The 144,179-nt window shown below is 42.1% G+C and overlaps 1 protein-coding gene across 5 annotated transcripts; it reads left to right on the top strand.

Moving 5' to 3' along the window:
• Nucleotides 1–41,207: 41,207 nt before the first annotated feature.
• Nucleotides 41,208–142,001, top strand: MARK3 (microtubule affinity regulating kinase 3). Of its 5 annotated transcripts, XM_030558679.1 has the most exons (20): nt 41,208–41,892; nt 55,615–55,653; nt 65,557–65,748; nt 73,548–73,601; nt 79,861–79,909; nt 83,496–83,561; nt 88,090–88,160; nt 99,871–99,927; nt 100,842–101,078; nt 101,176–101,295; nt 102,670–102,769; nt 103,039–103,151; nt 106,946–107,099; nt 109,738–109,955; nt 115,990–116,093; nt 125,752–126,009; nt 131,260–131,286; nt 136,174–136,224; nt 138,166–138,210; nt 141,043–142,001. In XM_030558679.1, exons 1-20 carry the CDS (start codon nt 41,842–41,844, stop codon nt 141,386–141,388), a joined length of 2,352 nt encoding a protein of 783 aa, XP_030414539.1. In that variant the 5' UTR covers nt 41,208–41,841; the 3' UTR covers nt 141,389–142,001. The 5 variants fall into 5 exon arrangements, with proteins under 5 accessions (XP_030414539.1, XP_030414540.1, XP_030414542.1 ...); XM_030558680.1 differs by lacking the exon at nt 55,615–55,653 and having other exon boundaries at nt 41,209–41,892; XM_030558681.1 differs by lacking the exon at nt 136,174–136,224 and having other exon boundaries at nt 41,210–41,892.
• Nucleotides 142,002–144,179: the final 2,178 nt, after the last annotated feature.

Raw genomic sequence — 144,179 nt, 5'->3', positions numbered from 1 at the left:
ACCGGATGCTGCGGCGGCGCACTGACCCAGGGGACCCCCTGGGCTCAGACTCTCTCTCCATCCCAGCAGCAGCGGGCCGCTCAACCACTTAAAAAAAAATTTGTGGGCGGTGCTTTTTGGTGCCCCCAAATCTTGGCGCCCCAGGCAACCTCCTAGTCCGCCTAAATGGTTGCACCGGCCCTGTTGGTAAGACAACTCCCACTTTTCATGTTCTCTGTATGTATAAATATCTCCTGTCTGCGTGTTCCATTCTGTGCTTCTGAAGAAGTGAGCTGTAGCCCATGAAAGCTTATGCTCAAATAGATCTGTTCGTCTCTAAGGTGCCACAAGTACTTCTGTTCTTTTTTCTATAGAGAGTAAACAACAGCATAGAAGAGAACAGACCCTGTCAGAGTGAAGTCATATAGTGCTCAACTGCTGAATAACCACAAGAGGGCGTATCTGTACACATAATGCTGACAATCTTCCTTTTAACTGTCTAAGCAAAATTTTATTTAAATGTTCATACTGAGTCTTAATTTTCATGCAGAATGGCTCTTAATTAACAAAAAATGCATCTCGTTTTCTGTTGTGGGGTTTTTTTTTTAACATAACCTCTCATCATAGACTACTATGAATGTTTAATGATCCCTCAGTTACTGGAACAGGTTGCTTTTTGAGTATGGGAGCTTCCCCCAGTGTCTAATCAGGTCCCTTCCTCTTTCATATGCTAGAAGGGGAGGGGTATACAATTCCCTATTTTAAATGCTGAATGCAAGTTTCTTAAGTTCTCTAGCTCCATTCTCTTAACTAATGAGACACAGTCATGTCATAGTCCTCTGATGTGTATGTCAAATCTTGACCTGCAGGCAAAGGACTGTGTTCTTCTAGCCTCATTCAATTACCTCCCCAAAATTTCCAGGTCAAAGGCAAAGAATGCAATATCAAAAAGACAAAAAATTAACTGAATCCTCAAGAGGCCACGTGGCTCACAGAGTATCCTGGAGATCTTTCTGTATCCTTTATCCTTCCTCCATTTTTATGACCCTTCCTTGTGATGTCATAGAAGGTTAAGGGGTGACTTGATAATGGTCTATCGGTACCTATGGGGGAGAATGTCTCTAAAAGTAGAGAGGTCTTCAATCCAGCCAACAAAGCATAGCAATGGCTGGAACTTGAACCTGGATAAATTCAGGCTGCAAATAAAGCTTGGTTTCTTAATTGTGAGGGCAACTGACCACTGGAACAACTTACCAAGGGATGTGGCAAATTCTCCATCATGGAGATTGAACTAGGCATATGTTTTAGAACGACATCCAGGCACAGGCTGTTAGACTCTGCAGAAGTTACTGAGTGAAATTCTATGGCCTGTGTTATGCAGGAGGTCAGAGTGTGTGATCATAATGGTCCTTTCTGGCCTTAAAATCCATGAGTATGTTCTTTGGGGCAGGAACGGTGTCTTTACTTTGTGGGACACTTCTAGGCACTATATTAAAGTATATTAACTGTATGTGGGAGCCACACTCACAAGAGCAATTACAAAATCTGTGCACAAAAGAAATTCACTGTCATTTTTAAGTCCCATCCTGCAAATATGTCTTGAGTAAAGTTACTCATGTACAAATCATCCTGTTAATTTCTATTGTGTGACTCATATCAGTAAAGTTACTTGCCTAAGGTTATGTACACACTGCAGCTTAAGTCGGTACAAGTTATGTCGCTCAGGGGTGTAATTAAGTCGACAGGAGAGCTCTCTCCGGATGTCTGCACTAGCAGCGCTACAGCAGTGCAGCTGCAAGCTCTGTAGTGTAGCCATCGCTTGCAGGTCTGAAGGACTGGATCCCGCAGTTATATGCCTTGTCATGGACATTTACTGAACATAATTTTGGAATTCCACAACACTGTGTGATCACAATGGAAATGAAACACACACTTATACAAAAACTTCAGCTGATTTACATCACTTTCCACCAACGGATGCCCTTAGGTGGATTTTGTTGTTTTTCCGAACTGGATCCATGGCTTTAAATGCCAGGCCTATTTAAGTGTACATCAAGCTTTCTTCGTTTTTTTCATTTTTATTTTATTTTTAAAGAGAGTAAAGCTAACGAGTGACTTAAACAATACAATGAACTGGCATGGGAGAGGGCGAGGGGGAGAGTCCAGAGAATAGGAGAAGAATGAAAATTGAGCAACTAAAATCACAGGAACAGAATGTGCTGCTCAAACACCTTGTCTGTCTCTAGTACTGTGACATGCAAAAATCTCTCTTTAGAAAAGAAGCCGTCCCCTGTTTATCTACAGAACAGAGGTAGCAGCAGATAATGCATGTTAAGTTATTAATTTCCCTTTTACTGTTTGAGTGATCAGAAGAAATAGAATGCACAATCCTAAAGAGAAAACACAAAGCAGCTGCCCCTGCCAGAAAAGCTGCAGTGTAACAAAAAGAGAAACGCACAGCAGGGAAAATGGCGCTGAGTTCAAGACACACACACTCCCCAGCCCACACACAGACAGCTTGTTAAAAACAGCTCTGTAGCCTGATGGCAAAGATTTAGACTTCACTTACAGTCAGGGTATTTATCCTAGCTATAATTAAACTCCCAGAACTACTGCACTACATAGTCATTAATGTGAGGGATACATGAGGCGGGAAGGGCAGCCTAAGAGAAAGCAAATGTTTGGTTCCAAAATATAGTCAGGCTCTCATCCTGCTTGTCTGTAGAAAAATAATTAACTGTCCTGCCCTTTTGTTGATTTCTGGGTCATTATTTCACTGTAAATGCATTCAGCTCTTAACTGAGAGAGCACGATGATGAGGGCAGTATACCTGCATAGACAGACAGACAAACTATTAATATTTAAGATGACAGCCTGAGGAAAGAAAGCTCCCTACAAGTGTGGACAGCCTCCTGACTGACAATGGGCCAGATCCATCCCTGATGTATCTCCAGTGGAGTTCCAAGAAGAGTTGGATTTTGGCCCGGTGATTTCACTGGAGAGTTATTTTTATCCTTGAAGGGAAGCAACATACAAACCCTACAGAAACCACTGCTTTGGCCAGCCCCTACACTATGTTTATGTCCTAAGGGGTGTTGGGTGCTCTCCACTCCCTTTGAGGCTGGTGGAGTTACATGTTCTTGCACCCACTCAGGAGATTCTTGAAGGATCAGGGCCCAGAGGTCTGCAGGACAAAGGCTGTTCTAAGACATTCAGAAAGGTAGCAATGATTTATCTCCTGGAAGCTGGTCTTAAGTCATAGTTTCCAATTTCATAATGAAAATGTGTTTCCTTCTTGGCCCTTCTAGATTAATGCAGAAGACAATAACCATAACATTGCACCTTTGGGGAATTCTAATACCAGGAGTGAAATCTGTTTCTGAGCCAGCCACTGGTGACAGAGAATGAAACAAGGTGAAATCCTGCTTGTCTTATTCATGCTATTAGTCCAATTACTCCCAATTAAGCTAAACTTGCAAGTAAAGGGAGCAGTATTCAGCCCATAAAGATATGAAAGTCTAGTGTCATAAGAATGGCCATACTGGGTCAGACCAATGGGTCATCTAGCCCCATATCCTGTCTTCTGACAATGGCCAGTGTCAAATGCTTCAAAGGGAATGAACAGGACAGGGCAATTATCAAGTGATCCATCCCCTGTTGTCCAAGCCCAGCTTCTGGCAGTTTAGGCACACCCAGAGCATGAGGTGGTATCCCTGACCATCTTGGCTAATAACCATTGATGACTCTTATTCTTTTTTGAACCCAGTATCAGAACTTCTAAACCAGATTCCATTCTGCTGCGTTCATAGTGGTTTAACAGTTAGAGAAGTAACTGAGAAACTACACATTTTACTTGAATATTCAACAGCAAGTCTATGCTAATCCAGTCTGAAATGAAGATAGAGAATGGATGACAAAGTTGGGCACACAGTGTTGTCAATGTCACCCTTGGCAACAGGCTGACCTCAGGTAAGAAGCTCAAATATGCTGATTTTTATCAAATATTTTATTCCCAAGTACAATTGATGGTTTATTAATGGAATTGGCTGGAAGAGCATTTGATTTTAGTTGGTGTCTTTCATAAGGCACCTCAAAGTGTTTTACAAAGTAATATGTTAAATACTTCCTGCAATGGAATTCCAGAGACAGCTTCATGGTGGTCAATGCTGCACACCATGACTATTGCTCAGAATTTAGAGATGATGACAACAGCAATAGCATTCAGAACTTCCTGCTTCAAAACACCAGCTCCTACCCTGCAGCTAAAGGAGAATCACCACTAGCTTTTAGCAGTAAAAAGCCTGACACACAACTGACCAGTTCTGAATTCCAGTCAATAAAGGACTACATATCTCTCTCATGCACATGCTAAATCATTTGATACCCTTGGTTTAACAAATCTCATCCTGAAACTTCAGGGCTTTACAGGACTTCACATCTCACTGCAGCCAGGAGCGTAATAAATTAATGGCATGTAGGAACTTCCTGCTTATCAAAATGCTGCATGATGTGGTAACTCAACAGCAAGATCAGGGATTGAACTGACATCCTCCAGTTCCAGAAACTTTGATTGAACCTACTCTAGCACTCGAGCTGTTGGTAATGGAAGGTTTATAATGCACAGCTAAGCAGTTCTTATTCAGTTCAGGAGAAGGCAGCAGTTCCCATATACAGTAGCTTCTTCATCATACCGTGCATATATTACACCCACACTGGATACCCTTGTGATAACGTAAAGAACAGCAATACAAAATGACCTGCCAGCCAGGCAGTAATTAACCAGTGCTACTTTAACAGATTAGACGTGGCCCTCTAACTACATATTTTGCCAAACAGGGCAGAAATTGTTGTTTGTGTTTGAGCTGAGTGGCTGCTGTTTACTTTTATGTGGTGCCCCTGTGAGAACCATGTGTGAATTGTTGCTTCGGAACTTTCCGTGAAGCTCACAGAAAGTTACGGGGCGGTGCTTTAGTTAGTTTGATTCTTCACACTCCTGGTTAGGGGTGGGGTATTGATTGTTTTCTTGTTACAAAGAGGAGACATGTTTTCATAAACCTCCTGTGTGTTCAGGTGTGACTTCTGGAGGGAGGAAAATGTGGGTCTTGTGCCCTCTCACGCTTCTTTACCATGGATAAAGGAGACCTGAAAGGGTTGCAAGGTGTTTTTTGGTTTTTAAAGTTCTCCTCTATTTACTGCCTGTTGTTTATATTACAAATTCAGATGTGGCCCTGACTTTTCTGGGCAGATTCTATGGATGATTGGAGAACCAGTGGACCTGTGATCTCACAGCTGTCAGTGAAGTGTTACCTGCCTGACTGGATTTTATTCAGACTTTATTACCACTTGGGGGGAGGGGAGGGTCCATTTAACATCTGGTTAACTCGAACGTGAGAAATAGGGTATCTACACTAAGCTTTTTGGGCCCATATTTCCAATCTTTTGCTACCCCCAATTCAGCTCCAGTGATGATGTAAACGGTGCAGACAGGCCTTCTGCTAGTCATTACATTTTATGCACCATTGTGCCTCACCCCACTCAGAGAAAGTCTACATGGCACAATGCTTTAAAATGCCAGCAGATTCCTGAAGCCCTCTCTATATGAGCACCCCCATCCTGGCTACCAGCAGCAGAGGTAAACAGTGCTAGATCTAGTGAGAAATCTTGAGCCAAAAAGCCTAGGATAGAAAAGTTCAGAATAGAATATCCCTCTCTTTAAGGTTTAACACTATGCCCCTCAAAGCAAGCCTTGAGAGCTCCCCATCCACTTCTTAGGGTATGTCTACACTGCAAAAAAAAAACAGTGAGTCTCAGAGCCCACTACAGCAGGGAGTCTCAGAGCAGACCTTATGCTGTGGGGCTAAAATAGCAGTGTAGATGTTCCCCCTCAGGCTGGTGCCCAAGGTCTAAAACCCGGTGAGGGAAGTGAGTCTCAAAGCTGGACTCGAGCCTGAGCAAGAACATCTTCCCTGCTACTTATAGCCCCAAAGCATGAGCCCAAGACAGTTGACTCATGGTCTGAGAATCACTACAACAGGGGATTTTTGCAGGGTAGATGTATCCCCAATCCTCTGAGGGGACCTCCAGCAAAAACAGGGAACACAAGACTTGATATTCTGCTTTGAACAAGGTAAAAAGCCAGCTGAAAAACAATACTCCTTGCTCTGTACTAAAATCCAGTTGCTAACTGCACCCAATACAAACCAATGGAAAATTCAACTGGAATTCCCCGTGAAGGCATCTCTGCTTGGCTTATCTGTGTGTCTGCCTGGGTTGTTATCTGGGAGTGGCACACCAGCCAGCCTATGAGAGCTAGAGATAGGAATGGCTCAGCAGACAAATAGGCTGCACCTTCTAACTACAGTTAAATGCACTGGTCACAGAGGTCTTTGGCAAAAAGGCCAATATATATTGCTTACAAAAACAGGGCTGTCCCCCCTGAAAAAGGGATGGTTGGGCTGATTGTGTGTATGTAGGTCAAGTCTCGGCATGTATGCACTAATCTATCCCCACAGAAACAGAGATGATAGCTCTCTTTGGATTGTCCAGCACTTGGCAAAGGTGCTGTCAGGCATTCTGGAGCAGCAAGCCAGCATCCCCCAGTACAAATCTGTGGCTCAGCCATACATCCTTCTGGGGGCTCCCAGGAAACCCACACCACTGTACTCACTATACTACTATTGAAAGGGGGAGCAACTCTGCTGGTCAGTGTATGGGAAAAGGGGAACATTACACTCACTCTGCTCTTCCCTGCCCTAGGCACCTTGGATCTCAGCGGGGATGCCAGGAGGGAGCCAGGACTCTGCTTCCCACCAGGATTCTCTCCTGCCCTGTGCAGCAGGTATGTGAAGCTCCTCGTGCAATGGTTGGCCCAAGTCTGTCCATTATCTGCAAGACATGAACCCCTAAACAAACAATTCTAGCTCAGGTCACTTCTTGGACTCTAATGCTGAGCCTGGAGCCTCTGTGTATGACCAAGATTGGTGCAGTAACTCCTGCAAGCATGGGGCTCTGAGGAGAGTGTGGTAGAACAAATTTCACCTGAAAAAAAAACAGCCTCAAGATATTTAGGGCCTAATTCCCTATTGTCTTGGGCCTTGTATGGGCGTTTACCCCAAAGCAAATATTGGGACACGGTGGTAGCAGTTTTTTTAAAACCCGTTTTGCGGGTGGAAGACAATAGAGAATCTGGCCCTTGGGGCCATATCCTCAGCTAGTGTAAACTGATGTGTCTCCATTGACTGATTTACACTAGCTGGGGATCTGGTCCTGGATCTCCATGTCTAGCACTGTAGCTATAGTGCTGTTTCTTTGTCACACAAGTATGTACTGTTACCCTGTAGAACTGTAGTGTACTGCAGTTGTGCACATTGTTTTCTCTCCTCCATCTTAATTGCTCTTATCCCTCTTTGGTATCTCAGGGACTCTTCTTTCTCTCACTCTGTTTTCTTTTCCTCTTTCTCTCTTTCCACCAGGGAGCTACTCAATGGGTCCTTGTAGTTAACATGTCACAATGGCTGGAAACTATATGCGTGTCTCTTCTCTAAGTGATATATGGGCTGCTGTGTTTCTAACTGCTAGTCCTGTAATGGGGCCCATGAGCTGCGTCAGCCTGGGGTGGGCTGTGAGGCTTGCCCAGAGGCTTCAGGAGGAGTTATTCTTCTTCTTACTGCCATGAACAGGAACAGGCACCTGGGGCCAGGCTTTTGTCACACAGAACTTGGTCTGTGCTTGTTGCCAAGCACGGAACCCTCCTTTTAAACACAAATAAGGAAAAGAAACAAACAATCAGAAAAATGTAAATCCAAAAATCAAGTCAGGCTTCATTTTAGGACTCTAAATACTTAGGCCTTAGTGCTCTGGTGGCCTGGACCCACCCCAACAAGTGAGGGTTTATGATTAAGGGCAGTCTCGACTTATAAACACTGGGACAAGGTCTCTAAGGGATTCTGTGCTGGTGGAGGGTCTGGCATATCTCCACTGTCACATCCCCTGCCCTACTTAACCTGCCCCTGGCATGCCTGACTCGCACCAGCACCCTTGTTCTTCCTCTTAAGCCAGGAGGAGGGAGGGGATGATGCAGGAGTGACAGAGTCACTTCTGCCAGCGGAAAGTTCCCCTGCACTCTCTGGTGATTGGAGCAAGGACACTTTGCACTTACCCAGGGCCGGTGCAAGGATGTTTCGCGCCCTAGGCGAAACTTCCACCTTGCACCCCCGCCACGCCCCCACCCTGAGGTGTCCCCCTCATGGCATCTCCTTACCCCCACCCTCCACCCTGAGGCACGCCCCCCACCCCAGCTCACCCCTGCTCTGCGCACGAGCATGAGCATCCCGAGCACGTCATCGCTGCTTCACTTCTCCCACCTCCCAGGCTTGCAGCACCAATCAGCTTAAGTGCCACAAACCTGGGAGGCGGGAGAAGTGAAGTGGCCACAGCGTGCTTGGGGAGAAGGTGGGGCAGGGGTGAGCTGGGGTGCGGAATTCCCCTGCGTGCCACCCCCCACATCCTTACGTGCTGCAGGTGGCCCTCCCCGCACTCCCCTGCCCCAGCTCCCTCTGCCTAAATGCCAGCTGCCGTGGTCACTGCCAAAGAAAATGGTGCCCCCCAAATCCTAGTGCCCTAGGCGACTGCCTAAGTCACCTAAATGGTTGCACCAGCCCTGCACTTATCCAGCACAAAGTGGCCTTTGCAGCCCCAAGAGTCCAGCCCGCAAAGAGCAGATTGTTCCCCTCAGAAAGCCCATCTTTTACATAGTCATTGCCTGAAGAAAAATCACATGTTAAGACTGGGATCTTCAAAGGAGAAATATGATGGGAGCTGGGTGCCTAATTCTCTTTTTCCACCCTGAAACATTCAACATGAACATGATATTAAACCGCGTTGTGTATCTAGTATTTACCTCGTCTTGTAGAGTGTTTTTATATAGCCTGCCTTATTTCATTTCTGAGCCCTCTGAGCCTTCCCCCTCTCTTCTCATGTTGAGAGGAAGATACTGCTGGAAATGGCACATTTCCCCCATCCCCTACCTCTATCTTTGATCACAGTGACTGTGGAAGTAAGGCTTTTGGAATACAATAATCAGGCCTCATCACATGTGAGTTGATTAGGGCATGAAATTCCAAGAAGCAATGACAACCCAGCAATATCAGCTGCATCTAAGATACTGGAGCTGCCACTGAGAAATATATTTTCATCTCCTTCTGACACACCTAAAGTCTTGTTTTATTAATAAAAATTGCAGACTGGAGTTTCTAGAGAAAACTACCTTCAACAGAAACTGCATTTTTCCTGGGAAATCTATAGTCTCTCTTGTGCTGCACAAGAATAAGATGCATGTTTATCATAGTGCAGTGGTAGTTTCTAGGGCATTGGTTTTCAACCTTTTTTCATTTGCATACCTCTAAAAAATTTCAAATTGACATGCAGACCCCTCGGGAAATCTTAAACATAGTCTGCAGACCTCCAGGGGTCTGCAGGCCAAAGGCTGTTCTAAGACTTTCAGAAAGGTAGCAATGATTTATCTCCTGGAAGCTGGTCTTAAATCATGGTTTCCAGTTTTGTAATGAAAATGTGTTTCCTTCTTGGCCCTCCTAGATTAATGCAGAAGACAATAACCATAGCATTGCAACTTTGGGGAATTCTAATACCATGGGATGACTTTGAGTAAGTTTTTTTTTATGTGGGGGTTGGGGAAGTTCTTAAAAGCTCTGTCTTTTTCCTTATGGAATAATACTATCATGCTTTATCTGTGCACTCATAAATAGACAGAATGTTCTCAGCCCTATAATCTTAGTGACTTTGAAGTTTGCTCTTAATATTTTCCATGGTGTTGTAATTAAAAAATTATCCTGACTGCTAGAGATGGGAACAGATGTCCCCCAGACTTAGGAAAAGCTGAGCCCTGAATCCAAACTTCATGGCTGGCACCGATTCTTATTCCAAAACCTAGGATCTAGTAGCTTTCACTCTTGGATGAGTTCAGATCCAGAGCTGGGTGCAGATAGGAATCTACGCTCAAATTTTCAGAAATGGCCACTCATTTGGAGTGCCTCACTTTTTGAATGTCCATTGGAAACACCATAAGCCTAATTTTTCAAAGGTGCTGAGTATCTGCATCCCCCAATGACTTCCATTGGGGATGTTCCACTCCTCTAATAATCAGCGTTACAGTGCTTCAAATTAGGCACCTAAAATCTGGCAACTGTTGAAAATTTGGGTCCTGAACTTTGCAGCTTTGGCCCCTCTGTATTTATTGCAATCTATGGAGCAAAACAGAAGTCTTAAAGGACACTCAGCCTAATCCCATATCACTATGCAGGCTAGAATATTACGCCATTGTGCAGAGCTCCATTTCTGCTAAGAAGCAAACCAAACTGCCTTCCACACTGAGGCTCTGATTCAGCAGTGTACTTCAGCATGTGCCAAACTTGTCTTTAAGCACATGGTCAGTCTCATTGATTTCAGTGGGACGTCTCATGTGCTTCAAGCAGAGCACATGCTTTAAACGCCGTGCTCAACAGGGGCAGAGGGTAGCCATTCTGCAGATGGGGGATGTCAGGCTGACAGTTGGAGTGGCTGGCTCCCTCAGCATATGCTGCCAGAATGGGCTGTGAGTTTGTGCTGCAAATCTCTTGGTAGCTTGAAACTAGTGCAAAGTGCTATCAGCACAGTACCTGTGCTACCCCAGGACAAAAAGCCAGGGACTGGGACAGAGAGGCAGATCACTTGGCAGCTCTAAAAAGCTAAAGGAACATTGCTCTATAGGAACAAGGTGTAGAACAGAGCACCATTTGCCAGTGTGATACAAAGCACAGATGCATTCATAGGCTGGTCTTGCCTGATCAGGAAACAATCAGCCCCAGGAATATGCAGTCAGTGCAATTTACACCCATCTATCCCTATGCTCCAGCCAGCTAAGAGTTATTCTCTCTACCCAACTCATTAGCTTTCCCTAAGACTTGCTACAGACACACTCTGGGCAGAAGACACAAGGACCGCCCTTGTAGCCTTTTATTTTACTCAATGTGAATTTTATTATACCACCCTGGATTTGGCTCTGGCAGCTACAGTCTCAAATTAAACTGAGTTATCTCTGTTTGTTCTGGATCTAGAGGCCATAGGAAGCTGAAACCTTGGGCATGTAACACAGACAATCACATGAACAAGGTCGATTACCTTTTAGCAGTTTTATTAAAGTTGCCAACAAAGTTATGAATGTCACCGCATACACAATTCCTAAATATATCCATGCACCAGTTATAACTACAGACATACATCCTCCTAGATGGTGTTAGAGTCTGATGGCTCTCTCATGGATTGATCATGATGTCCCTGCTGGAGTTTACCCTCTCTGGACACCCTGCCAGTGGAGGTGTCCCCCACAGGCCTGGGAGGGGAATTAAGATCTCCCAGGCCTATGGGAGATATATCAAGTTGGGGCAGGGGGCTGGTTGGGGAGGGATGATGAGGGGAGCTTATAAATTGTGGAATGCTGGTGTGTGTGGCAGGGGGAGATTCAATTGGGGACTCTGCCATATGGACTGTCAATTCCGTATCAACTGTGGTGAGAATCTGCACTGTACGGAAATCTGTGTCATTGGGAGGTATGTGTGTTGTGTGTGGATGGGGGATGTGTATCGACTGTGGGAGGCAGAATTAAATTCTTATATTTTGTAGTTGGGGGGCAGAATTCAATGGCCTGTGTTATGGGGAGCAGCACAGTTAATTGGTGTTGGGTGAAAGAATCATGCAGTCTGTTTTCTGCAAAGGGTGGCCCCTCATAGGAAATGGTGGACAGGACTTCATCAGTGGGTAGGACTTTAGCGAATATCACCATCTATTTTTTTTCTGATCTGACACCTGCAGCAAAGACCTTAAAATCTAAGTGACGGAGACAAGAGGTGGATGCAACAGGCAGTCCGGGGGAGCACAGGGTAACAAAGAGCTTCTGATCATCATCAGAAGCCATGGTCACAGCGTATCAGCTGCCTAGCCATAGTAGAGTGTTTTATCAGCAGCATGCAGAGGAGAGGTTTTAAGGAGAGAGTAGAAGGAGGACAATGAAGTGGTTTTGTAGAATTTCACAGGATGGTCCTACTAGGTATAGAGAGCAGCATAGGGGAGAGTGTGGAGGTTCTTGCTGGAAAATTTGACAAATGGGTGATCAAGACAGATCTGACTGGTAAAGTGGAGGTGGGAGTCAATATCTCAATAGCATACAAGAGATGACAGATAGGGCAAGGACAGGTGGTCTTAAATGTGAAGACAACTAGTTTGCTTGATGCAGCGGAGGGATGCAAAGAAGAGGGTCATGTGGTCAAAGTGCTGAGCCAGGAAAATTGCCTTTGCAGCCATATTTTAAATGAGTATGAGGAAAGCAAAATGGGATTTCTCAAAGCCAGAGACGAGAAGGTTGCATAAGTCAGGATGGAAGATGATGAAGGTCTGGACAAGTGTTCTAGCTGTAATAGATGAAATAATCCTACTAGTTCTCCCGCTGTCCATAGTGTCTCCCAGAAACACCAGGAGAGACAAGACCTGAATTTTTGAATATAAAAAACAAGCAGATAAGAGACTTTTTTGGACAAAAGCTTTTCAGGCCTTCTTTATCCATCAAAAGCAAAGAAGGGCCGCCTTTCACCTGCCAGCATTGCTTTAAATTCACCCTAAAGAGAGGACGCAGCAATGCTATTTCTAGCTCATTCTGCAAATGACTGCCTCTGGGTCAAAACACTGGTAAGATTATTTTCAGTGTGAATTTAAGATAACCCTTTTTGTTCTGTGTGCAGCCCACACATTGACGTATCCTCCTCCCCACCCACTCCCCCCCACCTCCATTGTTCACAATGCTTAGAAGTATCTCCAGAGCATCTGATGCTCACTGCTTGTCCTTATGTAAGGTGACTGATGCAATTAGAAAAGCTGCATTACAGTGACACAGGAGCTTCGAAAACTTAAAACAGTCTGTATGCGAGAAGGCAGTATAGCTATGAGTAGGCTTGACAGAACCTGATTTTTATTTTTTTTAATAATTTGGATAGTATCAGTGGGTTTTTTTAAGCATTTTTTATTTGTGTTGATTTTAATTTTCACAGTGGCACAAAAATATGGGATTTTAATTCTTTCTTTTTTATTTTTATCAGTTTAAATGTTCATAGTTGTGGGAAATTATGGAGAGTCAGATGATTATTTAATGACAGTAGATGTTGAGATTCAAAGAGTGAAAGCTTTATAAACGTTAAAACACCAGTTGTCAACATCATGGCAAAATACCCAAAGTAAATAGCCTTGAATCGAACCCTAACATGTTCTCAAGCATTATTTTTCTTACTTTGCCTATCTGTAAATGTCTGTCATTGATGGAAGTAGTTTTTTCATCGGTTTGTGTGTGTACAGTGAAATTGATGTTTATCGACATTTACTGACAAAAATCTAATCCTTCCAAGCCTAGCTGTGAGGCGCACAGTTTTCCATAAGCTCTTTTCAATAAAGAATGCTGCAGATGCAAGACTTCAGTGAGAGCTGATAGGCCGGGGGTCTGCAACCTCTGGCACGCAACTCGCCAGGGTAAGCACCCTGGCGGGCTAGGCCAGTTTGTTTACCTTCTGAGTCAGCAGGTTCAGCTGATCGCGGCTCCCACTGGCCGCATTTTGCTGTCCCAGGCCAATGGAGGTGCCGGAAAGCGGCGCACTGTCCCACTTTTATCGTGGAAAACTAGAATCCCTGCTCATGTGTGACATGGGGATAATACTCCCTTTCTTTCCCCTTTTTCTGATCTTGTCTGTTTAGATTGTAAGCTCTTTTGGGACTGGTTTCAGAGAGGTAGCCATATTAGTCTGTATCAGCAAAAAAGATGAGGAGTCCTTGTGGCACCTTAGAGACTAACAAATTTATTTGGGCATAAGCTTTTGTGGGCTAGAACCCACTTCATCAGGTGCATGGAGTGGAAAATACCAGAGCAGGTATAAATACATGAAAGGATGGAAGTTGCTTTACCAAGTGTGAGGTCAGTCTAAAGAGATAAATCAATTAACAGCAGGATACCAAGGGAGGAAAAATAATTTTTCAAGTGGTAATGAGAAGTGCTCATTACAGATAGTTGACAAGAAGGTGTGAGTAACAGTAGGGAGAAATCAGTATTGGGAAAGTTAGGTTTAGGTTTTGTAATGACCCAGCCACTCCCAGTCTAATCTGATGGTATCCAGTTTGCAAATTAATTCCAGTTCTGCAGCTTCACATTGGAGTCTGTTTTTGAAGTTTTTTTGTTGAAAAATTGCCACTCTGAGGTCTGCTATTGAGTGACCAGAGAGGCTGAAGTGTTCTCCTACTGGTTTTTGAATGTTATGGTTCCTGATGTTAGATTTGTGTCCATTTATTCTTTTACATAGAGACTGTCCGGTTTGGCCAATTCATAGATTCATAGACTCTAGGACTGGAAGGGACCTCGAGAGGTCATCGAGTCCAGTCCCCTGCCCTCATGGCAGGACCAAATACTGTCTAAACCATCCCTGATAGACATTTATCTAATCTACTCTTAAATATCTCCAGAGATGGAGATTCCACAACCTCCCAAAGCAATTTGTTCCAGTGTTTAACTACCCTGACAGTTAGGAACTTTTTCCTAATGTCCAACCTAAATCTCCCTTGCTGCAGTTTAAGCCCATTGCTTCTTGTTCTATCATTAAAGGCTAAGGTGAACAAGTTTCCTCCCTCCTCCTGATGACACCCTTTTAGATACCTGAAAACTGCTATCATGTCCCCTCTCAGTCTTCTCTTTTCCAAACTAAACAAACACAATTCTTTCAGCCTTCCTTCATAGGTCATATTCTCAAGACCTTTAATCATTCTTGTTGCTCTTCTCTGGACCCTCTCCAATTTCTCCACATCTTTCTTGAAATGCGGTGCCCAGAACTGGACACAATACTCCAGTTGAGGCCTAACTAGCGCAGAGTAGAGCGGAAGAATGACTTCTCGTGTCTTGTTTACAACACACCTGTTAATGCATCCCAGAATCACGTTTCCTTTTTTTGCAACAGTATCACACTGTTGACTCATATTTAGCTTGTGGTCCACTATGACCCCTAGATCTCTTTCTGCCATACTCCTTCCTAGACAGTCTCTTCCCATTCTGTATGTGTGAAACTGATTGTTCCTTCCCAAGTGGAGCACTTTGCATTTGTCTTTATTGAACTTCATCCGGTTTGCCTCAGACCATTTCTCCAATTTGTCCAGATCATTTTGAATTTTGACCCTGTCCTCCAAAGCAGTTGCAATCCTTCCCACTTTGGTATCGTCTGCAAACCTAATAAGCGTACTTTCTATGCCAACATCTAAGTCGTTGATGAAGATATTGAACAGAGCCAGTCCCAAAACAGACCCCTGCAGAACCCCACTTGTTATACCTTTCCAGCAGGATTGGGAGCCATTAATAACTACTCTCCGAGTACGGTTATCCAGCCAGTTATGCACCCACCTTATAGTAGCCCCATCTAAATTGTATTTGCCTAGTTTATCGATAAGGATATCATGCGAGACCGTATCAAATGCCTTACTAAAGTCTAGGTATACTACATAGACTCATAGACTCTAGGACTGGAAGGGACCTCGAGAGGTCATCGAGTCCAGTCCCCTGCCCTCATGGCAGGACCAAATACTGTCTAGACCATCCCTAATAGACATTTATCTAACCTACTCTTAAATATCTCCAGCGATGGAGATTCCACAACTTCCCTAGGCAATCTATTCCAGTGTTTAACTACCCTGACAGTTAGGAACTTTTTCCTAATGTCCAATTTAAATCTCCCTTGCTGCAGTTTAAGCCCATTGCTTCTTGTTCTATCATTGGAGGCTAAGGTGAACAAGTTTTCTCCCTCCTCCTGATGACACCCTTTTAGATACCTGAAAACTGCTATCAGGTCCCCTCTCAGTCTTCTCTTTTCCAAACTAAATAAACCCAATTCCTTCAGCCTTCCTTCATAGGTCATGTTCTCAAGACCTTTAATCATTCTTGTTGCTCTTCTCTGGACCCTCTCCAATTTCTCCACATCTTTCTTGAAATGTGGTGCCCAGAACTGGACACAATACTCCAGTTGAGGCCTAACCAGCGCAGAGTAAAGCGGAAGAATGACTTCTCGTGTCTTGTTTACAACACACCTGTTAATGCATCCCAGAATCATGTTTGCTTTTTTTGCAACAGTATCACACTGTTCACTCATATTAAGCTTGTGGTCCACTATGACCCCTAGATCTCTTTCTGCCATACTCCTTCCTAGACAGTCTCTTCCCATTCTGTATGTGTGAAACTGATTGTTCCTTCCTAAGTGGAGCACTTTGCATTTATCTTTATTGAACTTCATCCTGTTTACCTCAGACCATTTCTCCAATTTGTCCAGATCATTTTGAATTTTGACCCTGTCCTCCAGAGCAGTTGCAATCCCTCCCAGTTTGGTATCGTCTGCAAACTTAATAAGCGTACTTTCTATGCCAACATCTAAATCGTTGATGAAGATATTGAACAGAACCGGTCCCAAAACAGACCCCTGCGGAACCCCACTTGTTATACCTTTCCAGCAGGATTGGGAGCCATTAACAACTACTCTCTGAGTACGGTTATCCAGCCAATTATGCACCCACCTTATAGTAGCCCCATCTAAATTGTACTTTCCTAGCTTATCTATAAGAATATCATGCGACACTGTATCAAATGCCTTACTAAGTCTAGGTATATCACATCCACCGCTTCTCCCTTATCCACAAGACTCGTTTTCCTATCAAAGAAAGCTATCAATGTACATGGTAGAGGGGCATTGCTGACACCAAATAGTTATACTGGTAACCAAATAATTATACTGGTAAGACTTTTAAGTGTAGACCAGGCCTGAATTTCTTTGCCTCAGTTCCCCATTTATCAAATCCTTTTCTCCCACGCTTTGCCTATCTTGTCTATTAGACTGTAAGCATTTTGGGTCAAGGACTATCACATACTGTGTGTTTGTACAGCACCTGGCACAATGGGGTGCTGATCTCAATTGGAGTCTCTGGGCGCTACTGAAATCCAAAGAATAGTTTTGAAACAATGAATCACAGATGATAGCCAATGACCTGTTTTATCCAAATAGTCTAGTAAATGATTTTCTGTGATGTAGCCTCCTTACCGAAAAGGAGCAAGGTGTGAAATAATAACAGGTCCTCTGGCCCAAGGCAATCAGAGAAACTTTGAAAAATATAGAATTAGTCCTCAGAACAAGAGCCACCTTTCTTCACTCTCCTGTCAATAGGATGTTTGCTACAAGTGATGATTTCATTGCAACATCCTGGGATGATTACAGGGTTTTACAGCTCCAGCTGCCACAAATCTCTTCCTCTCTTCCTTCCCAGAGACATTATTTACAATTCTAATGTTGTCCTGGTGTGGTCCTATTTAACAGTGCCCTGTTAACAGCTGGTACTACTCAGCTAATGCAGGTCTGGGTCACTGTAGTAGCATCCTGGCAGCTAGACTGTGGCATTAGAAGCCACTGCTGCATTAAAGAGTGTGTGTATGGTGAGGTACCACTGATTTTGCAGTGGCTGGAAACCTCACGCCTGAATCCTTTAATGGAGAGCACGCATAGCAGTAACTGCTACACCTTTAAATGAGTACAGTTTGCATTCACCTTAAGCCATTTGCTGGAGCACTGGAGGGATGGCTCCACCCCTTCTGAGTGTCTCATGCTAGTGGTGGTGCTATAACCCATCTGTTTCTGTGTCAGGGAATGCAAGGAGTGGAATTCTGGCTGCCCCTGTTACAGCAGTACAAGAGTAGAAGGACTCCAGGCACTGTTCCCTCCTCCCACTATTCACTCTTGCAAGACAGGCCAGAACATGCTAGAGAGTCCCAGAACGTAGAGAGAGAAAAGTCTACTTAGATCACCAAATCCATGCCCTAGTTTGTGCAGATTGTGCCTTCATGTACTTTAGAAGCTCATAACAAGGAAGCATTACACAGTTTGGGGCTGATTCTCCATTGACTGGTCACGTCCACCAGTGCCCACAGGTGTGAAATGCTACTGGATCAGGAATTGTAGATTTTTACACCCACTTTGCGCAGGTATACATGACAAAATGCAGGGCAATGGAGAATTGGGCATGACATGTTTATTTTCAGGTTTGAAGGCTTTGAGCCTGATTCTGTTCTCAGTGACTCTGGCGTAAACCAGAAGTAACTCCATTCTGGTCAGTGAAGACACATCAGTGTAAAAAGTGGTGTAAATGAGCTCTGAATCAGACCTACTCTGTTGTGGTTGGGTGGATTGTCTCTAGGGTGAGATTTTTAAAAGCACAAAAAGCAGCTAGGCACCTGGCTGTCTTGCTCATTCCCATTTCTGCCTTTGAAAATCTCCCCTGTAGCTTTAGCGGCAAATGCCAGGGTTAGCCCCTCTCTTTAAAGGCTTCCTTTAGCTTTTTTGCATCTTGTTGGGCTGATTCCTGGCTGGAAGGCAGAACCCGAATCCTAGTGCTAAGGCCCAGACTCTCATTCACAGGATCTTCGTAACTTGTAATGTGTATTTTGCTCAGGGCTCCTGAAGCCAAGCTGACCTCTACAGCAAGATTACAAATGTTCGGACGTGAAGCTGGCTGGAGATTTATGCCCCCAAAATTCATTATTAGTCACCATTTGCCAAGGGCCCACACCTTTCACAATCCTCTAGCCATTAAATAATTCATTGGCCAGAGCTGAGGCAGACTGGTATGTATGACTGTGTGTGGGTATCATTTTTAATGCCTTTATTTTTAGCTTCTTTTATGGTCAGCAGAGAATTCCACAGGAAATCCTACAGCCATGGAATCGTGAAAAGCTAGGGTCCCTGATTGTGTTACACACACTCACAGAGATGGGATCTACACTGTTTTTAAAAAGCAACTATAAATACTTCCTCCAGCTGTACCAATATCCCCTCATCCCTCTTTCCTTGACGACACCTGTTGACACTTGTGTACCAAATTAAGATTAGCTGCATAGTGGCAAAGGGAAGGCCCTGAATCTGTAAGCATTTGTGGCCACCAACACAAGCTGTGTTGCAGCAGGCACCTGGCCAACCCGTTTAAGCAGACAACTTGGGCTGTCAAAATATATGTAATCTGAGAATACAGACTACAATGTTGTGACTCCCTGGAAAAACAATGGCACCAGGAGACAAACCAAGTAGCAATAAAGGAATCAAGGCAGCAGAGCCCAAAAGACAAATTATGCATATCCCTTAGAACTAAGGCAAATAAAAGGACAAAAACAACCATGGTCAATAGCATGGTGTTCAAAGCCTGCTAGAAAGTAAGGTTATAAGATGTTGCACATGTTAGCCGCAGCAAAGAGAATGCCTGCAATTGCTCAGGGTACAGAAGCATTGTACCATCATCTGACAAATGCATCAACCATATCTCCATTGCCGTCAAGCTCCATTACTGTAAGGAAGCTACTGATTCTCTGCTAAACTTTGTAAAAGGCTGGAAGGTTTCTGTTTCAGCATTCCTTCCCTTTTACAATCAGTAGGAAACAAAAACAACCAATGGAATGGAGCCTCAGGGATGAGTAAGTGAAAGGCCTGGTTTGGTGTCTTATTTGATAACTGTAGGGCTGTGGAGGTACAGCACTAATGGCAGTGTCCATCTGATAGAATGACTAGCTGAGCGCCCAGAGAGGTGCCTGTATTTGAGGTGCTGATGTAGAACAGTATCAGCTGTGGAAGGGGGCTGAACGCTTTGTAGCACACCTGGACATGCTCATGTGAGCAAGGGTCAGGCCTGTGGTGTAAAACATGGAAGCACTCAATCTTTTTGTTACTTTGGTCCCGTTCCTGGCATCCAAAACAGTGGGGAGAGATAGCTTCTTGGTTCAAAAATGTTTTCAATTGTCTTCTTTGCTCATTGTTCAAACTGACTTTGAACGTGAGAGGTAAAGAGATTCTAGGATAGGATAGTCTTGATTTATCATCATTTATTCTTTGTTTTGCTGTAGGGCCTAGGAGCCCTAGTTGTCAACCAGGACCCCATGCTAAGCTAAGAAGTAGTACCAGTTACAAATTTTCATATTTTGGCAGCCAGTTAGGGCCCAGATCTTGAATTAACATCTGCTAGTTTGGACTTCTGGGCCCATGCAGAGTCCCGCTGCAGGCAATAACAGAGGAGGTTGAACTAACAGACCCTGAGGTAGGATCAGGACCTAGTACAAAAGAGTGAATCTGCAGCTACCAGTTCCTTCAACCAGCACCTAAAAGTGTGTGTGTGCGTGTGTGTGCATGCGTGCACATGCAGATTAAAAATAACATGATACATTTGTACCAGGTGACTGAAACACTCAGATAATAAACATCTTAAGGTGTATTGTGTTTAAGTAGATTTTAAAGCAGGACTTGCAGGCATTGTATTTAGTGCTTGTGACAGCAAGGGATTAATAATATTATTCTATCCCAGTGGATGCCCTCCACAATAGTCAAATCTTTCCCCAACACAATGGGACGAGTGGAATTTGGCATTGCAATGTGCTGGCTGAAATTGTGGGTCCAATTTGAAGATGTAGCCAATAGGGCGAAAGTTGTGTCTCCAGAAGACAGAACCTTCCTCAAATGGGACCCAGGCTATGGGACTCACTGCTAGCTGAAATAAGAATGACCACTAGCAGTCCTGCATCCCAGAATTGGGCCCACCTCTTGACCTGGCCTTCCTGCATTAGCACCCTCAGGGTACATCTACATAGCAAGAAAAGCCCTGTGCCAGGGAACTTCAGTGTCTGATTCAGGCCAGTTGATTCAGACTTGTGGATACTCACTATGTGGCTAAAAATAGCAGCATCGATGTTCCTGGAGGAGCTGGAGCCAGGGCTCTGAACCCCACCACATTGCAGAGTTTCAGAGCTCTGACTCCAGCATGAGTGATGTCTGTACTGCTATCACCTGTAGCATGAGCCCCCTGAGCCTGAGTCAGTTGACCCAGGCTCTGAGACTCTCTGCTGCCTTTTTTTTTTTTTTTTTTTGGCTATGTGGACATTTTTATCTATAAAGAAACAACATGGCCTATTTGCAGGAAGAAGAGAGGTTTCACTGTTGGTTTTGCTCTCAGGAAGCACTCAGGTTCTACAGAACCTGGCTAGTCAACTGGACCACAGAGCTTTGCGTCGCCATGCAACACTGGAGCATGAGCAGTAAACATCATATTAGCATTGGTAATACCCTGACTTGGGGATTCCTGTATCTGCCTAGCTGCATTGCCTGAGCCAGTCCTGCACGCCTGCCAGTCTACAGCTAGTCAAGGTTATTCCTAAATTAGTCAGAGGGACACTAAATACAATGCCGAGCACCCTCTCTCTCTCTTAGGTGTTGACCACAGTGCCTCTGCCATGCTCTGAGCTCATGGCAGCCAAAGAATGAGGCTCCGAGTTTGAAGTCTCCACCTCAGAGCCACTTACAATCGCATACTGGGGTATGATAGTCACTCCTGCAACTATCTAACTTGTAGCAGGGGCTGAAACTTCTCCCAGCTGGCCCCACAATAGGAAAAGCATTAAAATGGTATCTTTGCCTCCCTAGCTCCTGAGCAGAGATTGGTCAGAAAGGAGATTCAGGCTGTAGTCACGTCTTCCAGGTAAGGACTATCTAAAACTGACATGACACAGCTAATGAGTGACAAACAGACAAAAGGGCAGAGGGAAGAAGTGGAGCTGAATGGCAATGGTCACAAAAAGAACACCAAGCTGTCTGAAAAGGTCAAGTATGCATCTGGATGGCTTTGTTATTTTTAGTGTGTGTGTGTGTGTGTGTGTGTGTGTGTGTGTGTGTGTGTGTACAGACTATAAGGCCTGAAGGGACCACTGTGCTCATCTAGTCTGACCTCTGCATAACACAGACCATTGAAAATCACCCAGAGATTATGGCATCAAGGCCAATCACTTGTGATTGAACTAAGGCTTATCTTGTACGGACAATTTCAGTCTTGATTTAAAGATTTCAGGGGATAGAGAATCCACCACAGTGCTTGGTAAATTGTTCCAAGGGTTACTTATCCTTACTGTTAAAACTATGCATCTTCTTTCCAGTCTGAGTTAATCAAGCTTCAGTATCCACCCACTGAATCTTGTTATGCCTTTTATCCACTAGAAGAAAGTGCCTCCTCCTTTTCCCCATGTAGGTAGTCACAGAAGTCACCTCATAAATAGACTGACATCCCTAAGTGTAAGGAGCTGTAAGATGTGTAGTCTCATTCTTGAATCAGACTTGCGGCCTTTCTCTGAATGCTCACCATATTTTGACTATCCTGTCTGAGATCCTCATCCTACAGTGAGATGACAGAACTCATTAGGAAGAGTTTGAATGAGGCCAGCGGGAGTGGCTTGGCAAACAGGTTTGGTTCTAAGCATAAGGAGCAGCATGGAAAGAGGCACAGAGGTGTTTATGGGAAAAGAAACTGACAGTGGTATCTAGACTGGTCCCGCTGGTGGAGTGAGGATGGCAGAGAGGAACATGGAAAGAGACCAAGTCAGAGATGTAGGCCAGGGCTGTGTGATGTAGGGCTTTGATGGAAATTCCATCTCCCAGTTTGCTGTGATGATGTCAGACCCAATGTGTGAGCACCAAAAAGTTGTATTAAAATCTATGTCCTAGGTAGGGAGATCCCCAGATCCTGCAGGATTTCCAGAGATGTTCTTTCATCCTATATACTGACAAGATTTTACATGGATCATATCTGCTTTATTTTGTCCTACTTCTGCCAGGTTGTCTCTCACTTGTCAGGATTCCCATACTCTGATAGTCCTTTCAGCTGAACTGTACTATAAACAATTATATAAGAATCTTACCTTTTGTGACTCACACACCTTGTTATAACATGCTGTTCTCCGCAGTCATTGTGTAACCTAATGCAGAAGGTATGCAGAATAATTGCAGTTATGGGGATTTACACTAGATTCATAACTAGTGGTTTGCACACAGGCTCCTCCCCCAGGGAATGGGAACAGGCACTCCCTTTCTTGATGGCTCGATGGGAAAGGGGAACCTGGAACTTTTTCCTATTAACCTAGGATAAGGCTGTGGAAATTCCTGAGAATCACAGCGCTAGAAGAATTATAAACATCTTTCCTTGTGTTTTTTCACTATTTTTCAGTGGTTGAAATTGAAGGCCCTGTTGATGAGGTGGCGGAAAAGTCTGTTACTTTATCAGGTGTTGTTCTCTGATGACATGTGAGTGTGGTTTTCCTGTCATTTACACCAATGCAAATCTGGAGTAACTCTACTGAAGTCAATGGAATCACATCAGTGTATAACCAGTGTGAGAGGAGCCTCTGGCCCTCTATATTCTGTAATTACATGAATGTGTCAAGCTGTGAAATCTTTGTCTGAATCAAAACTTGACACTGCAGAACCAGAAGATGGGCTGAATTACTGTAGGTGTTGATTTCTGGATGAGAATCAAGTATTGGCAAGTCTTCTGGAAATGTCAGCTCTTTGCCAACTTAATCCATTCATACAGGCTAGCTAAGGTCCCAGTCCTGCAAAGTGCTGGTTGCTCTCGGCTCCCGTGGAAGACAATGGAAGTTGAGGGCACACAGTACTTCTGAAGGAGGTACTCAGCACCTTTCAGAATCAAGATCTATGTGAGTGAAGATCCAGACCCAGATCCTTAGCTGGAACACATCAGTGTGGCTGCATTGAAGTCGGTGAAGATGGGCAGATTATTTCCTGATGTCTTGTCAGTACGTGATTCCTGTCCAAAACTCTATCCCAGCCTATCTCCTGGTACCGAAATGTTCTGTTTTGACTCACAAAGAATTCCAGCCCGGCTCATTAATTTTACTAAAATATGAAGTCAATGGAGCTATCCCTATTTACATCAGCTAAGGATCTGGTTCCCAGTGTTCAGTTGCTTTCACAACAGAGCAATAACATGTTGGGCCTGATTCTCCACTCCATCAGTTTTAGACTGGTGTAATTCCAAAGGTACGCCAGTGGAACAGAATGAGGCCTAATATTTAGAGGAAAGGAGTTAGTCACAAAACATACTGTCTTGCTCCCTGAGTCCCAATCCCGTGACCAATGTTTCTCACAGGTACCATATTCAATATTTTATTTAACAATAATTACAATTTTTCAGATAAGAAAAGGCAGAAAAAAGATGCTTAAATAAATTTGTTACAAAGTCATCAAACCACTTCAACCTGAGCAATATGTAAGGCTGATGTAATACATCTTTCTTGTAAAAAAGGGGATTTAATGGAATTTCAGAGCCAGAAGCTCAGCTGGTATAAATCAGCTGAAATTGATTTCAATGGCGCAATGGGCCAATTTACACCAGCTGCGGACTTGGGGCTCAGGGATGGTTTATATCAAAGACCAATGCTGGTGGCATGAAAATGAGGCAAAGAGGTTTGTAGATTTTCCCAGAATAATAACACAAAATAAAAGCAGCATTTTAGTAAGTACAAAATCACTGCCATGATTCATTTTGAATTAATATGCTCTAATTTTAGCAACCACTATCTCAGAGCATATGGACACAGTATGTCTCCCATAAAGAATGGATGAGTGTAGGCGGGGAAGATAGTACTGCCTGTCATTAAGATTGCCTGACTCTTCCCATTCTAAGACCCTTTTCAGTTGTTTATAACTTTGCCAAATTTTAACCATTTGGGCTAAATGCCTCAGGCTGAAGGTTTTTGGAAAATTTTAGCCACGAGAGTTCTGCTGTTTCCAACAAGGAGGCTAGGAAATAATACATTCTTTTGCCCATTAAAATGAAATTCTGGTGGCCTTTCTTTAAGAAGCTCTCACTCCTCCTATGCTTTGGACTTGAAATCTGGTGAAGGGTGGACTTTCTGTCCGGACTGTGCTTTTTGCCCTGTGAATATCCCCCTAAATATGGCCACGTTATAAGCTTTGAATAATTGCAGTTTGCACATGTTCAGTAGAGACTTGCTAAAGTCTAAAGCTAAAATCTCTAAAGATTCTCAGTGTGCACCAAGGGCATCATTTGCTATGAGTCAAGAGGAAGAAGAGGGGCAGTTGTCCTTATCCCAAGTCTTGGTTTGTTCCCTCCAGACTTTGGATGAAGCAATGGGAAAGCAATAATTGCCTAGTTTTTCTTATTCGTGATGATATTCAGGACAGAGAATGTTCTACATGCTCTTATTAAACCTCCACCCCACCCATGAATTTTTCTGAAATGACACCTCTGGTGTACTCCAGCCTCTCAGCACCTAGTGCTGACCAGACTGAACATGCACCATCCCCATGGAGAAACTGAGCATGCTCCAGCCCAGGGTCACAGAAGCCTTTTAGGACTTTCCCTACATGACTGCTCCCAGCTGGGGTGGGTATAGGGTTCCAGAACTGAGAGCGGGGAGCCTGTCTCTCCTCCTCTCAATGACACTCATGCAGCGGCAAGCCATCTGATTCAAATGCAAAGGGGACACAAGGTGGACCAGCGGAGAGAAAGAAGTAGATTGGGACAAGGAGTTCTGTGAGACTGGGACTGGAGGTGGGGCCAGAGAAACTGAATGGGACTGGCTAGGCTGCAGGTAAGGAGAAAGAACTGGAAGCCATTGGGGAGACTGGGACTGGGAGGTGGGAAATGAGGCTGGAACTGGTTGAGCAAGGGTAACACTGACAGACCCTGGTTATTGGCCGGCAGGATTGAACCGAGGACGTCTGGAGCTAAGTGCATGAGCATCTACCGCATGAGCTAAAAGCCAACTGGCTGTTAGAGAGAGAGATTGAGTCTGCACTACAACCTTAACTAAGTGGTCTTGGTGCCACTAGCTGGGACAGAACACCACACCCAGGAGGTGTGAGGGTTACACAAGGAGACTGGGATTGAGACTAGGGGGAAGGGTGGTGGGGACACATATTGTATGAGGAGCTGAGAAGGAGACAGAGTAGGAACAAGTAATGGGGGAGAACGGGCAGATTGGAGGGGAGACAGATTTGACAAGGAGCTTGAGGAAGTGGGGAGAACTTGGACTGACTGGGCAAAGAGACTAGGACAAGGAGACTAGGACAAGGAGCCAGGGAGGGGATGCAAGGGAGACTGAGATTGGATGAGGGGCCCAGCAAGTGAGATCAGGCTAGACAAGAAGTTTGGAGTGGGGAAAATGAGACTGTTTGGGCAGGACACTGGTATTGGATGTGGGAAGGTAAGGGAAGGGACTGAGAATGGGAAGACTGGGAACTCTATTATTTCAAGAGACAAAGGTCAGTTCAGTGGATTTAAAGGGTCCAACGCAGCTGATGAGTGGGGTTGGGGGGGACACAATCTGATGCGACATGATGGAATTTGCTTGTTCTGTAAAACCGAGCAGGTTACACACGCACACAAAAACTTAAAACATGATTTAAGATTTTCAAGTCAAGCACTCAAAAGTTAGGAAATGTAAAAATTAAAGTTGTCTGTGCAACCATTAATCTGGCCCCCTTCTCTGTCTGCTGTGATAGTCTTACATGATCCCATATGATTTTTTCACCCCTGCATGGAACATATGGCGCTCATTTAGTGACAGCAATTAAATATTTTGTTTTGTCCTTATTGTTCAGTGTGTGACTCCAGGCCCCATTTACTGCATACTATTCAAACCCCACTGTGAAGATAGAATTATGAATTTCCTCGTGGGATTTTCTATGGCATTCATCTATAGCCGAGTGCTTCCCAAACACCAGTGAATCTATTTACTCAACTCCCCTATGAGATGATGGGGTATTATCCTCATTTGAAATATGGGGAACTGATGCACAGAGAGATTAAGGTCAAAAGCATCCACTAATTTTGAATGCCCACCAATGAAAAGTTTGGTTTAAGTGACTTGACTAGCAGCACATAGGAACTCTATGACAGAGGCAGAGATAGAATCAAATTCTGTGGGCCAGCATTCAACTGCCTTAACCACAAGACCATCCTTTCTCTTACTGCAATCACCTGCCCCAGTACTACAAATAGCACACACTTTCAGGTTCTGCAGTGATTGAGGCAGGGGTCCTACAGACAAGTTTCCTTCCCTACACAGCCCTGAGTTGTCAGGTCCATTCTGTACATGAAATAAGGCAAGGATCCATTGGAAAAAAATGTGACCGTATAATTAAAGACTATCAAAATGCATACACACAATGGGGCTGAATTAAGGTTGCACAGGCAACCTTAATTCTGACATTGCCTCACTTTTGAGTGCTTGAATTTGCAACCTTAATAATCTTCAAGTTTTCTTGTATTTAATATAAATTAGTCGTACATGCATTTTGTTGTGCCTTGCAAACCCAGAGCTATTCTTCTACACATCATTTTCCATTTTTCCTTGTATAGATAGATACACATCTTTTGCCAGTAAGCATATTTTTATTGCTGTACATTATTCACTTACATAAAACGTTAAAAAGAAACACACTAAACCACAGCAGATGAAGCACAGTAAAATGCAATAGTTTAGAAAACATTAGTCTTTTTTCCAGGTGTTAAAGACTGTGATGAATTCTGCTCTTGGTTTACACACATATAGCTCCTGTGGATTTCATAGGAAGTGGTATGTATATTATCATCAGTTCCTGGGAGCTCGTTAGGAGAAAAGCACTTAGCCTCCTTAACAAGTTTATCTTATTTTCTATGTATATTCTCAGATATTCCCTCACAGTAGGTGAGCACCCATGATCTCTATTGATTGCGTATGTGCTGTACAAACAAGGATGGATTAATGCAGGGATTTTAGGGGCTTCAGCCCAGGGCCTTGGGATAAGTAGGGGCCGCACAGGCCTGTGGGCTGTATGTAGCCCACTGCTTCTTTTCATCCAGCCCGTGGCAAGTCTCCGCAGGCCAGACACTAGTCCCCAAGCCTTGCGCCTGGGGCTGGAGCCGCAAGCACCAGCTCACTGATGTGCCCCTGCAGCTCCAAGCAAGGGGTGTTAAGAGAAACTCTGGATAATGTACCCACCCCCCAGCGCCACCCCCACAGTTCCCATTGGCCGAGTACCATGGCCAATGAGAGCTATGGGGGCGGAGTCTGTGGGCACAGGCAGTGGGCACTGTGTAAAGCAGCTTGGCCCCTGTGCTTAGGGGCCAGACATGTTGGCCACCTCGGGGAGCAGAGCAGTGCGGAGCCAGAACAGGCAGGAATCCTGCCTTTGCCCTGCTGCACCACTGACCAGGAGTCACCTGCACCCCAACCTCCTACCCCAGCCCAGAGTCTTCTCCTGTACCTAACCCCCCTGTCCCAGTCCTGACCCCCCTCCTTCACCTGAACTCCTACCCAGAGCCTGCACCTCCTCCTGCACCCCAACCACCTGTCCCATCCCTACTCCTACCCCAGCGCTCACCCCCCAAGGTGGAGCTGCACCCAAGCCCCCACTCCAAACCCCCAGGGGTCCCACAAAAATCTAATAGCCCCGGGCCCACAGGAGAGTTAATCTGGCCCTGTGTACAAGTATTCATACAGGACAGACTAAAACTTCCAGAGACCTGTCCTAGCATGCATGGGGCTTTCAGTGTAAAACTCTTCAGTTATTCTGAAGTCCTGGTCAGGAAGAACTTAGTGCTATGAAAACAAAGTGTATCAAATATCAAGATCACCTGGATCTGAATTTTGTTCTTTCCTCTATTCTTAAAATTAGCATTTTAAAGTTTTAACTTAATATCACTATTTTCTTCTTAAAAAGCACTTTAAAGAATATTTTGTAATATTTTAGGCTTAGAAATTGTGCCTCTAACTCCGCTAGGTTTCTTTGATCACTTCAACATTAAATTATTATATTGGAAAGTTTGGACTCTGGTGCCTGCCCTTCATCTTCAGGCTTTCTTCATACCCCAGGGAGCATCAGTCAGCGTATTAGCCTTTTGGGAATGAGTGCATTTCTGCCCCCTACCAGAATACCTTGGAATCCCTTCTGCCTTGAACTTGGATCACACTGTATTTTCCTTCTGTCTGAAGATGGCCTATAGGGGTATGTCTGCACTGCAGCTGGGAACAAGTCTCCCATCTCGGGTAGACAGACTCAGGATAGCAGGGCTCAAGCTAGTGCACTAAAAATAGCCATCTGGAAATTTCCACTCAAGCAGAAGCTCAGGCCCCTAGGCTTCAGAGCTTGACCTTCAGCCTGAGCTGGAACATCCACACTGCTGTTTTTAGTGTGCTAGTGCCATAAGCAGCAGGTATAATAAGCCAGAGAAGACAAAGGCTCCCCTGACATAGCCACGGCCGACCCACCACCAGATGCCTGGGCCGTGGTGGCCCCACCCATGCTCCGCTTCTTCCCATCCCTGTTCTGTCCCTTCCCCAAGACCCCCACTGCCTGCCGCTGCCTAGCTGAGTCACCTCCTCTCTTCCCCCCTCTTCATAGGTCCCCACAACTCACTGCATCCCTGAGGGTGGTGGGGGCCTCATCGGGAAGGGGGTGGAGGAGAAGAGGGTTGTGGAGATGCAAGTGGTAGGGGCCTCATGGGGGTGGAGGGTAGAGGAGAGGAGGGATGCCTGGAGCGGCAGGCAGTGGGGGCCTCAAGGAGGGGTGGCAAGTGGTGAGGGAGTGGAGCAGGGGCAGAGCAGGGGTGCAGTGTCGGCAGGGCTGTGGGCAAAAGAGGCAGGACCGGGAGCTAGCCTCTTGGGAGGCGGGGGCAACAAGTCACCGGCATGGTGCCTCCTGCTGGTCATCTTCGGAATTAGCTCTTTCCAGCCCACAGCACCCTCTGCAGGCCAGTGTCTCACCTGCCACTGGCCCACATCCCTCCCAGCCCCCAGTGCCTTTTGCCCAAGGGTTCTGCCCAGCACAGTAGCCTCTCACTCTGGATCTGCCATCCCAGGGGAACCCCCAAACCTCTAAACCCACCTTGTCTCAGTGGCTACTGCCACTCATCATCTAGCCCCCACTCCCTGGGGCCAACTACAGTCTGTAAATCACTCATCAGCAAGGGGGTTAGGACCTGCTGCCTTTACCTATCTTTGGGCTGCCCCTCTACAGCCCCAGTACCTATCTGGCTTTTTTAGCAAGGCCTGCAGCCTGGGGTTTTCCTGGATGGAGCTCTCCAGCTCCCTCTGCTCTTCCCCAGCACTGCTCGGCCTCAGGTACTCTTCTCAGCTCCCAGGCAGCCAGGTCCTTCTCTCTCAAGAAACAAGAGAGAGTGTGTTTCAGTTGCTGGCCCTCAGCCCTCTTATTGATTGGGGTGTGGCCCCACCTGTGGGTGCTTCCCCCAATCAGCCTAGCATTTCTCTGCCACAGCCCTCTCCAGGGCTGCTTTGACTCCCTCAGGGCAGGAGTAGGGTGACCACCCCACTACACTCCCCCAGGGCCCCGGAACCCAATAGGTACACTCCCCCAGGGGAAGCTTTATCTCCTGCCCATGGCTAGTGCTAGTCTGTTTACCCAGGCTGGGAGGCTTGCTCCCAGATTCAGTGTAGACATATCCTAGGTGTCAACCTAGTAAGCCAAATTGCAAAATTGTCTTAAGACAATTTTCATTAGAAAATTAAAACCTCACAAAGTTTAGCAGTATAGAATCATATCTGCTTTAAGACGTAAGTAATACTTCACTCATTTGGGTAACATCTTGTAATTACTGTGGTTTTAAGCAAAAGGAAAATTCGTACATTCTTAGTGTTTGTATGTTTTTCCAGCATCTACTTCTTTCCCTGGTGTTTTATTCCTGATGTTCGTGTGTGTTTCCACGCTGTCAGATCTTCCTTTGTGTCTCATGTCTTTTTTCTTGCTCCCCTTTTTCCCTCCAGTTAGCGTCTCGAAGTCTATCTGACCCACGCTGTTTCACTGCAGCTGTCCTTTCTCCCTGTAACTTAGCATCGCAAGGTCCATCTCTAATGGAAAAATGATCCCTTGCTGATATTCCTATCGCACTCCCTAGGTGGTGTTGAAACCAGTCTAACTGCTAGTATTGATAGAATAAAACTGCTGTCAACTAGAGCTGGCCAAAAAACAGAAATAAATGTTTGAAAAAAAGGCATTTTCATTCTGCTGGTTTCAAAAGGGAACAATTTTTTGTTAAAAATTTTTTGTGAAAATGTTTTATTAAAAAACCACAATTTTGACCTCCCCTTTCCTTCTTTTCATCTCTTTTAGCCTTTCCTCCTCTTTCCCTCCCCTTATTCCTTTTTTTCATATTGGCACTAAAAAAGGTGGCAGAGGAGGGGAAAATGGGTGAAAATGCAAAATTTCACAAAATGCAAAACTCAGAAATGAAAAAAACAAACTACATTTCCCACAACATGTTGTTTAAATTTTGAAAAACCTCAAAGCCCCAAAACCATTTAATAAAAAATAAAATGTTTCTTTTTTTTTTTTTTTGACAAAAAAGATTTACGCTCAGAAAGTTTTCAGCCAGTTCCATTTTCAACACCACCACGGAAAATGGAGAGAGATCTGGTAGAACATGAAGCCTATCCATGAAAGGCTGGTTTTTTGTTTTTGTTTCTTGCACTGATACCATATTCAATTCCAGCCAAAGGAGATCCCATTGGTGGTAATAACGGATCTAATAAATATTTCCAGCTCTACCTATGTGATCCTATCTTGCCACAGAATCCTCATCCTTCACACTAAGGCTATCAAAGAGGTCTGGAAAAAGCTAGTCCTTTTACGAATGATGAAGTGTGACACTGCTCAGAGAGGGCAAGAGAAAAATAACAGAAAATGGGGAAAGAGCAATAGCCAAGGGAGGAAAAGTAATTTGTGTTAATTTCCTTTGTTTGTACTGATATGTATGCTATTATTTTTAAAACTTTACATAATTTTATGTAATATATAAAAAATAAATTAGAAACATGCAAAGAGATATTCCAGGATATATAAAAAAAATGAAGAACTCCTGTGTGCACCAGGTCTCAGGCCAAATTCTGCCCCAGGAGGATGCGTGTAATTCACATGGACTTCATCCTGGGAGGGACTTTTTTTTTTTTTAACTGCATAAAGCACTGGATGATCCAGACAGGTTGTACAACATTGGTCTGTCTAATAATAAAAACAAGGAGTCTGGTGGCACCTTAAAGACTAACAGATATATTTGGGCATAAGCTTTCATGGATAGAAAACCCACTTCTTCAGATGCACGGACTCCTCATCATTTTTGTGAATGCAGACTAACACGGCTACCCCTCTGATGTCTAATAATGGCTCATGCTGGTCGCAGACCCAATCCTGGGAGTTTTGCCATCACGTTCCATGAAAGAAAACTTGGGCTTCATGTCAAGTGGCAGCTAGTATCCTTATTCATTCTTTTTCACTCTTCACTGACTCGATTATTCTGGGACTAAGTTATAAACTTCTCTCAAAAATTATTAGTTTTAGGCATGTCACTAATTTTAAGGAACAGATCCTGCCCTGGTTTACATCTTGGGGAACCCCTGTCAGTTTCATTAGTGTTGCACAGGATGTGACTTCAGTTAACTATCCAGATAAATTCCATTATTAACCTAGTTTTGCATGAAATGATTGATGGTCCTTTCATTTGAAGATTTCTTTGATAATGTCAACAATTTCTTGTAATATAATTCACTTTTGTTTCCTCATATCTACATTTCAACTTGGATAATAAAACGTCTTTCTCTATAAAATGCAGTTTATGTGTGTATGTGTCACGAATAGAGAATTCTAAACAGGATTATGATGATGAATGTTAGAAAGTATTCATATGATTTTGGTGAGATGAAACTGTTGTCCTTCCACCAAGTATTTTCATATGAGTGTCTGATTTCTTTCCACCCCTACCCCATTTCCTATACTTAAAAAAAGTGTTACAACAACATACCTACAGTTTGGAATGTGTAGTGAAAACTGAAAAGAACCCAACTGTTTCTATATTCCCTTTTGCAGTCAACATAGCCTAAGTGGAATAGCAGGCAAAAGGAGGCTTAGAACTGGAATAGCAGAGGTGTTGTAGGTCAAGATTTAAGTACTTTGGTAGAGCTATATTGGGAAACTTGCACACCATCTGCCTGCACTACACTTGGCTCAAGTCAGTCCTGTAAGTCCCTTGCTTTCACCTGCACTATATTCACTCATACTTTTGACAAGGAGACTTGTATTTGAACCATCATATTACAGCAAAGGCACCCAGAATACACAAACAAATTAAATCCTTGTTCTGATGTTTTTGCAGAAGGTTGTTTATATGTAGGTGGTACCTTAAGCACTAATATAATTGTAGGGTTAATTCATTTACCTAAACAAATTTTACTTCACTAGAATTTGTAGTGTGCCTGTTTGTGTCAGTATGGAACTGAGACCAGGCAGGGGACTTTGGAACAGAGTGTTCTGTGGGAGCAGATTAGGGTGACCAGATGTCCCGATTTTATAGGGATAGTCCCAATTTTTCTTATATAGGCTCCTAATACCCCCCACCAACATCCAGATTTTCTCTCATTGTTACAAAACAATTTCTTCCCTACTGTGTTCAGGCACATCAATTATTAACTTGCACTTAAACATTACATGTACTAGAGTCATCTATTCTCTTCCTATCATTGTGAATGGAGCCTTTGATTCAATATTAACCACACAGGAAACACGGTGTAGGTGGAACATGCCTGACTCAGAAGGCAAAGGATTTATGTTTAAGATGTAACTCCATCAGGGACATGCAGTAATATGAATGGAAGCTCATTATAAAACAACTCTGTTAGTTTTAAACATATTAGACTAAATTCCCTGCTAGTGTCTAGTTACACCTAGAAAAATTTTGGCCAGTTGTACTTTTGTATTTGTATGACCCATGACAGTTCATTCTAAAGGCATAAGGCATTCTAAAACTTTATTTTTTAGCTTTCTAAACCCTGACCTTGTACCTAACATGTAATCACACTGTTTTAACCATAGTTTCCTCAATTCTGTGATTCTGGCCCAAATCTTTCCCACCTAGCTGCTCCATGCATGCTCATGGCCCAAATGGCATTGGAACTGGTGTGATCCCATCCTGTGTAGGAGATGGCAGAATACAGAGATACCATGCAGGAAGTTCACTCCCCTTTTGGTCCATAAACATTGCTCCAAAAGCACCCCATCTTCTGTAGTATAAGGAGCGGAGTTTGGAATGTAGGCATAGACAGATCAGGAAAAGGTGCAGAAGTGTTGTTGATGGATTTGCAGTTATGCACCTCATAGCCAGCTCTCTTCCCTCCCTTCTCATCTGCAGGCAGTGGAGATCCCGGACCAGCTTTGCTACCATTCTGAGGAGATTCTATCTATTCTATAAAAAGAACAGGAGTACTTGTGGCACCTTAGAGACTAACAAATTTATTTCAGCATAAGCTTTTGTGGGCTACAGCACCCAAAGATGTGAGCTGTAGCCCACGAAAGCTTATGCTGAAATAAATTTGTTTTTGCTGATATAGACTAACACGGCTGCTACTCTGAAACCCATCTATTCTATGTTTCAAAAAAGAACTAGCTAAATTCATGGAGGATAGGTCTATCAATGGCTATTAGCCAGGATGGTTAGGGATGATGTCCCTAGCCTCTGTTTGCCAGAGGCTGGAAATGGGCAACAGGAGAAGGGTCATTTGATGATTACCAGTTCTGTTCATTCCCTGTGAGGCACCTGGCATTGGCCACTGTCAGCAGACAGAATTCTGGATTAGATGGACCTTTGGTCTGACCCAGTATGGCCATTCTTATGTTCTTCCTCCTCCAATGTCTCCCCTGTGGAAAAGCCATTTACATAGGCTTTTCACAGGACCCAAGATTTGGGCAGGTCCTAATTATAAGTCGATATGAAATATTGATTCAGCTTCTAATTGTAGGCAGTGATCAGCTACTTTTCTATCAATAGCCTCATCATACACCATTTTCAGAATAACACATTTTCCTCTTCACAGTATAGAACATCCCTAGGATTTTGTATTCTTTGACAATTATTTGATATTTTAAACACAAATACAAAGAGTGACAGAACAATCCAGTAGATGTTCCATTGCACAACATTTTCTAAAAAGAGGTATCAAAATAATCACCCGCCAGAACCCAATCCACATAGCATGGGTAGGGCTAACAGATGTATGCTTTCATGGCTATTAAATGGGTGAACCCAAACTGGCAAAGGTGTGAGGAAGGCCACGATAGTCTCTTTTGTGGTACATAAAAGTTTTTTGATTTGCAACATGTTAGGGCAGATCCTCAGCAGGTATAAATGGTCAAAGCTCCTTTGACTGCAATGATGCTATTTACACATGCTGAAGATCTGCCTGTTGATATGAAATGTCTTTAAGGCTCTAGCCCTAAAAGCGGGGACAGAAATTTGTCCCAATGGGACTTCATACAGAGGCAAGGCTCTGTGCTTATGGACACTTTTGCAGGATCAAAATCTGATATAATACTATAGTTTAGAATTTATACACACACATCAGGAAATTCAACCTTATGTTTCCCACAGCAACTGTGACTAACCCCCCTAATTGCTGTGATTATACGTGCTGTTAAATTTATGCCCTAATCATAGAATCGTAGAATATTAGGGTTGGAAGAGACCTCAGGATGTCATCTAGTCCAACCCCCTGCTCAAAGCAGGACCAACACCAACTAAATCGTCTCAGCCAGGGCTTTGTCATGCCGGGCCTTTTCTGACTATAACCACATTTTTAAGAAGGAAAAAAAGAGTAAACAGATGTAGTTTGAAATAAACCCATCTATTTCAATGTGAGAGACAAAAACAAAATTAAAAAATAAGGTTGCTGCGATACAAGTCATTATCCCTGATGCAAGGTGATTTAATATATGAAAAAAATGCATTAATCAGTGTAGCTGCTCATTGGAAATAAAGCAGCAATATATATATATATTTTTTGTTTGTTTGTTTGTTTGTTTGTTTTGGCAAATTTTAACTACATAATCATTTTATAATCAAATGTAATATGATCAAATTATAATCCAAAAAGTGTCCATTTAAAATATACAGATGAAATCTTGGCTCCATAGAAGTCAGTGGCAACACTCCCATTGACTTCAGTGGAATCAGGATTTTCACCCTAAATGTTCACAACGGCACAATTTAGATCCAATTCTGCAAACCATTGCTAACAGGAAAAGTAGTATTAGGAAACTATTTCATATAATTTTTGTCTTTTAATGCTATTTAGTATCTGTGCGCAGAACTCTCATTGACCTTGATGCTGCAAACATTTATGCCTGTGAGTAACTACCAGTACTTTCATCTGCTGATAGTTACTCACAGGCCTAAGTGTTTTGGGGATCAGGCACACTGATGTTAGCTGGAGTCCCATGAGTGCAGTCTGAGACCATTAATCAGATTAATGATCAGAGCAAACCTGTCTATTTTGTTCCTTTTCTTGACTTCATCATGTCAATTACAGTTTTTAGAAACACAGTGTAAGGAACATATTCTATTGGCAGCTGAGAAAGAAAAGGGTGAAGAATAGCTTTGTGGCTAAAGCACAGACCTGAGTGTCAGGAAACCTGTATACTTTCTCTAGCTCTGCTTCAGACTTCCTTTGTGACCTTGGTAAGCTAGACAGAGGCAAATCCCTCCTCCTTCTCAGTGCAGAGGATCCTGCCTGTGACAAGAAAAAATTGGTTCCCCTATGTGTGTATCTGTATGTGGTGAAGCATTTGGACAGCCGAAACAAGGTATGTACAGCCAGGGCCGGCTCCAGGCACCAGCCGAGCAAGCTTGTGCTTGGGGCAGCAGATTCTACGGGGCGGCATTCCGCCCAATCCTAGGGCAGCATGGCTGCTTTTTTTTTTTTTTGGTTCACCTATCACGCAGAGGAGGGGAGCACCCTGCTGGGAGCGGGCTGCACACTCCATCTGCCCCAGCCGGTGCCAGGTCTTCAGCAAGCCCAGGAGCCTGCATCCTTCCCTCTCTGCCAACCAGAGCAGCGCGGAGCCCACCTGGCAGGCAGAACAGTGGTCAGGGCCCCATGGCGAGCGCCCCGCTGAAGGCCTGGCCGCCCCCCTTTTGTCTCTCCCCCCCGCTCCCCTCTGCTAGCTGGGGCACATCTGCAGCACAGGGAGTCCCCCTGCACCCTGGCTCCGGCCACTCCGCAGGTTGTTTTTTTCCCCTGCTTTGCCACTCCAGCTGCGCCACAGGGTTTTTTGTTTCGCCCCCGCCCCCCTGCTTTGCCTCTCTAGCCACGCCACAGGTTTGTTTTTTTTCCCTGCTTTGCCGCTCCGGCTGCGCTGCAGGTTGTGGGGTTTTTTGGTTTGTTTTTTTTTTTGCTTTGCCGTTCTGGCCTCCCCGATTTTTTTAATTTTTTCTTTTTGCTTGGGGCATCAAAAAAGCCAGAGCCAGCCCTGTGCATAGCCCTGTGTGACACAGGTCCATGAGGACTTTCTGTGCAACTATGCAGATCCACAGGCCATTGCCCCACAGGGCAGGAGATATATGTTGTGGAGACTACTCTAGCTCTATGGATAACAGTGTGACACTCCTCAGCTAGGGCAGTGTTAGGACAAGATCTCTAAAAATAGGAACAATAATACCTACCCCCACTGGGAGTAGTGATTAAGTTCCCCAGATGCTAGCAGATATTAAGTTCCCCAGATGCAGTTTGCTATAGAATGGCAAGGTATTATTCTTATGGAATCAAATCCTCAGCAGTGTTGAGAAAGAAAAATGGATGTCTTGTTTCTAAATCATTATGTACTGAGCATGTGTGGTAGTGACTTTATGTTCTTTAATTCAAAATTCTGCATCCAAGATAAGGAATATGAATATTCTTAAAACTGGTTATGCAAAATAAGTACTGACTATATGCAGTGTGTTTTTGTAACCCACACACCTTCTGGGTGTGGTGTTCTGTCCCATCTAGTGTCACTGAGACCACTAAGAGAGAGAGTTAAATGAGGTTGCTCTACTGCCTTAGTTAAAAGCCAGTTGGCTTTTAGCTCATGCAGTAGAGCAGGGGTGGCCAACCTGAGCCCGAGAAGGAGCCAGAATTTACCAATGTGCATTGCCAAAGAGCCACAGTAGTACGGCAGCAGCTCCCCATCATTTCCCTGCACCCCCAACCCACTGGCAGCCCCACCAATTAGCACCGCCCCCTCCCCTCCCCATCAGCAATTTCACAGGGTGCAGGAGGCTTGGGGGGAGGGAGGAGTGAGAGCACGTCAGGGTCAGGGGAGCGGGCAGGAAGGGATGGAGTGGGGGTAGGGCCTGTGGCAGAGCCAGAGGTTGAGCAGTGAGCACCCCCCAGCACATTGGAAAGTTACAGCCTGTAACTCCAGCCCCAGAGTTAATGCCTATACAAGGAGCTGCATATTAACTTCTGAAGAGCCACAGCCACCCCTGCAGTAGAAGCTCATGCAGTAAGCTCCAGAGGTCCCAGGTTCAATTCCACCCTCTAACCACTAGGATCTGTCAGCGATCCAAGTGAGAGGTCATCTGGGATTTCAACTGGGGAGACTCTGAAGCTCAGGACACATTTCCTCAGCTCGGGGAACTATGTAGCCCACACACCTTCTGGGTGTGGTGTTCTGTCCCATCTAGTGGTCCTGAGACCACTAAGAGAGAGTGTTAAATAAGTCTGCTTAACAGCCAGTTGGCTTTTGGCTCATGCACTAAACTTCAGATGTCCCAGGTTCGATCCCATCTGTCAGCATTACATTTTGATAACAGATTCTCACCCCTTCCTACACACAAGAACTAGGCATAATGTTAACACTAAAGCTCACCCATAATACTGTATATCTCAATCTTGCAAAAGGTCCACAAGTGCAGCCCGTTACTCCCATGTGAAGTCCCACTGGGCCTGTCACAGAATTCTCTACTCACCCCTGGCGTGCCTTCTTGTGGCTGCATCTACAGAACAGCTCTGCTGAGTCTGAAACCCACTTCTGTCTTTCACTCACTTTGCAGACCCTCTTATGCTCCAGGAATTGCTATGCTCCCTCTTTGTGGCTTGGGCCTCAGACCAAGTCACTATCAGTTTCCCCTTCTGGGGAAAAAGTCACTGAGCTGGTTGACCAGGTATCATTCCTGTCAGACTTCCAGTTCAAAGCTATGTCCAGTGACTAGTAGGGGAACCGAGGCCCACTCAGTACACTGGGTTCCATCTCAGCAACCCTCAAATAGTGTTCAAGGTCTGCATTGCTTGAAAACCTTACAACTGTTTCCCTGATCCTTTTCCTCCCACATCTTTATCAGGCTTTCACTCCACCCCCTTCTTGGTAAACCCTTCCTTCGGGACCTGGAGCCCAGGGCTTCTACCTTCCCCCTGGGTTTCTTCCTTTTTCCTTCTAAGCCCAGAGAAAGACTACAGGCTTGCAAAATGCCACCTTTTTCCTTCTTCGGTTTTGTGGTGTAGCAGACTCATTTCCTGAGTCTATGACACCATGCACTGTACTTCATATCTTGTTTATGACTTATAGTCTCACACCTTTTCCAGTATTCTTAAAGAATTGCAAACGAGTATTTTTTTTTAGTTGGGCCTAGGGTTGCCAACATTCCAGGATTGCCCTGGAGTCTCCAGGAATTAAAGATTAATCTTTAATTAAAGATTGTTATGTGATGAAACCTCCAGGAATATTGCCAATCAAAACTGGCAGCCCTAATTGGGCCCCATTTTCCACCTCTTTCTGCTGTAAACTTCTTGACTTTATACCAGCCCTGCTTATTCCTGTCCAGCTGGGCTCCACGTCAGTGCTTTCCTGTCAAACATAAACTCTCCCTCAGGTGTGGCCTCCTCCTAAGCAACACTAACCCTTTCCAGGCTAGTGTGAAGTGAACACCCCATCACAGGGCCATACTTACACAACCCCTGTTTAGGGCTGGAGCCTTAAATATACTGTTACCAGAAGGGGAAATTAAAACTTCTGGATTGAGTCTCTTGTGATTTTGCTTTCGTCAAATAAGCTTCAGGATTGAAAACCCAGGGGCGTAACCCCTAACTTTGTTAATGGACAGCTGAATCAGCTCCAAAATTTTCATTTCTAGACCAGAGATTTCCCAACATTTCATACCGTGGACCATATTTTTATAAAGAAATTGTCTCTGGCCTTCGCCCCATCCATTCCCAATAGAATCATTCAGTTATGTGGACTACTTCCCACCCATTCTTGCTAACGTAGACACCTCCCAATCACAAGCGTGTGGACCACCTCCTCACCACTTCACAATCACATGTACTACCTTCCCCTACATCCTTCATGGTGCACCATCTTCCCTCCCATTCAAAATATGCAGGCCACCTTCCTTCCCATTTACTCTCACATGGACTACTTCCCAGCATTTTCGCAATCCTGTAACCTTCTAGTGGCAACTACAGCAATTGTTTACAAAAATTAATATTAGGAAAGTATTTAATGTGTTTTTAGTTTCAAATGTTTTAGCAGCAGGAAACAGAAAGGTGGAGCCAGCACTATGAGATCGGCCAGCTTTCAAAGGCCACAGTGAGAACCTCTGCAACACTCAATTGTTTTCAAAGGGAGTCAGGGTTAGAGTGACTCTTATAACAAAATGGGATTGTATTTACAGTAACTGCTCCTATGTGGCAGCATTGCTACGGGGTCACAAAGTGACTTGGGCCATTACCACAGAATATGCAATGCTAGCTGAAGCAGAGCAGAGCAATGGTGATGGTGCTATTGCCATCCAAGGCCAACCAGGGCAGTGCCATTTGTGTCAATGCTATGCAAGATGGAGCTGGGTAGTGCCACTGGGCTGCGGCTGTGCATGTCAGAGCAGAGTCACCACATGAGGTGGAGCAGATCGGTGCCGCTGGCACCAACACCACAGAGGTGGAGCAGGGTGGTGCCGCTGGTACCGAGGCCACACGAGCTGAGCAAGGTGGTGCCACTTGTGCTCATGCCACTTGAGGTGACTAGGGTGCTCCCACTAGCGCCAATGCCACAGAGGCAGAGCAGGGAAGTGCTGCCAATGCCATGGAGGTGGCACAGGGCGGTGCTGTTGGTGCCAATGGCACACGAGATGGAGCACGCTGGTGTGAATGCCATGTGAGGTGAGGAGGGCGGTGCTGCTGCTGCTGCATGCCAGGAGCCCGACAGCTGGGCTGCATGGCTGCTGGGGTGGGTGCGCCTGTGGCTGAGGGGCTGGGTTTGGTGGGTGAGCTCAGCAGCCCCAAGCCTGGACTGACACACGAGGTGCCACCCTCCCCCCAAGGGCGCTCAGTCCCTGCGGAGGCCTCGCCTCCCCCACCCCGCCAGGGCCAGGCCTCCTAGCAACAAGCAGCCGGCGCCGGCCGCCCAGGCCCGCATCAGGCCAGGGGGCGGGCTCTTCCGGTTCAAGTCGGAGCGGAGGAAGCCGGGCGGCCATCTTGGATCCTCCATCGCGGAGCGGGCGGCGCTGAGCGGCAGAGTGGGGGCGGGGGCTGTAGGCTGCCGGAGCGGGGCCCTGACACCCGGCTCAGAAGGCGCAGGGGAGCCCGGGCCAGCCGGGTGGCGGTGGCAGGTGGGGGAGGCCCAGCATGCGAGCGGAGGCCCGGTGAATCGGGGCTGGGGGGAGAGGGAAGCGCTTCGGAGCGGGCCTGCCTGGCTGCCGGTGCTCGGAGCTGGCTGCGGAGAGGCGGCTTGTTTTCCTGGCCGGGCTCTGCAGCGCCCCGCTGCCTTCTCCGGCCCGCTTCCTCGCCCCCCCTCAGCCCGCTGCGCTCTGCGAGGATCCCCCCACCGCCTCCCCCCCTCGGCGCGCTGGGCTCCTAAGCTGGCTGGAGGATGAGCCCTGAGGACTCCCAGGGGCAGACGCTGCTCCATCGCCAGGCTGGAATATAGCTCAGAAGTGGGGTGGCGGCGGTGGAAATAAGCAGCCCCCCACCCCGTCCCTTGATGGTGGCCCTGCGTAACCACTGTCTCGCGGCAGAGTGACAAGCATTATTTAGGGGAGTGGTAGGTTTTTGTTGGGGAGGGGGGTGTTCTGTTTTGCTGTCGGAGGCAGCCGGTGCTCCAGCACAAGCGAATTAAAATGTCCACTAGAACTCCATTGCCTACGGTGAATGAACGCGACACTGAGAATGTAAGTAACCTGGGAGCGCCGGCTGGGCTTTCTGTGGCGTGGGGGCGTGCGTGGGCGCTGCTGGGGTGGCCGGATCTGTCTGTCACCTAAGGAACGTGTGTGCTGAAGTGCTCTGGGGACTCTGTCACTCGTGTGGCGGAATGTGACTGCTATACACAAAGGATGGCATGCCTAGAGAGGGGTGGGTGTATTGTGTCCAGACACACAAATGCCTCAGAAGAAAAACTGCCAGAGAGAAATGTGCATTTGTTTTAGCAGATGTTGGCCCTCTATGCCAATATAAATCCATAGGTGTAATTTGAATGAAAGACACTGTACAGAATCAAACTGTGTAATTTAAAATCCCCAAAGTGGAGCCTGGCGTCGTGAGTAAATACCATGTTCCTACTGTTGTGACACTGGTTCAAGGCACTGTCCTGGCAGCTGGATGTTGTTAAACAGATGTTTTACCGGTGTGTGAAGAGTATTGTTATTGTGAGTGCTGTCATTGAGGTCTTATGCCTGCTTACTAAATTACAGTTTAACTAAGTGTTTCTCAAGAGCTTGATTTGCTGGTGGTAGTGTTAAAAAAATGACAAACCCTGTAATGTTTTAATGTATCATATGCAGTGCAAATACGGTCTGTCTCATATATTAGTGATGCAGAATTTGGGAAAAATAATCCATCTGACCTGATGTTTGAAAGTTGAAGTGTAAAATAATTGCTGAAACAAGCCAATAAAGCACTAGCAAACAGGGTGCAGAGAACAATCCTGTACTGGCAGGGGAGGACTGGGTGACCTAGATAAAGCTTTCCAGCTCTAATTTGTATGATTATTAATGGATAGAATAATGGGTTTATTGTCACCTGTTCAGATGATGATGAAAGGTCCCGTTTTCTGAAATTAGCAGTAAAGTCAGAAAGTCTTCCCTCTGTTAAAGGGCAGCATTTGACAGTCAGTGCTAAATATATTGTAAACTGCATGTTTTTAATAGGCTCAAGTTAACAGTAATATTACAGTTTATTAAAATATTTCAGATAAAATGCTATGTAGAAACCTAATATAATCAAAAATCAAACTCAGTGAGACAGATCCTCTCTAAGTAGGAACCTTATTTGCTTAAAGTTGAGACAAAAGTTATTTGAGCTCAGAATAATCAATCTAAAAGGAAAAATTATTAAGAAAAATACAGGTTGTTTAGTGTGAGAGGATATGCAGATGAGTTGTAGTTTATACCGCTCTGAAGCACAAATAAGCAAAATCAGTGAGCATTATTTATATTTCTTTCATTATGAATATAACCTGGTGTCCTTTAGAAACCATATGCTGGGTCTGAGTGAAGGTGATTGGGGAGAGAGATACCTGTTTTGAACTGAAATAAGGAAGATTTAGGCTGAATATTAAGAAAATTGCTAAATTTGTTAGAGCGCAAGTAGTCTTCTAAGAGAATTGGTAGAAATCCTATTGCTGGAGACATTTTAAAACAAGACCAGACAAAGCATTAGAAAACATGCTGCATAAAACAGTCACTGTATTAGTAGGATTTGGATTTTATTGACATAATAGTCATTTCTCTCATCTATGATTTTTTTTTGTTTGTTTTATTACTTGGTACAGCCTGCAGGCCAAGGGCTGTATTGAGGAAAAAGTCAACTAAGCATATTTTGTTGCAAAATCTCAGTGGGCTTCAGCCTAAGGGCCAGAGCTGCCCTGTTGAAGAAAAGCATAAAAAAATAAAATTGTAGTGACCTTTTGTATTCAGCTGAACTTCCAAATGGCCTAAACAGATTCCCCTGTAATGTTTTGGCCAGTCATTGTGCTCCTAGCTGCATTGGATCAAGGTTTTTAAACTCTAGTTTGGCCTTATCCTGATCAACCAGTCAAACCACTTTAGAAAGTGTTTAAAACTGGTTCTATAATTTGGTTTAAATCCTAGTTTAATACTTCGGAAACATGTTATTTGACATTTGGGACTAGAGTTGAAGTTTTTTCCATGGAGGATATTTCATTCCGGTTTCAAAATATAGAACAAACTCCTTAGTAATTTTCTTAATTATTGTACAGTGCTTGTCTTCAGTGCTTGCAGACATGTCACTTTATACTCTGATCAAGGCAAAATTGCAAGGTAAGCAAAACTGAGCTGGGTAACCACTCAGGAATTCCTGTCGTTAGTAGTATTGTCATTCAGTAGGCTAATTCTTCCTTTTTAGTCACACTGAACCAAAACCCATGTATATAGTACTGTACTGCTTGAAGTGCCGCCTTTCAGATGTCGTGACCATCAGTGATACAAATATTTGCTCTAGGAACTTTAATGTAAAGTGTTGTTCTGGCCAAATTTCAACTCTGATATTTACATTTTCTGCCTAAATTACCTATAAATTCAATTGTATGCAAAATTAATTTTATTCCTATCTTAATTCTAAAATAGCATATAATTCGCTCCTAGTCTAACTGTTCTTCCACCTCAAAGATGGTTGTATTTTATTGGAAGGTAAAATGAAGCCTTAATTACCTAGATGAGCCTTAATTAATGTTCCTAAAGCACTTTGATCTTTAGATGAAAGATGCTGAGAAATGCAAAATATTCAGAGAGCCTTTGGGCCATGGTCATGGGACCCCTTAATGTCTTCTCTATACTAGGAAAATTACCTAGTGCTGATAAAGGATACAGTTTAACCAGTATTAAGCCTGGTTTAACTCCTACATGTAGGCAAGGACAAATCACACTCTGAAACCTGTCACATTAAGTGATGTTTCTGAAACTCTGGTTAGTTTTTGAAATGATAGTGTACAAAGTTTGTCTTTGTCTCTGTTTGCAGTTCACCATATTCAGCAATGGGTGATTTCTGAAATGTAGACAAGGCCTCATTATCCGTGCTTCATTTTTTTTCCTGTTTTCTCCTTTTTTTTTAGTTAATAAAAGGCAATGTATAGCTCTCTTTGTTACCGAAAGATCCTTCAAAATGTAAACAGTTAGAGTGGAAAGTTTGTCACAGTGCTTTTCCCTGAAGACTGTTGGTTATTCGTGTTTCCCAGCCAAAAAGGGCTGGCCATTGAGGCTCAAGTATCTGTGGCCAGGAGTCCCTTATTTTTTGTAGGAACAGGATCGGGGTGACTCATTCGTAGGGGAGCTATCTGACTTCCACTGATGGCACTAGGACTGCTGCAGGCTGGCTGACTGTCTGAAAATGAGCTCTGAGCTACCATTGTAGCTTCTGGCCACAAGGGTGGAGCAGCTCATCTGAGGAACCTGCTAAGCTGAAGGCTGCTGGCCATACCTACTAAGTCTCCTGGTATGTCAGGGAGATTCCCGTTTACCACCAAAAATTCCCAACTTCTAATTTAGTAATGTTGTCACCTGCATAAAAAATCTATTTGTCAAATTAAAAAATTCATTTATATTACTCAGAATCGTATGCATCAGCTACATATGCGCATCTGCCCCCCACCCCGAGTCAGTCAGAGACTGATGCACGTGTGTGGCTGACTCACAAGATTCTGGGTAACGTATTGCTATTTAAAGTAAGAGGGTGAAACCTCTTCTGCCCTCTCCCCCCCCCCCCATGGCTGACCCCTGCCCAAGGATGGGTGCTAGTCTGCCACAGCTCTGATGCACCATCTCTTTCCTGGGTATAATGACAGCCTCTATATGGCCAGGGCTCTCTGGCCTGGATATGTGTGTCCTCAGCCATTGGGAGAGCCCCAGGCCTGGATAGGGTTCATTGGTCAAGTGTCCCAGGGGCTGGGCTATGTCAGAGTTCCCAGTGGTGGTAGATCTTTTGGCTTAAGAGGAGCCCTGTACATTGGAAATCCTTCGAATGAATAAGATTTTAAAAAGCATGAAGAAGTGGAAGGGATGAGATAACAACTTTCAGGCTAATTAATTTTATTTATTTTATACTTCTATTTTATTGTATTTCCATTACATATATTGTATATCTGTAAAGGAATGAGGTAACTGTTTTGAGCAGTTCTTAATTTTGCTAACTACTATGAATTCTAAAGTTTAAATAATTGGGGGAAAATAACTACAATTTGCCCTTTAGTAATCTCATGGCCGTAGCTAATATGGGGGATTTCCCATTTTAAAAATGTTGAGATGTTGGTAACTATTACTCCTGAGGCATCCTGTGCCAAAAAATTAAAAATTCTGTGCATAATCTTTTAAAATTCTGCAGGTTTTATTTGTCAATAAATTAATGCAGAGGCTCCACATGGCAGTGTGGAGCATAGACCACTGGCTGCATGAAAGTGGGAAATTGCCCAGCAGTTCCCCCACTCCCACCCCTGGACACGGACTCAGCAGTGATGCTGCACTCGACTCTGACGCAGCACAAGGCCTGAGTCTGCCCCAGAAACACCCTAGGGCCCTGCCCCTCTGTGCCAGATACACTAAGTATGGGTCAGGCAAGTTCAACCAGCAGGATGCAAGTGTGAAGGGACTCAGTGTGGCGGGATCTGGGTGTGGGGTGAGAGGGTTCTCTGTGGGACAATCTGGGTGCTGGCAGCTTAGTGGGGGGTCTAGGTGTGGGGGTATCTGGATGCACAGAGGCTCATGGGGGATGGAGGGGAGGTCCAGGTGCAGGGGCAATGGGACCCTGCAGGGGCTTCCAGGTGAAGGTGATTGGGGCTCAGTGTAGCAGTCTAGGTGTGGGGGTCTCAGCAGGGGAGTCCGGGTGCTGGGGGAGTGGGGTTTGGTGGGGTAGGGGTCTGGGTGCAGCTAGTTGGGGGTAAGTGATGTGGGGGCTAGGGTGGTGGGGCTCATCAGGGTGGGGATTTGAGTGCAGGGAGCTCAATAGGGAGTGGTTGGGGTTCAGGGTGGGAGTCTGGAGGCAGAGGGGCTGGGTGAGGGGGGCTCCAGATGCAGGAGTTGAGGTTCAGTGGGGTGGGGTTTGGGTATAGAGTGCTAGCGGGGGTTGGGGGTGTATGGGTGAGGCTTGGCAGGGGTGTCTGGGTATGGAAGGTCGGATGCATGGAGTTTAGGAGGATGGGGGAGCAGCTGCCCATACAGTGACCCCCCTCCCCCTGCGTAGCTGAGAAGTGATGGGGGCGGGAAGCAGGGGAAGATGCTGAGCTTCCTGCAGCTGGGTGGGGGTGGGGGTTCTTGGTGTTGGCCTGACGCAGCCCCAGCCTCTCCTTGCAGGGGAGGAGGAAGTCCCATCTGAGACAGGTTTGGTTACAGAGACCCCCTTGGGACTGTCACCTGACATGCTGATATTACCTTTGAGCTCATTTTCCACTGCCAGCTTGGAACTTCAGAATCCTGCCTTGTTGAGCCAGACGCACTAGTCTGCTGCATGAGGTCCATGCCCCTGAAGCTGCAGACTTTAACCAAAACTGCTCAGCAAGTTACCTATTTCCAGCACCCAGTTCCCAATGGGATTCATACCCCAAATAAATTCATTTTACTCTGTATAAAGCTTATGCAGGGTAAACTCATAAATTGTCTGCTCTCTATAACACCGATAGAGAGAGATGCACAGCTGTTTGCACCCCCAGGTATTAATCACTTACTCTTACTTAATAAACAAAAGTGATTTTATTAAGTATAAAAAATAGGATTTAAATGGTTTCAAGTAATAGACAGTACAAAGTATGTTACCAAGCAAAGCAAAATAAAACAAAACACGCAAGTCTAAGGGTATGGCTACACTTGCAGCAGTACAGCGCTGCCGCGGGAGCGCTTCCGCGGCAGTGCTTTGAAGTGTGAGTGTGGTCGCAGTGCCAGCGCTGGGAGAGAGCTCTCCCAGCACTGCAGGTACTCCTCCTCCCCGTTGGGATTAGCTTACAGTGCTGGGAGCGTGTTTACACTGGTTCTTTGCAGCGCTGTAACTTGCTGCGCTCAGGGAGGTGTTTTTTCACACCCTTGAGTGAGAAAGTTGCAGCGCTATAAAGTGCCAGTATAGCCAAGGCCTAAGCCTAATACATTAAGAAACTGAATACAGGTAACTCTCACTCTGAGATGTTCCAATAAGCATTTTTCACAGACTAGACTCCTTCCTAGTTTGGGCCCAATCCTTTCCCCTGGTATAGTTCTTGTTGGTTCCAGCTCAGATGATAACTAGGGGTTTTCTCATGACTGCAGCCCCCTTTGTTCTCCTTCACCCCCTTTATAGCTTTGGCACAAGGCAGGAATCTTTTGTCTCTATGTCCCCACCCTGCCTTCTAAATGGAAAAGCACCAGGCTTAAGATGGATTCCAGTACTAGGTGACATGGTCACATGTCCTGTGAGACCCCAAGCCTCCATTCTTCCCGATCTGACTCACAGGAACACAGGAAGGCTTACAAGTAAACAGAGCCATTTGCAACCAATTGTGCTGGTCAGTGGGAGCCATCAAGATTCTAAGTAGATTATAAGCTTTGTAATGATACTTTACAAGAGATCTTTGTATAAAGCATATTTCAGTTACATTATATTCACACTCATGTGGAGTGCAACCTCACACCGTCCTCTCCTGCCTCCAGCTCAGCCGGGAGTAGCAGCTGATCCCGGCTCAGGGTAGGAGCCACTGGCTGGGGTGTTCCCAGCCTGTAGTGATTTACCTCTCTGCCGGCTGCTCTGGATGCCTGAAACAATATACCTGCACTGCTAGAGAGTGGTGTGTGACTGATCTTGCAGCTTCCCTGTCAGAAAGTCATTTTTCTGCAGGGAAGAAACGAAATCTGTGGAGGACATGAATTCTGTACATGCACAGTGGCACAGAATTTCACCAGGGGTAAACTATGCTTGCACAAACCCAACCACAAGTAGGTGGGCTCCACTTCTGCAAAAGGAAGTTCCTGGTAGCTCTGAAGTCCCTCTCAAAATCCTAAGTATGGCCCTGAAAGTGTTATGTTATTATTTAAAGTGCGTTAATTTGTGCAGATTAGGGTGTTTGCAGACAATCTGGAAGATTAGATTTGATTTATGCAATGTTTACTAGAAATGTCCTATTATAAATAGAAGTATGTAATCGGAAGGCTATCTCTGGCAACATGAAATTAGGGTCAGAAAAATCCTGTGTACCTTTTGCCAGGGATAGCTCTCCTTGAATGTTTTCATAAGATATTTTAAACATTGAGATAACTGAAAAGAGAAGAAAAGTTTCAGGGGTGACTTGATTACTGTCTGTAAGTACCTATATATGGAACAAATATTTCATAATGGGCTCTTCAGTCTAACAGAGAAAGCTATAACACCATGTGATGGCTGGAAGTTGAAGCTAGACAAATTCTGATTGGAAATAAAGCATACATTTTTAACCATTGGAACAATTTACTGAGGATCATGGTGGCTACTCCATCACTGGCAATTTTTAAATGACAATTGGATGTTTTTCTAAAAGATATGCTCTAGGAACTATTTTGTGGAAGTTCTATGACCTATGTTGTATAGGAAGTCAGACTAAATGATCATCATGGTCTCTTTTATAGCAATTCACAGGTTCCAGACCAAATTAAATTGCCACCTTCACTTAGAAGAAATTAAATGTACCCTAATAAGCAAACGAAGCCCAATCTTTGCCCCCCCTGCAACAGTTACACAGGAAACGCCACATGAAATGTTTTGTGCTTATCACAAATTTAATTAAGGGTATGAAATATACTCCTTTGGATTTTTTTAGTACTTGGAATACCTTTAAATACCACATTGTACTTTTGAACTACATCTAATATATGACTATTCTTGCAGTGTATTAAGAGTTAATAGTTTGGCATGTTAAAGTTAGGCATGTCACATGCCAGTTTGACTGAATCATCTAATCCAATGGTTCTCAAACTTTTTTTCCCGCGGACCAATTGAAATTTGCTGAGGGTCTTGGCAGACCACTAAATGACCTTTCCAAATGTTTGTACCATTAGCTAATTATTGCAAAGCACTTTGGATAAAAGTGCTGTATAAAAATAACCCTTAATAATTAACATTTTCTGTTCTACAAATAAAAGCACACAACTCATATTTTAATATCAGTAGTCTTACCTTTCTAATATGATGGGTGTGCCCTCTCTCCCTGACTGTGGCAGCCTCCGAACTGGGGCTGAGAAGGAGGGGGATCTCTCCCCAGCAGCTGCAGCCCTGGAGCTGGTGAAAGTCACCTCTTTATCTGGACGCCGCAGCCTGGCATGTCCCAAATTCCCCCCCACCCCCTCTTCTCACCTCATTGCCCCCTCTCACGTACCCCCTATTCACACCAAGGCTACCACCTCACCTTACATGTGTGTCTTGTCCAGGAACCTAATTAGTGGAGCCATGCCTGCACGGCTCCACTAATTAGGTGGGTGGTCCTTCATTCTCTCATGTACAGCTGCCCAGGCACGCATCTTAGCGGGAACTATCCACGGACCACCTGAATGGAGCTCATGGGCCACAGTTTGAGAACCTCTGATGTAATCTGTATCTCCCAAGTTAGATGTAATCCGTATCTCCCAAGTTAATTGGGTGTTGTGGCACAACCAAAATGCCTTTTTTTGGTAGGCATTTCACAAAATACATTCTTGCATTTTGATGAAGCAGTTTTCATTCTTTCTATGTTACATACACTACATGCATAAACAACTAAAAGAAAACTGTACCCCTCTAGCTTGACCCAGAAACAACTCCTCATTGATTAAAATTCAAGAGTGGTGCAAGCATAGATAATTCTGGCTAAGATTGGAGGTAACTGTCCCTCTAGATCCCTTGTTTCTCACAATAGCATGTTTTTGCTACTTCCTCCCATGCTTGGTCAAATACCACCTCTCTCCGGGACTTTGCTGTCACAAAAATGGGAGAGACTAAGGACTTGTCTACACTTAAAGCACTGCAGCAGCACAGCTGCACATGTGTAGCTGCATTGCTGTAGCACTTAAGGCTTGGCTACACTTGTGAGTTACAGCACATTAAAGGAGTCGTGGGTGCACTAGCTCACTACCCGTCCACACTGGCAAGGCACGTAGAGGGCTCTGACCCTATGGCTAGAGTGCTCCTGGTACTCCACCTTGGCGAGTAGAATAACATTTGATTGGCCCCTGCTGGAGCACACCAGCATCAGCGTGAACAAGGTGTTGTATTACTGTGCTCTGATCAGCCTCTGGAAACCTCCCATAATCCCCTTAAGTCAAAGTGGCCACTCTTTGAAAACTCCGTTTGACAGCTGGCTGCTTATCTGCTCTGAGACAAAGGAACCATTACTGTGGAATGCTGTGTGAAAGAGAGGTGGGAGGGAAGGTCTGCTGCTTTCTGAACTTACAAGACAGCATGCTGACATGCTCTGAGCCCCCCAAAAACCTACTCTGTCTCCCCTCACATATACACAACACGCTACCACCCCCCATTTGAAAAGCACGTTGCAGCCACTTGCATGCTGGGCTAGCTACCACAATGCACTGCTCTCTGTGGCCGTTGCAAGAGCTGCTAATGTGGCCATGCCAGTGCGCTGGCAGCTGTCAGTGTGGACAGACTACAGCACTTTCTCTGCTGCGCTTTATGAAGGCTAGTTTAACGCAAAGTGCTCCACATCTGCAAGGGTAGCCACGATGGGAGGGTTTCTCTTGTCCATATAGGTATTCCATTCCTGAGAGTTGGTCGCTGTGTTGACAGGAGAAGCCGTCCCGTCAACAGAGCACTGTCTACGCAAGAGGTTTGGTCAGCGTAACTACATTGCTCAGGGAGGTGGATTTTCCCTATCCCTGAGTGGTGTACATATACCAACATAAGTTGCTAGTGTACACCAAGCCTAATCAAGCTTCTTTTGAGGATGAGAGAATGCTACCTCGTTCTGTTTAGAGTGGCGAATGTCCTCCCCTTAAATTGGTAGAAGTTGAACTGCTATGGAGAGGTTCCTAATAGACTATATATACACTTAGGGGTTGATTTTGAGGGGTGCTGAGCACCCACTGATTTAAATGAAACTGTCTCTTTTGATCCAATTTAATAAGTATATTTATGGGTCAAAGCATATGTCTTCTAAAACGGCATCTTGTTGAGCTATTATGTATCTAAGCTTTTATATCAGATTTGTTCCTGCAAATTGTTTTTCTAACTGCAAGCTTGACCTGATGTCTGGGTCCTTTTTGTTTCATATATAATTACTAACAATGATGATTCTGGAACCAACTTAGTTGGCAATTTTATTGATGATGCAGAGTAGAATGTAGCTTGCTCCTCTTAGCTACTACTCTCCAGTGCTGATGTCAGTAAATATTCATTTTGGTCAGTAAATAAAGCAAATATTACTTGGAAAATACGATAAATTTCAGATCCAGATATGTGAGTATCAAGTGCCTTAAAAAAGTTTATTTTCTAAACACTGCCACAGTTGGGAATATTTTGTATTAAAAGGATTCCTATGTTGAGTTTTGTAACCCATGATTAGCAGTAGACAACAAAATAGATTTGTTTTCATATAGTATATGGAGTGTGGCTCACGCTGATCATTTGCTGTGTCTGATGGAACTGAGAAAAATCAGGGATGTGACTACACTGGAAGGGGTCTCCTAGGCAGAGTAGCAGCACTCTTAGTAGGCTATTGCCCTACAAGAGCAATTTGTCTCTTGTCTATGGTTACTGAGCCTTAACTAGCAAATTATTTCCTATTCTGGATCTTTGGTGTTATGATAACCAGCTTTGTCACTGAGCTTCTGTCCACTGAACTCATTCGTTGTCCTACACAGTTATTAGTATTTCTCATGCGGAGCTAACATAAAACAATTTGAGGGATGGAAATCTCTTTGCCACATATGGCAGGGCATCACACATCCTGTTGTTGGCCAGTCAATGTTATTAGCCCTCACATGTCTACTGAATGCAGTGTTTTGGGGCTCTGTCACGTTTGCTGAGACTAAGTGAGTGTGTCCCCAATCCCCCTCCCCAGGGAGTTGGGAGAATTAGGGGTATGTGTCATGATGTCTAGGCTATTTGTACTAAAGATTAATTTCTTTTTTATTTTAACTGATTGTTGTTCGGCAAGTGTGACCTTGTTTAACTGGCCAGTCAGTTTCATTGAGTGTCATTCATTGAGTGGACAAATGGCAGGAGATTATCTGTCTGAGGCCGTAACATTGTATTTGCACAATAAATTGTTTCTTTCTGAGAGCAAGACTCGGACTTGGAACCATTCAAACCATCTTACTAAATGCTTATGGTTTAGTGATAGAAGATTCCTTTATCCCCTTCTTTAGTCAAATTCTGCCCTGACTTTTATATGCTCTATTTGATCACCACATTGACCATACTGTTGTGATTGCACATGTATAAACTGTTACTCCTGGGGGGAATTCTGCACCACTGTGCATGTGAAGAATTTGTCCCCCACAGATTTCTTTGCTTCCCTGCAGAAAAATGACTTTCTGATGAGGAAGCAAAAGGAAACTACAAAAGCGGTCATGCGACCCTCCCCAGAAGTATGTTTCAGGTGCCTAGGGCAGCCACCAGAGAAGTAAATCACTGTAGGGCAGGAGGCAGGACTGGGGAAGACCTGGCTGGTGGCTCCTACCCTGTGCCAGGCTCAACTGCTATTCCCGGCTGGGGTGGGGAGGACAGGACTTCCTCTTCCCCTCCATGGCATCCAGGGCCAGGTCAGACCCACCCCCAGATTTCTCCTCCAGCTGCAGGAAGTTCTGCAAACTCTACTCCCCCACTCCCCCCATCCCGCTTCCTTTATCCATTACTCCTCAGCTGCAGGGGGAGGGATCCCTGTACAGGGAGCTGCTCCCCAATCTGCCCAACCCCTCTGTATCCAGACCCCCTCATTTACCTAGACCCTCTCACTGACCCTCACCCCCCTTCATTCAGAACCCAGCCCCCAATGAGTCCCACTCCTCCTGCACCTGGACCATCCCGACAAGCCATCCGCACCCCACCAAGCCCGAACCAACTGCACCTGGATCCCAACTCCACTGAGCCCCATTCCCCCAGCATCTGGACCCCCCCACACACACTGAGCTCCCCATGCTCAGACCTCTCATGCTGAGCCCCAACCACCTTCACCTGGACCCCCCCTTCAGAGTCCCATAACCGTTGCACCCAGAACCCCCCAACAAGACCCTATGCATCCAGATCCCCCCCACACACCTGGATCCTCCACTGAGCCACCTGCACCCAGATTGCCCCGCACAGGGCCCTCTCAACCCCCACCTGTATCCCCTCACATTAAGCCCCTCCACACTTGGATCCTGCCTTGCTGAGCCTGCCAGCCCACATGGAGGGGCAGGGCCCCGGGGTGTTTCTGGGGCAGGCCCAGTCCTTACACTGTGTCAGGGTTGGGTGCAGCCTCATCACTGAGCCCATGTCCCAAGGCGAAGCTTCACAGTGATATTCCACCTCAGTGCAGTCAGTGGCCTGTGCTCCCCAGTGCCGTGCTGGAGCCTCCACATTTGATAAATAAAATTTGCAGAATTTTAAAATGGGTGCAGAATTTTTATTTTGGCACAGAATGCCCTCAGGAGTAAAACTAGGTACTTCTGCTAATGCCCTAGGGACCAGATTCTGTCCGAGTCCTTACTCGTGTTGAATAGTACCGTACATAGTCCCATAAATATCTATTGAATTATGTGTGAAGTAAGGAACACTGCTACCTCGATAGAATGCCACCTGATATAACACGAATTCGGATATAACGAGGTAAAGCAACGCTCCAGAGGAGCGGGGCTGCGCAATCTGGTGGATAAAAGCAAGTTCAGTATAACATGGTTTCACCTATAATGTGGTAAGATCTTTTGGCTCACAAGGACAGCGTTATATTGAGGTAAAGGTGTACTACTACTTAGTGTGAATGAAGGGAGTGAACCTGGGCTTTAAATACCTGATGGTGTTCTAATATTTCCAGTAACTTCATAATCTGGCTTATTAAATGGGAGTGGTCTATCTTTTTTTTCCTCACTTCACCTATATTATGAATAACACTAGGTTACTATGAAAATGAATTTCAAACATCCAATTTATTTTGTTTGCTTTCTGTATCTGGGGGTGGACAATGAAAAAACAAGTCAGTTCCTCAGTTTTACTTAATTTCTCAAATATTTGCATAATGTTTGAATGATAAACACTGCAGAGAATGGGATTTTTAACGTTTTTCCATTGAAATTTAAAAAAGCACATGTGGTGCAGCTTGTTAAATTGACATGATTCTTATTGGCTCCTTTACTTTCCAGAGAGTTCTATATAGCAGCCATAAAAATTAAGACAGATCACTTTACTTTGCTGTAACACAAAGCTATGAGTGACAGCAGAGGCAGTGGAGATGTTTACAGACCTTAGAAGACAGCACTATATATTAGCTTATGTTTGCTTGCTATGTGGAAGGCTGTCGTCATAACCACGTGAGCTAGAGACTTCAATTTTTTTAAAAGACAGTTTTGGTTCTGCAGAAATTGGTATCATTGGGCCTTCCTCTCAATAAACCTTCATAGACTGAGTGAGCAAGTAAATTTATTTCAAACCTTATGTGTAATCTGTTTAATACTTTATGCCCACTTGAAGAATTCAAAATGAAGTTCCATTTACCCCAGGTTTTCCCAGCTGTATTAGCAACTTCCTAGAGTACTATATTTAACTCTGAAATCTTACTAATTAGTGAATCTAATCATCCTCTCTGTCTTGAGTGTTTCTGATGCACCCATTGTGGTGTCTAAGCTCCGAATATTTAGATGTAATGTAGAGCTTACATTGTCCAAAGGAATGTCAACTGTCTGCTCCTCCATACTTCATTTGCTTTTTACTTTTTTCCTTTTCTTCTTTTTTTTTCTCTTCATGCTTATCATTATCTGGCCTTGAGAAAGGATGTCGTCTCTTCACTGGGGGAAGGCCTTTGCGAAAAGGTGGGTTTTGCATTGTGTTCTGAAAGTTTAGGCTCAATGAGATCTCCTGCAGTAAGATGTCTAACAACTGGGAGGTCCTGTGCTCCTCCTCTTTAAATGTCTTCCTGGAGTCAGACTCCCCATGGAGTAAAGCTGTCTCTCTGGGTTGGAAATGAAGAGGTGGTTTCTAATAAACTCTTCCACAGAGGGGTGGGTAAAATTAAGTTTAAAGATTAAGATTTTGGATTAGGGCACTGCATGTATCAAGACATGGAAAATTGGATAGATTTGTGACTAGGGTGTTGAACTGGAATTCAGGAGACACATTTTAATAATGGCTGTGCTACAGACTTCCTGTGTGATCTCTGGTTAGACAGGGCTGGTCTACACTTGAGGGGGTATCGATCTAAGATACTCAATTTCAGCTACGTGAATAGTGTAGCTGAAGTCAAAGTATCTTAGATTGATTTATCTCGGGTCCTCACAGCGCGGCATCGACGTCCGTGGCTCCTCATGTCAACTCCACTACCGCTGCTCGCTCCCGTGGAGTTCCGGAGTCGACGGGAGCATGTTCGGGGATCAATATATCGCATCTAGATGAGACGCGATATATCGATCCCCGAAAAATCAATCGCTACCTGCCGATACGGTGGGTAGTCTGGACGTACCCACAGTCTCTCTGTGCCTCAGTTTGCCATCTGTAGGGCAATGCAGTTGTTCCTTAACTGACCATGATGCGAGGATAAAGTCATTTTGTGACACACTGCTGTGGTGAGTGTCATAGAAGATCCTTTCCACATGCTTCACCCCCCAGTCATTTAATTTAAGAGGTTAATTGCTAATAAAACCCTAAATGGGGTTAAAATATTAATTTTTGTTTGTGATTTAAAAAGTTATTTAATGGCCCCAGCCTGCCCTTTGTTTCCTGGTTGAAGGCTGGGGCTGTTACAGAAGCCCTTGCTAGATGAAAACCAGTGGGCAGAACTGCATGTGTTAGGTTGGGACTTTGCCTGTGAAAAAAACAAACTGCTTCTATAAGGATAAGGTGGGGGGGGAGAGGGGAAAGGGGGATGTGCTGGTGGGTTAACAATGTGTTGAACCATTTGGTCAGGAAAGCAGCTTGCGAGCTATGCTGCTTGCCAGGGGAAGTGTGTAACTCTATTAGCAGGATAGGAGATACTGTACTATTTAAATCATGAACAGGTTGGAATATGAACAAGAGGCTGCTAGGCAGCTCTCCAACACCCCATTCTACAAGCCATTACCCTCTGATCCCACTGAGGGTTACCAAAAGAAACTACACCATCTACTCAAGAAACTCCCTGAAAAAGCACAAGAGCACATCCACACAGACACACCTATAGAACCCCGAGCAGGGGTATTCTGTCTGCTACCAAAGATCCATAAACCTGGAAATCCTGGATGCCCCATCATCTCAGGCATTGGCACCCTGACAGCAAGATTGTCTGACTATGTAGACTCTCTCCTCAGGCCCTATGCTACCAGCACTCCTGGCTATCTTCGAGACACCACTGACTTCCTGAGGAAACTACAATCCATTAGTGATCTTCCTGAAAACACCATCCTAGCCACTATGGATGTAGAAGCCCTCTACACCAACATTCCGCACAAAGATGGACTGCAAGCCGTCAGGAACAGTATGCCTGATAATGTCATGGCAAATCTGGTGGCTGAACTTTGTCCTCATCCATAACTATTTCACATTTGGGGACAATGTGTACCTTCAAATCAGCAGCGCTGCTATGGGTAACTGCATGGCCCCACAATATGCCAACATTTTTATGGCCGACTTAGAACAATGCTTCCTCAGCTCTCGTCCCCTAAAGTCCCTACTCTACGTGCGCTACATTGATGACATCTGCATTATCTGGACCTATGGAAAAGAAGCCGCTGAGGAATTCCGTCATAATTTCAACAACTTCCACCCCACCGTCAACCTCAGCCTGGACCAGTCCACACAAGAGAACCACTTCCTGGACACTACAGTATAATAAATGATGGCCACATAAACACCACCCTATACCGGAAACCTACTGACCATTATACTTACCTACATGCCTCCAGCTTTCATCCAGACCACACCACTCGATCCATTGTCTACAGCCAAGCTCTGTGATACAACCGCATTTGCTCCAACCCCTCAGACAGAGACAAACACCTACAAGATCGCTATCAAGCATTCTTACAGCTACAATACACACCTGCTGAAGTGAAGAAACAGATTGACAGAGCCAGAAGAGTACCCAGAAGTCACCTACTACAGGACAGACCCAACAAAGAAAGTAACAGAACACCACTAGCCATCACCTTCAGCCCCCTAATAACCCGTCTCCAGCGCATCATCAAGGACCTACAACCTATCCTGAAGGACGATCCCTCGCTCTCACAGATCTTGGGAGACAGGCCAGTCCTTGCTTACAGACAGCCCCCTAACCAGAAGCAAATACTCACCAGCAACCACACAACAAAAACACTAATCCAGGAACCTATCCTTGCAACAAAGCCCGTTGCCAACTCTGTCCACATATCTATTCAGGGGATACTATAATAGGACCTAATCATATCAGCCATGCCATCAGGGGCTTGTTCACCTGCACATCTACCAATGTGATATATGCCATCATGTGCCAGCAGTGCCCCTCTGCCGTGTACATTGGCCAGACCGGACAGTCTCTGTGTAAAAGAATAAATGGACACAAATCCAGACGTCAAGAATTATAACATTCAAAAACCAGTTGGAGAACACTTCAATCTTCCTGGCCACTCGATTAGACCTAAAATTTGCAGTATTACAACAAAAAAAACCTTAAAAAACAGACTCCAGTGAGAGACTGCTGAATTGAAATTAATTTGCAAATTGGACACCATCAGATTAGGCTTGAATAAAAACTGGGAGTGCATGGGCCATTACACAGAGTAAAACTATTTCCCCATGCTTATTTCACACACTCCCACCAATAGTTCCTTACATCTCCTTGTCAATTGCTGGAAATGGGCCATTTTCATTTCCACTACAAACAATTTTTTCTCTCCTGCTGATAATAGGTCACCTTAACTGATCACTCTCCTTATAGTATGTATAGTAATACCCATTGTTTCATGTTCTCTGTGTGTGCGTGTGTATTCCTTCCGTATTTTCCACTAAATGCATCCGATGAAGTGGGCTGTAGCCCATGAAAGCTTATGCTCAAATAAATTTGTTAGTCTCTAAGGTGCCACAAGTACCCCTGTTCTTTTTGTACTGCTTCTCTTGCTTCTCAGCTTCCCCAAGCTTTCCTGAACAAGCAATGACTTTCTAGATCAATTACCCTCTGCTACTTTGGGAATGCTTTGGATAGGTGGTAGAGGAGATTTCTTGTCCTTTTTTCCAACATGTGGAGACCTAGTGTAGCAGAAGGAACTTCGCCTGTTTGTCACTTTGTGCTGCCCTGATGACTTCTGCTACATGCACTGAAAGAAGAGTACATGCAAACCTCCTCTTCAGCTGTGGAGTGAAGGCTTGGGCTATTTTTAAAAAAAAAAACATACTCTCAAATTTAATACAAAAAGTGTGTTTCCATAGGAACTCGTATTGAGGATTTAGTAGCCATAAACGTTGACGTTTTTAAAAAGTGATTTAATGATGGAAGTAGTAAGAAGTATAACTTAACTGGTGGCTTTTGTTGCCATCACAATTAATGAGGCTTAATCTACTCTTAATATGCTGCTGCATCATCCCTCTTTTAACAAAAAATTGCATCCTGATTTAGCAGGTTCATTGAAGTTACTGTGTGGAAAATTGACCTAGTTGAGAAAATGAAAGCTAGAGTAAATCAGATACTTCAGGAAGATGGAACAGAGGAATAATTACCCTTTGATATGATAGAGGGACTTATTTAATTTAGAATTTTACAGCTCTGAAAGGATGCATAGGAACGGAATTCTTTGGTAATTGATATCCCTGCCTTTTGCATTATACCTGTCCAGTGTCAGGCCCTCTGCTCTGCCATCAGTTTCACAAGCAGAAGTAGATCTCATGCTGGAATTTATTAAAAAAAAAAAAAAATAAAAAATTGCAGATGTCATTTTCTTCTTTTGGGGGAATTCTTCACCATTATGTCTGTGCAGAATTCATGTCCCCTGCAGATTTCTTTTCTTCCCTGCAGGAAAATGACTTTCTCACAGAGAAGCCGCAAGAGTGATCACCTGCCTCTGCCCAGCAGCGTGGGCATGTCATTTCAGGTGCCTAGAGCAGCTGACAGAGAGGTCAATCACTGAGGGATTAGGTGGGGTTGTGGACTCTTCAGCCAGTGGCTGCTACCCTGCATTGGGCTCAGCTGCTAGTTCCGGCTGGTCTAGAGGCAAGAGACGATGGGACTTGCTCTTCCCCTGCAAGGAGTGGCTGGGTCTGGGTCAGACCCACATCCAGAAACCTCCTCCAGCTACAGGAAGTGCTATACCCTCCCCGCTTCCTGCCCCCATTGCTCTTCAGCCATGGTAGAGAGTGGTCACTGTATGGGGAGCTGCTCCCCCACTGCCCAACTCCCATCAAGATCTGCCTCCACCGAGCCTCACCCCCTGCACCCAGAATCCTTCCACCAAGTCCCCTGCACCTGAACCTTTGCCCCACTGATCCTCATCCCCTGTACTCGGAGGGCCCCCCGATACCACTTCCTCCCACTGAGCCCTACCCCCCTGCATCTGGACCCCTGCACCCAGACCATCCACTGCTGAGCTCCCTGCACTCGAGCCCCCACCCTGATGAGCCCCACCCCCTCTTGCACCTGGACCACCCAGACCCCCAACCTACTGAGTTCCAACCAGCTACACCCAGACCCCCACTCCATCAAGCCCCACTCCCTTAATGCCACTGAACCCCCACATCCAGAGCCCTCTGCTGAGCCCTATCCCCCTCAAACCCAGACCCTTCCTCTTAGCCATATCCACGTTAACCTGGACCCTCTGCAGAGTCCCATTGTCCCACCTGGAGCCCCTCAACGAGCCCCTGTGCATCCTCATCCCCCCTTCATCCAGACCCCCCACTGAGCCACCTGCAGTCAGATTGCCCCACACAGAACCCTCTCACCCCACCCTGGTTCCCCCGACATTAAGCCTCTCCATACCTGGATCTTACTGGGCTGAGCCAGCCTGCCTGCCACAGATTGGCAGGGCCCTGGGGTGTTTATGGGGAAGGCCTGGCCCTTGCACTGTGTCCAGATTGGGTGCAGCCTAACCGCTGAGTCAGTGTCCTGGAAGTGGGGAGGCTGCAGAGTGATCTCCCACTTCTGTGCAGCCGGTGGCCTGTGCTCCCCGCTACTATGCTGGAGTCTCCACATTTATTTATTGACCAATAAAAATTGCACAATTTAAAAATATTGTGTGCAGAATTATTAATTTTTTTTGGTGCAGAATTTCCTCAGGAGTAAGTTTCCTAACTCAGTGTTGCATCCAACCCAGGGGAATTCAGTGTTAAGTCTGATCTTGACAGTGAGAGAGAAGAATTGATCACTTGCACTTAACCACTAATTTTAGTTCTGTGATTGATTTGATTGCATTTTTTATGTGAAACCCAAGTAATTCCAAACCAGTAATGTGAATATACTAGGTGCTGCAAATGGATCAGTTGCTCAAAGCTGAAAACAGTTGAGCCAAATCAGTTGAGTGGAGAGAATATAAACAGAAAATTGAAAATGGTAATAGGTAACTGTATAAGAACATGTTACTAGATGTTCAGAAAGTACCATTGAGAGAGAATACACAGGTTAAAAAAAATCTTGTCTTAGAGGGGAAGTGAAAGCAGGTATAAAAAAGTGGAAATTGACACATCGATAGATATAGCTAAATGGGGAGAGTGAAAGCAGTGAATATAAACTAGGAATTGCAGAAAATTGGTATGGGAAGCAAACGGACATTTGTGACATGCAGAATTAAGGACAATAAAGAGTTTCTTAAATATATTAGGAGCAAAAGGAATCCTAACAATTGTTTTGGTTCATTACTAGATGAATAGTAGAATTTTAAAGAGGGAATCATTAATGAGCACATGTGTTTATAATGGCACCCCACAAGTATCAGTTCTTTGGCCCTATGTTATTTAATGTTTTTATCAATGGGCTGAAAGAGGATGTAAAATCATTACCAATAAAGCTTGTAGCTATTGCAAAGATTGAGAGAGTGGTAAATAATGAAGAGGAAAGGTCACTGATATGGAGCAATCTAGAATGCTTGGGAAACTGGGCTCAGGCTAACAATATGCGTTTCAGTACGGCCAAATGTAAGATCATTCACCTTGTCCTGCATTTTTTGTTCTTTACTTACAGGCTGGGCAACGCTATTCTCCAGAAACAGGGACTCTAAAAAAGATGTGAGGCTTCTTTGTGGCTAATCAGCAGAACATAAGCTGCGCCCAGTGTGATGCAATGACCAAAAAGGCTAATGCAATTCTTGCATGTATAAATAGGGTTATTGAGTAGGCATATGGAGGTTCTATTGTGTCTATATTTGGCACTGGTGGAATATTGTGTCCAGTTCTGGTATGCACAATGAAGAAGGATGTTGATAAATTGGAGAGTGTTTAACAAGATCCAATAGTTGGAAACTGAGGCTAGACAAATTGAGACTAGAAATAAGGCATGAGTTTTTAACAGTGAATGTAATTAACCATTGGAACAATTTACCATGGGTTGTAATGGATTGTCTGTCACTGGAGATTTTTAAATCAAGATTGAATGTTTTTCTAAAAGATATGCTCTAGTTCAACCACAGGTTTTGGACTTGAAGTATGAGTTAATTCAGAGAAGAGTTATGGCATGTGTAATGTAGATCAGACTAGATGATCACAGTGATCCCTTCTGTCCTTAAAAATCTCTGAAAGGAGTTAATCATTATGTGTTGCAACTGACACTTGTGCATTTGCAGCCCTGTCACGCCTGCAGCCCATTTGTGATCTCGTGCATGTAGCTGAGTTTGGAGCGAAATAGAATTCTGCTGGAGTGATACTTCCAGTTCAGTGAAGATTGCTGGGGCACTGAGTTTTAGGCTGCCCCCAGCTGGAAGAGTAGTAGAAGTTGCAAGCAGAGTGAGGAATTGAAGGAAGAGGTGACTGGATGGGAGCCACATTGGAGGTTGAGATGGGCAGCACCAACAGGGAAATGACAGCAGAGGGACACAAGCTAGGCGGCTTGCGGTTGGGGACAGTGTTTAGATACCCAAATGTGAAAGGTGTGTATGGTGTACATCCTGGGGGTTGGGATGGACAGTATGGAGGATACATAAAAATATTGGGTAAATGGAGAGTAGGAAAAACAGGGTGGATACAAATTGATTTTTTAAAGGATTTTTTAATTTAAATACATTTTTATTTAAAAATTACACTTAATATTAAATCTGAAATTATGGCAACCCATGTTAGAGCCTAAGTTGTCTACAATCAATCATTAAAAATAAATGTAAAAAAAAAATCCAAGTAGTATATATTTGCTGCCAAAATTTTAAACACGGTCAGACCCCTGAACTGGTGGAAGTTAGGGTTAAGCACCTGGATCCAGAGTTTGTTCAAGTGCTAAACCAGCTTTTGATAGCAGTAGCTGCTTTTGTAGGTGCAAAGAAAATATTTTCTTCTTCTCAGTTTATTCTACTAGTTCATTCAAGGACTAGTCCATCAAAAGGTTTTTGTTTTCTTCTTTGAATCCGTAAATCAAAACAAGGCATAAAAAGATGAAATCTCTTAATTCTAAAATCCTGAAGAATATGATGACCAGAAACAGTTCAATTAACTACAAATAATAGTTCCTTTTGTTTAATAAATCAATTTTAATGAGAAACATGTTTTGATAAACTTTTTTCTTATGTATTCAACATATTAAAGATAGTTTTATTTAAGCGATAACTCTGAAATGCTATTTTTGTACATATGTAATTGCATTCCAATTTCCATTCAAATGCTGCTCAACACAAATCCTGTGTAATATATATATTACACATTTGTGGGGTGTGTGTGTGTGTATATATGTATATATAACGAAAATGTAAATGGGGTGTGTATATACACACACATACATCATTTACATTTTCTAATGATTTAAAGATTAAGACTGAATGTATGTTAATCTATATAATTGCTTAAATGTATATAGATAGTATACCCTCTTAGTTAGCCAAAAGTAATACTGAATTTAGTCTAAAGACTCTATTTAGTTACAAATCAATATGTATTTATTGTAACCTGGCTTTTGGAAAATAACTTTAAAAAAAGTACAAATGCAAAATAATATTAAAATTGATGATTTATGTCAAGGTTTCCTGCTTGCTGATTTAAATAATTATTGAACTCAGCTATTAAAATGAATCCATCCTCAGGAAAAGGAATGAAGAAAGAACAAAAACAAGGAAGCCATAATAAGGCTTTGTTTTATAGAGTTTCCTTTAAATCATATATGGAAAAGAGATGCAGGAGGATAAGCACGGAAAGAAGTTTCGCCTCCTCACACAATACCTGTTGTGGACTTGTATTGTCTGAATTAATTTGGTATATCAAGGGGTCTCGTATTGTTTTATGCATCCAAGTGAGACCACATGGTGGGAAGGAGGAGAGGATTGGGACCAAAACCCAGATTCTCTTCCACCCTACCCTGCGTGGTAGACACTTCCAGCAAAAGCTCACTGGTTTCAGTCTTGTCTGAGAAATGTAATTCAGGGCACTTCTCTAAAGTTGGCAGCTGTGCAAGAGGATGGAGACAGTCAGTTCCCATGGCACTAAATTGAACTGACTGATTACTCAAATGCATTGAATCCTCCTTTCCCATATAGACTTATTAGATACATGCTAACACTAGTATTACTTCAGAATGAGCAGTTGGTCCAAAGGCCTTGAAACAAATACCAGCATGATAAGATTTGACAATTAAACCCAGATTATTAGTGGCTATTTTCCAGGATCATAGAAGTTCTCGCTCTAAAGCTTGTGGCTGTACAAAAATGTATTTCTGTTGACGTTGCAGCTTTTCTGTTATAGCAAAGTTTTTTTAGCAGAAAATAGCTTGAAGGTTTTACATTCAGCTAACAATTAAAAAATGATATATATTGTTGGTTCCTTGCCATGAGAAAGTGCTACAGTACTGTACTAGTGAGTTCAGGATACAGATAATCAGAAAGTTTTAAAAAAATTGAACAAAAGGGTTTAAAAAAAATTCAACAGGAATAATTTTTTCTGGGTTTTTTTTTTTCAACTAGATCTTGTTTGGGAGCATTTTTAAAAGCACTTTGAGGAGACAGCAAACTCAGCTTGTGGAACAGTTTCTTTAGAGCAATCCCATCCTTATGTGACCCAAGGTGTCTAGGGTAGCCCCCACTGAAAATGGAAGGTCAGGGCAGTCTGCAAAAAAGAGCAGATTCTCCCAAACTGGAGATGAAGGCTGTTAGATTCACCAACCAATCACAAACTGCGCTCCTGGTCCCCCACACTGGTTATCAAGAAGCTGAAAAAATAAATCACAACCCCCTTTACTGCATTCCAGTTCTCTAGCTCCCAATCAACACCTAGGTCCAGTAAAGTGAGAAGTTATTTATAACTCTGCTCACTATACAAAAGATTCTTCTGAACACCAAAAGGCCAGCCGCGTTACCAGGTCAATATTAGTTTGGCTCTTTCCCAAAATACCCCACTGCCAGCCAATCCTTTAGTATCTAAAACTAAAGATTTAATAGAAAAGAATATAAGCCCATAAGGAAAGTGTGTGTGTGGGGATCAGATATATTACTGACATGCAGAAAGTATAATTCTCAATTGCTGTAAAACAGAAATTTCTCCAGATTAGGTTAATTACTCAGTGATAAGTAACACTTCAGCACTTTTATTTTTGTAAATGATACACTTGTTTTATTTAACACTTTTTATCTAATACCTGTATTATATCTTTATCATAGCACACTTCTCATGGAGAAGGACGTCAAGAAGTTTCCTCTCGAACTGGGCGCTCTGGAGCTCGCTGTAGAAATTCTATAGCTTCCTGTGCAGATGAGCAACCTCATATTGGAAATTACAGACTTCTTAAAACGATTGGAAAGGGGAATTTTGCAAAAGTAAAGTTGGCTAGACACATCCTTACTGGCAGAGAGGTAAAACGCTTTTGTTAACTATGTAAAGCATGCTCAATTGCGGTTGTTCTGAAAGTGCTCTTTAAATAGCGTTATGCAAAGTCCTAGAACAGCGTGGCATTTTTTCTTAGTGAGAAATCGCTGTGCATTTGCTGGAAAATGAAATGTTAAAAACAAAAATATAGAAAACTAAATTCTTGGCTTTTAGTGATGTATACAAAATGCTGTTTATTAAAAAGTTTATTTTATACTGGATCTTTAAGAAATGTTTGTTAGCAAGTTGTCGTCTTTGGCAATTCTTCAAGGTTGAGGATGATGTCTTTCACAGGTTTTATTTTTTATGGTGACTATGGAGTCCATGGAGTCCGATTGTTGCCACAGTCTGGTTGGCAAATGTTGCGGGTGGTGTTGAAAGTCAGGGTTGGGCCATGATTGCTGGGCAACAGTCGTCTGTCCTTTTTTTTTTTTTTTCCCCTGCCATTTTTCTGTGACCACCAGGGCAAGGCGATTTTCCTCAAAAGTGGACATTTCTTCTCTGACAAGGCTTTGCCAGTTATCCCTATCCTGGGCTACTGTCTCCAAGTGTGTGGTGTCAAAGTCACATCTCTTGATGTTTATTTTGAGGGTGTCTTAAAAGTGTTTCTTTTGGCCTCCCCGTTTCCTTTCTCCTTTGGTGAGTTGGGCATACAGCAATTGTTCTGGTAAGTGTGTCAGTCAGTCATGCGCACACAGTGCCTGCGCCACCTCAGCTGGTGCTGGATAATCAGGGCCTGAACACTGAAGATGTTGGCCTCTGTGAGGTCACTTGACATTAGTGTGGCGATCCTCCCACCTTATGTTGAGGATCTTCCGAGAAAAGTGCTAGTGCTGGCATTACAGGTGTTTTCTATAGGACACCCAAGTCTCACAGCAGTAGAGGAGATTTGGGATTACCACCACTTTACATACTAAAAACCAATGAAAGCTTATGCTCAAATAAATTTGTTAGTCTCTAAGGTGCCACAAGTACTCCTGTTCTTTTTTTAAAAGTCTGTGTGTTCTGAAATACCTGTTAAGTAAATGAATAGTATTGAAATTTGCTAGTAGAATTCTTTTGCATATGCAAACAAAGGCAGAATACATAGCACTTTTATAAGCTCTTTGAAGCAGGGAGTCTTTTTGTGTGTTTGCACAGTGTCTTGCACAATTGGGCCCTGACCCATAACTAGGTTCCTAGGTGCTACTGCAATACAGTTAATAAGTAGTAATTTACATCGGACAGTTCCTTTTTGTGGAAATAAATTATATTCCTACTAGTAAATAGTTTATTTGCTACAGAATTCATTTCTTGTTGCTGTACCTTTGTTATCAGTAGCTAATTTCAGTCTACTGCAGGATAAAGACTTTTCCTTTTCAGCTCTTCTTGTTGACTTAAATTGATGGGTTTGGCATGAACTTGGGCATTGTGAGGTTAAAGTGACCCTGTTGGCCAAGATCTACAAGGAAAACCAAGTTGCTGAATGCAGTACTATTGGGGATTTAATAGGTGGCATTTTACACATCTGAGTCAATACACTACCAATGGTACTGGAGGCAATGGAGGTGTGTCATCTCTAGAATGGGGAATAGGTGACCTACCCACCACACCTCCACCCATCACCTATCTCCAGAATAATACTGGTGTCCCAACTAGCTTCCGATTTGGGTAATTACATTCTGACTACTTAATTTCACTTCGCATTAATAATATTCATTATTCTGTGTGCTAAGCTGTTGTGCAGTATTGCAATTTGCTGTTAAATATGGTTTAAAGAATGTGAATATCATGGACTCCAAAGGTGAACTGTAGCATGTGACAAAGACCCAAAATGAAGGATGCCTTTTTCCCTTTGGTGTAAATCTTTGTTTAACCTCAGTTTCGTGATGTTACAGTTCTGAAGAAAATAACTTTCAACAGTAAAAGTGAGGGACCATCATATTTATGTGGAATTTTACATAATTTGAGGACTAAAATAAATGACGTCTCTCAAAATGAGGGACGCTTAAGAGGTATGTTCTTGTAAGACTAGTGCATAAAGTACTTTGAACTATTTTTGGAGGAAAGACAACGTATAAATATGAGAATTCATCATCCTACTGCACGTATAATCATAGATGCTGTTGCTGAATGTCATCCCCAAAGGTATTGCTCAGAGGTTTTTTTGAGAGATATTGCAGCTATTTTGTGGTCATGTACCAGCTATTTTGGTCAGTGATGTTTCTAAACTTTAAGAATAATTAGCATTATGTGCTGCTGGTTGTGCTGTGCCCTCTTGCTGTCAGTGAGAAATGCACTGAGAGAAATTCTGATTCCTAGTATGAGGGGTAAAAATGTTACTTTGAAAGCTAATTTACCTTTGAGTCATACCTCTTCCATAGAGTTTTAACATTTATTGCCACAGTGAATATACCTCTGTATACTTGAGTTCTGTATTTTAAAAAGCCCTCAACTACCTTATCATAACTCGAGAACTAAAGGGGAAAAAACTACTCATTCATGAAAAAAGTACATGTTGAAGTTAGTTACTAAAATGCTATAGAGACTTTTTCAACTATTTCTATATTTTTTCCAACTGTTCAAGTACAACAGACCATAATAAACCATATTCTGAAGAGCTCAAAATAAAACTGAGAGTAAACTTATTTTCAAAAGCATCCAAGGGACTTAGATGATATCAGCTCCCAAGTCCCATTTTTAGAAGTGACATAGGCACTTGTCATTTAAATGACATAGCGTTAACTTTTTCAGAAGCGGGGCTCAGAGTGCGAATTCATCCCATCTTGATCAACATCCTACCAAGGAAAGAATCAGAATGATAAAGGCATCTGTCATCAGCTATGAAGTGGAATAAAGCCCAAGCCTCTGTTTAGTTCTCTCCTAATTGCAAAGAAATAGACTAGGTTCAGAAATTTCAAATTAGAAATGTGGTTCCTTTCTGATGTATGAGAGAGCGTGGCTAATATTCAAAAGTAATGGTATAGGATCTACAACACTCTTTCAACATTGACTACAATGTCTGGAATTCTTGCAAGTAGGCTTTGTATCATAGGTATCAAGAGTCTCCATTCTGAAAGGCTGTCTGATGTTTTGTCAACCATACTTAGTACAATAGGTAAGAGGAGAGTTTTATCTCTTCCCTAGGATGTCAACTGTATCTATCTAGGTGAGGCAGAATTTTTGTTTGTTTGTTTTGTTTTTTGTAATTTTGATCCTTCATATTGATTTTTATCTTTGTTTATTTCTAACTTTTAATTTTCACAGATGCAGGAAATTAAGGAGGCATAGGATTAGGGTGGTGGTGGTGGTGACAGCAGGGTTGCAAAGGGCTTTCAGCTCAGTCAAAGGATGCGAGACACCCTCCCCGGGTGCAAAGTGTGGGGAGGTTGCAGTCCTGGCCCAGCAGAGTAGAGACCCCCAATCAGGGTCACAAGGAGGAGGATGAGCCCCTAGCAGCAGGGGCGGCCACCCTGCTGCTGAATGTCTCCTGCCCAGGGATGGGCCCTGTATTTCTGATCGTGAGCGAGGAGCTATGACAGCGGGCTACAAAGGGTGCTCTACACAGCTGCTGGGCTGGTGACACTGGATCCCTGCAGGCACATGGTGTATGAGAGGCTGCACTTGCTGACTCTTTGGCTACGTCCAGACTACCTGCTGTATCAGCGGGTTAAAATCGATTGCTCGGGGATCGATATATCGCGTCTAATCTAGACGTGATATATCGATCCCCGAGCGCACTTATATCGATCCCCGAGTGCGCTTGTATCGATTCCGGAACTCCATCAACCCCAACGGAGTTCCGGAATCGACAGGGAGAGCCGCGAACATCGATCCCGCGCGGTGTGGACGGGTGAGTAATCCGATCTTAGATATTCGACTTCAGCTACATTATTCACGTAGCTGAAGTTGCGTATCTAAGATCGATTTCCCCCCCGTAGTGTGGACCAGCCCTTACTGTTGGATTTTTGTTGTTGCTGTGTCTGTCCCGTGAAATTAATGTTTACCAATGACTGGCAGATCAAATCTTGCCAGTTTACTGGTATCCGAGAGCTTTTTTTGGTGACAGTTTGTGTATGGAGGTGAGAGGTGGACTCAGTTTACAGGACCCAAATCCATTGAGCCTTTATAGGTGGAATCAAATATCTTTAAATGCCACCTGGAAACTAATAGGGAGCTAGGTCAAATCAGAGAACACATTTAATATGCTTCCTGCAGGAAGCACCACTTAATCAGGCCTTCTGTGCCACTGCCTTCTGTGCCATTTCCAGGTGGTCTTTAGATGCCAGCCCCACGTACAACATGTTAAAGTAATCCAATCTACAGGTGACAAAGGCATGGATCACTGTGCCTCCTGTCTGTATCCAAAAGAGGTCTCACGGTGTAAATAGCCTTTTTACCTAGGCAAGAGTAATTTGACTGATATAGTGTGAACACAAAAATATGTCTTGATCACGCAGGGTAATGAATCAAAGGAGAGAGACTTATTACTCTGTGTATTTGGAGGGTTTTTTTAAAAAGGGATGTTTTTCAAGAGTTCATAATGGACTTTAGCCCCAGAAAATGGTAGTGAAACTGAACTTTGGTTTTTCACAGCATACTCTAGTGGAATGTACTACCCAATCCCCCCAAAGTTAAAATTCTTCTTTGTAGTCCACTGGTGACAGCTTACCACTGTTTTACATCTAGAGAGAGGCTCAGAACAAACTTGAATCTGAACACTCATGAACTGTGGGAATAATTGAGATGCTGATCTGGTTCTGAACTTCATAGTTCAGGCCTATGTCTGTATATAATGGCCTCTTTGATAGTGAAGGTGGTTCTTTAAGTGCTGGTCTCTGTGTATTCCACTATGGGCACTCATGTGCTCTCTGTACCTGAGACAGGAAGATTATTGCTAGCAGTGTCCTTTGGACCCTCAGCCTTATGCTCTGAACTTAGGATATAAGGTGTAGTATGGACCAAGTACCTCTCCAGTTCCTTTCAACTTCCTGTGGTCTGAGGGGGAACCCTTCATCTTCAGCATTTACCTGCAAATTTTGTAAATAGTTTTATTTTACAATAGATAGCTAGAATAGATTTGGGGTTGGAAGTCTGTGATGGGGTGCTCTACCCACTGCAGGTATAGCGCCGCCTCCTAGTCTTTCTGGGAAATAGCTCACCAGGTTGATACCTCTCCCCACATTTGGAAGCCTTCTTTCCTCCTCTCTTTGTCGCTCCAGGAGCTACTCTGGCCTCTTCGTGACTCACCCCTCTGGCTAGGTCACGCTGGTGGTTCCCCTTCTGATTGGGCACTGGAGGGGGAAGGAAGTCTCTTCTCCCAGACAGGCTTATGCAGTTTTCCTATGCACTGCCTGACCGGGGCTACTTCCCCAGTGACTGGTTGTGGAACCTGGGCCCACCCTCTACTCTGGGTTCCTGCTCTGGGGCCCTCTAATCAGCAGTCAACGTCTGTTCCACCCATGCCTTGGGAATTAGACCATTCTATTCCTGGCAAACTGGTTGAAACAGTAATTAAAAATAGGATAGTGAACACCTGGAAGATCACTGTATCTAAATCTAACCACTCCTGTTTCTGCAAAGGACAACAGGCACACTAATCTATTACAATTCATCAACTGTGTCAGTAAAGTAATGGATAAAGGAGATTAAGTTGACAATTTTAGACTGTCAAAAGGCATTTGAGAGGGTCCCTCACAAGAGATTGTTAAAGAAACTTAGTAGTCATGCAGTGAGAGGCAAAGTATTATGGATCAAAAATTGATTAGATGATGGGAAACAGAATAGCATTAAATGGACAGTTTTCATGGCAAAACAGTTGGGTACCTTTGTGGTTTTGTGCTAGGATGAGTGGTGAATATATTCAATTATTTGGAAAAGTAGTGAGCCTTGAAGTAGCAAAATTTGCAGCTAACACAAAATTATTTGGTTAGTAAAGACCAGAGAAGACTGGTGAGGAATGAGGAACATGACGACAAATGAAGTTGTGTTGATAAATAGAAAATAATAAAGACTGGAGGAAAAATGTACACTATTCATGCATAGGACTCTACCAAATTAATGGTCCATTTTGGTCTATTTCATGGTCACAGGATTTTAAAAATCATAAATTTAATTATTTCAGGTATTTAAATCTGAAATTTAAGTGTTGTAATTGTAGTGGTCCTGACCCAAAAAGGAATTGTGTGTCTGAGAGGGGTTTTGTGGTACTACTACTCTTACTTCTGCACAGCTGCTGGCAGTGGCACTGCCTTCAGAGCTCGGCAGCTAGAGAGTAGCAGCGTCAGCTGCTGGCTGGAAGCTCAGCTCTGATGGTGGAGACGTTCCCTGCGGCAGCGCAGTAGGGATGGCATAGTATGGTATTGCCACCCTTACGTCTGCGCTGCTGCTTGCAGAGCTGGGCCCTCAGTCAGCAGCTGCCACTCTCTGGCCACGTAGCTTTGAAGGCAGCAACGCAGAAGAAGTAAATGTGGCGTGGCATGGCATGATATTGCAACCCTTACTTCTACACTGCTGCTGGTGGGGCGCTGCCTTCAGAGCTGGATGCCCGGTGCACGGCCATCCAGCTCTGAAGGCAGTGCAGAAGTAAGGGTGGCAATACTGTGACCCCCTAAAATAACCTTGTGACCCCCCCAACTCCCTTTTGGGTTGGGACCCCCAATTTGACAAACTGTGGTCTCCCCCGTGAAATCTGTATAATATAGGGTAAAAGCACACAAAAGATCAGATTTCTCGGTCCGTGACACATTTTTCATGGCCCTGAATTTGGTAGGACCCTATTCATACATCTTACAAGGTCCTAAATTTAACTTGGAGAAGGGACTAGTATCATTGTTGGCAGCTCAATGAAACGTCTGCTTATTGTGGGTTTCATACATGTCTCGCTGGAGCACCTAGTACTGGTCATCACTGGAGAACAGGATACAAGACTAAATGGACCTTGGGTCTGATCTGATCATTTCTATAAATGGGCTGTTTTTAGTCATGAGAAGCTGTCTAGCTTGTTTTGTACCTCAGCTGAAACACAATGTCTCCCCTTCCTTACTTCCCCTGCACACTCTTGATTTGGAGATCCTTTCATGTCTTATAGTGTGTGGCAGCCTTGGCACTGAATTTTCATTTGATCAGTTTCTTGAGCTCTTACATTTTAGTTTTTAAGAATTAATTGGTTCAAAAATGTTTGTGCAGTGTTTACAGAGAAGATTGAAACCTGATAAAAGAATGAATGATTAAATTTGTGCAGTGTAATTCACTTCTTTGTTGTATACAAGATGCCATTTCTCTTCTTTCCAGGAAGGGAATAACATTAATAGAATACTAACGCTGAGCACATACATCTTCAGTGAATGGCCAAAGGTCAATTTAACTGCTGTGAAGTTTGTATAGCAATACCTGTAATTTGCTATGAAACTTTGCTTTTAAAACATTTTCACAGTTTGCCTGTATATAGGTGGTATTTTATAAGATTATGATCTAGAGGAAAATTCCCTGCAATACAGTATTTAGAATTTAAGTTGCATTGCAATACATCTTACTTCCTACCGTTTGAACTTTCCTCTGCTGTAATACCATTAAGTGCTGTTTTTTGTCCAATGCATCCAACAGAACTGAAACCTACTTTAATTTTCTTTAGGAGCCATTTGTTCCCAGTACTTTTATTCAGAGTGTTTTATTAATAAAACAATGTCTGTTTAATCTTCTTGATCTGATTTCATGCCTTGCATTTCTAAAACTAAACAATTGTAACCATGTTACAATCTAATCAGATCTAAACTGGAAATATTGATCATAAACTTTTTTCTTCTAGGTTGCAATAAAAATAATTGACAAAACACAATTGAACCCAACTAGTCTTCAAAAGGTAGGCTTCTTTGATTAACTGTTCTTATCTTTCAACTGTACTACAGCTTTTTTCTCTTTACCTCTTCCTTCTCCGACTCCTGAATTCGCATGCTGTGGTCCCTGAACCAACACCTACCTCACATTTCATATAAATACACAACTGAGCTAGTGCATCTTAATGCTGACTTTTCTTGTAAAAGGCCTGTTTTGGACAGTTTTTTGCAGTCATACAAGATGAGCACTTCCTTCAAATAAAGAATGCATTTGAAGCTACAAACAGAGACAATTGCATGTCTTTTGCCAGTCTTACTTTGTTACTCAAATAGTCTGAACTCTTAAACTGAAAAAAAATACGTCTGACTTCCTTTGGGTGTGTTTTTTTCCTTCCACATGTGGTCCAGTTCAGTAAAAGGCATTCATGAGCATCTGTTTTGTCTCAGTCACTTCAACAGTCACTATGTTAAATTTACGACTACAAAGTTTCAGTCTGTGGGCTAAAGGTCAAACTATGTCTATGCCTCATACATAATCACCAGCAAAAAAGATTCTACAAATATTATTCTTTTGATGAGTGAGGTTGGAGGAGAGAAACCATCTCACTCTCTGCCATAGTCATATTGGCTCATCTATGCTAGCAAGAATAAGTGATAAATGCTACTATTGTCACTAAGTACACAGATATGACCTAGAGTTGTACACAGGGGGCACGCCTGTTGGGCACTTTCCTGACTAAAACACTGATAGCCAAAGGCTTTTATGTATGTACTTTAATAAAAATAGATGGATTTACCCAATTTGGGTAAGGTATAATACCAGGAATTTGTTTTATGTGAAATCAAGCTAAAAACACTAAACGTAGATATTTATTCAGATTTATGCAAATAGTAAAAAGGCCATATGCATAGGTGCTCCTATCTAAATTAATGGCACAAAAGCAAATAGGTAAAACACACAAGCTTTTTGGGGACTGGATGGCTCAACCAATTAAGAGATGGAGTGTTTTATTTGTAAGTTATTTTGTTCAAATTGGCTCAGGTAAACTATGACCAAAAGTCATCATCTGATGGCTCTTTAGCCTCTGTGAAATAGTGTTATTCAATTTTAAGTAAAAGATACACCAATCACAGAAACAACCACAACAGTCCACTTTTTTGGGAGCTTCAGTGGAAGTGGAGAAAAACGCAAAAATGTATAAATGCGCATTAAAACGTTTGTGATGCAATTTGTAATTTTGTTTGTTGGTTTTATTCATATTTTGTATTTAATGCTATGAGTTTTACATTGAAGTTTTTAAATATTGTCATGAAAGTGTATGTCACTTTAAGAGCAGTTACTGCATTGCTGGAAATCTACACTTGAAAGTCAAATGATTTATTAGTTACTCAGAGCACCTTGGAAGAAGAATTGGGGGAGAGATGGAAAGACAAACAGAGATAGTGACAGGTAATCAGGGAGGTTCACAGCAACTCTTTTGTGAGTGGTGAAGGAAGGGCCAGCATAAAGGGAATGGAGCAGCCGAGGAGAAACAATATCCATATCTCAGTGTATGGCTACATTTGGAATTTGCGCTTTGAAGTGTGAGTGTAGTCAGAGCAGCAGCGCTGGGAGAGAGCTCTCCCAGTGCTGCATGTAAACCACATCCCTTACGGGTGTAGCGTGCAGCGCTGGGAGCCGCGCTCCCAGCGCTGCTGCCCTGATTACACTGACGCTTTACAGCGCTGTATCTTGCAGCGCTCGGGGGGGTGTTTTTTCACACCCCAGTTGCAGCGCTGTAAAGTGTGAGTGTAGCCAAGCCCTCAGTGTATTTCAAAGATCTCTACTATCTGGAGCTTGTACCTTGACTTACCATGAATTTCTTGCAATCGCTTTTCAAAAGCTTGGGGTAGAAGTGTAATTGTGGAAAATACACATGCCCAACGCAAGTAGAATTTGTGCATGCAGAGAACCAGTTAGACATGTACCTAGTCATCCACACATGCATGCAGCTGCATGTTTAAAGGGGGATAGATGTTTCAGAAGTTTGCTGCATATTGTTTGAAGTTAATCTTTTAGCATCAGGGTTGTGTAGCAGAGTTTATAGCCTGCTCTGAATCAGCAACAAAGATGTGCAGTGCGGATTGCTATGGTGGAAGCTGTCTCAGCCTAGGAACCTTGGAAGCATAGATAAAATATTTAGTGGTGATGAGAATGGTACAGAGTAGCTAAGCAGTGGCACTACAGCTGTATATGAGTCATCTTTAGGTGGCAGAGCCAGTGATGGTGATGCTGGTGCCTTCCAGTCTACTAGTTTCCTCTCTATATCCATCTCTCATCCCAAACGTTTTTTTTTTCTTCCTAGGGACACTTGAGATTGATTTTTGTAAAGACAATTTATTTTCTAGAGCCTAATTGCTATGATGATGCCTCTGCATATTTTAAATTGACTTGAATACTATACTTCTCTCTTCTTGTAGCATTTTCTCTGCTAGTACTGTTAAATCAAATTTTTCTAAAAGCAATCCCTTGGCCCCCAAAATATAACATAATTTTTTGAAAATGAGTTTCTGTATTACAGAAATTCACTTTATTTTAGCCAAGATACAATGTATCTTGTGTACATTATTAATGCAACAATTTATATGATTTATAACCAAGTACTGTACTGAAAATTCCTTCCTAATGAGGAACTTAACATAAATAAAATTGCCAAGTCATTCTGGAAAAATATATTAATCAGTTTTCATTTTGTGTGTTTCAAATGTCTTAGTAGGAAAAATATTACCATACTATAGTGCATATCACTTATTAATTTATCTTTTAAAGTTAAGTATCCAAATATATGATGGCTGAAGAACAATGTGTAGATATTTGGCACTTACAGGCCATTTTACGAACGGTTAATTTAAACAGTGTCCTTTCTGTGACAGTTTTATCTAAGGTCCGTACCTGAAGGATAAGTGTCAGGGTCTAGAAAGGTCCTGCCTGTTTGTTGTAACCACTTGTCTTATACTTAAATTGTGAGTTCTTTGGGACAGTGATAGAATTGAAGCGTTTGTATAGTGCTTAACACAGTGTGGTTCTGTTCCCTGATCAGGGCTCCTAAGCACTGCCACAATACAAATAACTAAAAGGGTCTCTCACAGTGAATCAGTTCCTGGTTACAGATAGAACCAGAACTCCAGCCCCCTTTTCTGATCACTAGCCAATGCTCTAGTGTCCAAATATAGGCTTAAAACTTAAACTGACTTTAGGAAAGTGCACAAAAGCCCACATCTTCCTGAACTATTTTTCTTTGTGTCAAGGCTGTAAGGATGTGCTTTTAGGCTTGCTGAATTAGTGATTGTAATCTTAATTTTCTTTTTTACCTCTTGTTTTCACAGTAAGGGTCACATGGGTTTTTAGTTGTTTTTCAGTGAAGCCCTTAAAATGCCTAATGCTAGCACCATTTTATTCTGCTATGTAAATAAGCTCAGGCTTAGTAGAAGTAGTTTGATTCTCAGTATCTTGTTTTCCAGGTTATTGTGGGGGCCTGGGAGCACTTTGGGGCATGATAGAGAGTCTGTGTACATGTCTCTTGCCTGATGGCTTCTTCTGCTCAGTCCCTCCAGTAACAATTTTGCTTAGTTGTTCCCCTATATCTAAGAATGCACATTCCTTAAATTAGCAAAGGTGAATACATTGTGTTACCACATTTGATTAACAAACAAACCTAGTTCTCTCATATTTTAGCATAGTTGCTGTTGTGTCTGCCACTCTTATTTCTTTCTCCTCAGTCTACTTCATCAGTGGTGAAACACTCAGTTATGCACAATTAGGATTATTCATGCTCAAAGATGTTTGTGCTACTCAACGGGAATAGTACAAAGGATTTTCTTTTCCTCGGTTTTGTTGGCTCTTACTTATCTTTCTCACACCCTAATCTTTTTTTAATGTAAATTATTTTAATATCCATTGAGTCATAGCTGCAACTGCTACTCCCTACAGATTTCAGGACACATTTAAAAAGAGAAGATATTTATTTTTTAGAATGTGTGGATAGATGTGAGTTGAAGGAAACTTGCAGTAGCACTACTATGTACTTATTTTCATCCATTCTTATCTCTGACTTAGTCTGCAGGATCCTCTAGGCAAGGAGCGGTTACTTTTTTTGTCCATTTTGTAATATAGTATGTTTGTTTTCCACTTAGATCTTTCTTAAGCATACCATAGCCTTTTAATTCACTACTGTAGCTGTAAGGCTAGTGTTGGATTTTAAAAAAACCTGCTTGATTGCTCCCTTTCTTGTCAAGCCAGAGCAGCTTTCACAAAATAATCAAGACTTGAGAATGCCAACCATCTGGAGTCTTGGGATGATGTGAGAGGATGTAAACAGTTTGCAATTGATTACAACATATTGCACTGCTTAAAAAGATGATTTCTTGTGTCCCTTCTCACAAGTCTTCTGAAAATCGGCAAAATTGCAAAATAAAAAGGAATATATATATAATAGCATTTGTATGTCAGTGTTCTCATGGTGATGTCTATCTTATATTTAGGTTGTCTGTTAGAAGAAATGAGAATGTTTGACATTCATAATTCAAGTTTTTGAAGGCAGTACTACATATTAAAATAACATGACCTTCATGTCAGTTTTTCAGTGTAACAGAATATAAGTGCACAAAGTATAGAGAGAGGAGAGAGGATAACTTTGCCGTTTTTAATTTAAGAAAACTATACATCAATAACACAAGACTGCCTTAGTGTAATTTGTCATCTTGGCTACATATCAGAAAATTGAGGACTGATTATCTTATTTTGATATTAAAAAAAATAAAACCCTAGCCTAACACTTGTTTGTATAGGGTGTCAAATTTGAACATTATACAACTTCTGAAAATATTATTTTATAATAAGGGCCACATAGCTTCCTATTTCCCATATAGGCTCTTCCTCATATAGGTAACAAAGTTACCACTTGTGAAATTTCCATTTAATAGTTCCATCATGTGGAGGAGTGGTTTGTATGCCTCTCCCCACAATGGAACTGGCAGGCAATTGACCCGTCCTAACCCTGCATACCCCTCTGAGATCTAATTAAGGTCCTCTCCACTCATGAAAATATGAGACAAAAAGGACATTTTATTTAATCAGTAAGACTCTAGAGGTGAGGCATTGCCTGAGATTCATGACCAAATAATCCCCTACTTGTCATAATTGAAGGGAAATGCTATGGATTTTGTTTACTATCATTCATTTTGGTAAGTAAATGTAGTGTTCATGAAAGGTGTTGGATTGACATCCCAGAGGCCAAAGTTGGCTGTCTAGCCACAGAAAAAACACAGCATAGGCCGTGACAAAGCAAACATCATCCTCATGAATCCCTGCAACTGTGCCTCAATTCTTACTTGGAGGAACCTTCCTCTAGGGCAGGCGTAGGCAACCTGCGGCGCGCAAGCTGATTTTCAGTGGCACTCACACTGCCCAGGTCCTGACCGCCAGTCCAGGGGGCTTTGCATTTTAATTTAATTTTAAATGAAGCTTCTTAAACATTTTAAAACCTTATTTACTTTACATACAACAATAGTTTAGTTATATATTATAGATTTATAGAAAGAGACCTTCTAAAAATGTTGAAATGTATTACTGGGACGCGGAATGTTAAATTAGAATGAATAAATGAAAACTCGGCACATCACTTCCGAAAGGTTGCCAACCACTGCTCTAGGGCCAAGAGGGAGATTCTCCCTCACTTACTACCTGATTAGTGCTTGCTTGTTGGCAGTATTGTTATTAATTGTTGTGCTTTTTGTGAAGTAAACAGTTAATGTTGACCAGTAACTTGATTGTGACTAGCAAATTGTGACCACTAAACCATCCAAGAGCTATCCTAAAATAAAATCCTTTAATACACCATGGTCTTGCCAGTATTCGGAATATGAAATACTGCAGTAAGTATGACCTTCACAAGGAATAAATATAACCTTTTAAAGAAACTTATTAAAGTGTACTGGATCAGAACCAATTACCTAAAGATTAAAGCCTTCATTTATCTCTTTAAGTAGCCAGTGTCCCTTTTTTAGAAGAACTTTTTTTAGAGCTGGCATTTTACTCCTCTTGTCTGCAAAAGGCTTATTCAGTCCATTTGAAAGTGAAATACGTAATATTCCTGTGTTTCTCACATTTACTCTATCATTTATTAAGATTAGGTGGAGAACTCTAATCATTAGCTATAGAACAAAATCAGCTTCTTAGAAAGAAATAAATGGTAATTGTTTTTTGTCACTAATTTATTTGATTTCCTATTATCTTTTTTATTTCAGCTTTTCAGAGAAGTAAGAATAATGAAGATTTTAAATCATCCAAATATAGGTATTCCATGTTTTGCTAACATGTTGGTTCTGTGTAACTCACTTTTTAGAAGATTGCTTGTTTTTGGAGTGATTGTACATGTCCATTTTGCTTTTGGTGTGCATGAGCTCCAGTGCACAGTTGTCAGGGAGTTTTTCCCTTAGTGGTACCTGGTGGGGCAACATGAGAACCCTCTGCTGCCTCTCATACCACAGGCAGACATAAAGAGCTGTGGCTCCCCAGGGTACAGAACAAGCTGGCGGACCGCCTCAGCAGGTCGTTTCACAGCCAGGAGTGGTCCATTCGCCCGAATGTCACAATTTCAAACTTCCAGAATTGGGGCTTTCCCCCGATAGACCTATTCACCATGTGACACAACAGGAAGTGCCAGCAGTTCTGCTCCTTCCAAAGTTACAGCCCAAGCTTGAGCACAGACACATTTCTCCTCCATTGGGGAGGTTCTCTCCTTTCTGATCATACCGATCGTTCACAAGGTGGTACTCAAGATCCGGAGAGAACTAACTCAGGCCACATTAATAGCACCAGCCTGGCCCCATCAGCACTGGTACACACCTCTCCTAGACATGTCTGTGGAAGCCCTGATCATTCTGCCGCGCTTCCTGGACCTTCTGACACAAGATCACAGTTGTCTTCAACTCGGAACCTCAAGTTGCTTCACCTCACAGGTTGGAAGCTCCATGGTTGAACCTGATGGAGCTTTCCTGTTCAGACCAGGTTAGACAGGTCCTCTTTGGCAGCAGAAAACCCTCTGAGAGCCACATACTTGCTTTCCTCCCAAAGGCTGTGTCACAGTTTCACATCAACCAGGACATCTTTCTCCTGGTATTCTACACACAGCCTCATTCCAATGGCAGGGAGCAGAGGCTACACTCTCTGGATGTCCGCAGGGCACTAGCCTTTTACATCAAGAGAACAAACTATTAGAAAATCAGTCCAGCTATTCCTGTCAGTGGCGGACAGAATGAAAAGTCAGCCTGTGTCATCACAACACATCTCGTCATGGATAGCGTCCTGTATTCATGAGTGCTACATCCTGGCAGGTGTTCCTGAACCTCCAATCACTGCGCACTTCACCAGGGCGCAGGCTTCATCAACAGTGTTCCTGTCTCAGGTTCCCACTCAGGAAATCTGCAAGGCAGTGATGTGGTCTTCCATCCATACTTTCCCCACACACTATGCGATTACCCAGCAGGCCAGAGATGATGGAGCAGTGCTCCAATCAGTGGAAGACTCTGACCCTACTACCTAAACTTGTGCTTGTGAGTCACCTGATTGGAATCGACATGAACAAGCAGTCGAAGAAGAAAAAACTGTTACCTTCTCAAAATTGTTGTTCTTCAAGATGTGTTGTTCATGTCCATTCCAATACCCATCCTCCTTCCCCTCTGTCGGAGTAGCCAGCAAGAAGGAACTGAGGGGGTGGCAGGTCAGCAGGACTCTATACTAAGTTCCACGAAGGCGCAACTCCAGGGGGCGCCAAGACCGACAAGACCAGTGGCTCTCAAACTTTTTACTGGTAGCCCCTTTCACATAGGAAGCATCTGAGTGCAACCTTTCCCCCCCCCCCAAAAAAAAAATTTAAAAACACTTTTTAATATATTTAACACCATTATAAAAGCAAAGCAGTGTTTGGGATGGAGGTTGACAGCTCGTGGACCCCCCCCTTTAAAAACCTCATGACCCTCAGTTTGAGAACCACTGGACAAGACAGATGCTGCTATGGGAAAAATCTTGTGTGCACGTGTGTGTGTACAGACACACACACACACACACAAACATTCTCTCTCGATTGGAATGGACATGAAGAACATATCTTGAAGAATAGCAATTATGAGAAGGTGATGAGGGGGAGGGATAGCTCAGTGGTTTGAGCATTGGCCTGCTAAACTTAGGGTTCTGGGTTCAGTCCTTGAGGGGGCCACTTAGGGATCTGGGGCAAAAGTCAGTACTTGGTCCTGCTAGTGAAGGCAGAGGGCTGGACTCAATGACCTATCAGGGTCCCTTCCAGTTCTATGAGATAGGTATATCTCCAATTATTGAATTTATTAAACCGTTTTTTCTTAATAATCTTTTTCCTAAAGCCTCATAACAAATGTAAGGAAAGATTGCACCCTCTGGACACTTGAAGAGCTTTAGCATTTTATTCAGATCAGACTAAATCTTTCAGATCTTCGTCTCAGTTGTTTGTTGCGCTTGTAGACAGAATGAAGGACAGTCCTGTTTCCACACAAAGGAATTCATCGTGGATACCCATTTGTGTTTGCTAACATGAAGCCACCAGAGAGATTGAGTCATTTGATTAGGTCCCGAGCAACCTTAGCAGTATTTCTTGCCAACAGTGGGAAAGAGGCAACATGGACATCATGTCACATGTTTGCCTCTCATTACACTATCGGCAATCTAAAGGCAATGCTAAATTTCGACGAATGGTCCTTTGGTTCCTGTTCAAATAGCTTCCGTACCCACCTCCAGTTGGGACTGCTTGTGAGTCACCTGCAGTGGAATGGACATGTGCAGTCACTCAAAGAAAAAAGGTTACTAACCTTTCTGTAACTGTTGTTCTTCAAGATGTGTTGCACATTTCCATGACCCATCCTCCTTCCCCTCTCTATCAGAGTCTTTACTATAGTAAGGAACTGGGGGGAAGGGGAGGGGCAGCTTGGCCTTTTATGCCTGCATGCAAGGCACTTGAGGACACTCATGCCACCTTGATGGGAACTGTTAAGGGAAAAACTCCCTAGCTGTGCACTGGAGCACACACACGGCTATGGAGTGGACGTGCAACATATCACAAGGAACAACAGTTATGGAAAGGTTAGTAACTGTTTGTTTTTAAAAAGTTAAAGCAGTGATGTACAAGTCTAATGAAGGTTCTGCATCATGGAGCCCACTTAAAGTGGTGATAGGGAGATAAGTGTTTTAATGTAAGGGCATTTCATTGGCTGCATAGACTTGCCTTGTCAAACTGATGCACTACTATATCTGAGAAGTGGTTTTTAAAGAGAAGGAAAAAGAATACTTATTGGATGGAATCCCATGTATAATGTGATTATGCAGTCACACAAATTACTGAAAATTGTTCTTTGTGACTTTACTGCATAATTGTGCTCCAGAATCCAAGCTTTCACTTAAATAAAATTAAAAAAATCTATTCTCATGGGAGAAGAGAGAGCACTCAGAATGTAAAATTTACAGTGATACAGTGTTGTCTTTTGGATTCTGTAGACAATAGCTGAGGCAACAACCTACTCTGTATATAATATATATACAAATTACTATTACCCAATGCTTTGTTTTTTGAGAGCTATGCTTAAATTGATTTTTTTCACTTGACCCTAAACTGAGTATGTTTCAAGCCAGAATTGTACATTCATAAGTTTGACCCAGACTACAAACTACTGATAAAGCATTTGTTGTTCCATTTAGAAGCTTGAAATGGAAATAATTGCTTTTAAGAAAAGTTGTTTGATATTGTCAAGCAGCAGTAGTCTACTTTTGAGAGAATCTTCCACAAAGACTATCCGAAAACTAGACTCCTATAATTGGTTGTAATCTTTTAGTAAATAACTGATCTTTTTTCCTCTAGTGAAGTTATTTGAGGTAATTGAAACTGAAAAAACTCTCTACTTAATCATGGAGTATGCAAGTGGGGGTAAGTATTTTCCTTTTATGTGATACAAAAGTAAAGAAATTGCCAAATGATACTGAAGTTTCCTTTTGTAATACTTAAAACAAGAAACATTGATTTCATGGTAGTGCAACATTTCAGGTGAAATACTAGTGTTTTGGGAGGCATTTTCTTAAAGCTGTACAATTTTTTAAGTAAGCCAAGCTTTATTGCAATCCAGAGGGAGTTTTTTTCATCATTTTCATTGATCAGTCCATCATAGTGGTAATAGCAAAATAAGGATATTCACAATAGGCAGGAGTTGGCACGATAGTTGGTTTCATTGATGTGGTATTTGGTAAAGTTAAGTATATATTCAGATGTAGTATTGTATGAAGTAATAGCGTATAACATTCAGGTGGAAAAGTGTAGCAAATCTGTTTGCCCTTGCATTTTAAATCGCCAGTACTTGTTTTTGAATGTTGGTGACATATGGACTATTCTGATTAAAGTGGAAATTTTTAATTGAGATCCACAGTTACCAAAATCTTCTGGACTCTTCATTTTGACTATCATATGGGCTGGTTCACCTGGAATGGTCCCTTGAAAAATTTAACTACTTGTGCTAAACAATCTATTCCACCTTGTACTTAGCACTGATTACATTTCCCAAACCTGAAGAAGAGCTCTATGTAAACTCAAAAACTTGTCTCTCACCAACAGAAGTTGGTCCAATAAGATATTACACTGCTACCTCGATATAATGCCACCCGATATAATACAAATTTGGATATAACGTGGTAAAGCGGTGCTTGGGGGAGGAGGGGGCTGCACACTCCGGTGGATCAAAGCAAGTTCAATATAACACGGTTTCACCTGTAACGCGGTAAGATTTTTTGGCTCCCAAGGACAGCATTATATCGAGGTAGAGGTGTATCTTTCCCCACCTTGTCTCTGTAACCCCTCTCTTTAAGTTCCTCCAGTAACTCCCCCTTTTGAATAATTAATCCCAATTCTTGCACAAATGTGAACATTTTCTCAGTGTTTTCCACTATTTGTAACATAGCTAGAATCAAGGCATTTACCCTTCTAGATAGCTAAAAATGGTTAAATTTCAATATCAGCTGGTGGGAATCACACAAATATTTGAGGCATACCTTCAGTTTTGCTGGGGAGACAGAGGTTTGCTCTTCAAAACAGAAGAGCAGAGTTTCACCATTGGGTCCCACTACATATGTGCAGCATATCTGGGGTATCATGATGTGGTTGCTTATATAAACTGTGTTCTAGCTGTTGTATTTGAGCTCCTAGGAGCCGTAGATGCATAGACTAGTTTTGTCTAAATGGGGCTAATGGTAGGAAAGGGCATAATAACATAAGAACGGCCATACTGGGTCAGATCAGTGGTCCATCTAACCCAATATCCTGTCTTCTGACAGTAGACAGTGCCAGATGCTTCATAGGGAGTGAACAGAACAGGGCAATTTATCAAGTGACCTATTCCCTGTTCTCAAGTCCCAGCTTCCTAGCAGTCAGAAGTTTAGGGATTCCCAGAGCATGGAGTTGCATCCCTGACCGTCTTGGTTAATAGCCATTAATGGACCTATTCTCCATGAACTTATCTAACCCAGTTATATTTTTGGATATTTTTTTAACCCAGTTATATTTTTGGATTTTGCAATATCTCTGGCCCTGAGTTCCACAGGTTGACTACGTGTTGTGTGAAGAAGTACTTCCTTATGTTTGTTTTAAACCTGCCGCCTGTTAATTTAATTGGATGACCCCGATTCATGTGTTATGTGAAGGGGGTATATAATCCCTTCCTTATTCATTTTCTCTACCCCATTCATGATTTTATGGACCTCTGTATCTCCCCTCAGTCTAAGCTGAGCAGTTCATCTTTTTAATCTTTTCTCATATGGAAGCAGTTCCATACCACTGATAATTTTTGTTGCCCTATTTTGTACTTTTTCCAATATCAAAAAAAATTATTTTTTTTTGAGATGGGACAAACTATATGCAGTATCTGTCCCTTTTGTAATGGTTCCTAACGTGGTTAGCTTTTTTGACCTCTGCACATTGAGCATACTAGTGTGTATGCACCTCTCCCTTCTACTTGATAGTTTTTAACTTAAAAGTGAGGTCATACTGCCATCTAGTGACTGGCTTACAGAGGATAGAAAGCCTAAAACTACTACAGATAACTGAGGGCATGTCTACACTACAAACTTAAGTTGATTTATGTTAGGTCAGCTTACACCCACAGTAGTAATTACTGTTGTGGTTTGTGTCCAGACTAGCCTCCTTCTGTCAGTGGTGCGCATCCTCAACAGGAGTATTTCCACTGACTTAAGAGGGGCAGTGTGGAGGGCTGAGGGGCCAGGCTCTCAGCTCCATAAACAGCTTTCTCCTCTGTCTGCCCCCTGCCCCCAGGCTCTTGGCAACATTCTCCCCACCAGGAGCCCAGCTGCACCCTCAGGCTCTTGGCTACCCAGCTACTGGGCTCCCAGTGGGGAGCCGGGAGTCCAGGCAGCAGTCCTACCGAGGCCAGAGAGCTGGGAGCCTGGGGATAGCTGTGCTCTAGCTGGAGCCCTCCATCTGCCCTGGCATGACAGCCCAAGCTGCAAGTCCAGCTTTCTTGTCAATTTCACGGTTCCAACAGGGAGCTATGAAATTGACAAGGATGACAGCTAACAGCCGATGTAAGTAACCTGCAGTGTCAACAGGGACACTGTGTTGTCCTAACTACACCAATGTAAGTCCTATGCCTCTTGTGGAGGTGGAATTATGTAGGTGTAGTAGGGTACTTACATCCCCAGGAACAAGGTTGTAGTATAGACAATGACATAATTAGGTCAACATAAGCTGCCTTACATCAACCTAATTCTGTAGTGTAGACTAGGCCTGAGACGCTCCTTTTAGCTGAAATGAGAGAGACCTGTATGTTTGGCACAGAAGCCATTAGTACTATTATATGCTTATGCAATATGCAACTTGAAAATGTAATAGCAGATGACTATGTGTCATTATGGATTCAGCTCTGAAAATTCCCCTTTATCTACATTTTAGTCATCTGTCTCAACTTAAATCAAATATTCAGTAACCTCAGTTATTTGAACTACTGTTTTTCTCTGCTTTTGATATTCCCGATATTTCAGATAAACAGGGTTGGATTTCATCTTTGTCTGACCCCCTGCATTTCTATGAATTTTTATTTACTAATACTTTAAAAAGACATAGCTGTAACATATATTTCAGGGAATTTTTATCACTGACTTGAATTTTAACTGCTACTCTGGAAAGCAAAATATAATTTGTTCAGAAAATGAAAACATAAAATCATTCATGCACACTGTTTGTGATATCAGTTTGATTTGATTCCATCTTGTGATCTTTTCAAAATTAAAAGTACTTTTTAGTGATAGATTTTCTCTTTTTTGAAGTAATAATGTGAAAAATGTTCTCTTATCTGAGAGTATTTAAATGTATTTAAATATTAAAATAGTGATTTGATCTTTGAACTTCTAAAATCTTAGACTATTTAAACTAAATGATTTATTTGTACTTAAAGACCTATTTATGTATGTGGAAACATTACCTTTTCCATGTCTAATGCCTACAGTTTTTCAGTAGAAGAACATTAGTCACACTGTGACAAACAAGTCGATATTTCACTGGATAGATAGCAACATTTAAAAACTAGTCTAATAGGCTAGTTATGAAATGCCAGATGTTAATTGACGGTTTGTTTTAAAATGCAGCCCTTTAGAATTTTTCTTCAGTACTGTGTCCTTCAAATGTCCCTTGTCATGTTGCATTGTTTTCTTTACATTTTGGAAGTCTTCCAGGGACCTGTTATGCCAGGATGCTTTTCTTCAATGTCTTATGTATGATATTTAAATTGTGGCTTGCTTCATCACATCAGTTTCTGTTCACTTGGATGTTTTTTATAACGAAGGCCCCATTTTATTTTAACCCTGGGTTGAAACAGGGATTTCCATTATCGTAATATTTTTGTACACTTAGATTAACTATATTATAACACTCTGAGGCTACAACCACATTTACAAGATCCTTTAAACATTTTTGTACTGTAGATAAGGCTTACGAAAGTCTATCTCTGTGATACAGCAAATATTTTTCTAATGGAAATTTGAAAGGAAGTCATTACTTTTTTTGCAAAGAAAGGAATGCTGCTCATTTTCTATCATAAATGGTTGAAAACAAATATTTTGCCTACATTCAGTCACCCAGATAATTCTTCTTAAAGTCTTTCTTGTCTCAGTGAAATTATGACATAGTAGTAAATCACTCTTCTGGGCTCTTGCCATACGCCTTTTTCAAAAATGAAAAGTTAATGCCTTTTATGATTGTTTATTCATGTGAAAAATCAAACATTCTAACTGAAAACTGAAATCTCAAATTTAGCTCACATTTCTGACATTTATGTAGCTCATACAATATATGTTACTCTTAACAATGACAAAAATAACCCTAGATTTTGAAATTAACTACCTAGTATTTTAAGATATTCAGCGTTTCTCCTTTAATCTTTGATATGTTTCAATTGCAGGAGAGGTATTTGACTATCTGGTTGCACATGGAAGAATGAAGGAAAAGGAAGCAAGAGCTAAATTTAGACAGGTATGTATGATAGACTAACAACTCTTAGTCAGGAAGGAATTATCCTCCAGGGCAGATTGGCAGAGGCCCTGTAGGTTTTTCACCTTCCTCTGCAGCATGGGGCCTGGGTCACTTGCTGGAGGATTCTCTGCACTTTGAGGTCTTTAAACCACGATTTGAGGACTTCAATAACTCAGACATAGGTTAGGGGTTTGTTACAGGAGTGGATGGGTGAGATTCTGTGGCCTGCATTGCGCAGGAGGTCAGACTAGATAACCCTAATGGTCCCTTCTGACCATAAGTCTATGAACTTTAGCATTAAAACACATGAAAAAATAGTTGACAGTGAGCTCTCCAATGTAATTTTCAAGCATGCTCTGTTGCTGACTTTTTGTTTTATTAAATAACAGGGAAAAACTAGTAGATTCCTGTAGATTCCCTGGCCTTATTTTCCTTACCAGCTTTTATTGACGATCTATTCCATGGCACACAATCTGTGGACAGCGATCTAAGAAAGAAAGAAAGATCAGGAGTTAACTTCATTTTAAAAATCAGCACAGAGGCAACAAGCACAACAGTTGAAGGAGATCATATAATTTTACACACAACCTAATATTTCAATTATGTTAAGGAAATTTTGCATGAAATAAATCTCGTAACATAAATGGACACCTTTATGCTTGTCTGTTCTGTCTTGAATAGAATAGTGTGCGCACCATTAGTTATTTGGGAAACAGTGGAAATGTAGGAATAACTCGCTTATTCCCTGTATCGAATATTTTAATGTGTATAATACATTTCTGTGGAAATGTACTGTGCAGAGAAGTTTTACTGATATGAACAATAACCCCACTAAAGTAAATGTGACAATCGCAATAAACACTAATAAGAGAAAAGGACAGTATTATTTAGGACAGCTTAACCCATTATAAGAAGGCAGAAATAAAATCAGTAAATGAAAGCACTGTTTTTCCTATCATTTGAATCCTACCTAAGTCTTGCAGTACCCTGCTTAATCTTTTGCAGGGTCCAGCTGGCGGACTTCACATCCCAGAAGATATTCTTTGAGTAGTGTGCAGAATGACAGGCAGTAAGAACCATTTCTGCCCCTCATTCACAAAGTCCTGGGGTGTATTGTTTTTGTTTAACAGACTCTGTTCAAGGTTCCTATGCTTAGATTCAGGAAGACAGAAAAATCTCCCCTTCAGATACCTCACAGTCCCAATGATATTAGCTTCTGGAGTTGTCATTCCCATCTCAGATGTTGGGCTGTACCATTTTTCTAAATCCGAAAGGTTATCCTTCAGATTCAAACTCAGTAATTTAAATCAAGTTTTTCTAAGATTCAAAAGGATCAGGGAATTTTCTCCCCGCTGGCATGCCTAATACTAATTTTCAGTGGTCAAATCGGGTTCCATCAGTATGTTCACTCTTCCTCATGGCTATCATCATTGTTCTTAATCAGGAGACTTTTAAAAAAAAACATGTTTTGTCACAGTACTTACGTTTTGTTACTTCATCTACAATGTTGTGTACAGTTTATCCTTCAATCCTGGTTATCTTATTCAAGTCCAGTGACTTCTCTGAAAAGGAGTTTGAACCAGAAGGCATGAAGGCTATCTTACAAGTATAAGCTTCAGGGTGTCTTCACACTGCTATTATATGTCAATGAGCAAACACAGTTAGCAAAGATAATGCCAACACAGCCTGCTTGACCCCATTGAAGTCCACATAAATCTGTTTTATGTCTTATTTTTATTTTTCTGCTTTTCTATAATAGCTTCAGATAGATTTTTCTCATAGCATAATAGGGTTTCACTTTAAGTCCATCCACTAACTAGTTTAACAATGAGACAATAGCTACCTCTAAGAAAAGCTGGAGGAGCAATAGTAATTTGCATCTGCCATAATGTTGAGCCTGGCAGAGACTGTATGTTGTTATCTCTTGTTTGCTTTTAATTTCTCCTCTCTTCACTTCTGTAGCGGCCATTTCTGTATCGAGTTATGTTGAAAGTAAATCATTGCACACCTGCCGAACTTAAAAAATTGTCCAGGAAGGGCAGTTTCAGCATGGATCTAAAATCCTTCACAAGAAAGTATATTGATTCTGTGGTATGCATATTCTGTGGCCCCGGGAGCGTAAAGATTTCTGGAGTTTGATCTCAATTTTGGATTTTATGTGTTGTAAAGAAAATTCCAAACTTGAGTTTCTTAGGCCACTCTTTCCTCAAAGAGTTTATAAAACAGAAGTCACTGAACTCCAGTACTAGAAACCTGGCTCATAATATTAAAAATAAACTGAAGATGTACAGCAACTTTTAGAACATTCTACTAATCAGATAATTCTTTTGAGTGAGCATTTTCCATCATGGCACTGTCATTTGGGGACACAGGATAAGAAGAGCAATATTTTGGTACATGCTCAACCTCTTTGCTGTCATCCAGGTTTTTCCTCTACTTAGAAATAGTGTGGCCATGGCTGGTTATGCTGCAGTAAATAGCTTATGTATTATGCATAGCAAGCATGTTTAACAGGTGAACTATGAAAGGGTGCAAATGCCAAAAATATAACCATGCTCTGCTGTTTTCCATTTTAAGCTGCTTTTGTGCCTCAGAGAGCAAATATTTGCACTTTAAAGATGTTTTGTATTCTTCATATCATTTACTTCCCCTTGCCCTACCCTCAGGCCTCTGGGTTGATGGTCTGTTCTGGAGATTTTTTCTGCTGAGTAATGATGATCAATGTGTGAGATGTATGAATGAAAATTAATGTAAAAACAAGGAATCCAAGTTTGTGCCTTTTGGGAAACGAGCAAGTTAGGTAACTAATGCCCCCGTACTACTCCTCCCCTGCATTTGTTTGTTAGTAAGTAGCTTTCAGTAATCTTTCTGCCTCTTCTCTGAAAAACTCTAGAAGCAGGGCCATTTGTTAATATTCTTCTTCGAATGCTTGTTCATGTCAGTTCCAATTAGGTGTGTGTGCATTGCGTACACAGTCATTGGAAAGTTTTCCCTTAACAGCTCCCATCGGGTCAGCTGTGGAGCCCCGTGGAGTGGCGCCTTCATGGCGCTGGATATAGGACCCTGCCGACCCCATGCCGCCTCAGTTCCTTCTTACCACCACTGATGGTCATTGGAACTGCGATCTCTTGCCTAGCAAGTGCTTCCCTTAGCATTCTTTCCATAGCGTAGTTAGTTTAGTTTAGTTGCAGTTACTGTTAGTAGATAGTGTGTGTATATATAGTAAGGTTTGGGAGGGGGTTTTCCCCAGTCCCAACTGCCCTACCCTTGTGCTCCGGGGTATGCCATGAGCCCAAAGCTTTAAACCATGCAGAACCTGCAATAAGCCTATACCCACAAGCAACCCCCACCACTCGTGTCTGGGAAAGCACACAAGACAGAAAGACGCAAGATTTGCAGGACTTTCTGCCCAAGAACAAAAAAGGAGTGAGATTTCCGACTTAGGCAGTTGCTCATGGAATCCACTCTTCATTCCCAGTCTGCTGCAGACCACCAGGACCCGGCACCGAGCACGTCTGTACGGAGTGCCATGGCATCAGTATGTGACATGGTGCTGAGGAAGGACTCTAGTCTAAGAGACCCTCGTCACTGGCACTCTCTGGCACCGCACGCTGAGGAGACAATCTGGCACCGCTCTCATTCACCGGTGCCATACAGCTGGCATAGAAAAGTGACGGGGGGCACTCTGCGGTGCTGAAAGCATCTAGACTGGCAGGCGTTGCACCAGTGCGTCCCTTGAAGGGGTGCCCAAGCAGCAAGAGTCGGTGCTGTCAACTTCAGTTCCCCCAAGGTGACTGTCGAGTCCAGCACCCAGGAACTCCTCAGATGGGCAGTGCCAGGTGGAGGAGTTGGAGCTACCTTTCACCCCAGACGCTTTTGCTGCTGCCAGAGATTTAATTGCCATGATGGCTCTTCAGCCCCTGGCAATCAGAGATAAGCCTCCAGCGCCGCTGTGACTGGCGCCCTCTAAAGGCAAGCTGATCATGATGACCAACTTCTCCTGCCCGGCACTGTTTGCCTTGGCACCGGTCCAGATTGCCATTGCCAAGGCACCGCTTTCTGGCACCAGATTCCATGCAGGGTTCCCCAGCACCAGGAAGACATCGCTCCCCTTCCTTGGCACAGAGGAGGGAGCGGCACCAATCCCCAGCTCCGAGAGAACTAGCAACAGATTCCCAGCATGGGCACCTCAACGCCAGTCCCCTGTATCATCAGCTCGGCACCAGTCCCCGACACAGGACCCTTCAACTCCACCATGGTGGTCATGGTCGAGATTCGTCTCATCGGACTCGGACAGTGATTCCTTCTATTCCCGTCACAGTCGACACGGATCTGACAGGTGATGGAGGTAGTCACTAATGGCATGGCACCCCCAGTGATAGCCTCCGGCACAATAGCCCTTTTGGACCCCCAGGCCTTACCCTTAAGCCCAAGGCTCTTTTTCCATGGGCTCCCGCTCAGAGGTTTCTGAGCACCAACTGGCCTACGCCCTGGGGATCTTAGGCAACTTTGGCACAAGCCCCACTGCTGGCTCAGATCGCCGACGAGGCAAGACCCATTGCAAGGTCAGGCTACTGCCAGCATGGCTACGGTCTCTGCAGAGACCCCAGACACTGACCAAGAGGAGGTCAGGGACCCCGATCTGCCTCTGGCCACCTCATCTTCATCCCCAAACAAGGCAGTGGCAGGAGCTTCAACCTCGGGCCCTCCTCCAGTTGACCACAGGGCTCACCAGGACCTTCTCCAGAGGATTGCCTGTAACATAGGATTACAGGCAGAGGAAGTGGTCGAACCTGTGGGCCCCATGGTCGACATCCTCGCGCCAGAAGGACCATCCTGGATAGCTCTGCCACTAATAAAAGTGTTCCAGAGCAATCTTAAGGCTCTATGGCAGACCCCTGCTTCAATCCTGCCTACTGTTAGAGGTGTGGAGCACAAGTACTTCATTCCGTCTAAGGCAGTGGTCCCCAACCTTTTTGTGGCCAGTAGCACATTCGTGTTTTCAGAAGCGTGTGACTGGCACCAACAATTACTCACATACAGGGCCAGCTCCAGGCACCAGTGGAGCAAGCACATGCCTGGGGCAGCACATGCTATGGGGCGGCATTCCATCCATTCTACAGAGTCGGAGTGTTTTTGGTTTTTGTTTTTGTTTTTTGGCACCAGTTCTGGGCAGTTTGGAGAGAAGCTGGGAGGACAGAGAAAACTGGGGCCCACAGCCTGCAGCCCCGGAGTTCTCTGTCCCCGGCACGCATGGGGCTGTGGCTTTTCTCCGGCTTAAGCCGTGGCCCCGTGCCTGCCAGGGACCGAGAACACTGGCAGCCACAGCCTGCAGCCCCGGAGTTTTCGGTCCCCAGCAGGCACAGGGCCACGGCTTCTCTCCCCTGTTGGGCACTAGGCGGGCGTACATAAATGGCCTGGTGGGCGCCCTGGAGCCCATGGGCACCGTGTTGGGGACCACAGGTCTAAGGGGTACGAGTATCTATTCTCTCACTTGCAACCATGCTCTCTGATAGTGTCAGTGGTTAATCAGAAAGAGAGCAGCAGGGGCCGGCCCCTAAATCCAATGAGTTGAAAAGGATGGACCTTTTCGGCAGGAAAGTTTACGCAACTGGTGGCCTGCAGCTGTGGATAGCTAACCAACAAGCTGTTCTCCTCAGCAGATGTAACTTCAACTCGTGTGGTTCTGTGTTGAAGTTCAAGGAGCTGATTCCATCAGACTCCAGAGCCAAGTTCTCGGCTATTATTGATGAAGGGAAGGCAGTGGCACAGACCTCTTTGCAGGCTTTGTTGGACTCTGCGGATTCAGTTGTCCACACCATTTCCTCAGACGTAGCAATGAGGAAGCACTCCTGGCTACAGGCATCAGGGTTGCCCCCGGAGGTGCAGCAAACTCTGGAGGGCCTACCATTTGAAAGTGCAGGGTTATTTTTGGAGCAGATGGATTCCCGCACAGCTTAAAGGACTCCCGGGCGCCTATGAAATCGTTGGGCATGCACACTCCAGCAACCCAATGAAAACATTTCAAGCCCCAACGGTGGCAACAGCTCCCATATCCTCCTCAGCTGGGGCAGGATTTTTATAGGCATAGGGGCAGGAACAGCTGGCACAAACCGTCCAATCCCCTTCTGGGCCTGGCCAAGATCTGACCAAACCTTTATTGGGCTGTAAACAGGCCTTTTGAAGGTGAGTCCGAGGATGGCACACCCACCCTGACATCAGATTCTTCCCCTTGTTTCACAAATCATCTATCCCAGTTCTACCGTGCTTGGTCCCAAATAACATCGGACCGCTGGGTTCTTTACATGGTAGAAGTGGAATATTCTCTCCAATTCTACTCCTCCCCTGCCTCCCACTCCCCTTCCCTGTCCCTCTTCAGACACCCTTCTAACAAGCAATTCCTTATCCAAGAGGTGCAGATGCTCCTCACCATAGGAGCAGTGGAGGAGGTTCCTCAAGAGCTATGGAGCAAGGGATTCTATTCCCACTATTTCCTAATCCCCAAGGCAAAAGAGGGGCAGGGGTCTCACCCCATTCTAGACCTGCAAGGACTCAACAAATTCATGGTCAAGTTGAAGTTCCACATAGTCTCCCTGAGCACAATTATCCCTTCCCTGGATCTGGGGGACTGGTACGCCGCCCTCAACACGGAAGACATATATTTTCAAATAGCCGTTCGGCCTGCGCACAGACAATTCCTAAGATTTTTGGTCGACCACAAAACATTCGGTTCACGGTCCTCCCATTCGGTCCATCAACAGCCACTCCGAGTGTTCATCAAGTGCATGTTGGTCATTGCAGCCTTCCTCCGGAGAAGTCAGGGGCAGGTCTACCCATACCTTGACAACTGGCTGCTCAGGGGGCGCACCAGGGAGCATGTGGAATCTCAGGTCCGTTTAGTCAGATCAACTTTAGAAAGATGTCCGTCTCCTCAAAGTGAACAAGTCAACCTTGTCTCCGACCCAGAGAATAGAGATTGGAGTGGTGCTGGACTCGGTACAGGCAAGGGCATTTTTACTGAAGACTCAGTTCCAAGCCATGTCAAATATTATTTAGGGCCTCTGGCGGTACCCAACCACTACTGCTAGGGGATTCCCGAGTCTCCTTGGCCACATGGCAGCCTGCACTTATGTGGTCGGGCATGACAGACTGAGTCACAAATTCCTGCAAGCGTGGCTCACGTCTCCCTATCACCTGGACTCAGTGGTGAAGGTGCCAGAGCACATACTTGAGTCCCTCCAATGGTGGCTTGACCCTCAGACGGTGTATGAAGGAGTCCCCTTCAACAGCCCCAGCCCTCCTTGTCCCTAGTAATGGGCACGTCAGTTCTGGGTTGAGGTGCGCATTTGGGAGATCTCCAAAACAGGGCCTGTGGTCACAGAACGAACTCTCCCATCATACCAATATCAAGGTGCTCAGGACAGTACAAGTAGCATGCAAAACTTTTCAGGCCAGGCTGCAAGGACAATGCATGGCAGTGATGACAGACAACACCACTGCCATGTTTTACATCAATAAGCAGAGTGGAGCCTGTTCCTCCTCTCAATGTGGAGAAGCCCTCCGCCTATGGGAGTTCTGCATCACCACTCCATTCACCTGGAGGATTCCTATGTCCCAGGAATTCAGAGCAAACTGGCAGACCCACCTCAGTAGATCATTCCTCAATCATGAGTGGTCCATCTGTCCAGATGTCATACTCTCCACCTTCCAAAGGTGGGGGTTTCTCCAGGTCAATCTATTTGCCACCCGGAGCAACGGAAAGTGCCCAGTGCTCTGCTCCTTCCAGAGTCACAGCCCTGGCTCAATCATGGATGCGTTTCTACTGCCCGTGGGAAGCCAACTGCTGTATTCCTTTCCCCCGATCCATCTCATGCATAGGGTACTTCTCAAGGTCTGCAGGGACATAGCGGAGGTAATTCTGGTGGCCCCAGCATGGCCTCGACAATAGTGTTACACATGTTCTTGGAGCTGTCAGTGGACACCCTGATTGCATTACCACTCCACCCAGATCTGATCACTCGGGACCACTGTCACCTTCACCACCCAGACCTCCATTCCCTCCATCTCACAGCCTGGAAGCTTCATGGTTAAACCTCACAGAACTTCTGTGCTCAGAACCAGTAAGAAAGGTCCTACTTGGCACTTAGCTAGCTAAGTGGAAAAGGTTCACTTGATGGTGTGCCCAGCAGCACACACATTCACTCCAGGCGCCTATGCCACTTACTCTAGAGTACCTTCTGCACCTGAAACACTAAGGCCTGGCAGCGTCATCCATCAAGGTACATCTTGGTGCTATCTCAGCCTTCCACCCTGGAGCGTCCAGACACTAAATATTCGCCAACCCCATGGTAGGATGTTTCCTCAAGGGTCTGGAACGGCTACATCCTCAAATTAGACAGCCTGTTCCTGCATGGGACCTTAACCTGGTGATCGCCAGGCTCATGGGGCCCCCATTTGAACCTCTGACAACTCGCTCACTCCTCTACCTCTCATGGAAGGTAGCCTTCCTGGTCACCATTACATCAGCTAGGAGGGTGTCGGAGTTAAAGGTCCTTACCTCCAGTCCACCCTACACAGTCTTCCACAAGGATAAGGTGCAACTAAGGCCTCACCCAGCCTTTTTTTCCCAAGAGAGTGTTCCACTTCCACACTAGCCAAGACATTTTTCTACCTGTCTTCTATCCTAAACCTCATCCCAGTAGTCGAGAGCAGAAGCTGCACTCATTCGATGTTTGTGTGCTAGCATTCTACATTGAACACACAAAGCCGTTCAGGCAGTCGAACCAGCTGTTCATGGCGGTAGCAGACTGGATGAAAGGGCTCCTAGTCTAATCTTGAAGAATATCTTCCTGGAACACAGCATGCATCTGCACATGTTGCAAACTGGCCAAGGTCCCAGCCCCGGCACTCACAGCACATTCCACAAGGGCACAGGCCTTGACAACAGCGTTCCTGGCTCAGGTCCTGATACAAGAAATTTTCAGGGCAGCAACTTGGTCCTCTGTGCATACATTCACCTCTCACTATGCTATCACCCAGCATGCCAGAGATGTTGCAGCATTCAGCAGAGCAGTGCTCCGATGAGCGATTCCTTAACTCCAACCCCACCTCTGGGGTGGAGCTTGGGAATCACCTGATTTGGAATTGACATGAACAACCACTCGAAGGAAAACAGTTATTCGCCTTCTCGTAACTACTGTTCCGAGATGTGGTGTTCATGTCAATACCAATCCGCACCCGCCTTCCGCTCTGTCGAGGTAGCCCGCGAGAAGGAACTGAGGAGGCGCGGGGTTGGCTGGGTCCTATATCCAGCACCATGAAGGCGCCACTCCAGGAGACTCCACAGCTGACCCAGTGGGAGCTGCTAAGGGAAAACTTTCCATTAACTGTACACGTGGCGTGCACACACCTGATTGGAATGGACTTGAACAACACATCTCACAGGACAACAGTTATGGGAAGGCAGGTAACCATTTTTTATCCATAATGATATTTGGAATTGGGCAGATGTGAGGACAAATTTATAGCTCTTTAGGCCTATTAAAAAAACTCCACAAAATAAATCAGCAGAGCAGCATGTATCAGACAAGTAAGAAATAAACTGCTAGTGACAGCTCCACAATGTAGATAGATTTCTCAGACTGAGACACCAACTTCATAATGCGAACAGAAGAGAGAAGGAAACCAGTGAAATAAACAAAGGAACTGAGCCCAGAGAAAATTATAAATAAAAACATTTTTGGTACAGTTCCTCATTGAATTTGGGTCCTTTTCCTTCAAACTGTTGCTATGGCCATTTGGGATCAGAAGTGATGTTTGCTTCCAGTTGAGAATGGCGTAACAATCAGACCATACTCTGTCTGTGCACCCTATTCAAGTGAGAGGTGCATGAGACACTTGTCATGTTGATGGCCCTGGAGACCTAGGGTTTCTGAGGATGGTGTGGGGAGGTGAGAAATATTGTAGAGCTCTGACTGGGGCATGTGTTGCTAGAGTAATAGGGGAAGAGAAGAAGGTAGACAGGTGGATGGGGTGTGAGGAGAAAACTGATAAATTAATAAGCATTATAAAAAAGTCAATAATTATAGAAAAAGGAATCCAGAATGAGGGAGACAGATACAGAAGGAAATAAAGAAGTAAATGAAAAATAAACAAGTGATTGTGTAGTTAACCTTTTTATAGAACATCTGCTTCCAAGCTCTTGTCTAATGTACATAAATATAATCTGTAATACAGACATGACATATTTTCATTTCAACACCAGAATGAAACACCTATCATTTAAGTGTAAGATGCAAAGAGATCTAGTCTAGATGTGAAGAATTTTTACTCTAACATGCTTGCAAATAATCTTGAGTTACTATTCTAAACACTGAAAAAATAAGAGAATTCTTTCTTGACTCTGGTTGCATGGTCATACACACAGCATTGGACCTATTACCTAGCTATAGAGGAATTCTCCTGTTCTGATGTGAACACTGGCAATGAATTACAAAGTATAACATTACTTCACCTTTTTAAAATTGATGATCTTCTTAAATGAAACATGCTAATAAACTTGCTCATTAAAACATTAAAAGAATATAAAGGTTGATATTTCCTGACCTTTGTGTTGCTATGCAAAGTTGATTGCATGTCCAACCTTAATTCTGACCAGTTGTTCATGTGCGTTACAATAGTGTTTCATTACATGATCATATACTATGTGTCCAATAAGACAGTGTAATGTACAATTTTTTTCTACAGCTTTACATACATACATCACAGCTTATATTGGAGAGTACTACTCTGTGAATGCTACTGTCCACAAATGTCTTATATAAGTCATTCACTGTGACCTTATGATCCACTATGCAAAGTTGCAGAAAAAATACACCTCTACCTTGATATAACGCTATCCTCTGGAGCCAAAAAAGCTTACCGCGTTGCAGGTGAAACCACATTATATCAAACTTGCTTTGATCCACTGGAGTACGCAGCCCGCCCCCCCCCCCGCCCCCGGAGCACTGCTTTACCACATTATATCTGAATTGGTGTTATGTTGGGTTGCATTATATCGAGGTAGAGGTGTATTCTATATCTGAGAAATTACTGTATGAAATATACCTAAAAGTACACTGAACCAAGACCAGAGTTCCTTCACATTCCCTTTATTATGCTACTCATTGCATAAAGTGAAAAATAAATGAGGTAAAGTGTGCTCAGCTCCTTGCCTGACTCATGATGGACAAACCTTCAGTAACTTATGACTCCATACTAACTTATTACACAAGTTGTTTCTCACACTTAAATAGCTGAACCATTTCCCCCCGAAGTGTGTATCTCTCTCAAAAAAAATCTTCAGGCAGTCTGGAAAATTTCAGCCCAAGAGTGAAAATTTCAGAAAGTTGTGAATGAGTAAAGACGTGAAATGAAAACCTTTCTGTGACCTTAATAGAAGGTGAGCCTGCCCTCCTTGTATAATCAGCCATGCAGACACACTTTGGAAAGGATTTTATTGTAATAGAAGCCAATATGTTGAATAATAAGTTTACATTTAATTACACTTTTATTAATTTTACCCTGAATATGGTGACCATTGTGGTTGGTTGGTTGTATGGCTTTGATTGCATAAACACTTGTCAGTTTTAGCAACTAATATTGAAATTTCTGATTACACATCTGTTTCTTTGAGGTGTCACTTATATAATTGGGCCTGTTTTCTATCCAGATAGTATCTGCAGTGCAGTACTGCCATCAAAAGCATATTGTTCATAGAGATCTCAAGGTGAGTAGAAGAAAAACTACCAAAGTTTGTATGCAATAGTTTCATTCTTTGTGCCTATAAGATATTTAAATCTTTTCCATGGCTTACAGGAACTTTTAAATGCTATTAGCATATATTGAATATGGAGGTATTTCTTTTAAAAAAAAATTGGGGGTGGAGGAGAAGATGAGATATATCTTAATGTAAGGATTTGGATGGCATATGAAAAGTGGAGCCTCTGACTTCTTGGTTGGTCACTAATTGAAATCCTAGCTCAGTTTGGTAATGGTAAAAAAAAATTACAGTTGGGTAACAGATGGGAAAATGCTTGGTGATTCTTGTTGCCAGAATTAGTGTACAACACAAAAAGCCCACTGTCATGGATGGGGTGGCTTCTCTTAGGCTTGGTGCACGTTGGTGTGGCATTATGAGAGAGTTTGCTCCATTCCTTATACTGTAACTGTATATAGTTGCTATTAGTTGAAACTGAAATGTGGCACATTTCATAAATCTTATCTTCACTTTATACTTTAAAAAAAAGTTGAGATTTTATGTACTACAGACTTTTGTAAGCATTTAGCAGATAAAAGTGTAGGCTTTAAGAGCTGCAGTTTCATTTTTATCTTATTACATGGAAACATAAAGTTACAGAAATACCAAATAGTTTTCCATGAAATAACCAAAGGGATGATACATGTGACTTGCTTTATTTAATGTAACAGGTGCCATAAATCTGAAGGTGATACACTAGTGAGATTACAAAATTAGTAATTTTCATATTTATTTTAAAAAGATATTTGATCATTTTCAATAAAAAAGCAATTTTAGTACACTTTTGGCTTTTGCCTTTAAGAATGAATTAAAAATTGAACAATAGCTTTTGTAGAAAAGTCTGAACTATACACAACACAGTATTTTTCTTTTCTTCCTCCCAGGCTGAAAATCTATTGCTAGATGCAGATATGAACATTAAAATAGCAGACTTTGGTTTTAGCAATGAGTTTACAGTTGGAAATAAACTGGACACATTTTGTGGCAGCCCACCATATGCTGCTCCAGAGCTCTTCCAAGGCAAGAAATATGATGGACCTGAAGTAGATGTTTGGAGTTTAGGTGTTATTCTTTACACTCTTGTTAGTGGATCTCTTCCTTTTGATGGGCAGAATTTAAAGGTATATTACTTACACTCTACTCGCTGTTGTAATAATTCAACAACAGTATTTTAAACAGTGCCTCTGACTTTTTATAATTTGCTTCCTTTCTCCCAAGGAACTGAGAGAGAGAGTACTAAGGGGAAAATACAGGATCCCATTCTACATGTCAACAGACTGTGAAAACCTCCTCAAACGTTTTCTGGTGCTAAACCCAACTAAAAGAGGCACTCTAGAGGTAATAACATGAGTAAAATACTTTCAGACAAAATAATAATTAATGGTGATTTAACAAGCTTCATTTGTGCCACTAATACTTGCTATTCTTCTCCCTCCCCCATTAGCAGGTATTTAACTTCAGTTGATATTTGCTGGATTTGCTGCCCTGAGAGTTCTAGTGTGAGTTTTTGGCACAAATATGGCAGAGTTGCACCTGTTTCCCTTAAATCAGTTTCTCAGTGCAGTGAATAAAGTTTTTTCCATGCATATGCAATCCAGTGCACACTCTTAGATGGTTGCCTACTTACATGTGTACTCTGAGCATGCACCTGGCTTAAGTGGGCAAATCCATAATGCATGAAGAAATTGGGGTTTCTTGCATGCAACCCTAATTTGAATACACATCAGGAGTTTTCATGCCTACATTGAGAAGTCATTTAAGAGCACGTGTCTTTGAAAACTTGATATTTGTCTTTGTTTCCTTAAAAGCTAATAACCCAAAGCGCAATAGTATCACTATTGTAAACTGTAGTTTTGCACTTTCAAAACTACAGTATTCTGCAGTAAGGTATCTTGAAGATGTATTCAGTATTCAATCACATGAGGAGGAGTTACTGATTACTCCCTTTAAAAGTAGGGCACTATGGCTAGGCATAGCTTGCATTTTAGTACATTCCTATGAAAGGCTGTTGGAGTACAGTCTAATATAAGTGACTTCCTAAATAGTTCAACATTAGAGAAGGGTTAAAATCTCAGTTTGGATTTTCTTAACCATAATGCTTTTAAACAGGTGCTTTTATCTGCTGTTTTTTTCCTTTTGTGTTCTTTGTCAATATTTTATGCTTTAATTTAACTCCTTGGAGAACTGACTACTTCCCAAGTGAGTAATATTTAGCATGGGGAAGTCTGCTAGAAGTTTTGTGGCTGAAAGAGTGCATTAGTGTACAAAGTTCAGTGAAGGTTTCCTGGATTAGGATGGTTTCCTGCATACAGATTGTTGTCTGGAAGAAGTCTTAACTACTCTTCTCCCTGTGCTCCCACTGCAACCAGTCTCTCCACTCCTAATATTTAGCTTTGACCTTTATGCTGGAATACAACTGATGGGAAGTAATCTGTTTAGGAACACAAGTCCAGGGGAGGAGAGGAAGGAGACCAGCAATAAAGCTGGCTAGTTTCAAATATAAGTTGGGAATTATTTGGAGCTTTCTGGAAAAGAATGGTGGGTAGAATTAGAAGAGGAAGCAAGGACATACCTCTTTAAACTCAAGTCTGGATTTGCTTGTCTTCAGTTCTTCAGTGCTATACATTTTTGATAGATGGGACTTTGACCTCTCAGTGACTTGTTTTGTTTACAAGTAAATACCTTACACTACTAAGCAACCTATCTTTGTAGCAAATCATGAAGGACCGGTGGATCAACGCAGGCCATGAAGATGATGAGTTAAAACCTTTTGTGGAACCAGAGCTGGACATCTCAGACCAGAAGAGAATAGGTAATTCAGTGTTTTCCAGTATGTCCACATTTAACTTGCAGTGTTTTTGAGTTCATGTACTGTATAATCAGATCTGATCTGTGCTTAATATGTATATTTAGGTATTTGAAAAACAACTTTACTATTAATATCTAATTAGACATTGTTCCCACATTTAGATATTTTGTTCCATTGTTAGAAATAAACAGGTTTTTTGAACATGGAAACACTCAACCAGTGTGTATCTATTAAAGCATATTGTGACTTACAAACTCCTTTCTTTCTTTCAGATATTATGGTTGGAATGGGATACTCTCAAGAAGAAATTCAAGAATCCCTTAGTAAAATGAAATATGATGAAATCACAGCTACATACTTATTGTTAGGGAGAAAATCATCAGAGGTGAGTACAGAACAGGAAAAAAGTTTAAAATATTCTGATGTTAAATGCAGAAAAACTATTCAGAGCAAAAGATAGTTCATTCAAGTGAAAGTTATGGTTCCTCTTCGAGAAATTGTTTGTGAATTCCACTATTGGGTGCATGGTCCACCATATGGACAAGATCAAATTATTTTGGCTGATAGGTGCAGTCACAACAGACATTATGTCCTAAATGTCCTTGCATGTCCCCCCTACCCAAGGGCATAAAGGACAGAGCAAGCCCCATTGTCCGTCAGTTCTTCAGGTGCTTGTCTCTGTATATTCCACTATTGATGTGCATGCACTCAGTACAATCCTGTTTGCATTCTTTTACTCTGCAGCATCCATTCAGGGCCACACATGTGCACAGAGTGAGCTTCCTCGTACCTCTAGCCAAAGAGATAAAATATGGGGTGATCCCAACTTCCCCCCAGGTCACCGCCCCATGTCTTGCAGTGTGTGAACCTCTTCCCTCACTGTGTCATTTACCCATTGTTTTGTAAATAGATATTTAATAGCCGGTGATTAGTGTTTAATTTTTTGATGGCATTTCCTTTCTTCTTTAACAAGAAGGAATTTTATTCTGCCTAAGCATCTGTCCTGGTACTTGATTGATAGTAATGACTGAACACAAGTCTCCAAGCTTCAGATATTGCCCTTCATGTGAGATAGTAATGCCTCTAAATGGCGGGTATACCATATGCTTACAATGTCTGGGTGAGGGGCAGATAACAGAGAAATGTCATCTGTAAATTATTTTCAAAGAGAAACCAAAGATCCAGGGAGGCTTTCCTGAAAGTGGGCTGCTGAAGAGGTTAGAGCATCCCTCTTGAGACCCTGAGATAGCTGTGGCAGCAGAAATTTCCAAGCACTCCTCATCTAAAAGGGCTCTTGTTGGCTCCTCTCCTTGTCAAGTTGAAAAAACTGCCCCTAAAGATCTGATAAAATCTCAAGGGATAGGGAAGGAAAGAACAGAGTTCACACAGGGAAGAGAGAGAGGTCTCCATCACCAGGCCCTTTTTCAGGAGCCACAAATCCTCTTGAGCCTCAGTTGAAAAGCGTAGCACCAGGCCCGAAAAGGGATGCTCTGGAACCCGGTCAGGCATCAAACACAGTGCTTCTATGCAGTTTTCCCTTGCATTGATGCCGTCCTGTCATAAAACTGCCAATGCGAAAGGCAGACAAGTGGTCAAAAGACTAACTGGTCTTTTCAGGACTGGACTTCTGACAGTCTCTCTCTAACTCCTTTGTCCCTGGTTGTGGGGTTATACCCCTCCCCCACCACCTCCACACTCACCTCTGCTGGGGATTCTGCTAGGACTCAGAAGACAGACACACTGCACTCAGGGATGTGGGCTAACAAGCAGGATTGGAATAAACACACTACTGGGAGCTGTCAGTAAGAGGGGGACCAAGAACTGCCAATTGGAAAAGAATGTCCAGAGCATTGGGAGAGAAGGAAATTGAGCAGTATGTTCACTGGAGTCAGGCTGAGAACAGGTGATTAGGGAGTATTCCAAGGGGGAAGGAAGCAGGGCAGAATGTGCAGGGGGCAACAGAACCAAATAGTAGTAAAATGGAAGAAATTAAGAGCAAAAGAAGATGGCTTGGAGCTTTTTTTTCTCCTTAAGCACCATGAAACACTTTTTAAAAAGGAGAATGTTTGTCAGGTCAAAGACAGTCGCAAATAAATTATTTCTCCATCTAAACAATTGTTTTCGTTGCCTCAGATATACTGTATAATCTTGAATGGAGCAAAAGTGGTCCAAGCTGTTGAAAGTGTGAGGAGAGGCAGTCTCTCTCGGATGTAGTCCACCTTGAAATTTTGAGAGCCCATCTCTTAGCCAGAACTTACCGAGCAATCTTTAGAAATAATCTTTTAAAATCGATTTTTATCCTAATTTTTTTCAAACGTGTATGCACTCATTAATATATGCACAATCCTCATTCTTTTAGTTTCAAAGATCTGTATTTTTTATTACACATATGGAGGAAGCATGGTAACTTTTTTTGTTTAGGGGAATGGGGGAAGAGGGGAATTTACATTTCCCCTTTGTAGAACTCAGAGCTGAAAAACAGGAAAACTCCCTACCCCAGGGTTTCTCAAACAGGGGTCGCCACTTGATATTCTGAATAGAAAGAGCTCTCAGCTATCCTTGTAGCTGTTTTCATTGTTTCACACTTACTCAACACATGTTCCAATTGTCAGTGAAAATCCTGAAATCTTTTATATAGATTAACAGGACACTGAGGATACAAATTTGCCTACACAGGCTCCTGCCTTTAGAATGCTTACAAAAACATATCAGAGGTAGCGTCTGCCCTCCTTCCCACCTTCTCTCCCCCCACCTAGCTCCAGATATTTAAAACAACGTAATCAATCTCTTAATATAATGCTTTAATGGAAGGAGAGGGTAAGGAGATATGGAGACTGGTTGGGGTAATGTGAGAATCATATATGAAGAGATGTAAGGGCAGTTGCCAACCAGAGACAGAATTCTGTTCAGAATATCAATAGGTTCAATCATCACTGAGATCTGAGGGTATTTTTTATAGTCCAGTTTTCAAGTTCTCACCCATTTGGACTTTACTAATTATTAGGGCTGTCGAGTAATTGCAGTTAACTCGCGCAATTGACTCAAATTAATTGTGATTAAAAATTAATCGCGATTAATCACACTGTTATACAATAGACATGTATAATGGGGAGTGCATAGCAGTATAATAACTTGAGTGCTTCCTGGCTGAAAGATAACTAAGACCCTACCTAATTTGTGATAGTGCTGAAATTGCAGATCTCAGCAATATTAGGCCACCTGGGGCTAACAGCAGAAGCCCTGGCCACCAGTTGGCTGAGCCTGACAGCGGGAGCCCCAGCCATTGGCCGCTGACGGCCAAAGCTCCCGCTGTCAGCCCCATGCATTAATGAATGTAATATAGTTGCACAAAATATCTGGTTATCAAAAAAATATAGCAGGCATAACATAATACTGGAATGTTTATATTGTTCCAGCAAATTTTTCTTAAAGTCCTCTTCTCTGACTTCCAAATTACCACAATTAATTAAGGTCCGTTATTACTTTTCTGCAATTTTCCATGTCTAATCTGCGACTCTCAGCCACAGTTATTTGACAGTCATCCCATGATTCAAGTAGGGCCGTAGCAATAACTTTATTGTGGGCTAAAACACCAAATTTTGACTTCAGCACTATAGCCTATCATATGCTGGTTACCTTTAAACAAAAAACACCTTCAAATATTGGTTAAGCATTTTAATATATTTTTTAAATGATCTGTTTTTGAATTGTAGGACCAAAAGTTTGATTATCACTCTATACTCACTTTGGGGCAGGGACTACATTCTAATGTCTGTATAAATGGAAGCAAACTGTTCAGAAGCAAACATCCTCTTCTCTCCCCAACTTTGTCCCGTAAGGAAGGGGTCAGAAGATATTTGTTTCTCAGCAAAATAACTTTTTCATAAAATGCTCCTAATGTTTCAGAAGTAAATCAAACTGTACAATGTTTTGTGTAGCTGTTGTAGCTTTGTACAGATTTGGTTACTTATTTGCCACCAGTTGAGTGAAAAATGAATAGAGTACCTCTCATATTTCTACTGGTCCTTTAGGCACAGAACTGGATCTGACTAGTGCACTTTTAAGGAACATTTTAGTGTGAGAACCTTTTGAAATTTTGCTTACTTAGAATTATGTTCAGAATCTCTGGACATTGTTAAATTCATTTTGATTGAACCTCATTTTTAAATTTTCTCTTAGTTGGATGCTAGTGATTCAAGCTCCAGCAGCAATCTTTCCCTTGCTAAAGTTAGGCCAAGTAGTGATCTCAACAATAGCACTGGACAATCGCCTCATCACAAAGTGCAGAGAAGCATATCCTCCAGCCAAAAACAGCGACGGTACAGCGATCATGGTGAGTGACCCTGTTTCAGTGTGGTGACGCACACCTACTATAAAATGTTCGATATTTCCTTACAGCCTCCACCTTTTAAAAGGGACCAACTTGCTTATGGTTTGGTCAGTTACAACCTAGTGACTAATTCATGATCAGGTATTCTTATGTATAGTTAAGACCTCCTCAGAGAGACCTTCTAAAAGTATACTGAGTGAACCATCTTATTCTATTATTATGGCAATATTTTCTCCTGCCTGTGAGGCCATCCTAGGAAAGTCTTGCTAAACAACATCTTGCAAGTTCTCTTGTTCACTGTCAAGTGCATCCCACACCATTCCCCCACTTTCATTATGGCCATACAGCTTTTGTTTCCTTTTGGCATTAATAGGTCAGCCTTTGTCTGTCCCCCAGTATTTCTTCTTGTTTCCTGTGATGGCTGTCACTTGAATGCCCTGCAAAGGTCCAGTTTTTAAAGAGTACCAGTGACCCCAGCCAAACTTAGAACTTTTCTGCCTCATGGGTATGCAGAACAGTCGCACAGAGTTTATTAAATATCTTATAAATCTTCCTGCCTATACACTAATTTACAGAGGGAGTCTCCCTTTGACCTGAATATACTACAGTGGTTATTTGCAGGCAGGAGAGGTTGCTTTCCTCTCCCTGCATCTCCTTGGATTACATTGTCTTTTTTGTTAAATTTTCTAATCTGTAGAATCAGTTTGTTGGTTTTGTTTGAAGAGAAATACCAAAACACTTGAATGTTTTTGACTTTATTTTTATCCCCATTAAAATGTATCAGGAGAGGACGGGAAGTCTGACTTTCAAAATATAACATCCACATCTCAACTCCTTACATTTTAATAGCTGGGAAAGGATTTGTACAAATAGTTGGGCCGTTGGACATTTTTCCTGATCTTCAGGTGTACCAGAACAGCTTTCTGCCATTCTTCCCCAATTCTGCAGGCACGTGGGGGCCTACAGCACAAATTAGGGTAGGTTGTGTGCCAGCAGTAACTGCTCCCAGTTCCATTCCACCATCCCAGAGTGCCTGGAATTTAGCTTGGTCTGGCTGGGCTCTGGAATGCCCATTGAACTGGGAGGAATTAGAAACAAGTGACAAAGAACCTGTCATGACAACTTTATGCAACTAGAAATCCCTTGCTCAAAGGAAATCTTTAACTGGGTTTAGACTAGCTTTCCAACCTATTGTGCCAGTGGCAAGAAAGGGAATAAAGCACAGCCAAATATATGGCCCAACACTTCGAGTAACAGAGGAATTACTAGAAAAGTACAATAGGTAGTGTTCAAATGTTGGACTTCTGGAGCCAAGCAAAACAAGGTAAGAGCCTTAAGCGGACTTTTCAGAGTGTTTAACACCAGATTTTTTTTTAAATCTGAGGAACATCTCCAACTAAAGAATTTAAATAGTTTTATATTCACCACCCATCTGTCCTTACCAGAGAAAATGTATACAAATTCTGTATCTTTGGTGGAAAATTGCATTAAAGGGAGCTTTAAGAGTTGGCTTAAATCTCCAGCTTATTAAATTTTTAAAAATTGACTTTGTTTTTGAGCAACTCAAGTTTTACACATTTTTAAAAAGACAGAGATTAATAATATTCAGAAGTTTGGAAAAGTTCTTAGAGTGCTTGCTCATGTCCATTCCATTGTCTGTGTGCGCTCTCCATATGCACTGGTGCCGGAAGTTTTCCCCCAGTTATATCTATAGGAGACTGGCTCTGGCACCCTCTGGAATGGCACATATATGCGCCGGTATAAGAGGTGCCGCTAGCTCCCCCCTCCCTCAGTTCTTTCTTACCACCAATGACAGTGCTGGAATGTCTCCTTGCTTCGGCACACTTTCCTATCTCTACTGTGTCTAGTAGTGAATTTGTTGTATATAGTTGTTTAAAGTTGTACAGTTAATAGTTCCCTTAGTGTTAAGTTAGAAATAGTCCTGTATGGGACTTAGCCTAGGGACAGGGCATGCCCTGGGCTTCAAACCTTGTGACTGTTGCAAAAGCCTATGCCAGTCAGTGATCTGGCAGCTTCTATGGGGAAGTGTTTAGGGGAAATCCACGAGCGACAAGTGTCGCATTTGCAAGAGCTTCAGGTCACAGGCCAAGAGGGAGCAGGACATTTGTCTCCAAGGCTCCTTATGAAGTTGGTCCTTGCAGTGGGCTCAGAACCGATGAGATTGGACTCTGCTCCAAGCACTGTGGCCCCAGTGCGGAGCGCACTACCAGCAGCAACCTCTGACCAGTGCCAATCCCCATCCCCAGTACCAGCTAAAAAGCAAAGAGAGGCGGGGAGGGGGCTTTCTCCTACGTCCCGTAAAGGGAAGGAGAGAGCGAAGACCTGAAAGGCTTTGAAAGACACTTTCTGCCAATCTGGGACCTGGTCTCCCAATGGGACTTCAGCCTGGTTCTCTCCAGGCTCACAGGTCCACCCTTTGAGCCCATGGCTTCTTGTTCCTTTATACCAGGCTAGATGGACCTTTAATCTGACCCAGTATGACCCTTCTTATGTTTTTATGATCCTCTGTCCTTTAAGTTTCATTTATTTTGACTTTTAAGATATGTGCATATAAATGTATTTGCATAATGAATAACAAGATAACCTCCACATTTAGAAACAAAAAATGTTTTCTTTTTAGCTGGACCCTCTATCCCTCCAGTAGTGGCGTATCCAAAAAGAAGCCAGACTAGCACTACAGACAGTGACCTGAAAGAAGATGGAATTCAGACAAGGAAATCTAGCAGTAGTGCTGTTGGAGGACGAGGAATTGCTCCGGCTAGCCCTATGCTCGGAAATGCTAACAATCCAAATAAGGCTGATATTCCTGAACGTAAGAAAAGTTCAGCTGTCCCCAGTGTAAGTGGAAGCATTTATTCTTTAAAGCATATGAACATGAAACACCTTAAGAGCAGGAGAATGTCACTCAGCCCAATGGCCTGTCATTGGTTTTTGGTTTGTTTGTTTTTTAATGTTTTTATCTTCATCTCACTTCATTCCCCAGGTGCAAATGTAAGTATCTCATATACTTATTTGTATATTGTTTGCTTCAGTCACCTGCCCAGGAACTTAATTCTTTTGCCTATTGCCATTTCTGAAATAGTTCATTAGGATAGGAACCAAAGGTACATTTTAAATAAATCCAAGACAAGAAAAGGAACTAAGAGGCTGTCCTATGGAGCAGATAGTATGGGTCATGGGTGATCTCTGAAATCCCACCTGCTCTTTTGGGTTTCCTCCTCCCAAAAAAGGGATCCCTGTCACAACTTTTATATCCCATATCCTTTTGTATACACTGATTAAAAGGGTCACCTGTACATTGCACTAGGCATTCCTTAACACATTTTTAAAATGCAATTATACGGATTACTCAGTGGACTCCTGTCCTCTGCCCAGTAATTAACATATTATCAAAGAGCTGTAGCTTTAAAAGCTTCTTCCCTCCCCCTTGCTCCCCAAAACAAAAAAAAAAAACTTATTTGAACTTAATTTTTGCTTAAATACAGTGCTCAGCTTTGGGACTTGAGTTCTCTTTAAATGATCCTCTGATCTTTCTGCTGCAGTGCTTTGAGCTGATTAGTTTCAGTGAAACTCTTCCACAATAACTTCCAGATCCTTCAGCTGGTAAGTTACTAGGGAGCTGAGGTTATTCCTTCCTTCCACACCTGTTACCTACCTTAGCTCAGTTCACAGACCAGCTTGTCTCTGTTCAGCTGAACGTTTTGCTTGATTGCCACCTTTATAATTAAGGTTGGAAAACAGTTTTCATAATAAGTCTGTTTCCACAAACTCAGACTTTCTGGAACATTCAGCTTCTGCACAGAAGTCTTCCCTGCATTGTGAATTTTTTTAAAGTATCAACAAAATCTCTTCAGCCATTATCAAGCTTGGGATGGTATGTTTCTTTAAAGATGCCATCCTGGCAAGATTATTGCACTTGGATTCGTAATATAAAAAATGGCAGAATTTCCCTAATTCAAACCTAATTCAAACCTTTAGTCCTCTGAGACCAAAAAGTAGCTCGGCAGAAGGCCCTCAATCTCTTATTGTTTGTGTACCAGCAGCAGCCACTACCTCCAGTTTCTGGAACCTTCCAGCCAAGTCATTCTCAGCTACAGGCTGGCAATGAACTCTTCCTGTAAGAGGGATCCCCTCCTTCTGCCTTCTCTTCAGCTGTGGTTCATACATCTGCTCTGACAGTGCTATGTGTATTCTTTTCTGACCCCTACTCCCCTTCCTGTTAATTGCAGGGGCAGCTCCGAGCCCCAGCATGCCAAGCACGTGCTTAGGGGGCAAGCTGCGGGGGGCAATCTGCCGGCACTGCAAGCGCGGCAGTCAGGCTGCCTTCGGCAGCTTGCCTGCAGGAGGTCCTCCAAAGCCGCGGTACCAGCGGACCCTCTGCAGGCAAGCTGCCGAATGCAGCCTGCCTGCCGTGCTTGGGGCGGCAAAATGCCTAGAGCCGCCCCTGCTTAATTGTTTGTCTCTCTCTTGGTGTTCTGGGTTATCTGGTCCCAGAGTGTTAGGGCCTTTAAATTGGTTTTGTCCTACCACTGGCCTTCACTCCAGTAATCTTTTTTTTGTTTGGCAGCAATATGTTTTTGCTCCACACTCAGTATTATTGCCCTCTTTTTTTCAGCCCTTTTGCATTGTAGCCTCAGTGCTTCATTCTTTGGTATTTTGGCTTGCTCTGTTGCATCAGCTGGATCCTGACATCAATGACTTTATTCCAGTGGCTTCTAGTTTTACATTGGAATTGAAATCAAAATTTGGGCTATATTGAGAGATCCATGGAATACCTGCTTTGTTCATGGTAAAAGGTCCGATTTGCACACTGAATCAAACAGTGGCACTAATATAATCAGAAACAGCATTATAACATTATAACACCAAATAAAATGGTGGAGTGATAGTTCCTGGTTCTTTTAATGTTTAACCATATAAACTTAACAGGGTTTCCAATGCAAGTTCTTATGTAGTCATTTTTAGAGTTCATTGTTATAACTGGTGTGTATAGGAAGCTGTTACTTCCCTCGCAGTTCAGGAATTGGCTAGAATATTTAAGGACTATGGTAGTTGGCATGCAGCCAGAAGAAAGTGGGTTGTCTTGTGCTGACCTACCATTCTGGGTGTAAAAAATCCTTCGAGTACAGAAGTTTCATCCTGTCTCACTGATTGCGTAAGGCCTAAAATTGATAATCCCTTGAGATAACTTCCGAGAAGCAGAATTACTAGTAACTTCTTTCCTTTTTTAAACAAAAAATTAACTACTTTTTCATAAAAAGCTACTGCAAAGTGGCAGAACTTTGAAACTTGGTATGGGCATAGTCCTTGTTGAAGACTAATGTGTGATTTTGAAAAAGTCTTAACTTCTTTAACTGTTAGAACCATTAAATAATTGCATATTAAGCTTGTATAGCAGAATATTAAGTCTGCAGGAATACACTTCAAGGCAAGTGTTGTGCATGCGTGTGCAGCTGATTAGTGTTTGTGGGTTTAGGGAACATAGAAGTTGTGCTTCTAAAGCTGATTGCGCATGCAGGCCCTTGCAAGTCAGATAGCTCTGCAAACTGAACAGTTGTGCAGTAAGAATCAGATTAGTTCTACTAGCAAAATACTTGTCAAATTTATTTTGCTTTAAAAAGTTGCTGGAAACAAATATGTATTCTGCTCAATTAAAATCTCAAGAAATAAGGCTTTAGCAGCAACATAATTCTGCCATATTACTCATGCATACTATTCATGGATTGCGTGATATTTCCAAGTGTATACCTTATTGCTGTCTCCCAACCTAAAGGGCCTTCAGAATAGTTCAGGATGGCAGGGCAGAGGAAGGCAATTAGTGGGTGAAAGAAGCTTCAGGACCCTAGCTCTTACAGACTTTCTGCAAATGTGTTATGACATCTTTAGAAGAACCAGCAAGTGACTCCTTGAAAGCCACTCACCTTCCCTCCTTCCTCTGGTTGTCTCTCCTAATGTAGCTGACTGTACATGCAGCTAAGTCGTCCAATGCAGCTGCAGCAGCCTCCCAGCCCAAGCTTCTCTTCAGTATGCTCATGGTGTTCAGCTCAACCTTTGATGGCATCAGAGGATGCTCCTTATTCCCAGAAACATGTAGCCACCACCTTCAGGTGTACTCTGCAAAGTCCCACTCATGAGATGCATCCTGGTAGCAGTGCCTGTTAGAGAGCTCACTCTTCCCACCTGCATTCCCCTGTCTTCTCTGGATGTGCCTCTAAAAGGGGGTGTGCCCTCTGCCACCTCAACTCTATCCATCTGTGACAGCAGACAGATACGAACTTCTGTGGATCCACTGAACCTGAATTTTCTCTCTTGAAGAATACAGTGTCTTAGCTTAGTGTGTGTTAGTGTTAGTGTTTCGTTTTAAGTTAAGCTTAGGGTATGTCTCACTTAACATGCTGCAACGGCACCACTGTTGTGCTCCGACAGAGAAAAGCTAGAAAAATGGGGTGGAGAGGCTCAGCTGTCATTCTATCACACAGTGGCTCCAAAAAAAAAAAAAGTTGAGAACCAACAAGTTAATAAATTGTGCCATAAGATGTATGTCATACCCCACACAGGGCAGAGATGCCAAGTTAATAGCGTTGTTACAACCTTTTGTATTGACTGGCAAGTTTAATGCATCGTTGAGGTTGCATAGCTAACAGATTTCATTTTCATATGCATGTATGTGTAAAATATATTGGCAGATTCCTGCGGTCTTTATACAGACAAACTCCCACTGAAGTCAGTATATGTTATAAGGTCAAGCTTTCTACAGAGCTTTCACCAAATTCTTTAGCAAGGCCTCTGGTTTCTTAGCAATCCAGGGCAGCAAACTAGAGGTTTTCTGGCAGCTTCAGATAAATTAAAAATTGTTTCATACTGTATTAAATATGAAAATGAATATACAATCAGTTCATAATTTGCTGTTGCTTAATTTGGTGTTAAATTCAACTTTTTACACTTCCCCTCAATTTTTATCTTTCACCATGTCATGGATTTTTCTGTCTTCAGCTGGCTGTTTTGCCTACAATGTTCAGTAAGTTAATGCAGTGTTAACTTTTAAGCCGAATAATAATAAACATTAACACCCCATTCAAATGAATGGTGACTGTTCATATTTAGAACTGTTATTTCAGCTATTGGCAGGCTCGAGCACATGACTCCGCATCAGCTTATAACCAGTTCAAGTTTTTAAAGTTTGCAACAGCAAGTGCTAGACATTTCTTTCAAATGACACCTTGGATTCATGTGTACAGTTCTGAAGAAATAAATGGATTTTTAGTATATTCTGCAACTGTGGAATTGTGGGGAATTTGGAACCTGATTATAAACTGATATGTATCGGAACTTTGCCTGACAGATGACCGCAGGGAGCTGTTTTATATATATTGAACAACAGGTTTTTTACTGACCCCTCTTGGAACCTTTTTTCAACTTGAAAAGTTTGTCAGTGGCTACTTTTTGCTTTTTTTATCTTAGGCCCATTTTTCCTCGGTATATTTTTACCCTTTATTCCATTGCACACTACTGTAGCCATTTGTTTTTATGCGGAACCTTATCTCAAATTTTTTTTAAAAATGCACTGAGTTTCCCTTGTCTATCACAGCAGTAATTCTTCAAAGAACTACAACAGGTTCATTAAGTCCTCTTCCTAAATTCTTACTAGCAATCTGTAATCGACAGGGGCTTATCCATGTGTTCACTGATAACATCCCTTAAACTGGTTTCCAGGATTTTTCCCAGCAGTGGCTGTTTAAACTCAGTAACCTCTCTTGTGTCATACTTTGTTCCACAATCCTTTTTAAAAACAGAGCACGGTAATGGATTTATTTTCCATTTTCCAATTGTATGGAATTTATCTGAAATCCAGTGAACTGGAACGAGAAGTGGGGGAGTCAACGATTCGCTAGTTTGCTTGCTTGCTTCCTCTAAACCCCCTGGGTGCATGTTTATCTGGATCTCGTGCTTTTTCTACATTAAGTGCATCTAACTCTTTTTTATATAATTCTGTTATCTGTGCACTACCTAGCTCCTCAGTCGTTCCTGGAAAATTGACCGCCAGGTTGGGCATATCTCCACCCTCTTCCTCTGCAAAGACAGAGGCAAAGTAATTAATTCTATTTCTTTATCCCCCCTCTAAGGTCTCCATTTTCATTTTAAGTGGCCCTGTGGTTCTCTTGTCCTTTGTCTAATGTTTTTGTGTATAATTATATTTGAAAAATGTCTTAACTGAGATTTTCTGGAATTTGACTTTTCTATTTTAATTGTTCATTATTGGCTTCAAAACTTTAGATTCATCTTTATGGCATTAGTATTTTTAAGAGCCTTTATTTATTTACTTCCCCATTGTACTTAGCCACATCTGTTTGTTTCTGTTATATCTTTGCTTTTCCTGCCAATTAACTTGTTAGGGGCTTGATTCAGTTTCAGAAAAGTGTTTTAAGAAAAGATGATAATTTCCACATTCTAAAAGTCATAAAATATTTTTCAAGAATGTCTAGTAAAAGAACTACAGATCTAGATTAACTTCCATAAAATTCTCATTTTTATTTACATCAATAGTTGAGGGCATTTGTGATTAAAGTTAAGCTTACTCTATTAACTCTTGTTGAATAGTCAAAATAAAATGAAATTGTGTTTCAAACAGTTCGTTCATCTTAGCACTTTCTTAGAAAGACTAGCACAGTCACCATAACTAAAGGGTATTGCTGTTTCTTATCTACTTTGGAAACAAATCAATGTAAGGCTTTTACTATAAGCTGTAGAACAAATTATAGCATAAATTTAAGGAAAATAAGGTCTTCAACCACATATTGTTGATACTGATTTTGCCCTGAGTCTTGCACAAACTTTTTGGGTGGATTAACACACATTGTATCTTTAATTGTAGAATAATACCGCACCTGGAGCAATGACACGCCGCAATACATACGTTTGTAGTGAGAGAACCACTGCAGATAGACATTCAGTAATCCAAAATGGCAAGGAGAACAGGTATGAAATTTCTCAAAGAAAAATTTGCTGTACTTATTTTCTCATGCGTCGAAAAAGTTGTTGTATATGATTCAAAATGAAGCAATACCACTAAGTGTCACATTTTTTCTCTTAAAAGTAAGTACAAATCCCCAGCTTGTGGATACTTGAAAGTACTTGCTTCTGCAGTATGTAGACCTGAAATAGTCTTCTAAGGTTCCCGAAATGTGTAAATACTAACTTATGGACCATGATCATCTGTCCTATGGTTGGATAGCCGATGTACACAGATTAAAATTGAATCATTCGGTCATTCTTCTGGATATTTGGACAAGGAATGCTCTGTTTCAGTAACAGATTTTTGGTTTTAAAAAATTAAAGAACATCAATGTGAGCATCTCCTTCACCCAGTTAGTTACAGTTGTATGATTCTGTCCTCCAGGTGGCTACAATCTGTGGCAAGTTGTTGAACAAATGGGACTGTAAAGAAGCAAAGCTCCTCTCTGAGGGCATGTCTACGCTACAAACTTAAATTAACCTTTGTTAATATCCACAGTAATTGCTGCAGTTTTTCATGCCCAAACTAACCTTCTGTCGATAGTGTGCAGCCTCACAAGGAGCACCTTGTTACACTGACTCAAGAGCAGCAGTATGGGGGCTGAGAGCCTGGGCTCTCAGCTCGACACACAGCTCTCCGCTGGGAGCCCGGCTGCCCCTCTGGGCACTTCCAGGCTCCCAGCTGCCTAGAGTCTAGGGGGCAGCAGGGCTCCTAGCCCAAAGCAAGGAACCTACCAGCCTTTCTTGTCAACTTTACAGCTCCAGCACGGATCTGTGAATTTGACAAGAATGACAGCCAATGTAAGTAACACAGTGTCTACTGGACGGTGCGTCACCCTAACTACACAGACCTACACCCTCATGGAGGTGGTGTTCTGTCAGTGTAGTAGGGCACTTACATCGGTGGGAAAAAGGCTGTAGCATAGACGCTGACATAATTAGGTCGATGTAAGCTGCCTTACTCTGGAGTATAGACCAGGCCTGTGTGAAGGTAAAGAATTTTATACGCAAATACAGGCCTTCTCCCTAAACTAAGGGAATGCTAAGTTTGAGTGGAGTTACATTATGCAGAAGATTTGGGGTTACCAGTCAAATCAATGGTGGTGATTTTTTTTGCTGAATGTCTGGGGAAAAAAACAACTAACTCCCTTCTCATCAGTTTTTTTCCATTGATCCCTATTTTGGGATCTCTCTGGCAGAGGAAAGGAACAGGCGTTTGCCGCTACACCCTCATGTTGCAGCCACTGTGTGGAATTGCCTTCATTTCACAAAGGGTATGGTTTTGCCTCCTGCTTTCTTCTCCAGCAGCATGTAAAGGAAGAGCGGGACTGAATTGGACATGCTGAATGAAGGTTCAGCATCATCTCCACTGTTGTCTGGGATAAGGAACATGACGCTGACCTTTGTCTCCTTCCACTGGCCTTCAGCAAGCCTGGCAGGTTTTAATCCTCCCTAATTCCTAAGTCTAAATTGACTCTGCACACCTCTTTTCCCCCTGCCAACCTGGCCAGCTAGGTCTGTAATTGACTAGTATGTAAATTACAGCCCTATTAAATAGTGGTATCTGTCTCATCCTCCCTTGCCTGGTCTTTGTTAATATTACTAAGTCTTTGCTTGGGTTAAGGAAAGGGATGGAATACTTCTTAAATGTAAGATATGTTAATGTGTTTTTTCTGTACAAGTTATTTTTAAACATAATGCTGCATGCAGCCAAAATGATATCCAGAAGGTACAGTTCCGAACAGTTGCTGTACCACTTCAGAGTGATGCCACATGGTGTCAATCCAAACACATCTTTGCACTCACCTCACACGCAAACTGCTTGGTTATATTCTGCAATTATTAATTTTGATCTTAAAACCACTTCCCTGATGATTCAGTAACTTCAGCATTTTAATAGTTCTTAGGTAAACAGTAGTCATTAGAAATATTTATACAATGCATGTGAAAATGTGTCCCTTTGTACCATTGTTTGTTAGAGCTCATTACTTAGCTGGGTAGTCGGCTCAGTTTTTTTTATAATCAGTCTTTAAATTAGCACTCTGTTTTGCAGCATCTTCTGGTCTACAGGGTCTTAAATTGAAATAAACATCCAAGCTTAAGAGAGTTCAATATTATCCTCTTGGTCTTCTGCTAGGAGCAGCTTCATTCTGTATTGCTGAGAAATTGCTCTTTTGTCTTTTCTGGCCTTGACTTTCTCAGTATTACGCTTCAATAGACTTCATTTTGTCCAAAGTCTATGCTGTACGGTACATAGCAATAAATAAACCAGTGTGTTGGCCCCACTGACCTTCCTAGACACATACTTTATATTCTGTAACTTATCTTCACTTTCAAAAATGCTGAACAGTCTTGTTTTCTGCAGCTGTCAGCAGGGAGGGAAGTTTCTATTCTTGATCAGAGTGTAATAGACTCATAGACTTTAGGGTCAGAAGGGACCAATATGATGATCCAGTCCAACCCCCTGCACAAAGCAGGCCACAGAACCCTACCCATCCACTTCTATAACAAACCCCTAACCTATGTCTGAGTTATTGAAGTCTTCAAATTGTGGTTTGAAGACCTCAAGCTGCAGAGAATCCACCAGCAAGTGACCCATGCCCCACGCTGCAGAGGAAGGCGAAAAACCTCCAGGGCCTCTGCCAATCTGCCCTGGAGGAAAATTCCTTCCCGACCCCAAATATGGCGATCAGCTAAACCCTGAGCATGTGGGCAAGACTCACCAGCCAGCACTCAGGAAAGAATTCTCTGCAGTAACTCAGATCCCATCCCATCTAACATCCCATCACAGACCACTGGGCATACTTACCTGCTGATGATCAAAGATCAATTGCCAAAATTAAGCTATCCCATCATACCATCCCTTCCATAAATTTATCAAGCTTAGTCTTGAAGCCAGATATGTCTTTTGCCCCCACTACTCCCCTTGGAAGGCTGTTCCAGAACTTCACTCCTCTAATGGTTAGAAACCTTCATCTAATTTCAAGTCTAAACTTCCTAGTGTCCAGTTTGTACCCATTTGTTCTTGTGTCTACAATGGTACTAAGCTTAAATAATTCCTCTCCCTCCCTAATATTAATCCCTCTGATATATTTATAAAGAGCAAGCATACCCCCTCAACCTTCTTTTGGTTAGGCTAAACAAGCCAAGCTCTTTGAGTCTCCTTTCATAAGACAGGTTTTCCATTCCTTGGATCATCCTAGTAGCCCATCTCTGAACCTGTTCCAGTTTGAATTCATCCTTCTTAAACATGGGAGACCAGAACTGCACACAGTATTCCAGATGAGGTCTCGCCAGTGTCTTATATAACGGTACTAACACCTCCTTATCTTTGCTGGAAATACCTCGCCTGATGCACATTGGCGGCTCATAGTCATCCTGTGATCAACCAATACTCCAAGGTCTTTCTCCTCCTCTGTTGCTTCCAACTTATGTCCCCCCAGTGTATAACTAAAATTCTTATTATTAATCCCTAAATGCATGACCTTGCACTTTTCACTATTAAATTTCATCCAATTACTATTACTCCAGTTTACAAGGTCATCCAGATCCTCCTGTATGATATCCCGGTCCTTCTCTGTGTTAGCAAGACCTCCCAGCTTTGTGTCATCCGCAAACTTTATTAGCACATTCCCGCTTTTTGTGCCAAGGTCAGTAATAAAAAGGTTAAATAAGATTGGTCCCAAAACTGATCCTTGAGGAACTCTACTAGTAACCTCCTTCCAGCCTGACAGTTCACCCTTCAGTACGACCCGTTGGAGTCTCCCCTTTAACCAGTTCCTTATCCATCTTTCAGTTTTCATATTGATCCCCATCTTTTCCAATTTAACTAATCATTCCCCGTGTGGAACCGTGTCAAATACCTTACTAAAATCGAGGTAAATTAGATCTACTGCATTTCCTTTGTCTAAATAATCTGTCACCTTCTCAAAGAAGGAGATCAGGTTGGTTTGGCACAATCTACCTTTAGTAAAACCATTTGTAATTTGTCCCAATTACCATTGACCTCAATATCCTTAATTACTTGCTCCTTCAAAATTTTTTCCAAGACCTTACATACTACAGATGTCAAACTAACAGGCCTATAGTTACTCAGATCACTTTTTTTCCCTTTCTTAAAGATAGGAACTATGTTAGCAATTCTCCAGTCGTACAGTACAGCCCCTGAGTTTACCGATTCATTAAAAATTCTTGCTAATGGGCTTGCAATTTCATGTGCCAGTTCCTTTAATATTCTTGGATGAAGATTATCTGGGCCCTCCGATTTTGTCCCATTAAGCTGTTCAAGTTTGGCTTCTACCTCAGATATGGTAATATCCACCTCCATATCCTCATTCCTGTTTGTCATCCTTCCATTATTCCTAAGCTCCTCATTAGCCTTATTAAAGACTGAGGCAAAGTATTTATTTAGATATTGGGCCACGCCTAGGTTATCCTTAACCTCCATTCCATCCTCAGTGTTTAGCAGTCCCACTTCTTCCTTCTTTGTTTTCTTCTTATTTATATGGCTATAGAACCTTTTACTATTGGTTTTAATTCCCTTTGCAAGGTCCAACTCTACATGGCTTTTAGCCTTTCTCACTTTATCCCTACGTGTTCTGACCTCACTAAGGTAGCTTTCCTTGCTAATCCCACCCTTCTTCCATTCCTTGTAGGCTTTCTGCTTTTTCTTAATCACCTCTCTGAGATGCTTGCTCATCCAGCTTGGTCTACAACTCCTGCCTATGATTTTTTTTCCTTTCTTGGGATGCAGGCTTTGATAGTTTCTGCAGCTGCGACTTAAAGTAATTCCAGGCCTCCTCTGTATTTAGATCCACAAGTTCTTCAGTCCAGTCCACTTCCCTAATTTCCTTTATTCTTTAAAGTTAGCCCTTGAGAAGTCAAAAACCCTAGTCCCAGATCTATTTTTGTTTATCCTTCCATCTAGTTTGAACTGAATTAGCTCATGATCACTCGAACCAAGGTTGTCCCCTACAACCATTTCTTCTATGAGGTCCTCACTACTCACCAAAACCAAATCTAAAATGGCATCCCCTCTTGTTGGTTCTTCAACTACTTGGTGAAGAAATCCATCAGCTATCACTCAGAAAAATCTGAGCCCTATTATTCTTACTAGCACTTGTCCTCCAGTCTATATCTGGGAAGTTAAAGTCTCCCATGATCACACAATTCCCATTAGTGTTTACTTCATTTAAAAACATTAAAGAGGTCTCTATCCATATCAAATCAGATCCCGGCGGTCTGTAGCACACCCCAAGTACTATCTCAGGGGAGGCTCTAGTAGCTTTCTTTTCCAGTGTGATTTTTGCCCAGACAGACTGTCTTATCCATTCCATCACTTCTTATTTCTTTACAGTTAACCTCCTCATTGATGTACAATGTTACTCCACCACCTTTGCCTTTATTTCTGTCTTTCCTAAACAGTACATAGCCTTCAATACCTGTACTCCAGTCATGACTACTATTCCACCATGTTTCTGTTATCCCTTTAATAGCCGGTTTCACTTCCTGCACCAGTAACTCTGGTTCCTCCATTTTGTTACCTAGGCTCCTCGCATTGGTGTACAGACATCTTAACTTTTGCCGTTTGGCTTCACTGACATTCTTTACCCTGTTAGGCACAGACATTTTACCGCTAGCATCACCTGTTAGTCTGGTATCTACACTACAAGTGCAAGTAGTAAAACTATTCCAAACTTCAGGTTTGTTAGGACATACTTTGTGTCCTCATTGAGGTATTTATACTGTTGATGTCAGACATTTCACATTAGCTTTTACCAGTTTTTACTTTTGGTTAAAACATGTTGGACTTGCTGTTATGGAATCCATCCTTTGATAGAACAACTTCAGCATTAGGTTCCATAAATATGCAGGTATCACTGTAACTAGCAAGATCAATAAATGTTAATTAAAAATATTAATGTTGTGTTTTATTCTGTCAAACTTTAAGTTTGTCTTTATAGCTTGAAATTCCTGGTTGTGATTCAGTGGATTTCACTATTTGTGCATGTTGCAGTACATCTTAGATTGGCACAGTCTGAGAATTGCTGCAGAGGGTTATAGTGTCAAATCTCAATATACTTGGATGCATCCCACGAAAGCTCATGCTCCAATACTTCTGTTAGTCTATAAGGTGCCACAGGATTCTTTGCTGCTTTTGGTTGCTGTAGCTGGACATAAATTTGACAGATTGCATTAAGTGCAGTATTGATTGGATCTAGAATAAATGCTGCTTTTTCAGTTTTTTTCTCTCTCCAATACTCTTATCTCTGAACTCTGTGAAAGATAAAACTCTAGAAAGATCTGTGGTCTTTTTCTTAGATGTGGATTCTGAAGTAGAAACTTAGTTTGTTTTGAATTCAGAGTTTCTTTAGAAATGGGTTTTGTGGCTTTCAAATTGCACTTCTCTGTGATAGGAATTATTGTAAGGGAGAACTGCTCTAAAGAACATTTCAGCTAAAATTTTAGGTTTACTTTGAGGATATTGAGAATAGTGACCAGGTGAAGACCTGAAGAGCTCTTCTAATGTCAGGAGAGAACATATATATACGCTTAAATGCGTTTCATGCTTTTCTTTACAAAACATGTTATCCCACCGTATGCTGCATACTTGTGTTCTTTACACATTGAGTTTTGACATAGGCAGCATATTTTAAGAAAAAGTTATCAATTAGTATAGGGACTGAATATAATGCCTTCCAAAGAGCTACTCTTTCTCCTACTCCTAACATCCCAGCTTGCACCATAGTTTGTCACAACTGTGGGAAACTGCTGGAGGTGGCTTATGAGGTTCATGTGAGTACATTGTTTGCAACACCTCACATTTTTTATAAAGATTTTTATTGTAACAAAGTAGTAGTATATCGCAAAAGAAACAATTGCAAAACCATGTTGTTAGGAGCAAAGTACTTAGTCATTGCCATGACAGATGTGCAGCAAGCTTACAGACCAAGAAAGCAGTTCTAGAAGCAGGATATGACAGCACCAGGAGGATGACTTCTGGCAAAGGTGGGGTACAGGAGATTCTGAGGGAAAAGGTTCAAACGTTAGGCATCTGTTTGGCGGTAGGGGACCTAGTTTCTATAAGGCTCATAATGCCCTTAAAGATAGATAAAATTGAGAACAAATAATCCTAAAAAGGGGAAACAGTCAGTTAATTTGTACAACTTATTACAAAGATAAAGTTTTGACCCTTTAGTGATCAGCTGTTTCAGGATTATTTGTCCCTTAAGTGTTTATCTACTTGAAATGCTTGCTATTGAGATTGAGACCACTCATGCAGCTCTCTGTTCATCCTCCTACAATTTCTTAACTCGTGGTATTGGGAATTTTAATGAAAAGCAAAAAAGGGTTGGGTTGTTTATTACAAATAAAGCCATTAACAACAAAAATGATTATAGACAGGGATGCTGATGTCTTCATCTGAGGAAAAACAAAAACCAGGAATGATAAAATAGCATATCAGATCCATTCAGTGAAAGGCTTTTTAAAAAAATTACCCAATTTACATAAGAAAAAGCTCTATTAAAAATGACTGGCATGTTGACTCTGGAACTTTTTTCAAAGCATTCTAAATAATCTCTAAATCTATAGTAGGCAGCTGATAGTCTGTCTGAACCAGCATCCTTGCAGATCTTCTGGAGTTCTGAGTTAACTGAATGACACAGACTCCAGTGCTTGTGCCCCCAATATCTGTAGCCACAAGGTAGTTTCTTAAATATGAATGCATGTAACTTTTTCCTTTTGATCACATGGAACAGCAGGTTTGGAACTCCTGTTGCCAGATACTGAGTTACTTCCCTAAGCTGAACAATGCTTATTTTTTACCACCTAGTTTGAACTATGAAGCACCACATGACAGCCATCTATCCTTTTTACTGAAGAAGATTCAATAGACTTTCTTTCAAATCATGAATTTTAATGGATGTACTACTCAGTGATCCCCAAGTACAAAGTATTCTTGAAAAATCTTGTCCTTTGCTCTGCACAGAGATAATTGAACTGCCATTCCAGAACTCCAGTACCCCTAGTCCTTGTAGCAAGGTAGACTCATCAGTCGGATAGACTATTAATTTGCTACTCTAGCATAGATATCCTAACCCTTCAGATCTGAGTTATGTCAATTAAGTCCTCAACCCCATCAATGGTTGAGGTTTATTAAAATGAGTGTCCCACTGGAAGAGCAAATTTTAAAGAAAAACCTGGACACTTTCAAGCAGCAGCAGAGTATTTGACTGGAATTACCGTTCACCCAAGAGACCGTTCCCACTCATTAGACCTGGGGTGTTAAGAAGGTTTTTAAAAAGCATTTTTCATAGGAAAAATAACTAATGCAATCTATATCTTTATTTCAAATAATGCTTTGGTGCAGATCACTAAGAATTTCAAGGCCCAAGCTTCCTATACATCTAACTAGTCAAGACAGGTGTCCAGAAGCTAATGCTGTCAATGCATTTGAATTATCACGTTGCAGAAAAAGACAGGTTTTCAAAAAAAAGTTTTAGTCAGTGTAGAATAGTTAATTGCTCTATCTCCTGTGCAAGTGGTGGTAACGCATTCTTTTTGACAAAAGCCAAATGTTTGTGAGAAGAAGTGTTTTCTTTTCACTAGACACGGTAGTTTGCACTTCATCATTGGTCCATCATGCTGTTCTCTCTGCCTCTGCCTGAACCCAAACCCCCTCGCAGCCTGAGAGAAATGTTCGCTTATGCAGCTAGCCCTGCCTCAGTTTGTACCACCACCTCCTCCAGCATTCAGCTACGACATCAGAAGTTGATGTCCATGTCAGCCTCTGTGCACATGAAGATGATGTTACTTCCAATAAACAATGACGCAGATAACTTCAAGCTTATGTAAGAAAAACTGAAATAATTGTGAAACTAAGTTTTACCTGCTTTTTAACTTTGTGCTGTGGAATTTTAGTCTTAGATTTGTTCTAGACTGTATTTTCTGCAAGATGTTTCCTAATTTTTAGTTTTGTTTACTTTTATTGTTTTGTGGTGTCTGTGATATAATCCTACCATAGTGAACATTTAATACTTTTTTTCTTACTACTAAAATTATCAAAAATCCCCCTGTTCTTGAACGCTTTTGCGGGGGATTATATTCTAATCTTTTTGTACTGTTAGGAATTTTAATATTTTCAAGTAGATTGCTGGTATGTAGAGTTCTGTTACAAAATGTTCACAAATTATCAAGGTTCTCCACAGGCATAGAAAAGAGACAGCAAGGTTATACTTGATCCATTTTCCCCACACACACCTGGAAGGAAGTTTTTTTTGTCCTTCCTTCCTTTCATCAGTCATCATCTGTATGCACAGTTTCCTCTAATTCCTAACCAGCTTGCTCAGTATTATATTTTTCTAAATGCACAAATTTGTGTTTTAGACTTTTTTTATTCCTAACTTTTTGTAAAATATTACTTGATTCTGTAATGTGCTGTAGTAACTCTTTGGGGTTTTTTTCCTACCATTCCCTATATAAGGATGTTTTTAAGTGTACTTACTGTATTGTAGAATTTACAGTTGCACATTTGTAAGCAGGCATTGTTTCCTGCAAAGCTTTGGGATTTCTGTAAAAGATAATATGAAAGTGTGTAATATGTTTTTGTTTCGCTCTGTAGCACTGGTCCTGATCAAAGAACTCCTGTTGCTTCAACTCATAGCATTAGCAGTGCAACTACACCTGATCGCATTCGTTTCCCAAGAGGGACTGCCAGTCGTAGCACTTTCCATGGTCAACTCAGAGAGCGACGTACTGCTACATATAATGGACCACCTGCCTCACCCAGTCTATCCCATGAAGCAACACCACTTTCACAGACTAGGAGCAGGGGCTCCACTAATCTTTTTAGTAAATTAACTTCAAAACTAACAAGAAGGTAAGGCTTGTTTTAAAATAACAGCTGTAATAGTGAGAATTTTTCTTCACTTAAGTACTTTCCATTCTCCAAATACTTCATTTTGCTTCAATTCAGTTCTGTTCATATTCATTGAACAATGTGTTTTAGCCATTTCTGCAATTTGAAATGCTAGATGTATTAGTTTTTGAAATTTTTTTTGAGTTCTTTAGATCTTTGAAAGCCATTGTTCTTATAGTTTATAATTCTAGTCAAATTGATTTCTATAGGGTTACATGGGTTATAAGTTGGCAGAATTTGGCCTATCATACTTTTTGCTAGGAAACATAATCAACGTGTCTCACCTTGGTCTGTAACATACTTGGGCTCTGATCCTGCAGAGATTTTATGCACATGTGTTAACTTGACTGTTCATTGCAATGGTGTGGTTTGTCACTAGGACTGATTTCTGTCTGTCTGGAGTTTAATGACAGGTGGGCTACGGAGCTATAAAGGAGCTAGGCTTGCCAACTTTCTAGTCACACAAAACCAAGCACCCTAGACTGGCCCCTTCTCCAAGGCCCACTACATTCCCCCTCCCTCAGTGGCTTGCTCTCCCCCACTCTCACTCACTTTCACTGGGATGAGGCACAGGGTTGGGGTGCGGGAGGGTAGGAGGACTCCAGAAAGAGGCCAGAAATGAGAAGTTCAGGGTGCAGGAAGGGGCTCCAGGCTGGGGCAGGGAGTTGGGGTGCAGGAGGGGGTGAGGGCTCCGGCTGGGGGTGCAGGCTCTGGGGTCAGGCCAGGGATGAAGGGGTTCAGGGTGGGCTCAGGGCTGTCGCAAGGGATTGGGGCTCAGGGTTGGGGTGTGGGGCTTTACCTCAAGTGGCTCCCGGTCAGCGGCCCAGCAAGGGGGCTAAGGCAAGCTCCAAAAGCAGTGCTCCAGAACCCCAGAAGCAGCCAGCAGGTCTGGCTCCTAGGCAGGGGGCCAGAAGGCTCCATGCACCAGTCTCGCCTGCAAGCACCATGCCCCTCCCATCCCATTGGCCGGTTCTCAGCCTATGGGACTGCGGGGCCAGTGCTCGGGGTGGGGGCAGAGCATGGAGCCACATGGCCCCCTCGCCTAGGAGCCGGACCTGCTGGCTGCTTCTGGGGCACAGCGCAGTGCCAGCCAGGACAGGCAGGAACTAGCCTGTCTTAGTGCTCCAGCACCGCCAACCGAACTCTTAACGGCCCGGTCGGCAGGGCTGACCAGAGCCATCGGGGTCTCTTTTTGACCGGGTGCGCCGGTCAAAAACCGGACACCTGGTCACCCTATATAAAGCTTCCTTAATTTTTGAAAAAGTCAGCCTAGCCTAAAAGCTCATCTTAGACAGAAGCCTGCTCGACTCGTGAAAGATTTATTTGTGTGGCGCTTAGTTTAGGCATAGACCCGACATAGTCTTAAAAGTTATAGCCTGCCCAAGGAGCTTAGCCTAAGCGGAGGCTTGCTCCTGTTTTGAGGGTTTTTACTTCAGCAGGAAGTTATGACTTTCTGAATTTGCCATTGGTAACCTAAGTTTCTTCAGCTCCCACAGGAACTGAAATTTAAAAATCATATTTTCATATACATTTTAAACACTCCTGAATTTTTTATTTTCCTCTTTTTGGTATCTGAGCCAATAACCTGTAGTTCATGCACATTAGAGCACTGCATGACATTTACGTCTTCATCTTCGAGCTTGTGTATACGTTTTTGCAGGAATGAGGCTTTGGGTACTATCCACACACCTTCTGATTCTCTCCCTACCTCTATTGTACCTTTAGTAGCCTAATCTTGATAAACTATTTATAGACTATTCCACTTCAGTCTTTGACTACTTGTTTTGTATTAGGTGTATACCTACAAACATTAACCCATTCGCTTACTTTCCTTTTTATAACCTTGTACACACTATCTCTCTCAGTCTTCATAGGATCCTTCCTTCAGAGCTACATAGGCTAAGTCAACCTAATGTTTCCTCTTATCTAACTAGTGATTCCAGTATGGGGAGTTCTTGCTTTAAAATGTAGAAGTTGTCTGTGACAAATCCAAGGCCCCTCAGTCTTGTATTTGGTAAGCTTTTGCCCTGCTCCAAGTCTTCCCCTCTCTGCTGTACATTATTTTGACAAATTGCCAGGTTAAAGAGGGGAGATGTGTAGGGATTTTTTTTATAATCAGGATGTCTATTTTTATCTCAGTAACTTTTACCTATAAATGTTGGCTTAGAACAAAGCTTTTCTTATTCAAGCATTAGATCCTTTTGGAGCATCATCTTCTGTCTGTACTGTTGCTAGTTTTATAATGCTCTTCCTTAATGTTTCCATCTACCATTCAAAATGTGGATGTATTCATGTACTATGAATTTGTAAGCTTTGAGCTCTGCTACTGGAACCTATTAGGAAGCATTCTAAATTATTTAGAACATAATGAAGCTTGTAAAAGCTTGAATTCTGGTTTTTAATTCGCAGCACAATAGCTTTTAACCAGACCCCTTTTTACAATAAATAATTCCACTATCTGGGGATTATTTAATAAACTGCACAAAGGAAATATAAAACCTCAATTTCTTGTTAAAGGTTATGTATTAAGTATGCATCCAGAAGCCCTGTTCAGAATCATGCCCCCATCATGCTTGGTGCTGTACAAACTCATAGGAAGGCACCCTGTCCCTAAGGACTCAGCACTTCAAGTTTCTTCTTTCTCACCTTCATAGAAGAACATCCTTTTAATCATCATCTTTTCATATCCTGCTTCATTTTTTCTCTGTGACAATAAATTACTTGTATTCCGGAGTAGGCAATTTCACAGCATTTGCCACTAAATATAAATGCATCATTAAGGCAGTTTGTGACGGGTTGGGTTACAGAGACCCCCTTGGGACTGCCACCTGATGTGCTGAGACTACCTTTGAGCCCATTTTCCCTGGCAACTTCGGACTTCAGAACCCTGCCTTGTTGAGCCAGACACATCAGTCTGCTCTAACACAGATCCAGGGTCTGAACCATCTCCCCCAAAAGTTGCAGGCATAACTGAAGATTGCTTAGAAAGTGCTCCTGTCTCTAGCACCCAGGATCCAGTTTCCAACAGGATTCAAACCCTAAATAAATCTGTTTTACTCTGTATAAAGCTTATACAGGGTAAACTCATAAATTGTCTACCCGCTGTAATGCTGATAGAGAGAGATGCACAGCTGTTTGCTCCCCCCAGGAATTAATTACTTCATCTGGGTCAATTAATCAGCAGCAAATGATTTTAAGTAGAAAAAGTAGGATTTAAGTGGTTCCAAGTAATCAGACAGAACAAAGTAAATTACCAAGCAAAATAAAACAAAAACACGCAAGTTTAAGCCTAATACAGTAGGAAACTAAATGCAGGTAAATCTCACCCTCAGATGTTCCAATAAACTTTTTTTTACGGACTAGACTCCTTTCTATTCTGGGTCCAGCAATCACTCTCATCCCCCATAGTTACTGTCCTTTGTTCCAGTTTCTTTCAGGCACCTCTTTTGGAGTGGAGAGACTATCTTTTGAGCCAGCTGAAGACAAAATGGAGGGGTTTTATATTCTTTCTCTTGTGGGCAGAAACCTCTTTGTTCTCCTGTGCAAAATCACAGCAACAAGATGGAGTCTATAGCCACCTAGGCAAGTCACATGTCTGTGAATGCTTCAGCTTTTTGCAGGCCAACACCATAGTTTACATGTTAGTTTGAATGTTCCCAGGAAAGCCCAGATGTGAATTGGCATCTCCCAAAGTCCATTGCTAGTTAAGTTCTCCCAATTACTTGAATAACCCCTTCACACTATGTTGACCAAATCTGCTTCCTACAGCAAACACTTTAAATACAAGCATAGCGCCAACACTCATAACTTCAGATATGAAAATGATGCATGCAAACAAATAGAATGAATATATTCAGTAGATAATAACCTTTGCAAAGATATATGTTAAATGGCATATCTAGCATAAAACATATTCCGGTTATGTCATATTTACACTCATAAGCATATTTCTTTAAAGTATTATGCGGTGCAATGTCACACTCTCCTGCTGAACTTACTGCCAGAAACTTGGACACTGTCCATGGCGGAGGCAGTACATGTAAAATCCCTGTTTGTCTGTGGCCACACTCCCTTCCAGTTCCTTTAAGCCTTATGATGTGATTCATAGGGGTTTTAGCAAAGTTGTGGGTTCCTGGTCCCTGAAAACATGTTGGGGTATAGTATCGTTAACAGAGTGCAGGCAGGAGTCTATTCTGTGAAAGAAGCTTATTGGGACATATCTGAGGGTGAGATTTACCTGCATTTAGTTTCCTCTGTATTAGGCTTAGACTTGGGTGTGTGTTGTTTTGTTTTGCTTGGTAATTTACTTTGTTCTGTCTGTCATTACTTGGAATCACTTAAATCCTACTTTTTATACTTAATAAAATCACTTTTTGCTGATTAATTGACCCAGAAGTAAGTAATTCCTGAGGGAGCAAACAGCTGTGCATATCTCTTATCAGCATTATAGAGGGTGGACAATTTATGAGTTTACCCTGTATAAGCTTTATACAGAGTAAAATGGATTTATTTGGGGTTTAGATCCCATTGGGAATTGTGTATCTGGGTGGTAGAGACAGGAGCACTTTCTAAGCCATCTTCAGTTAAGTCTGCAACTTTTAGGGGATGTGGTTCAGACCCAGGGTCTGTGTTGGAGCAGACAGGTGTGTCTGGCTCAACAAGGCAGGGTTCTTAAGTACCAAGCTGACAGGGAAAATGAGCCCAGAGGTAGTCTCAACACTTCAGGTGGCAGTCCCAGGGGGGTCTCTGTGACCAAACCTGTCACACAGTTCTTGGCACCAAATGGATGTTATGAAGAAATGAGTTAATTTTGGGGCTATTCAACTACAAAAGTTGACATTTTTTTCCAATCTGAAATACATAGGACTATAGACAAAAATGCAATCCCTTTGTAAGTGCAAACAATGCTACAGTTTAAGAATATTTTTAAACTGGTATACATTTGAATTCGTAATATTTAGTGATGACTCTTTTCAGAAGAAATGTTGGAATGCTGTCAGAAGTAAAACAAAGTTGAAAACAAAATTAAGACGTTTTCTCAGCCCTGAAATCATTCTTCTAATCTCAGAATAAATTTGAAACTTATTATTTCCAGGTGCATTTAAATATGAAATTTCATTGTTATTGCATGTTTCACTTTTTGAATGAATTTTCAATTTAATTTGTACGAACTTTTTCTGTTAATTATTGTTTTGGCTTAATTTTTTTTAGAAACATGTCATTCAGGTTTATCAAAAGGTAGGATTTATTTATATTTAAAGTGGCTCCTGCAATTAACATAAAATTTGGCTTTCTAGCCTTGGTTTTCTAAAAACTAAACTTTCTGCTGAGAACTAAATACTTTCTTCCTTGAAAGGAAAATATAGAAGGAAATCCATTGACTAATGATGATACTTAAGCATCTGTGGCACCTGTATAACAAGATGTAAAGCATGCCTTGTGCGCTCTTCTTTCTTTGATAGAGTTGATAGTACCAAAAATAATTCTGTTCTTTATACTAATACACTTAGCATGCTTATGTTTGAAGAATGATGTGTTTGGTAACACTGAAAAATGTAGACAAAACATAAGGCCACAAATGTGTAAAGGTAAGTGATGCTCTACATTCTTTATCCTCTAATTTTCTTCGTTAGGAAAATTCTTATCAAAATATTGTATGAGTAATTTGCTTCTGGTCATAACAAATTTAGACATTCACCAAATTTGACTTAAAAATACAAATCGCTTGAGAGATTGGAAGTTTGCATGAGGGATGAAGGATGTACATTGAAAATCTTAAAATAAGAAGCATTTTTTAGAGTACCCAAAGCGAAATTATTTCCTCTTATACTGTCCAACAGAGACATAAAATGAAGCACTTAATTGCAATTTATAGAATAAACAAAAGCATAAAAGTTATGCAAGTGCATTGACAAAAGGAACCAATCTTGGAAAAACTATCCTACCTAGAAAGGTTTTAAGAAAGCAGGTGGAACTGATTGTTCTTGCTTTAATACTGGCATAAATTACAGGTGCACCTCTACCTCGATATAACGCTGTCCTTGGGAGCCAAAAAATCTTACTGCATTATAGGTGAAACTGTGTTATATTAAACTTGCTTTGATCCACTGGAGTGCGCAGCCCCCTCCCCCCCGGAGCACTGCTTTACCACGTTATATCCAAATTCATGTTATATCGGGTGGCGTTATATCGAGGTAGTGGTGTAATTCTATTGAAGTAGGTGAAAAGAGAGTCAGGCATCCTACTCTCAAAGCTGTATTACTTCAGCATTCTTCTCCTAATTCTTTGGAAAACCCTAGCATCCATAAGCTAAAACATGGAAGAAATAGACCAACAGGAAAAAAGCTACCAGAATATTCTAAAAATGAAGAGTGATGGAAATAAAAAGTATGACTTGGAAATTGCTTGTCATATTGTCTTCAGAGAATAGAATAAAAAATAAGGGAAGCTTGCAGACTGTGGGTTCCAATAACTGAATTTAGAGTTGTATACTGAAAGAAATGAAATGTCACAATGAGAAACTAAAAGATGTAGGAAGGCACACTGAAAGAGATGTTGCTAGAGCTACTCGCGTTTCTTTGGTCAGTGAAAACATTGAAATGGCTGTTTGATTGACCTAATTTTCTAGTAGTATCCGACAGTGGCCTTTTAAAAGTGTTGCCAGGCTTGTCTGGAATGATGATACCATGCTCAAATGTTGAAAGAAGTTTTGATTCAGAAATGGCCAAAAATAAAAAATAATTTCATCCCAACATACTTCACTTTAAAAATGGGCATCCATTTGTACTTTCTAAAGGTAAAATCATCACTGATCTTTGCAATTTCAAGTTTGTCGTACACCTCTACCCGATATAACATGACCCGGTATAACATAGATTTGGCTGTAACGTGGTAAAGCAGTGCTCGGGGGGGTGGGGGCTGCACACTCCGGCAGATCAAAGCAAGTTCAGTATAACGTGGCTTCACGTATAACGCGGTAAGATTTCCTTGGCTCCCGAGGACAGTGTTATATCAGAGTAGAGGCGTACTTTCTTTAGGCAAGCTGTGACCTAAAATTGTTAGGATATAAATTTAGTTAATTCCATTAGGAATTGTATGTAATTCAACTCCAAACTAGCTGCTGAAGTTCACATTCATTCAGGAAAGTCAGGCTGTGAAAAATACCTTGCATATTAGACTTGGAATGGTTTCTTTGTTTCAAAACAAATCATAGTATTAAGTTACACTCCCTCTTAGTGCTGTGTTTGGGGCTTTCCCAAATGTGAACATATTTTAGAATTTTTATTGGATTAGTTGCCATAAACATTCGTTGTTGGTTTACAGGAATATAAATTGGGGGGAGGAATATACATGGGTGCTGGTAGTTTTGTTTGGCGCTAGGGTAGATCAGAGAAGGAACTGAGTGCCAGCAATCTTGTACACTTGATAGTGAATAAAGGCAAATTTCTTAACTCAGCATTTAGCCTGAGCCACCAAATTCTTCACAGTTGCAGAAGTCAGTGTGACTTCTGTGAATTGCACAGGGATCTGAGATTGAAAGAGAGGCTTTGCCTCTTCCAAAGTTATGGCTGTGGCTACTGTAGTTGAGCAAATAAGCTATTATTTCCACAACTGAACACTCATTATAACTTAACTATAAGCCTCTACTGCTCTGAGGCAGTAAGGGAGATCAATCAGTCAGGAAGTTCAATTACGTTTTATAACTCATGTTCTAGAGAGTTACCTTTGAATAGATGTGGCACTGTAATATAAATACTACTTTTGGGTCAGACATTTGACGTTTGTTAATTGCAGCAATGTTTCAGGTGTTCTGATAGTAACTTTTTCAGAGTATTCTTGTTTAAAAAGAGACTTGCACAACAATGCACCTCTGAATTTTCCTTTCTATTAGTAGACGAGTATGTGCATGTGACTTCCAGTGTGCCTGTCTCTCTCCTTCTTGTATGCAAGCAGTGAAGTGAAATACATTGCTGCCTAGAGCATAGATACTGATTCATTTTTTAGTCAAATTCATCTTTACGTGCCATGAATCTCGTCTACTGAAATTCATTTTATTTTAACGTTTGAATTTATTATATATAGTCGCCACAAAGACAATATTACAACTTCGCTTCAGAGAGCTCAGCAAATTCTGAGTGCTACACATTTTGTTTTTTAAAAATTTAGAATGTCATACCTCATCTAACATTAACAAGATACTATGCAGTGTCCTTGCAAATCTGCAGGGATTCCTTTATGTTGTGGAAGGCTAATTTGATACTTGGATAGCAAAGTTGTGTTGATATTTTGATAGCATTTTTGTTGTAGAATCTTATCTTTAATTAAAGGTGTAACTTTCCTTGAAAAAGCAGGTTGCTTTCTTTTATGTATAAATTAATTAAATCTTATTTTAGTAGACTCCATCCATTACCACTCTTCCACATCATTTATAGCTTTTAATCAAGCTGTGAAATATTCTTTAGACAGCTTTATTTTTTAATGTTTCACTGGGTTTTTAACAGAGTATACATAGAGAACACTTGCAATGTGCAAAACATAATTCATGATAGATATACAGAAGCACAATCCTAGGTCAACATATCACTTATGCTATTTACTACTTTTCACATACCATTTAACAAAAGTAAATGAAGTGCCATAGTCACTGTAATACAGCTATTGGCTTAAAACAGAAAAATAAAATATAAAATTACTCTATCACAACTAATTAGCTTATTAGTCAGCTCCTTTCTTTAACACATTATCTGCTCAATAGTCTTCTGTTATAAACCAGGAGTTTGTGTTCCTTTCATTACTGCAGACTACATTGGCAACTTGGAAGCCTAAAGGTTGTATCTGACTTGTAAGCATATACAGTATTATAAATGACATATGCAGTACGATCTTAATCAGAAGTGCACTGGTATATGTTTTATTTACAGAATTCTGTAAGTTTGCATGGTCCTTTGTAGAGCATAACCATGCTTCGAGGTCCAAGGGGGAAGGAATATCAATGGGAAGACTGACACTGCTTCTCTGAAACTTCATGCCAGGTTTTATATTGGAGGTCACACATCATGGAATGCAGTTTTGAGTGTTAGGTGACCTGGTATATTTATTGGTTCAGATTTTAATTTTTTAACCTATTCACAATTATAAGTACTTCCACAAGAGGCTTACAAATAAGAGGTTTCAGAGTAGCAGCCGTGTTAGTCTGTATCCGCAAAAAGAACAGGAGTACTTGTGACACCTAAGGCCACGTCCAGACTAGGAATTAAAATCGATTTTAGATACGCAACTTCAGCTACGAGAATAACGTAGCTGAAGTCGAATTTCTAAAATCGAGGTACTCACCAGTCTGGACGGCGCCGCATCGATGTCCGCGGCTCTCCGTGTCGATTCCGGAACTCCGTTCGGATTGATGGAGTTCCGGAATCGATGTAAGCGCGCTCGGGGATCGATACACCACGTCCAGACTAGACGCGATATATCGATCCCCGAGCAATCGATTTTAACCCGCCGATGCCGCGGGTTAGTCTGGACGAGGGCTTAGAGACTAACAAATTTATTTCAGCATAAGCTTTTGTGGGCTAGGTTTAAACAGACTGGGAATGGTTGGATCATTACACTAATTGAATCTATTTCCCTATGTTTAGTTCTCCTCACACCTTCTGTGGGTCATCTCAATTATCACTTCAAAGGGTTTTTTTTCTCCTGCTGATGATAGCTCATCTCAATTGATTGGACTCTTCCAGTTGGTATGCATACTTACACCTTTTCATGTTCTCTGTATGTATAAATATCTTCTGTGTTCAATTCTATGCATCCGAAGAAGTGAGCTGTAGCCCACGAAAGCTTATGCTGAAAAACGTGTTAGTCTCTAAGGTGCAACAAGTACTCCTGTTATTTTTATAAATAAGAGTACTTACTCAAGATGTATCTTGCCGCAGGTGTTCAGTGAATACCTTTAATTTCTCTAAATGTAGATTGAGTATTTAGAAGTTGGTCAGTTTTATCTGAACTTCAGCCTCAGCTGCTAGAATCAGCTGAAAATAGGTCTGAAACCAGAACAAACTATTTTGTTCCTTTGAAAGACTGAACTTTTGAGCAAACTAATCTTGAGCTTTCTTATATCATTCACTATAGGAATGACAGGTCATACTCCTATTTCTTGAGCCTTTGTTGTCAACTGAGAAAGTGAGTCTGACATCTATAAATGCTTGCAACTGTAAGCAAAAATGTTCTCTCCTACTTCCCAGGAACAGATGCCTCTAGTGCCCTTCAGAGAATATTTTTGAGTACAGCACTTGACATTTTGTCATCTGAGTCAGGAAGTCACTTCAGACTTACAGAGAGAAGAGTTTGCTGTGCCTTTCCAAATGAGCCTTCCACAAGATTCTTTGCATGTCTACTGTTGAAACCTCTGGATCTGTTCAGCTTTTATAGCTTTCTCGTTTCCCATAATTCCTCATGCTTTCACTAGGAAAGCTTAACGTCAATAGCAGCCCAGAGGTCCTGGCTTGTACACCACAGACTTTCTAGGCTTTTTCCATTTCTGATTTCTCGAATATCCATTCGTTCTAGAGAAGCACATCAGCTTGACATATCTACCAAAGTGGTTATAAATATTGGCATCTTAATCTGTCTTTGACAGACTTCACAATTCAGTAACTAAGAGAACTAAATTATTTTACTGACCAATATGGATAAATATGTTGCATAGCTGAAAATGATTGTCTCCGTCCTATGTTGTTAAAGGTGATAGAACCATCTCTTCTTACAGGGCCTGAACCTGCTTCCTTTGATACAATGGAGAAATACACATTGTCCTTAATAGAAAAAACATCAGGCCCTTAGTTAAGAAACCCCTAAGAATAGTCCATTGAGAGAGGCTTACTCCATACAGTGATTGTGGTACTATACACTCTGTGTTGACATATTCTGGCAATAATCAGAACAGGACTCTTGCTTCAATGTGAGCTTCATTTAGCCCAGATTTTTCCCCTCAAGATTTTAAAATAAAATGGCAGTGTTAAGACACGCTGAAATGTGATTCTGACCAAAAAATGTCACTGTGAAGTAGTTAGGATTGGTATACAACATACGTGACTTGAGCGCACAAAAGCAAGGAAACTAAAAGCTACATGACAGTACGTATGTTCCCAGACAGGCATATACCTCATCGCCACAACTACCATACACCATGGATGATGCACCACAGTTTTAACTCTCCCTTCTCATCCTCACACCATTTACCAAGCTGCCCCCTAATCTACTATGATAAGTTTGGTGTGTTAATATTGTGTATGCCTGGGGTGAAATAGGCATGGGAGAAAGTAGCAAGGTGCTTGTAGGAGATTTTTCCACCTTGATTCTATTTGCCTTGAGGGTTGCTTAAATGTAACATTAATATATAACAATGTTAAGTAACTTTTCTGCCTGTGATCTTTATATTGCTTAATTTCTTTTACCTTTCTGCATATATCTTCTGGATGATGAGTCCGTGGTACAGGAATTCAGAAGAATTCATATTCAGAGTAATTGTACATATTGCGAAATCTTGAATTTACCTTGACATTTTTCTTATACTAACTTTAATTTATATCCTGGTTTAAGGGAGGGCGGGAGAAATTAATCAGATCATTTGAGCTACAGGTTTCACTATATTTGATCTACAGGTATGGGTGTGCATATTAAAGCCGTTTTTAATACCATTTTTCTCTCTTTTACAGCTTATCACTTAATATTAACAATAATTAATATATATTTGTTTACACTGAATTAATACATTTTACATATTTCTAATTCAACATTCTTCCCCACTGAAATCTTATCTTTTAACTTTATGTGTACATATGTCAATATAGTATTAAAATTAATACTAAAAGTATCTGCTTTTTAGAAACTGTGTCTTATAAATACATATTGTTTTGGTGGGCAAGACATTTGTAGTATTCTAAGTTTGCTGTGATCTTGAAAATCCATTGAATCCTTGTTGCCTAAAGTGTCATAACACAATATATTTTAATTACAGTATAATTGAGATATTGCATTTAGCTATTCAGACATTATGTATGCTAGTATAAGATTTGTCTTCTCTTTCCCACTTCCTTTTGTTTCTGCATTCTTTTCAATGAGGCTCCCGACTGAATATGAGAGGAACGGGAGATATGAGGGCTCAAGGTGAGGGTAATGATTTTTGTTTTACATGTTGCATAGGTGAGTTTGAAGCTTTCTCCCCTGTTTATGTGGCTCAGGTTCTAAGCAGCAGGTTTTGTTTCCTTTAGCTCCACGAAACTGTAAACCAAGAAGCCCTCCTGTGTGCAAAACAGTGATTAAAGCATTGAGTGACTTGGTTCTAAACTCTTCCATCTTTCATGTTGCCTTTTCCCTATATATATTTCTGTATCTTAGCAGCTAGGCAGGCAGGAAGCCCCCAGTCAGACTGCAGAACTGCTCTATAATCCAATATTGGAGGGTGCTGACGTGTGAGATTTTTTTAACCCTTTTCAAGGTTATGAGCATAATCTCTGACTCTATCAATCAGCTTGAGACTGCTCATGTGAAAGCAAGTCTCCTCTATGATAACACATAGAATTATTAAATAGGTGATCTTCATGCTGAATTTGTTTAACTTTCTGATCAAGTTTTTATTTTTATGCAATACTTTTTTCACAATGTTCTGCCAACACGATGGTACAGAAGTTTGTGTCATGTAACTAGAATTTGTTTTTAAAATGCCCATAAAAAGGACTTGACTTGTTATTAGTACTTGTTAAAATACTTGTCTTTGCAACTGAGGATGCGAGGGAGATTCGCAAACCTTAAGCCATTCTTTTTAGGTGACAAATCTAAGGAACTGTCCTTATGAGGTGTCATTAGAGGAGGTTTTGAAACAAACTGATAAATTAAACAGTAATAAATCACCAGGACCAGATGGTATTCACCCAAGAGTTCTGAAAGAACTCAAATTTGAAATTGCAGAACTGCTAACTATGGTTTGTAACCTATCATTTAGATCAGCTTCTGTACCAAATGACTGGAGGATAGCTAATCTGACACCAGTTTTTTAAAAGGGCTCCAGAGGCGATCCCAGCAACTGCAGGCCTGACTTCAGTACCAGGCAAACTGGTTGAAACTCTAGTAAAGAACAGATGTGTCAGACACATAGATGAACATAATTTGTTGGGGGAAGAGTCCACATGATTTTTGTAAAGGGAAATTATGCCTCACCAATCTACTAGAATTCTATCAGGGGTTCAACAAGCATGTGTACAAGGAGAGCCAATGGATATAAAGTACTTAGATTTTCAGAGAGCCTTTGACAGGGTCCCTCACCAGAGGCTCTTAAGCAAAGTAAGCTGTCATGGGATAAGACTGAAGGTCCTCTCATGGATTAGTCAAGAGTTAAGAAAAAACAGATAGGAATAAATGGTCAAATTTCAGAATGGAGAGAGGTAAATAGTGGTGTCCCTCAGAAGTCTGTACTGGGACTATTTAACTTGTTCATAAATGATCTGGGAAAAGGGGTAAACAGTGAGGTGACAAAACTTGCAGATGATACAAACTACTCAAGATAGTTAAGTCCAAAGCAGACTGCAAAGAGCTACAAAGGGATCTCACAAAACTGGGTGACTGGGCAATAAAATGTCAGATGAAATTGAATGTTGATAAATGCAAAGTAATGAACATTGGAAAACATAATCCTAACTATACATATGAAATGATGAGGTCTAAATTAGCTGTTACCGCTCAAGAAAGAGATCTCTTCCAATTCCAATGTCTTTTTTTGAGATGGGGCAATCACATATGCATGCAAAAAAGATATTTTGGAATTGGAAAAAGTTCAGAAAGAGGCAAAAAAATGTTTAGGGCTTCCATATGAGGATTGATTAAGAAGATTGGGACTTTTCATCTTGAAAGAGACGAATGAGGGGGGATATGGTAATGTCTGGTGTGGAGAATATACATAAGGAAGTATTATTTACTCCTCCTCATAACACAAGAACCAGGGGTCACCAAATGAAATTAATAGGCAGCAGGTTTAAAACAAACAAAAGAAAGTATTTCTTCACACGATGCACAGCCAATCTGTGGAACTCTTTTCCAGAGGATGTTGTGAAGGCCAAGACTATAAGAGGGTTTAAAAAAAAGACCTAAATAAATTCATGGAGGATAGGTCTATTAATTATCAGAGGGGTAGCCATGTTAGTCTGGATCTGTAAAAGCAGCAAAGGAGTACTGTGGCACCTTATAAACTAACAGTCTATAGTCTGGTAGTCTATAAGGTGCCACAGGACTCTTTGCTGCTTTTACAGGTCCATCAATGGTTATTAGCCAGGATGGGCAAGGATGGTGTCACTAGCTTCTGTTTGCCAGAAGCTGGGATTGGGCGACAGGATGAATCACTTGATGATTACCTGTTCTTTTCATTCCCTCGGGGGCACCTGACATTGTCCACTGTTGGAAGACATGATACTGGGCTAGTTGGATCTTTGGTCTGACCCAGTATGGCTGTTCTTATGTTCTAAATTGAATTCTGAATCTTAACATACCATTGATTTTTAACTGTATGGTATACCATGAGAGCAAAAATAATGTTTAAAGAAGTATCTGATGCAGAAAACACCTTTATGCACATATCTGCTCGGTAACAAATACTTTTTGTGAAGGTTTCAGTACACAAATTGCAACTCTTTTTAGCCATGTGGCCACTAATTCATAGCTGAAATACAAGAATGAAGTTTGTCATCCTCCTGTCCGCATTCCCTCCAATTGTTGTTCACGTTAGTTGTGTCCTGGCTTAATTAGATTGTATGCTTTTGGGGTGGGAACAGTCTTACTGTGTGTATATAATATGCAATGCTTAGTACAACAGGGTCCTGCTCCAAGTTGAGGCCCCTCTAGGCACTTCTGTAATACAAAAATGCACACTGAACAGGGCAGTTGCTTCACCAACACAAGATTCAAGAGGCTGTTGGTTGTCCTATTAAATAATAAAATGTTTTCTTTCAGTCGCAATGTAGCTGTGGATCAGAAGGATGAAAACAAAGAAGCCAAGCCCCGTTCTCTGAGGTTTACTTGGAGCATGAAAACTACCAGTTCCATGGATCCTAACGATATGATGAGGGAAATTCGTAAAGTCCTGGATGCCAATAATTGTGACTATGAACAAAGAGAGCGTTTCTTGCTTTTCTGTGTGCATGGCGATGGACATGCAGAAAATCTTGTACAGTGGGAGATGGAGGTGTGTAAACTGCCAAGACTGTCACTGAATGGAGTCCGCTTTAAGCGGATATCGGGAACATCCATAGCTTTTAAAAACATTGCTTCCAAAATTGCCAATGAATTAAAGTTGTAAGAAAAAGTAATTAAGTTGTAAATTAAGTAGCAATTTCGAGTGTTTTTGAGAACACCGATGGAAATGTATAAAATAATATTTAGGCAATAACTTCTACATCTTCTGAATCATGATACTAAAAAAAAATTGAAACAAGCTGCTGAGCTGGGAGGGAGAGTTGGACTTTTTTTTATAAGTGCACTACAGCATTAAAGTTGCCTACTATGTAAAATATTACCCCTTCTGCTTTATTTCCATTGCTCTAAGTCTGACAGCAAACTGAAACACACAATAGATACATTTAAATATGCCCCCTGTTTGTTTGGATGTGAGAATGTACAGTATGTGTGTATAATATATTAAGTATTATATGTAAACTCATCATTTACAACATTAGAGCTGTACCCATACCTCTTTTCAGGCTAATTTTGGTGCTAAAAATTGAAATGGCCAAGGAGAAAACACTTGAGTTAATATTTAAAATAATTGAATGGTTACCCCATAAATGCAGTTTTACAGTTCACTGCTGTATTAAGAAAAAAGTATGAAGGGTTTGGGTTTATGGTTGTGAACATTACTCCTGTTTTTTAAGTAGATCTCATGAGATAATTAAACATTCACTTTTACTCAGTAAGTCTTGCATTATACTTCTCCCACTATTTATTATTTAAGTTTGAATCAAATTAAAAATTAGAGTTGATTTATGCATTAAAATTTGGGTAAATGCTTCAGTTTCTCTGTTCATGTTAAACACAAGTGTAAAAATATATCCCCTTTATCTCTTGTCTTTCATGACTTAGTAGAATGGGTTACCATCCAGTATGCTCTACCTTTTACTGCTACAGAATGTAAACAGTGTAATTCAACGAGAACATCACATTTAATGTCTTATCTTGAGGTAGAAATGTGGTTTAAAAACCTGACTTGCTGGAACTTGGTGACAATTTCAGACATTGTTCCTACTGTAAAGGCTTGGCCAGATTCATCAGAAGAACAAAAGGACTCAGTAAACAATAAAAGTTCTGGTGAGAATTACCACATTCTCTACCACAGCCTGAGGAGATGCTGACCTCCTACATTACTGCTGGACATGCGTTGTCCCTTCCCCATGAGCTGTGAGCATGCAGTCTTGTTAAAATCCAAAAGTGGAAAGCCAGTGTTTGCTGATCGCTTTTCATACTTTAAATTAAATAAATAGTGGTGCAAGATATCAGGTTGACAGACAGCCTTAGAGATGAACTATCATTTGATAAACACAGCAGCACAGGTGGCAGTGGTTCAGCCCTCCCCCTGCCCCCTATTGACTCCATTGCAATGCCCTCAGCCCAGTTCTGCGAAATACTACTTATATAGATGGGAAGATAGTTTGGTCTCCGTGTCAATTCTATCTTTTGATCTCTGCTGAGGCTGCTAAGGAGGAGTTCAGTTGTGGTGAGCTTTTTTTAGTGTGTAGGAGAAACCTGCCCTCTCTGAATTCTGCTATCTTGACCAACTCACTTCCTACAGACCACCAATCAATCATCGGATGGTATCAACTCTTAGTCGCTACTGACCTGGGCTGGATTTGAATCACAAACCTGGATTCCCCAGTCCTTTCAATCTACCTACAGATTTTTCCTTTCCTGTATTCAGTTTGCTATTTCACTACGGATTTGCGTAGATAATACCTTGTATTATCTATTTGACTTTATTTTATATAAATTTAATGCTTATGGTCCCGTTCCCATGCAGCAGTTAGGCATGCACTTAGCATGTGCTTTAATTCAGACCCTAAGCTTGCTTTTTTAAATTACAGTGAGCTAATATAGTTCATCGTTGTGTATGCAACTTAGTTTTGACCCAAGGTGCAAATGCAGAATCCCTGATATTTTGCACATTAAGTTTTGTGATCCATGCTCTGAAAACAAGAATTTCTTCCTTTATATACCTCTTCCTCAGTCTCTAGTGAACTTGCCCTAAGCATTGATGATTATGCTAGCTAAAGGATAGTTATAGTTGTTAAATGCAGTAAATATTCCTGAATTTACATTTTTAAATCTATGTATATTTTGTATCATGAACTGGCTTTAGAACTCTTGGTGCAGGTGGAGCTTGATGGGCTGTCAGTACTTGTGCTTGCTTTGCTAAGGATGGTCTTTCCATGAAAACTCCATTTTGTAATAGCAATAAGAGATTACAGGACAGATGTACTTCTCAGGTGGGGATTCACTTAGCCTTTTGCTTTCTACGTTAAACACTGCTCAAGGTGTATTCTTTTCATCCAGTAGTGTACTTCCTGTTGTCTTATAACTTAAACTCCATGTTCTGATTAATCATAGTACTTACTGATTGTAAATCTGTATTCAGTGGAAATTCGAAAGGTTTCATATTAGATGTCTCCTGCAATACTCTGTTCTATTTTACCCATTCAGCATATAATTTTCTGCAAAGTGCAACAGTATCATAAGTTTAAATATTTTTAAAAGTTTGTACTTAAGTATTTTTGTCTTAAAATGTATTCAAAAGGTACTTTTAGAAATAATCTGTATTTGAGATATTAAAATACACCAACTGACGTATTTATTAGCACTAGAAACAGGTTCTTAACAGCTTCCTTCTCAAATATAATACAAAACTGTCAATTGCAAAAATGTTACAAATGTTCTTGATCATATAACACGCAATGTCCTTCATTCTAAAGTGCAGAAGCTTGTAACTATTTGTCTGGTTCACTGGTAGGACAATCACTGAAGAAACTGTATTTTGCTATATTAAGAAGATGCTTAATATAAAGATATAGGCCTCAATCCTGCATGGTCACTGGAGAACTTTC

Source organism: Gopherus evgoodei, chromosome 4 (genome assembly GCF_007399415.2).
Source record: "Gopherus evgoodei ecotype Sinaloan lineage chromosome 4, rGopEvg1_v1.p, whole genome shotgun sequence".
In the NCBI taxonomy this organism is placed as follows: domain Eukaryota; kingdom Metazoa; phylum Chordata; order Testudines; family Testudinidae; genus Gopherus; species Gopherus evgoodei.
Note: the sequence above shows the minus strand (reverse complement) of the source record. Positions and strands in the feature narration are given on the sequence as shown.

What these genes read in the sequence shown, in the direction of transcription:
- MARK3 (XM_030558679.1), top strand. Translation starts at nt 41,842, where the DNA reads ATGTCCACTAGAACTCCATTGCCTACGGTGAATGAACGCGACACTGAG. An exon ending in TTTAAATCATCCAAATATAG is followed by an intron (nt 79,910 to 83,495) that starts GTATTCCATGTT and finishes TTTTTCCTCTAG; the next exon opens with TGAAGTTATTTGAGGTAATT. An exon ending in AAAGTTCAGCTGTCCCCAGT is followed by an intron (nt 109,956 to 115,989) that starts GTAAGTGGAAGC and finishes CTTTAATTGTAG; the next exon opens with AATAATACCGCACCTGGAGC.